The sequence below is a fragment of the Ranitomeya imitator genome, chromosome 1 (genome assembly GCF_032444005.1).
Source record: "Ranitomeya imitator isolate aRanImi1 chromosome 1, aRanImi1.pri, whole genome shotgun sequence".
NCBI lineage: Eukaryota > Metazoa > Chordata > Amphibia > Anura > Dendrobatidae > Ranitomeya > Ranitomeya imitator.
Genome location: NC_091282.1, coordinates 331,417,555 through 331,561,733, shown reverse-complemented (window position 1 = coordinate 331,561,733; position 144,179 = coordinate 331,417,555).

Sequence of the window (144,179 nt, the reverse complement as noted above, 5' to 3'; positions counted from 1 at the left end):
TAATTATTGGCCGGGATTTCTGTTTGTTTTGGGATTTGTGGGGAAAAGGTTCTGAGCTCCCTAGCAGGGAACCAGTGAACCCTGGAAGAGTATCGCCACACCCAGAGGCAGACAGGTTTCCTTTTTGTGTTCTGGTTGGGGATGAGGAGGAAGTATCCCCTACATCTGACATTCTGGAGTTAGAGGTTACCGGTGAAAATTTTGGGACTGCCCAACATAGGGACCCCACTCTGAGGGAAGCCTTTAATAATGTCACAGTTATTGATGGGGTGGTACAGGAGCCGGGGGCAGACACAAGATTTCCCCATTTTCTGATGAGTGGGGAGTTGTTGTACCGTGTCACGAAAATAAGGGAGGAGTTGGTAGAGCAGTTGGTAGTGTCGGGTCCGTATAGACGGAAAGTGTTGGACATGGCCCATTCACACATCTTGGGTGGACACCTAGGGGTGGAAAAAACACAGGAACGGGTTGTGCAGAGGTTCTATTGGCCTGGGTGTCACCGGGAAATAGTGAACTATTGCAGGTCCTGCCCTACATGTCAGCTAACTGCTCCTACTCCTCATTTCCGGAACCCCCTTGTGCCACTGCCCATTATTGAGGTACCGTTCGAGAGAATTGCCATGGACTTGGTCGGTCCCTTAGTTAAATCAGCGCGGGGCCATCAGTATATATTAGTCATCCTGGACTATGCCACACGCTATCCTGAGGCAATTCCCTTGAGAAATTTTTCCTCGAAGAGTATAGCCCGCGAGTTGGTCCATGTCTTTTCCCACACAGGTCTGCCGAAGGAGATCCTGACTGACCAGGGGACACCTTTCATGAGCAAGGTGATGAGGGAGTTATGCAAAGCCCTGAAAATCTCCCAGTTGAGGACCTCGGTGTACCATCCCCAGTCAGATGGCCTTGTTGAGAGATTTAACAAGACACTGAAGAGCATGCTGAAAAAAGCTATAGAGAAAGACGGTAGAGACTGGGATTGTCTCTTACCCTATTTGATGTTTTCCATTCGTGAAGTTCCACAGGCCTCCACGGGGTTCTCACCGTTTGAGCTTCTATATGGCCGACATCCACGAGGACTCCTGGATATAGCCAAGGAAACCTGGGAAGCCGAAGTCACGCCCCACAGAAGCGTCATTGAGCATGTGGCCCTGATGCAGCAGAGGATTGCAAAGGTGATGCCTATCGTGAAAGAACACTTTCTCCAAGCACAAGAAGCTCAGGCCAGGGTCTACAACCGGTCTGCAAGAGTGAGGCAGTTCAATCCGGGAGACCGAGTTCTTGTGTTAGTTCCAACGGTGGAAAGCAAGTTCTTGGCCAAATGGCAAGGGCCATATGAGGTTGTCGAGAAACTTGGTGAGGTAAATTATAAAATTCACCAACCAGGAAGACGGAAACCATTCCAAGTTTACCATGTCAACCTCATCAAGCCATGGCAAGATAGAGAGCCGACAGTAACTCCATCATTGTTAAGCAACCCAGAAGGTGAGGTTGGAGCGGTTACTATAGCAGAGACACTATCGAAGACCCAGAAACAGCAGTGCCGGGAGTTACTCCAGAAAAACAGAGACCTGTTATCAGAATTGCCAGGATACACGAAGGTCATAGAGCACGAGGTCCTGACAGAGCCACATGTGCGGGTGAATGTGAAACCTTATCGTATTCCTGAGGCTCGTCGAGAAGTTATCTCCAAGGAAGTGGAGCGTATGTTGAGGCTTGGAGTCATTGAGGAATCCAAGAGCGGTTGGTCGAGCCCAATTGTCCTGGTCCCAAAACCTGATGGAGAGTGGAGGTTTTGCAACGACTATCGGAAGTTGAATGAGGTCTCCAAGTTTGACGCCTATCCCATGCCCCGAGTTGATGAGCTCATCGAAAGGCTTGGGCACGCCAGATATATATCCACCTTGGATTTGACAAAGGGGTATTGGCAGATCCCCATGGCACAGGAAGCCAAGGAGAAGACGGCCTTTTCGACACCTGATGGATGCTTCCAGTATGTCCGGATGCCGTTTGGCCTACAGGGAGCTCCGGCGACCTTCCAGAGGGCTATGGATAGAGTCCTTGCACCCCATAAGGCCTACGCTGCTGCGTACCTAGATGATATCGTCATCTTTAGCCCGGACTGGGAGAGTCATCTGGAGAAAGTCCAAGCGGTGTTTGATGCTATAAGAGAGGCCGGATTTACAATAAACCCAAAGAAGTGTGCCTTGGGTAAAGAAGAAGCTAAGTACCTTGGATACATAGTGGGTCATGGAGAAATAAAACCCCAAATCAGTAAAGTGGAGGCAATTCAAACATGGCCAAAACCAGTTTCCAAGAAGCAAGTTAAAGCCTTCCTGGGAATCGTAGGATATTACAGGAGGTTCATCCCAAACTTCGCCACGATGGCTGCGCCTCTGACTGACCTGCTAAAAGGGACAAAATCCGTAATGGTTAAGTGGTCCGAAGAAACAGAGTCAGCCTTCCAAGAAATGAAAGAGGCTTTGTGTAAGCAACCCATTCTGATGGCCCCAAACTTCAAGAAAGAGTTTATTCTTCAGACAGATGCCTCAGATGTTGGGGTGGGAGCAGTCCTTTCCCAAGAACTACATGGAGAGGAGCATCCTGTTCTCTATCTGAGTAGGAAGCTGTCCTCGTCTGAAAAGAACTACTCAGTCGTTGAGAAGGAGTGCTTGGCCATAAAATGGGCAGTGGACACATTACGGTACTATCTGCTGGGACGTAAATTTAGACTGATATCCGACCATGCCCCACTTAGGTGGATGAGGGAAACGAAGGGTAGAAATGCTAGAGTCAACCGTTGGTTCTTAGCCCTGCAGGACTTCAGTTTCCATGTGGAACATAGGGCCGGAAAGCTGCACGGTAATGCAGATGCCCTATCAAGAATCCCTTGTTTAGTGGAAGAAAGTGCCAAGCCCCACGGCATTAGGCAGAGGGGGGAGGTATGTAGCATGGCTAACGGGTGTGTAGTCGACGGGAGGTATGTGCCACATAAGTGCCTTGTTGCTGTAATGTAGCCCGGAGTATTTCTTTCTTGCACATAACCTTGTATATATACAGTGGGGCAAAAAAGTATTTAGTCAGTCAGCAATAGTGCAAGTTCCACCACTTAAAAAGATGAGAGGCGTCTGTAATTTACATCATAGGTAGACCTCAACTATGGGAGACAAACTGAGAAAAAAAAATCCAGAAAATCACATTGTCTGTTTTTTTATCATTTTATTTGCATATTATGGTGGAAAATAAGTATTTGGTCAGAAACAAAATTTCATCTCAATACTTTGTAATATATCCTTTGTTGGCAATGACAGAGGTCAAATGTTTTCTGTAAGTCTTCACAAGGTTGCCACACACTGTTGTTGGTATGTTGGCCCATTCCTCCATGCAGATCTCCTCTAGAGCAGTGATGTTTTTGGCTTTTCGCTTGGCAACACGGACTTTCAACTCCCTCCAAAGGTTTTCTATAGGGTTGAGATCTGGAGACTGGCTAGGCGACTCCAGGACCTTGAAATGCTTCTTACGAAGCCACTCCTTCGTTGCCCTGGCGGTGTGCTTTGGATCATTGTCATGTTGAAAGACCCAGCCACGTTTCATCTTCAATGCCCTTGCTGATGGAAGGAGGTTTGCACTCAAAATCTCACGATACATGGCCCCATTCATTCTTTCATGTACCCGGATCAGTCGTCCTGGCCCTTTTGCAGAGAAACAGCCCCAAAGCATGATGTTTCCACCACCATGCTTTACAGTAGGTATGGTGTTTGATGGATGCAACTCAGTATTCTTTTTCCTCCAAACACGACAAGTTGTGTTTCTACCAAACAGTTCCAGTTTGGTTTCATCAGACCATAGGACATTCTCCCAAAACTCCTCTGGATCATCCAAATGCTCTCTAGCAAACTTCAGACGGGCCCGGACATGTACTGGCTTAAGCAGTGGGAAACGTCTGGTACTGCAGGATCTGAGTCCATGGTGGCGTAGGGTGTTACTTATGGTAGGCCTTGTTACATTGGTCCCAGCCCTCTGCAGTTCATTCACTAGGTCCCCCCGCGTGGTTCTGGGATTTTTGCTCACCGTTCTTGTGATCATTCTGACCCCAAGTGGTGTGATTTTGCGTGGAGCCCCAGATCGAGGGAGATTATCAGTGGTCTTGTATGTCTTCCATTTTCTAATTATTGCTCCCACTGTTGATTTCTTCACTCCAAGCTGGTTGGCTATTGCAGATTCAGTCTTCCCAGCCTGGTGCAGGGCTACAATTTTGTTTCTAGTGTCCTTTGACAGCTCTTTGGTCTTCACCATAGTGGAGTTTGGAGTCAGACTGTTTGAGGGTGTGCACAGGTGTCTTTTTATACTGATAACAAGTTTAAACAGGTGCCATTACTACAGGTAATGAGTGGAGGAAAGAGGAGACTCTTAAAGAAGAAGTTACAGGTCTGTGAGAGCCAGAAATCTTGATTGTTTGTTTCTGACCAAATACTTATTTTCCACCATAATATGCAAATAAAATGATAAAAAAACAGACAATGTGATTTTCTGGATTTTTTTTCCTCAGTTTGTCTCCCATAGTTGAGGTCTACCTATGATGTAAATTACAGACGCCTCTCATCTTTTTAAGTGGTGGAACTTGCACTATTGCTGACTGACTAAATACTTTTTTGCCCCACTGTATGTGTTTCAGGACCTGTGGTGATGTCAGACCACATGGCTAATCATGTGATGGGTTACTGGGTATGGTTAGCTCTATATAAGACTGGCTAATGCTTTACACAGCAGATATGTGTGGAGGTGGAACCCTCCTGAGTGTGTCAAGGATCCAGGACTGAGCCGGAAGGACTGGACACTTGTTTTTTCTTTCCTGAGCCAAAGGCTATTTCCTTTCTGTTATTTTGCCATGTGGTTTATGATGCAATAAACCCTGTGAACTTTTCAAGGAACGTGCCTCCTGAGTCTCAGCCGTCGCACCTGAGTGAGTGAAATCCCTACAATATATATACAGTATAGGAATAAACAAAACAATTACAACTGAGATACAGCATAATCCTGCCAGGGAGTAGCACCCTGAGGAGAAACAAAATAATTTGTGTAAATATCCCTCACTTTTAGGCCAGAAAGGGGACGCCACGGAGGAGGGCTATATGGTGTAGCACTACTCACATTAATCAACATGTCTTGAACACTATCAGCTGAGGAGCAATCATGATGTCACGTAAAATTGTGTAAAACAACACACGCTTTTATTACTTCGTTAGTATTAGCCTCACTCAGCTGAATGGCAGACTGGAGGACACACCATTTGGCACACAGAATCCCGAAGGCACACTCCACCAGTCGACACGCCCTGGAAAGCCTCAAATTAAACACCCGCCGCCGGTGGTCCAGGTTGCGCCGGGGATAAGGCCTCATCACATGCCTCGTCAATTGGAAGGCCTCATCTCCCACAAAAACATATGGCACGGCTTCAGCATTGGAGCCTGGGAGTTGTCGTGATGGGGGAGGTCAAACTGATTTTCACATAGCCGCCGACCCATAATGGACGAATTGAAGACCCTATAGTCTCCAGTTTGCCCATAGGCCCCAATATCTACAATTATAAACCTGTAGTTACTGTCAACTACAGCTAACAGAACTGCAGAGAAAAATTGCTTATAATTGAAGAATTGGGTGCCCGAGTTCGGCAGCTTACGCACCCTGATATGTTTCCCATCCAGGGCTCCGATGCAGTGACATTAAATCCACGGGCCAATCATCTATTTTTGGCTCAGGCATGACAAGTTCGTGGAATTTTGACCATTTTTCCATACATGTTGCATCCACAATGCCATAAATAGTGGATTGTCCAATGAGAAACTCCAGATGTAGTCCGGCATAGGACAATCCAGTTGACAGGAAGCTGAAAGTACAGACAAAATAAGATTAGCTAAGTAAAAAAAATACACCCAAAACAGAGTTAAAAACAAAAAATGATAAATGTAAAAAGGCTGGATTAACAGTTTAACTTGCAAAATCTTCACTGGGCATGTAATTGAACATTGTAAATACATATTTTGCATCATCTTTGGCTATAATTTACACATATAATTTTATGGAGCTGCTAAGAAACAACATAAAAAAGAAAACATCATCAACATTCAGTATGTGAGGATGGTGAATACATACCGTAAGGTAAGGAGAAGACGCTCCTCTGCGGATATGCATTTTCGCATCCTGGTGTCCTAAAATGTTAGTCCTGGACGTACTGTCTCCAACAAGATGTCAAAGGTTGGTATTGTCATTTGACAGTAAAGATAAAATTTGTCAGGATGTGCCAGCAGAGCTCTATACAGCCTATGAAAATGTCTTTTAATGATGTGTTGTCTCAAAAGTGGATGCACCCACATTCTTCTCCTCCTTCGCGGATCCACTATCACGGGGTATTGCTGCCCAAAGCGACGAGACAACATCCAGTTAAATAACACCCGCTGAGTTGAGGTGAAATGCAGCAACTCAGACATGGTGCCAACATAACAACAATACACCAACAGATGCACACCCACAAAATGGCCAGATGGGAGTGTGCCACCTGTTGTAGAGGCTTTAAATAGGGTTGGTGATGATGATTTAAATAAGATTCAGGCCTGAAAACCATTAAATGTCAATTTTGTGAGGTTGCGAGAAAATAACGCATTAGGATGTCATACGGATTACATACGCAGAAGTACATGCACAAAATACGCTGCCACACCCTGCCTACGGATGATATACTGATCACTATTTTGGAAACATTTCTGCGTATTAAGCATGTAAAATATGGACCGTATTTCCCTACGCTGAGTGTGACGCCGGCCTAACTATGATATACAAAGCCATCCACAACCTGTCTCCTCCATACATCCGTGACATGGTCTCCCGGTACTTACCCACACGCAACCTTCGATCTTCTCAAGATCTTCTTCTTTACTCCCCTCTTATCTCTTCTTCCCATAACCACATGCAAGAGTTCTACCGTGCTTCACCCATACTCTGGAACTCTCTACCCCAACACATTAAACTCTCGCCTACCACAGAAACCTTCAAAAAGAACCTGAAGACCCACCTCTTCTGACAAGCCTACAAGCTGCAGTGATCCTTAATCTGTATCCTCACCCATCCCCTGTAGACTGTGAGCCCCCGCGGGCAGGGTCCTCTCTCCCTCTGTACTTGTGTGTGTCCTGTTTTGCTCATGTTTATTGTACTTGTCTAAAATTGCCCCTTCCACATGTAAAGCGCCATGGAATAAATGGCACTATAAAAACGAATAACAATAATAATAGTAATAATAATAGCAGCTTAGTAAACCATACAATGAATAAGCTCAAGATAAACTAACAAGTGGACAAGCAATTCAAAACTTGACATTTTACCTGCTTAGTCCGATCCATTGAAATTATATTCGGGAGACAGTTCTCACGGCAATTAATAGTAAAACTGTGGAATTTCATTTTGATAATGTCTTTGGATCAATGAATTCTATATGCATCAATACGTTTGACTTGGGTTAATTCAATATTGTGAGAAATTGGATTCCTTAACCAAACCAAAGAAAAGAGTAAGCACATCTGTATAGGAATTTCTCAGTGCTTGAAACAAGTTTTAGACAAAGCAGTTGCATAGTCATAGGAAGTGTATCACTTGTACTCAAGTCACACTGTTTATGGGGGCAAAATTACAAAACATCAGTCTTTTAGAGGAGTAAAAGGCTTTAGTGCTGCACTAACACCAAGATAAACGGTCAAGCAAACTGATTTCCCCAATCCAGAATATTGAAAAAGGTGAAGTAGTCCACATCCATGTAAAAAAAAAAAAATCAAAATTAGGTTTATTAGAGTTCCATTTTAAAACACACCATATCTCACTTGCAGGTCAATATATGGTGTGTTTGACCAGGATATTTTACATGGGTGCTAGTGAACCTCTTTCTTTTTGGTAACTCTTCTGGATTGGGGCAATTGCCTTTGCATCTTGGCACAAATTTGTCTTGTAGGTGTTTTCCAAGAGCCATAACTTTTTATTTTTTCTGCCGACATAGCCATACGAGATATTGATTTTTGCAAGACATTTTGTATTTTTGAAAGACACTATCCATTTTGCCATGTGATGAAATCCAAGTGTGGTGACATTGTGAAAAAAACACAGTTCTGCCATTGTTTTTTGGTCTTGATTTTACATAATTCATTGTGTAAAAATGACCTTTACGTATGATTCTCCAGGTCAGTACAATTATGGAGATAAAAAACTTATTTTTTTTTTTTAATTTCATAGTTAAATAGATTTTAAGATTAAAATCATAAATTTATAGATTTCAACCTGTAACCTAACTTGTTGATCCAGAGGAAGGTCAAACCCCATGAGGCAAATGCTAATTGCTCCATACTAGGGAAAAATTCCTATCTGACTCCATTCGACAATCAGACTATTTTCCTAGATCAACATTCCATCACAGAATCTGAAAATTGTCTTTTCAGAGAGGAAGACTAGAACTCTACTGACACCTTTTGGAAGTAGCAATCCTAGTACCAATAGGTGGGACTAGAGTTCTAGTCCTCTTCCCTCTGAAAAGACAATTTGCATATTTCTCAGAGGAGCATTTTAAGTCTCCTCATCTCGGCATGCTTAACATGTCACTCTCCGCAAGGAAAAACAATACTTATTGGATTCCTGTCAGATGCCTCTCACACAGCCAAATCAGATCTCACACTGCACTGATGAGGGACAGGACCCCGAAACACAGTGTCTGCAAATTGATATTCTGATTTGACTTCTATCCTACGTCATTTGACAAGACTCGTTAAAGGGTCAACATTGACTGTTAAGATTACTACTTCCAATAGGTGGCTCTAGAGTTCTAGTCCTCTTCCTCTCTGAAGAGACAATTTGCATATTTCCCAGAGGAGTACTGAAGCTTTAAGTCTCCTCATCTTGGCATGCTTAACATGTCACTCTCCGCAAGGAGAAACGATACTTCTTAGATCCCAATTACAGAATCTAGTACCCATAACTAGAGATGGGCGAATCCACACAGTAAAGATAGGTGTCCATACCGAACACCTACTGTTTGGGCACAGACACCGAACAATGACTTCACCAGGAAGTCCGTGTTACTGTTCAGGTTCGGCCCCCTGAACACCAGGTGTTTGTCGCGCTGACATGTGCATGACAGCGCGGCAAACACTGATTCTGATCGGCAGTAAAATCAGTGGTTGTGGTTCCCACGCAGCTGTGATCGGTGGTAAAAAGTTTACCTCTGGTCACTGGTGTAGGCTGATAAGACTACTGTTCCCATCAGCTGATGCCTGCTGCCACTAATAACAGCAAGAGCAGGCGGCGTCTGAAGGGAGTATTCATCAGTTTTATTTAAAAATAATAGAGTTATATTCATCCAACGCCCATTCCACAACAATATCCATCACCTGTTCGTCGTTCTGTCCCACGCCATAATCCATGTCTGGGAATTACTAGTTTTCATCCTGGAAGGTGCCAAAATGCGACTGTCCAGGCTGAGAACCACTGATGAATGAGCTGCTGTGAGCACAGCATCAGTGAGCATCGGTGACCTCATCAAGGTTACCACAGGTCACTGAGGCTGCGTTCCCAGCAGGGTCAATGAACTGGGGTGACCTCCCTCTGATGAAATCAGCACTGACACAATGAGAAAAAGTTTCACAGTGTTGAGGTGAGTTCATCGCAGTTCACCGGGAGAATTTCACTGCGGTAAATTTGAACTGCAGTGAACTCGCCTCTGCACTGAAATTCTTTTTCTCACTGTGCTAGAGGTGATCTCACATGAGGAAGGTTACCATGTTCACTAAATGCTAAAACTGACCTGCTATTATGCTCCCCTAGGTCATTATAAGTTCATTGACACCAAACATGTATAGGTTCTTTTTTATTTAAGTAGTGAAAAAAAAATTCCAAAGTTTGTTAAAAAAAAAATAAATTGCACCATTTTTCGATACCCATAGCGTCACTATTTTTTCTATCTCGAAATGGGTGAGGGCTTATTTTTGGCGTGCCGAACTGACGTTTTTAATGATACCATATTTGTGCATATAAGATCTTTTGATCGCGCGTTATTGCATTTTAATGCAATGTTGCGGCGACTAAAAAAAGTAATTCTGGCGTTTTTACTTTTTTCTCGTTTTCACATTTAATGATTGGGTTAATTTTTTTCTATTATTTATAGACCGGGTGATTCTGAACGCGGGGATACCAAATATGTGTAGGTTTGATTTTTTTTATTGTTTTATTTTGAATGGGGCAAAAGGGGGAGATTTGAACGTTTATATTTTTTTAATATTTTAATATTTTTAACATTTTTTTTAACTTTTTGCATACTTTACTAGTCTCCATGGGAGACTAGAAGCTGCAGTACTTTAATTGGATCTGCTACATACAGGCGATGATCAGATCACCTGTATGTAGCAGAAATGCTCACTTGCTATGACCGCCGAATACCGGGCAGCGCTGATAGCTCTTTTGGCTGCTGGAGCTGGATGAGGGCCTGATTTTTGCACGTGGAGATGATGGCTTGACTAATACAATTCTGGGATAGAGACACCATCTTGATTCCATCTTAGTGCATTTTTTAACCCCTTTCTGACCTGGGACGGGATAGTACGTCCGAGGTCAGATCCCCTGCTTTGATGCAGGCTCCGGCGGTGAGCCCGCATCAAAGCCATGACATGTCAGCTGTTTTGAACAGCTGACATGTGCCCGTAATAGTCGCGAGCAGAATCGCGATCTGCCCGCGCCTATTAACTAGTTAAATGCCACTGTCAAACGCAGACAGCGGCATTTAACTATCGCTTCCGGCCGGGCGGCCGGAAATGACGTCATCGCCGACCCCCGTCACATGAGCGGGGGTCGGCGATGCTTCAGAATTGTAAACATAGAGGTCCTTGAGACCTCTATGGTTACTGATCGCCGGCAGCTGTGAGCACCACCCTGTGGTCGGCGCTCACAGCACACCTGATTTTCAGCTACATAGCAGCGAACAGCAGATTGCTGCTATGTAGCAGAGGCGATCGTGCTGTGCCTGCTTCTAGCCTCCCATGGAGGCTATTGAAGCATGGCAAAAGTAAAAAAAGAAAAAAGTTAAAAAAATGTGAAAAAAATAAAAAAAATATAAAAGTTTAAATCACCCCCTTTCGCCCCAATCAAAATAAATCAATAAAAAAAATCAAATCTACGCATATTTGGTATCGCCGCGCTCAGAATCGCCCGATCTATCAACTAAAAAAAAGCATTAACCTGATCGCTAAACAGCGTAGCGAGAAAAAAATTAGAAATGCCAGAATTATGTTTTTTTGGTCACCGCAACATTGAATTAAAATGCAATAACGGGCGATAATAAGAACGTATCTGCACCAAAATGCTATCATTAAAAACGTCATCTCGGCACGCAAAAAATAAGCCCTCAACCGACCCCAGATCATGAAAAATTGAGACGCTACGGATATCGGAAAATGGCACAATTTTTTTTTTTTTAGCAAAGTTTGGAATTTTTTTTCACCACTTAGGTAAAAAATAACCTAGTCATGTTAGGTGTCTATGAACTCGTACTGACCTGGAGAATCATAATGGCAGGTCAGTTTTAGCATTTAGTGAACCTAGCAAAAAAGCCAAACAAAAAACAAGTGTGGGATTGCACTTTTTTTGCAATTTCACCGCACTTGGAATTTTTTTCCCGTTTTCTAGTACACGACATGCTAAAACCAATGATGTTGTTCAAAAGTACAACTCGTCTCGCTAAAAATAAGCCCTCACGTGGCTAAATTGATGGAAAAATAAAAAAGTTATGGCTCTGGGAAGGAGAGGAGTGAAAAACGAACACGGAAAAACGAAAAATCCCAAGGTCATGAAGGGGTTAAAGAGTTTTAGCAACCAAAAAAAAACACAGTTCTGGGGTTTCTTCTTTTTCTCTTTACAGTTTTTACCAAAATGGTTGTCTTACTCTTTATATGAATAGATTTGTCTTTTGACTATGCAGCAATACAGAATACAGTATACGTAATGTTTTAATTTTCTTTAATATATTTATTATTGATGAGGGAAAAGGAAGGGGGAGGTTAATTGATATTTTTTTGTAATTTTTTTTGTAATTTTTTTTACTTTTTGCCCTATGTTTTAGTACCCTTGGGGGGACCTGAATCTGTGATTGTATACTGGACTATATTATGTACTGCCCAGCCAATTAGTATAGAGCACAGCCCACATAGTAAATAGCACAGATACGTAGTATATTGCCCAGCCTTGTAGTATATTGCCCAGCCACGTAGTATATTGCCCAGCCATATAGTATATAGCACAGACGCGTAGTATATTGCCCAGCCACGTAGTATATTGCACAGCCACATAGTATATTGCCCAACCACGTAGTATATAGCACAGAGACGTAGTATATAGCACAGACACATAGTATATTGCCCAGCTACGTAATATATTGCACAGCCACGTAATATATTGCACAGCCACGTAGTATATAGCACTGCCACGTAGTATATAGCACAGAGACATAGTATGTAACACTGCCCATGCAATATATAACACAGGCCAGGTAGTATAGAGCAGGGGTGTCAAACTGCATTCCTCGAGGGCTGCAAACAGGTCATGTTTTCAGGATTTCCTTGTACTGCACAGGTGATAATTTAATCACCAACTCATTATTTGTGTAGGTGATTAAATTATCACCTGTGCAGTTTGACACCCCTGGTATAGAGCACAGCAATGTAGTATATTGCCCAGCCACATAATATATACCACAGCCATGTAGTATATAGCACAGCCCACACAGTATATAACACAGCCCATGCAGTATCTTACACAGCCCACTTACTATATAGCAATGTGGGCACCATATCCCTGTTGAAAAAATAATTAAAATAAAAAATAGTTATATACTCACCCTCCGTCGGTCCCCCGGATCCAGGCAAAGCGTTTATCGATGCTCCTTGTGACGCTCTGCTCCCATGAGTGCATTGTGGTCTCGCGATATGATAATGTAGCAGTCTCACGAGACTGCTATGTCATCATCTAGCGAGACCGCAATGCATGGACCGGTTACCGGAGCGTCGCGAGGAGTGGGAAAGGTGCCGGAAGGTGAGAATATAATGATTTTTTATTTTTTTATTATTTTTAACATTAGATCTTTTTACTATTGATGCTGCACAGGCAGCATCAATAGTAAAAAGTTGGTCACACAGGGTTAATAGCAGCGTTAACGGAGTGCGTTACACCGCGGCATAACGCGGTCCGTTAATGCTGCCATTAACCCTGTGTGAGCGCTGACTGGAGGGGAGTATGGAGCGGGCACTGACTGCGGGGAGTAAGGAGCGGCCATTTTGCCGCTGGACTGTGCCCGTCGCTGATTGGTCGTTTGGCTGTTTTGCCGTGACCAATCAGCGACTTGGGATTTCTGGTACAGACAGACAGAAAGACAGACAGACAGAAAGACGGAAGTGACCCATCACTCAATATTGAGCAGAATTAAGTATGCTGACATCCCCCTTTAAATCGTTTGAGCATCAACACAGCCCCGTTAACGCTGCCATTAACCCTGTGTGAGCGCTGACTGGAGGGGAGTATGGAGCGGCCGCGACCAATCAGTGACTTGGGATTTCCATGACAGACAGACAGAAGAAAAGACAGAAAGACGGAAGTGACCCTTAGACAATTATATAGTAGATACCGTAGAGTAGAAAAGTGAGTGGACACAAATCCTAAAGGAAATAGAAAAGGTGCACATGACTATAACATGACTGTTGTTAGAAGGCTCACAGTGAATATCACAACAGCTGACTGATAGCAATTGGATATTGAGGCAGAGAGTCCATACCCACAATATGAATAGGGTGGCCACAATGAGAATGAATAGCCCCAACACATGTTTGCATGTTACCTGTACTGGCTTCCTGTGTTGCAGTATGTAGTCAAAATCATGGTCTCCTTGGAACTCCAGCCACAGGCTGGTCTTGATAGGGGTACTGGCATGGTAGGATCACGGGTCTTCAGCAGACCTCCATTTGCCATGACAACAAAAGACACAATACAATTAAGGTGGATCAATAGACTTGTGGGACAGAGATTGACAGTGACATTCAACAGGTTAAAAGCAGCAGGCGGAGCTAAGCTCCAGCCTTGCTGTTAAAGGCAAATGGTGGCTGAGTAACACAGCCATCATCTGCTGGAAAAAGGGCAGGCTCAGCTGCTAAGCCCATTCTGTGCTTGACTTTAAGAGGTTAATTATGTTTTTACTAAAATCTTTTTGGATTAGAGTATAGCAAACTTAAAAAATGGGCTTTCATGCTCTTTGAGTGCTCTGTCCATTAGATCTATGATCAAGTAAAGTTACTCTACAGTTTATAGAAAATGAGCATCTGGACTTCTGAATGAAGTTATCTGTGTCTGTATTCTTTGTATGAGATATGAGACTTGAATATTTGTCTCATCCCCAATTTTGTCTATATTGAAATTATAAATAACACCTACATTATGTTGATGGTACATGATTTCCCAGCAGCTGCTCAACCTTCTTGCCAAACCATTGGCCTGTGATCAGTCAGCAAACTAATAAAGGCTTGTTTGTCAGTTGATTGCATTTTTTATGAGGCCTAAAAAAAATTGTAATAGTCATTGATGTGCTGCTGACAACACACAAACAGTATAAGGACTGAGCAGCAGTATTAAAGATGCTATAACTATAGGAGAAAAAGACTTGGTCTGAACATCCAAATCTTATACAACGATATGTTGTGCCTAAAGACAAATTACAAAAATGAACATGAGGCTCTTAGTTATCATTCTGATCAGACTTTATGAAGCCCATGACTACGTTACAGCGAACCTCCTAGGGGGACTCTGACCTTAACCAATTTCTGACCTCGGATGGGATAATACGTCCGAGGTCAGATCCCCTGCTTTGATGCGGGCTCCAGCGGTGAGCCCGTATCAAAGCCAGGACATGTCAGCTGTTTTGAACAGCTGACATGTGCCCGCAACAGCGGCGGGTGGCAATTCACCCGCCGCTATTAACTAGTTAAATGCCGCTGTCAAACGCTGACAGTGGCACTTAACTACCGGAAATGAGCGCATCGCTGACCCCCGTCACATGATCGGGGGTCAGCTATGCATTGGCATAACGACTTAAGACCTCTATGGTTATTGATGCCGGATTCCTTTGAGCGCCATCCTGTGGTCGGCGCTCATAGCAATGCAGGAATTCAGCTACATAGGAGCGATCTGAGCTTCGCTCCTATGTAGCTGAGCCGATCGAGTTGTACCAGCTTCTAGCCTCCCATGGAGGCTATTGAAGCATGGCAAAAGCAAAAAAAAATGTTTTAAAAATATGAAAAAAATTAAAAAAATATAAAAGTTTAAATCACCCCCCTTCGCCCCATTCAAAGTAAAACAATAAAAAAAATCAAACCTACACAAATTTGGTATAGCCGAGTTCAGAATCGCCTAATCTATCAATAAAAAAAGGATTAACCTGATCGCTAAACGAAGTAATGAGAAAAAAATTTGAAACGCCAGAATTACGATTTTTGGTCACCGTGACATTGAATTACAATTTAATAACGGGCGATCAAAAGAACGTATCTACACCAAAATGGTATAATTAAAAATGTCAGCTTGGCGTGCAAAAAATAAGCCCTCACCCGACCCCAGATCATGATAAATTGAGACGCTATGGGTATCGGAAAATTGAAGACACAAAAGAGCATGGTAGAACCAAAAACACTCAGTTTCAAAGAATAACAGTAATCTGCAAGTGCTAGTAAAAAGATGTAAAAAACAGGGTATTTGGTTGATACGTTTTTTGCAAAAAATGTATACTAAGCTGCTCCACCAAACGTCAAGGTATACCCATATCAGAGCAGTCCTAACTGATGTATGCAATCCCTATCTGATGTATTTAAAAACCTGATCATCTGTATATTACCTGTGTGAACAGGGTTCAGAGAGGAAAAGTCCATGTGGACATGCTGAGTGGAACAGCTTTTGTGCAGATAGCCCAAGAGGAGTGGTGGGTAACTCCCCAGTCTTGTAGACACAAGAGAACAATTATGGAAACAGGAACATATGGGCTAGTCGCACAGTGAACAAGTCTGTAGGAACATGCTCACACACCACCAAGAAACTTGAAGACACAAAAGAGCATGGTAGAACCAAAAACACTCAGTTTCAAAGAATAACAGTAATCTGCAAGTGCTAGCAAACGTCAAGGAATACCCACATCAGATAGGGATTGCATACATCAGTTAGGACTGCTGATATGGGTATACCTTGACGTTTGGTGGAGCAGCTTAGTATACATTTTTTGCAAAAAACATATCAACCAAATACCCTGTTTTTTACATCTTTTTACTAGCACTTGCAGATTACTGTTATTCTTTGAAACTGAGTGTTTTTGGTTCTACCATGCTCTTTTGTGTCTTCAAGTTTCTTGGTGGTGTGTGAGCATGTTCCTACAGACTTGTTCACTGTGCGAGTAGCCCATTTGTTCCTGTTTCCATAATTGTTCTCTTGTGTCTACAAGACTGGGGAGTTACCCACCACTCCTCTTGGGCTATCTGCACAAAAGCTGTTCCACTCAGCATGTCCACATGGACTTTTCCTCTCTGAACCCTGTTCACACAGGTAATATAATAATAATAATAATAATAATAATAATCTTTATTTATATAGCGCCAACATATTCCGCAGCGCTTTACAGTTTAACAGTTTCAAACACAAAAGTCATAAGTAACAACGTTAACAATACAATAATTAAAGCAAAATAAGACGACCCTGCTCGTGAGAGCTTACAATCTACAATGAGGTGGGGGAGATACAAAGTACAGGTGTGTATTTACAATGATGTATTTACAATCATGGTCCAGCCATCTTCAGGGGTTGGGGAATAGATGGGGATAGTGAATGGGCTACACACACACAAACATAACATAACTTTGATTAGTGAACATGATAGGCCGATCTGAACAAATGTGTTTTGAGCGAGCGCCTAAAACTATGCAAATTATGGATGGTCCTAATATCTTGGGGTAGAGCATTCCAGAAGATTGGCGCAGCACGGGAGAAGTCTTGGAGTCGGGAGTGGGAGGTACGGATTAGTGCAGAGGTTAGCCGAAAGTCATTTGCAGAGCGCAGTGGTCTGTTAGGCTGATAGACAGAAATGAGGGAGGAGATGTAAGGGGGTGCCGCACTGTGGAGAGCTTTGTGGGTGAGAACAAGTACTTTGAATTGTATCCTGTAATGAATGGGCAGCCAGTGTAACGACTGGCGAAGAGCGGACGCGTCCGAGTAACGATTAGCCAGATGGACGACCCTGGCTGCTGCATTAAGGATGGACTGGAGAGGGGAAAGTCGAGTGAGGGGGAGGCCAATTAATAGAGCGTTACAGTAGTCCAGGCGGGAGTGGATCAGGGCGACTGTGAGGGTTTTAGCTGTCTCCATGGTGAGAAAAGGGCGGATTCTAGAGATGTTCTTTAGGTGTAAGCGGCACGAGCGGGCAAGAGATTGTATATGGGAGGTGAAGGAGAGATCGGAGTCAAACATAACACCCAGACAGCGCGCCTGCTGCCGGGGTGTTATTATGGTGCCACCCACAGAGAGGGAAATGTCAGATTTAGGGAGGTTAGTAGATGGTGGGAGCAGAAGAAGTTCAGTTTTGGAGAGGTTGAGTTTCAGATAGAGAGCGGACATGATACAGATGATCAGGTTTTTAAATACATCAGATAGGGATTGCATATATCAGTTAGGACTGCTCCGATATGGGTATACCTTGACGTTTGGTGGAGCAGCTTAGTATACATTTTTTGCAAAAAACGTATCAACCAAATACCCTGTTTTTTACATCTTTTTACTAGCACTTGCAGATTACTGTTATTCATTGAAACTGAGTGTTTTTGGTTCTACCATGCTCTTTTGTGTCTTCAAGTTTCTTGGTGGTGTGTGAGCATGTTCCTACAGACTTGTTCACTGTGCGAGTAGCCCATGTGTTCCTGTTTCCATAATTGTTCTCTTGTGTCTACAAGACTGGGGAGTTACCCACCACTCCTCTTGGGCTATCTGCACAAAAGCTGTTCCACTCAGCATGTCCACATGGACTTTTCCTCTCTGAACCCTGTTCACACAGGTAATATACAGATGATCAGGTTTTTAAATACATCAGATAGGGATTACATACATCAGTTAGGACTGCTCTGATATGGGTATACCTTGACGTTTGGTGGAGCAGCTTAGTATACATTTTTTGCAAAAAACGTATCAACCAAATACCCTGTTTTTTACATCTTTTTACTAGCACTTGCAGATTACTGTTATTCATTGAAACTGAGTGTTTTTGGTTCTACCATGCTCTTTTGTGTCTTCAAGTTTCTTGGTGGTGTGTGAGCATGTTCCTACAGACTTGTTCACTGTGCGAGTAGCCCATGTGTTCCTGTTTCCATAATTGTTCTCTTGTGTCTACAAGACTGGGGAGTTACCCACCACTCCTCTTGGGCTATCTGCACAAAAGCTGTTCCACTCAGCATGTCCACATGGACTTTTCCTCTCTGAACCCTGTTCACACAGGTAATATACAGATGATCAGGTTTTTAAATACATCAGATAGGGATTGCATACATCAGTTACGACTGCTCTGATATGGGTATACCTTGACGTTTGGTGGAGCAGCTTAGTATACATTTTTTGCAAAAAACGTATCAACCAAATACCCTGTTTTTTACATCTTTTTACTAGCACTTGCAGATTACTGTTATTCTTTGAAACTGAGTGTTTTTGGTTCTACCATGCTCTTTTGTGTCTTCAAGTTTCTTGGTGGTGTGTGAGCATGTTCCTACAGACTTGTTCACTGTGCGAGTAGCCCATGTGTTCCTGTTTCCATAATTGTTCTCTTGTGTCTACAAGACTGGGGAGTTACCCACCACTCCTCTTGGGCTATCTGCACAAAAGCTGTTCCACTCAGCATGTCCACATGGACTTTTCCTCTCTGAACCCTGTTCACACAGGTAATATACAGATGATCAGGTTTTTAAATACATCAGATAGGGATTGCATACATCAGTTAGGCCTGCTCTGATATGGGTATACCTTGACGTTTGGTGGAGCAGCTTAGTATACATTTTTTGCAAAAAACGTATCAACCAAATACCCTGTTTTTTACATCTTTTTACTAGCACTTGCAGATTACTGTTATTCTTTGAAACTGAGTGTTTTTGGTTCTACCATGCTCTTTTGTGTCTTCAAGTTTCTTGGTGGTGTGTGAGCATGTTCCTACAGACTTGTTCACTGTGCGAGTAGCCCATGTGTTCCTGTTTCCATAATTGTTCTCTTGTGTCTACAAGACTGGGGAGTTACCCACCACTCCTCTTGGGCTATCTGCACAAAAGCTGTTCCACTCAGCATGTCCACATGGACTTTTCCTCTCTGAACCCTGTTCACACAGGTAATATACAGATGATCAGGTTTTTAAATACATCAGATAGGGATTGCATACATCAGTTACGACTGCTCTGATATGGGTATACCTTGACGTTTGGTGGAGCAGCTTAGTATACATTTTTTGCAAAAAACGTATCAACCAAATACCCTGTTTTTTACATCTTTTTACTAGCACTTGCAGATTACTGTTATTCTTTGAAACTGAGTGTTTTTGGTTCTACCATGCTCTTTTGTGTCTTCAAGTTTCTTGGTGGTGTGTGAGCATGTTCCTACAGACTTGTTCACTGTGCGAGTAGCCCATGTGTTCCTGTTTCCATAATTGTTCTCTTGTGTCTACAAGACTGGGGAGTTACCCACCACTCCTCTTGGGCTATCTGCACAAAAGCTGTTCCACTCAGCATGTCCACATGGACTTTTCCTCTCTGAAACCTGTTCACACAGGTAATATACAGATGATCAGGTTTTTAAATACATCAGATAGGGATTGCATACATCAGTTAGGACTGCTCTGATATGGGTATACCTTGACGTTTGGTGGAGCAGCTTAGTATACATTTTTTGCAAAAAACGTATCAACCAAATACCCTGTTTTTTACATCTTTTTACTAGCACTTGCAGATTACTGTTATTCTTTGAAACTGAGTGTTTTTGGTTCTACCATGCTCTTTTGTGTCTTCAAGTTTCTTGGTGGTGTGTGAGCATGTTCCTACAGACTTGTTCACTGTGCGAGTAGCCCATGTGTTCCGGGTATCGGAAAATGGCGCAATTTGTTTTTTTTTAGCATAGTTTTGAATTTTTTTTCACCACTTAGATAAAAAGGAACCTAAACATGTTTTGGTGCCTATGCACTCGTAATGGCCTGGAGAATCAAAATGGCAGGTCAGTTTTAGCATTTAGTGAACCTAGCAAAAAAGCCAAACAAAAAACAATTGTGGGATTTTTTTGCAGTTTCACCGCACTTGGAATTCTTTTCCCGTTTTCTAGTACATGACATGCTAAAACCAATGATGTCGTTCAAAAGCACAGCTCGTCCCGCAAACAATAAGCCTTACATGGCCATATTGACAGAAAAATAAAAAAGTTATGGCTCTGGGAACGAGGAGAGCAAAAAACAAAACAAAAAAAATGAAAATACCCTGGGTCATGAAGGGGTTAAAGGTGCGGCACTGTGCAGTGATCACTGCTGCAGCAGGGGAGGGGAAGCGAGCTAGTGGCCCAAGGCAAAGTAAAACCCATATAGCTCCATAGACACAGCACCAGAGCAACAATGGCTGCCATATGGCACAAACACCGAGTGAATAGTACTAAAAACGCACCTCACTCTTACATATAGTCTTTGACAAAATACCGAGAGCGAAATACGTGGGAACCATTTTGCAGTCTGCTGCTAATTTAACCCCGTCCCGACATGCGCCGTTCATATACCACTCTGTGGGAGCTGCGTTGCTGCAAACAGCAGCATAGGTATGGCACAGCAACCGAGCGGCCTCACGCAGAGCGCCATGGCGATGGGGTGTGGGCGTCAGCTCTATATGAGAGATGACACACCGCAGCAATGCCCACGCTCAATGCTAGCACTGATCGCGGGCATTTAACCCTTCTGATGCCGCTATCAGTAGTGACAGTGACATAGAGGAGGTCTGTGTGAGTTTCCATCAGGACAACGCAATGCGAGCGCGTTGTCCTGATGGTCTCCATGGAGACCCCTGGCAGCAAGATGTCCAGGGGGTCCTTAATTCCTTTAACCCTAAGGGTGGTTTACATGTTAACGACGGGCCGATTTTTACAATTCTCACCACTGTCCCTTTATGAGGTTATAACTCTGGAACGCTTCAATGGATCCTGATGATTCTGACATTGTTTTTCATAACATATTGTATTTCATTATAGTGGTAAAATTTCTTTGATATTACCTGCGTTTATTTGTGAAAAAAATGGAAATTTGGCGAAAATTTTTATGCCCTTAAATCACAGAGATATGTCACACAAAATACTTAAGAAGTAGCATTTTCCACATGTCTACTTTACATCAGCACAATTTTGGAACCAAAATTGTTTTTGGAATTTTTGAAATGTTTAAAAAAAAAATGAACCTTTAACTTTTTTTCACAAAAAATTTACTTGAGCTCCAATTTGTTTTATTTTACCAAGGGTAACAGGATAAATTTTCCCCATTTTGGAAAGTCGACCCCCTAAGGAACTTATCTAGATGTGTGGTGAGCACTTTGACTTGCCAAGTGCTTCACAGAAGTTTGTAACGTAGAGCCGTAAAAATAAAAAATCATATTTTTTCACAAAAATGATCTTTTCGCCCAAAACTTTTTATTTTCCCAAGGGTAACAGAAGAAATTGGACCCCAAAAAGTTGTTGTGCAATTTGTCCTGAGTATGATGATATCCCGTATGTGGGGGTAAACCACTGTTTGGGCGCATGGCAAAGCTCGAAAGGGAAAGAGCGCCATTTGACTTTTCAACGCAAAATTGACTGGAACTGAGATAGGACGCCATGTCACATTTGGAGAGCCCCTGATGTGCCTAAACATTGAAACCCCCCACAAGTGACACCAATTTGGAAAATAGACCCCCTATGGTATTTATCTACATGTGTTGTGAGAACTTTGAACCCCCAAGTGTTTCACTACAGTTTATAACGCAGAGCCATGAATATAAAAAATCTTTTTTTTTTCCACAAAAAGTATTTTTTAGCCCCCAGTTTGCTGATGTATGCTAATACCCCATATGTGGGGGAGAACCCCAGATTGGGCACATGGCAGAGCTCGGAAGGGAAGGAGCGCCGTTTGAAATGCAGACTTAGATGGAATGGTCTGCAGGCTTCATGTTGCATTTGCAGAGCCCCTGATGTACCTAACCAGTAGAAACCCCCCACAAGTGACCCCATATTGGAAACTAGAGCCCCTAAGGAACTTATCTACATGTGTTGTGAGAACTTTGAACCCCCAAGTGTTTCACTACAGTTTACAACGCAGAGCCATGAAAATAAAAAATCATTTTTTTCCCACAAATATGATTTTTTAGCCCCCAAATTTTTATTTTCCCAAGGGTAACAAGACAAAATGGACCCCAGAAGTTGTTGCCAATTTGTCCTGAGTATGCTGATTCTGCATATGTTGGGGTAAACCCCTGTATGGGCGCATGGGAGAGCTCAGAAGGGAAGGAGCACTGTTTTACTTTTTCAACGCAGAATTGGCTGGAATTGAGATCAGACGCCATGTCGCGTTTGGAGAGCCCCTGATGTACATAAACAGTGGAAACCCCCCAATTCCAACTGAAACCCTAACCCAAACACACCCCTAACCCTAATCCCAACTCTACCCATAACCCTAACCACACCCCTAACCCGAACACGCCCCTAACCCTAATTCCAGCCATACCCCTGACCCCAACATACCCCTAACCCTAATCTCAACCATAACCCTAACCACACCCCTAACCCTGACACACCCCTAACCCTAATCCCAACCCTAATCCCAACTGTAAATGTAATCCTAACCCTAACTTTAGCCCCAACCCTAACTTTAACCCCAACCCTAACCCTAACCCTGATGGGAAAATGGAAATAAATACATTTTTTAATTTTATTATTTTTCCCTAACTAAAGGGGTGATGAAGGGGGGATTGATTTACTATTCATAGTGGGGTTTTTTAGCGGATTTTTATTATTGGCATCTGTCACACACTAAAAGACGCTTTTTATTGTAAAAAATAGTTTTTGCGTCTCCACATTTTGAGAGCTATAATTTTTCCATATTTTGGGTCCACAGAGTCATGTGAGGTCTTGTTTTTTGTGGGACGAGTTGATATTTTTATTGGTACCATTTTCAGGCATGTGACATTTTTTGATCGCTTTTTATTCCAATTTTTGTGAGGCAGAATGACCAAAAACCAGCTATTTATGAATTTCTTTTGGGTTTGGGTGTTTGGGGGTGTTTATACCGTTCCACGTTTAGTAAAATTGATAAAGCAGTTTTATTCTTCGGGTCAGTACGATTACAGCGATACCTCATTTATATAATTTTTTAGTGTTTTGGCACTTTTATACGATAAAAACTATTTTATATAAAAAATAATTATTTTTGCATCGCTTTATTCTGAGGACTCAGGGAAGCACGCAGGGATCCCCCTCCCTGCACGATGCTTCCCTATGCCGGTGAAACGCTGCGATCATGTTTGATCACAGTGTTCAGGGGGTTAATATGCCAGGAGCAGTGGAATATTCCCTATAATGAGGCATATGGAGGCACTGTGGGAGCCATAAGACCTGTGATGCGGCGGTGTCTCTATTTTTAGGATTACATAAAAGTGCCGTCAGCCACAGTTTTGTGCACTTCTGATCAGAGGCCAGACAGAGTCCACAGAAACCCTGCTGCCTCATTATAGTGAATGGATCTCTCAGGGTTTTATCTGTCACACCACTCAGAGATTTAGATGGAAACCACAAAGTAAGAGCGCAGCTTAAAGCGCCAGATAAATGTGATCAAAAACGGAATGTAAAATGTTCCCAGTAAAAGTTTCAACTCAATCCACAAAAAAAGCAAACCCTCACTCAGGTTTGTCATCTGTTGATGGAAATATAGGGGGCTTTGTTGTGAATTCTGTGGCAGAGCTCCCTCTTGTGGTCACAAGTGGTACTTCGGCTGATTCTCTCTGTGAGCTTCCGTTGGTGGAGGAAAGTGGTACTGCGGCTTCTGAGTTTCCTTCCTCAGGTGATGTGGTGAAGTCGTTAGGTGCTGCTCTATTTAACTCCACCTAGTGCTTTGATCCTGGCCTCCAGTCAATGTTCTAGTATTGGACCTGTTTCCTCCTGGATCGTTCCTGTGGCCTGCTGCTCTGCATAGCTAAGTTATTCTTTGCTATTTGTTTGCTGTTTTTTTTTCTGTCCAGCTTGTCTATTTGTTTTTTCCTGCTTGCTGGAAGCTCTGGGACGCAGAGGGTGTACCTCCGTGCCGTTAGTTCGGTACGGAGGGTCTTTTTGCCCCCTTTGGTTTTTGTAGGGTTTTGTGTTGACCGCAAAGTTACCTTTCCTATCCTCGCTCTGTTCAGAAAGTTGGGCCTCGCTTTGCTAAATCTATTTCATCTCTACGTTTGTCTTTTCATCTTAACTCACAGTCATTATATGTGGGGGCTGCCTTTTCCTTTGGGGATATTTCTCTGAGGCAAGGTAGGCTTATTTTCTATCTTCAGGCTAGCTAGTTTCTCAGGCCGTGCCGAGTTGCATAGGGAGCGTTAGGCGCAATCCACGGCTGCCTTTAGTGTGGTTTGAGAGGATTAGGGATTGCGGTCAACAGAGTTCCCACGTCTCAGAGCTCGTTCTTGTTTTTTGGGTTATTGCCAGGTCACTGTATGTGCGCTGACCTCTATGTCCATTGTGGTACTGAATTACGTTTCATAACAGTACTGGAGGCCAAAAGTACTAATGATTCTCAATAGAGGGAAAAAAGAAGTTCTGAGACCATTTTTTTTTCTTTGCACTGTGTTTTGCCTTTTTTTCCCCCTAGACATTTGGGTAGTTCAGGACACAGGTGTGGACATGGATATTCAGGGTCTGTGCTCTTCATTGGATAATCTCGTTATAAATGTACAAAAGATTCAAGATTTGGTGGTTCAGAAGCCTATGTTAGAACCAAGAATTCCTATTCCTGATTTGTTTTATGGTGATAGAGCCAAGTTTGTGAATTTCAAAAATAATTGCAAACTGTTTCTGGCCTTGAAACCTCGCTCTTCTGGTGATCCAGTTCAACAAGTGAGAATTGTTATTTCTTTTTTGCGTGGCGATCCTCAGGACTGGGCATTTTCCCTTGCGCCAGGGGATCCTGCATTAAGTAATATTGATGCGTTTTTCCTGGCGCTCGGATTGCTGTACGATGAGCCTAATTCAGTCGATCAGGCAGAGAAGAATTTGCTGGCTCTGTGTCAGGGTCAGGATGAGATAGAGGTATATTGTCAGAAATTTAGAAAGTGGTCTGTACTCACTCAGTGGAATGAAGGTGCGCTCGCGGCTATTTTCAGAAGAGGTCTTTCTGATGCCCTTAAGGATGTCATGGTGGGATTTCCTATGCCTGCTGGTCTGAATGAGTCTATGTCTTTGGCCATTCAGATCGGTCAACGCTTGCGCGAGCGTAAATCTGTGCACCATTTGGCGGTATTACCTGAGCTTAAACCTGAGCCTATGCAGTGCGATAGGACTTTGACCAGAGTTGAACGGCAAGAACACAGACGTCTGAATGGGCTGTGTTTCTACTGTGGTGATTCCACTCATGCTATCTCTGATTGTCCTAAGCGCACTAAGCGGTTCGCTAGGTCTGCCACCATTGGTACGGTACAGTCAAAATTTCTTCTGTCCGTTACTTTGATCTGCTCTTTGTCGTCGTATTCTGTCATGGCATTTGTGGACTCAGGCGCTGCTCTGAATTTGATGGACTTGGAGTATGCTAGGCCTTGTGGGTTTTTCTTGGAGCCCTTGCAGTGTCCTATTCCATTGAGAGGAATTGATGCTACGCCTTTGGCCAAGAATAAGCCTCAGTACTGGACCCAGCTGACCATGTGCATGGCTCCTGCACATCAGGAGGTTATTCGCTTTCTGGTGTTGCATAATCTGCATGATGTGGTCGTGTTGGGGTTGCCATGGCTACAAGTCCATAATCCAGTATTAAGGTACCTTCACACATAACGATATTGTTAACGATATCGTTGCTTTTTGTGACGTAGCAACGATATCGTTAATGAAATCGTTATGTGTGACAGCGACCAACGATCAGGCCCCTGCTAGGAGATCGTTGGTCGCTGAATAAAGTCCAGAACTTTATTTCGTCGCTGGACTCCTACTGACATCGCTGGATCGGCGTGTGTGACACCGATCCAGCGATGTCTTCACTGGTAACCAGGGTAAACATCGGGTAACTAAGCGCAGGGCCGCGCTTAGTAACCCAATATTTACCCTGGTTACCATCCTAAAAGTAAAAAAAACAAGCACTACATACTTACCTACAGCCGTCTGTCCTCCAGCGCTGTGATCTGCACTCCTCCTGTACTGGCTGTGAGCGTCGGTCAGCCGGAAAGCAGAGCGGTGACGTCACCGCTCTGCTTTCCGGCCGCTGTGCTCACAGCCAGTACAGGAGGAGTGCAGAGCACAGCGCTGGAGGACAGACGGCTGTAGGTAAGTATGTAGTGTTTGTTTTTTTTTACTTTTAGGATGGTAACCAGGGTAAACATCGGGTTACTAAGCGTGGCCCTGCGCTTAGTTACCCGATGTTTACCCTGGTTACCGGCATCGTTGGTCGCTGGAGAGCTGTCTGTGTGACAGCTCTCCAGCAACCAAACAGCGACGCTGCAGCGATCCGGATCGTTGTCGGTATCGCTGCAGCGTCGCTTAATGTGAAGGGGCCTTTAGATTGGAAATCCATGTCTGTGTCCAGCTGAGGTTGTCAGGGGGTACATGGTGATGTCCCATTTCTGACTATTTCGTCATCCACCCCTTCTGAGGTTCCTGAGTTCTTGTCTGATTACCGGGATTTATTTGATGAGCCCAAGTCCGATACCCTACCTCCGCATAGGGATTGTGATTGTGCTATCGATTTGATTCCTGGTAGTAAATTCCCAAAAGGTCGACTGTTTAATTTATCTGTGCCTGAGCACGCCACTATGCGGAGTTATGTGAAGGAGTCTTTGGAGAAGGGGCATATTCGCCCGTCATCGTCACCATTAGGAGCAGGGTTCTTTTTTGTAGCCAAGAAGGATGGTTCACTGAGACCTTGTATAGATTACCGCCTTCTAAATAAGATCACGGTTAAATTTCAGTACCCTTTGCCATTATTATCTGATTTGTTTGCTCGCATTAAGGGGGCTAGTTGGTTCACCAAGATAGATCTTCGTGGTGCGTATAATCTTGTGCGTATTAAGCGAGGCGATGAGTGGAAAACTGCATTTAATACGCCCGAGGGCCATTTTGAGTATCTAGTAATGCCATTCGGACTTGCCAATGCTCCATCAGTGTTTCAGTCCTTTATGCATGACATCTTCCGAGAGTACCTGGATAAATTCCTGATTGTGTACTTGGATGACATTTTGATCTTCTCGGATGATTGGGAGTCTCATGTGAAGCAGGTCAGGACGGTTTTTCAGGTCCTGCGTGCTAATTCTTTGTTTGTGAAGGGATCAAAGTGTCTCTTTGGTGTGCAGAAGGTTTCATTTTTAGGGTTCATCTTTTCCCCTTCTACTATGGAGATGGATCCTGTTAAGGTCCAAGCCATCCATGATTGGACTCAGCCGACATCTCTGAAAAGTCTGCAAAAGTTCCTGGGCTTTGCTAATTTTTATCGTCGCTTCATCTGCAATTTTTCTAGTATTGCTAAACCATTGACCGATTTGACCAAGAAAGGTGCTGATGTGGTCAATTGGTCTTCTGCTGCTGTGGAAGCTTTTCAAGAGTTGAAGCGTCGTTTTTCTTCTGCCCCTGTGTTGTGTAAACCAGATGTTTCGCTTCCATTCCAGGTCGAGGTTGATGCTTCTGAGATTGGAGCAGGGGCTGTTTTGTCGCAGAGAAGTTCTGATTGCTCGGTGATGAAACCATGCGCCTTCTTTTCCAGGAAGTTTTCGCCTGCTGAGCGAAATTATGATGTGGGCAATCGAGAGTTGCTGGCCATGAAGTGGGCATTCGAGGAGTGGCGTCATTGGCTTGAAGGAGCTAAGCATCGCGTGGTGGTCTTGACTGATCATAAGAACTTGACTTGTCTCGAGTCCGCCAAGCGGTTGAATCCTAGACAAGCTCGTTGGTCGTTGTTTTTTGCCCATTTTGACTTTGTGATTTCATATCTTCCGGGCTCTAAAAATGTGAAGGCGGATGCTCTGTCTAGGAGTTTTGTGCCCGACTCTCCGGGTGTATCTGAGCCGGCGGGTATCCTCAAAGAGGGAGTAATTGTGTCTGCCATCTCCCCTGATTTGCGGCGGGTGCTGCATAAATTTCAGGCTGATAAACCTGATTGTTGCCCAGCGGAGAAACTGTTTGTCCCTGATAGGTGGACGAATAAAGTTATCTCTGAGGTTCATTGTTCGGTGTTGGCTGGTCATCCTGGAATCTTTGGTACCAGAGAGTTAGTGGCTAGATCCTTTTGGTGGCCATCTCTGTCGCGGGATGTGCGTACTTTTGTGCAGTCCTGTTGGATTTGTGCTCGGGCTAAGCCCTGCTGTTCTCGTGCCAGTGGGTTGCTTTTGCCCTTGCCGGTCCCGAAGAGACCTTGGACACATATCTCTATGGATTTTATTTCAGATCTTCCCGTCTCTCAAAAGATGTCAGTTATTTGGGTGGTCTGTGATCGCTTCTCTAAGATGGTCCATTTGGTACCCTTGTCTAAATTGCCTTCCTCCTCTGATTTGGTGCCATTGTTTTTCCAGCATGTGGTTCGTTTACATGGCATTCCAGAGAATATCGTTTCTGACAGAGGTTCCCAGTTTGTTTCGAGGTTTTGGCGAGCCTTTTGTGGTAGGATGGGCATTGACTTGTCTTTTTCCTCGGCTTTCCATCCTCAGACTAATGGCCAGCCCGAACGAACCAATCAGACCTTGGAAACATATCTGAGATGCTTTGTTTCTGCTGATCAGGATGACTGGGTGTCCTTTTTGCCTTTGGCTGAGTTCGCCCTTAATAATCGGGCCAGCTCGGCTACCTTGGTTTCACCGTTTTTCTGCAACTATGGTTTCCATCCTCGTTTCTCTTCAGGGCAGGTTGAGTCTTCGGACTGTCCTGGTGTGGATACTGTGGTGGACAGGTTGCAGCAGATTTGGACTCATGTAGTGGAGAATTTGACCTTGTCCCAGGAGAAGGCTCAACGTTTCGCTAATCGCAGACGCTGTGTGGGTCCCCGACTTCGGGTTGGGGACTTGGTTTGGTTATCTTCTCGTCATATTCCTATGAAGGTTTCCTCTCCTAAGTTCAAACCTCGTTTTATTGGTCCGTATAGGATTTCTGAGGTTCTTAATCCTGTGTCTTTTCGTCTGACCCTTCCAGATTCCTTTTCCATATATGACGTATTCCATAGGTCATTGTTGCGGAGATACGTGGCACCCGTGGTTCCATCTGTTGATCCTCCTGCCCCGGTTTTGGTGGAGGGGGAGTTGGAGTATATTGTGGAGAAGATTTTGGATTCTCGTGTTTCTAGACGGAAACTCCAGTATCTGGTTAAGTGGAAGGGTTATGCTCAGGAAGATAATTCCTGGGTCTTTGCCTCTGATGTCCATGCTTCCGATCTTGTTCGTGCCTTTCATATGGCTCATCCTGGTCGTCCTGGGAGCTCTGGTGAGGGTTCGGTGACCCCTCCTCAAGGGGGGGTACTGTTGTGAATTCTGTGGCAGAGCTCCCTCTTGTGGTCACAAGTGGTACTTCGGCTGATTCTCTCTGTGAGCTTCCGTTGGTGGAGGAAAGTGGTACTGCGGCTTCTGAGTTTCCTTCCTCAGGTGATGTGGTGAAGTCGTTAGGTGCTGCTCTATTTAACTCCACCTAGTGCTTTGATCCTGGCCTCCAGTCAATGTTCTAGTATTGGACCTGTCTCCTCCTGGATCGTTCCTGTGGCCTGCTGCTCTGCATAGCTAAGTTATTCTTTGCTATTTGTTTGCTGTTTTTTTTTCTGTCCAGCTTGTCTATTTGTTTTTTCCTGCTTGCTGGAAGCTCTGGGACGCAGAGGGTGTACCTCCGTGCCGTTAGTTCGGTACGGAGGGTCTTTTTGCCCCCTTTGCGTGGTTTTTGTAGGGTTTTGTGTTGACCGCAAAGTTACCTTTCCTATCCTCGCTCTGTTCAGAAAGTTGGGCCTCGCTTTGCTAAATCTATTTCATCTCTACGTTTGTCTTTTCATCTTAACTCACAGTCATTATATGTGGGGGCTGCCTTTTCCTTTGGGGATATTTCTCTGAGGCAAGGTATGCTTATTTTCTATCTTCAGGCTAGCTAGTTTCTCAGGCCGTGCCGAGTTGCATAGGGAGCGTTAGGCGCAATCCACGGCTGCCTTTAGTGTGGTTTGAGAGGATTAGGGATTGCGGTCAACAGAGTTCCCACGTCTCAGAGCTCGTTCTTGTTTTTTGGGTTATTGCCAGGTCACTGTATGTGCGCTGACCTCTATGTCCATTGTGGTACTGAATTACCTTTCATAACAGGGCTTGCACATTACTAGTAGCACAAAGACTTTGGAAAAGCTAAATGACTCCTCGACCCCCAAAAGAAATCTAAAAAATTTCTCTGCTTCGAAATCCTAATGCCCCCTCCCTTCTGAGCCATAGGTTGCCTAAACCACATTTAGCACCCACATGTTTGGCATTTCTGTAGTGATGCGAGCCCTCCTAATTTACAGGTGCATGTCTCCAGAAGCGTGAGCGGGGCATAATGTATTGGTAACTGCAACGTACTGGTCACTACAACGGCAGTTTGCAATTTTCACTCAGCAACATGCAGTACCGCTTGTTTCTTTAAAACAAGCATGGAGCCAAAATCGTCACTACAGCTGTTAATAAATTCCAAAAGGGGTATAATTTCCAAAATGGGGTGACTTGAGGGGGGATTCTGCTTTTCTAGCACTTAAGGGCTCTTTATATGGAATCCTCGAGCCATTCTAGGAAAATCTGTGCTCCAGGAGGCAAATAGTGCTCCGCCTCTCCCGAGTCTCTCCGTATGATTAAGTAGTACTGTACATCCACATATGGAGTATTTCTACATTCAGCAGAATTTGTGGGACACATTTTTACCCATTTCTCAGTATCAAAAATGGAAAACTTGGGGCTAACACACAATTTTTGTGGTAAAAATGTAAATAATTTTTTCTTCACTGCCCAATGGAATAAAGGTTTGTGACACACCTGTGATGTCAATATAATCACTGCACCCTAGATGAATTCATTGAAAGATTTAGTTTGTAAAAGGGGGTCACTTATGGGAGGGTTATACTGTTCTGGCACCTCAGGGCCTCTGCCAATGTAACATGGCACCCACAAACAAGTGCAGCAAAATCTGCACTGTAATATGGCACTACTTCCCTTCTGAGCTTTGCACTGTGCCTCAAAAGTAGTCAACGACCACATATAGGGTATCAGGGTATAGGGTGAACTCAGGAGAAATTGCACAACAAATTTTGGGGTCCATTTTTCTCCTTTCACCCTTGCAAAAATACAAAATTTGGAGCTAAAAAAATTTTGTGGGAAAAAATGTGATTTTTTTTAACTTTCAAGGCTTAACGTTATAAACTTCTGTGAAGCTCCGGGGTGGGGGTGGGGGTGGGGGGTGGTTGTGGGGTGTTCAAGGTGCTAAATACACATGTAGATAAGCTTTGCATTCAAAAAGTCAAATTACGCTCTTTCCCTTCCAAGTCCTGCCCTGTGCCCAAACAGTTGTTTTCCTCCACATATTGGGTATCGGCATTCTCAGGAGAAATTGCACGACAATTTGTACGGAGCAATTTCTCCTGTTACCCTTATGAAAATGCAAATTTGGAGCTAAAAAAATTCATGGCTCAAAGTTATAAACTTCTGTGAAGCACCTTGGTGCTTAATATACATCTGGATAAGTTCCAAAGGAGATATATTGCAAAAATGTACAAAACTGAACACGAGGTTCTTAGTTAACATTTTTATCAAACTATGCGAAGCACACTACCACATCATGGCAAACCTCTTAGTGGATCCATAACTTATCAGATGTAATGCTGTGTGGTGACCAATGCCACACTGATACCACATCAGCAGGGGGAGCAAACCAAGTGCCACACAGCAAGCATGCTGTAAGGCAAAATCCCCAAAGCTCCAGGTAACACCGCTACATAGGCACAGCACCAAACCAACAATGGCTGCCACACAACTCCAACACCAAGTGAACAGAGCTGAAAAAAAATCATCACCCTCCCAGTTTGCATTAGTCTGTATAAGAACAGTTTAAAAGGGTGCTGATTATAATTGTCATATCATTATGCATATTAATGGGTAGAAATCATCTTCCTCTCTATTGACAGTTTTCTGAAGTTTGTAGGTTTTCTGCAAGCTTTCATATACTTGTGTGTGCTGAATAAAGCAATTGTTTTGTGATCCCCACTGGGGAACTGGGATAGAGACAAAAGATCCATTTATAATGTTGTAGTATATGAGCAGCAAAAAAGTAATTCTTAGTCATTCTAATTCTAAAAGACTTACAATATGACAATTTGCTGCCACATCTTTTTGAGCAATGACAAAACATGTTAAGCTACAATCATGATATATTAAAATATCCCTTAGATAATGTATATGTGTCATTATTTATATCTTCATTCTGAGATCCAATCAGTTTGCAAAACAAAATGTAATTTTCTGTGAGTAATTAATTCCTCTAGCCGTTCCTTAGTCTTTGACACAGTGGATTGTGTAATTTATTATTCTATTTTAGATATAAAACCATAAGAAATGTAATTATAGTAGGTTCTGGTGAAATCATCATACCTGGAGTAAACAATGAGAATATAAATTGTGAAAACTGACATTAACCCCTTAGTGACAAAGCCAATTTGGTACTTAATGACTGAGACAATTTTTACAATTCTGACCACTGTCACTTTATGAGGTTATGAGGTTCTAGCTCTGGAATGCTTCAATGGATCCCACTGATTGTGAGATTGTTTTTTGAGACATATTGTACTTCATGATAGTGATAAAATTTCTTACATATGACTTGCATTCATTTCTGAAAAAAATGGAAATTTGGCAAAAATTTAGCAATTTTCAAACTTTAAATTTTTGTGTCATTAAATCAGAGAGTCATATCGCTCAATATAGTTAATAAATAACATTTTCATCATGTCTACTTTACATCAGCACAATTTTGGAAACATAATTTTTTTTGTTAGGACGTTATAAGGGTTAAAAGTTGACCAGTGATTTCTCATTATTTCAACAAAATTTACAAAACCATTTGAAGTGAGTTTGGGGGGTCAATATAACACAAAATACCCCAAAGTGACACCATTCTAAAAACTGCACCCCTCAAGGTGCGCAAAACCACATTCAAGAAGTTTATTAACCCTTGAGGTGCTTCACGCGAACTAAAGCAATGTGGAAGGAAAAAATGAACATTTGACTTTTTTCCACAAAAAATTTACTTTGGAACCAAACTTTTTTATTTTCACAAGGGTATCAGGAGAAAATGGATCACAAAATTTGTTGTGCAATTTCTCCTGAGTACGCCGATACCCCATATGTGGGAGAAGCCACTGTTTGTGTACATGGCAGGGCTCAGAAGGGAGGGAACACCGTTTGACTTTTTTAACTCAAAATTGGCTGGAATCAATGGTGGATGCCATGTCGCGTTTGGAGACCCCTTGATGTACCTAAACAGTGGAAACCCTCAATTATAACTCCAATCCTAACACAGCCCTAATTCCAACCCTAACCCCAACACACCCCTAACTGTTCACAATCCTAACCATAACCCTAACCACAACCCTAACCCCAACTTCACAACCCTAACCCCAACACAATACTAACCCCAACCCTAGCCCCAACCCTACCCCTAGCCCCAACCCTAACACTAGCCCAAGCCTAGCCCCAACCATAACCCTGGTTCTAACCCCAACCCTAATCCTAGCTCTGACCCAACCCTAGCCCCAACCTTAACCCTAGCCCCAATCCCAACCCTAACGGAACCCTAACCCTAGCCCAACTCTAACCCTAGCCTAACCTTTAAACAAGCTCCAACCTAGCCCCAACCCTAACCCTTGCCCAACCCTAACCCTAGCTCTATCCCCAACCCTAACCCTATCCCCAACCCTAACCGTAGCTCCAACCCCAACTTTAGCCCCAACTCTAACCCTAATGGAAAAAATATTATTACCTATTTTTTTTATTTTTATCACTGTGATAGGGTCCATCACAGTGATCAAAACAAGCCAATAGGAGAAATCTCCAATTGTTCCCAGGTGCCAGCCAGCAGATCTCGGCAGGTACACTCTGCATGTACCCCCCATTTTCTTCCATGAAGAAGACGCTGAGGGCCGGGGAATGCAGGAGGTGCCGGAGGTACCGTGTGGCTCGGGGCACCCCATTTCTCTCTGATGTGCTAGATCATATCAGAGGTGAGAGAAATAAATAGGAAATCAGCCTTTTTTTATAATCCTGAGGTCTCCGTTATTCCATGAATACGATGATCGCAACACTGGGGTTGGTAAAAACTGACCCAAATCATGTTCTCTGGGATCTCAGCTACACCTGGCAGCTGAGATCCCAGAGATTTTCCGACGCTGGATGGCGCTATAACCTTATTTCTCAGCATCATTAAAAAGCACAGCTGAGGCATAAGTACTCTTAACTGCCGCCGTTAAAAGGCATATCAGTTGTCGTTAAGGGGTTAAAGGTGTTCTGTGGGAATAGAAAATAATAAATAATTATATGAAATATCATTAGAAATAAATTCCAAACTACATTTCACAATAATTTTGACTAGTGAGGTAATGAATATAGAATAGAAATGTCTACTGTCCTCTTACGTTGAAGGAATCCTGGCCCAGAATATAAAGAAAGGTGCATGTGAGCATATGTGTCATGCTTCCACCTCTCAGAGTGTCTGGGATGCAGTTACAACAGCTTGGCAGTCTAATCTGGCATAGGAGTGTGCTGATGCTGTCGGTACTTTGATTGACAGCTTTGCCATCCAATCTGGTACAGGGGCATGCTGAGCTGTCAGTGTGTTGACTGACAATTCGACTATCCAATCTGAGACTGGGAGGTGTCGGCTGTCTCCAAGAACCATTCATTGTGGGACCCAGGATCTCTCCTCTGATCCATATCCCCTCCAATGGATGAGGTACTGGAGGGAATTACGGACCCTCTGAGGATCCACAACCCTCTGAACCTCATACTTCAGGCCACCGTCTACTGGAAGCAGAGGAGGCAGGGATGATGGAGACAATGCAGAAGGGACATACTCATTAAAAAGGGATTTATGGAATGAATTAGGGATGCAAAGGGATGGAGGAAGCTTAATCTAAGTGCCACATGATTGACCACCTCTAAGATCTCATATGGACCAATAAATTTTGGACCCAACTTCGCCAAAGGCACTTTAAGTTTAATATTCCTAGAAGACAACCAAGCCTTATTTCCAATCTTAAAAACAGCACCCACCAAACATCTTCTATCAGCCTTTCGTTTTTGGCTAATCTGAGCAGTCTCAATATTGTTTTGAACCTCCCTCCAGACATCCCCAAGTCTCTGTACCATGACCTCCATCCCAGGGCATTCAGAAGTAATCCTAGAATATTCACCAAAATGGGGTTGAAAACCATAATTACAGAAAAATGGTGAGGTTCCGGAAGATTGATTTACTCGACTGTTAAAAGCAAACTCAACGAGAGGTAAAAACGAAAACCAGTCCTCCTGTCGAGCTACCACAAAGCACCTTAAAATTTGTTCCAAAGATTAATTTGTCCTCTCAGTCTGACCATTGGTTTCAGGATGATAACCAGATGAAAATGACAAATCAATCCCTAGTTTACTGCAAAAAGTTCTCCTAAATTTAGAAACAAACTGTACTCCCCTATTAGACACAATGTTCAGAGGAACCTCATGTAGCCTTATAATATGAGAAATAAACAACCTGGAGAGTGTCTCTGCATTAGGCAATCCTGACAAAGGAACAAAATGAGCTTGTTTGTTGAATCGATCAACTACCACCCAGATAGCAGTCTTCCAATCATACAGAGGCAAATCTGTATTGAAATCCATGGACAAATGAGTCCAAGGTCTTTCTGGAGCAGGCAATGGAGCCAATTCCCCAGCTGGCCGGTTATGACTGACTTTGGTGCGTGTGCAGACTTCACAAGCAGATACAAAATCTTTAATATCATTATGCATGGACAGCTACCAAAAAAGTCTAGCAACGGCTTTTTGTGTAGCAGTAACCCCAGGATTACCACTTAAGATAGAATCATGAAACTCCTGTAACACCCGCAATCTTAGGCACACAAGGCCAGTTGACCAGAGGTTCACAATCTGGCTTCTCTAACTATCTCCATGGAGCTAGTCGACCAGCGGGTCTCTTCTCGAGATGTGAAGGCCGATCATTTACTTATGGCTTTCCGTCTAAAATTTCCTGAGAAGTCTGGGGGTCCGGAGGTCCCCCTGGTTAGTTATGGCCTTCCATCTAAAATTTCCTGGGAAGCCTGGGGGTCTGGTGGACCCCCTAGAAGAAGGGGTACTGTCACAGTTCCACCCCTCAGAGTGTCTGGGATGCAGTTACTGACAGCACGGCCATCCAATGTGGTACAGGAGTGTCCTGAAGATGTCAGTACTTTGATTGACAGCTTGGCCATCTAATCTGGTACAGGGGCGTGCTGAGCTGTCAGTGTGTTGATTGACAGTTCAACTATCCAATCTGAGACTGGGAGACGTTAGCTGTCTCCAAGTGTTCATTATTCTAAGTGCGGTTTTTTATTGTGAACAAACACCAAAATTAGGAATATCACCGCAGTATTTCAAAGTTTCAGGGTAACGTTTCGACCCACCGGGTCTTTCTCAAACCCCACTAAAACAAGAACAAAATATATAAGATATCACAAAACATGAAAACATAACAAAAAAACATGAATACGATATACATATTTACAAAAATCAATAATAAAATCAATAATAAAGTCCCTATAAAATGGAAATTGCGAAAAGTCGTCATAATAATGGACATGGCGACAGCACAGCAGGACCCATCGAGATCATGGAGAGGTACGATGGTAAGAGACATCAGGGTTCTTGTCGGACGAAAACTGTCGTGGCAGTCACGAACCTATGGAGTATACATATAACACAGGCTGCAAGGGCGGAAAGTACCGCGGAGGCAGTGACGTAGGGGGGCAGAAACTATAGTGGAATCCACTAATATCATTGTAGACACACTGTTGCCCTGTGCGATAGCAGTATTCCATAGAGGGCAAAAACATCAGAATTAATGCAGAAATAGTATCAAGCAAACATAACATCTAGATGTAGATAAAAAGAATGGGCTACCCAGGTGGTGGACGCTAGTAGAGGCTAAGAACTGACCTTTCAAAAGTAGAAACCAAAAAGGGCACAGATCCTTGGAGAGCTGCAGGAGTCCCGTTAGGGGCTATGGGACAGCGATGTGGTTCTTTATTTTTCTTGATTTATTTATCCCAGTTTTTCCTTTTTTTAAATAAATCTCTTTTCATTTCTTTATTTCGTTTTTTCATTTTTTTCATTGTATTTTTCCCATTTTTTATCCTTTTCATCCATATTTCTTCATTAATTATTTTTTTCCTTTTTTATTTGGTTCATTTATTTCTTTTTTTCCATTTCATTTTTATTTTTATTATTTTTATATTTAATTTTCTTTAATTTTCTTTATATATTCACACTTTTTTCATCTTTTTATTTCTACTCATTTTACTAATTTCATCCAGTTTTCAATATATTCTTCAGTATCTTGCTCATTTTTATTTTATTTTATTTCATTTTATTTTCCTTTCTTTACTCTTACTCTCTGCTCTCCTCATTTGTTACATCTTTAATTTCTCTGACTACTGCATATGTTTTTCTTTTCCATTATAGTCCTATTCTCCCAGCATTCTTTACACCACTATAGAATTATTCATTTCTTCTTTTAGCTTGAGTATACAATTTCTGCTCATTTCTACCTACTCCCCCCTCCCCTTCCTTGCTCCTTCCAGGGTTCATATTCCCCTGCCCTGACACTGGTCCTTTCAGTGGCCGCCCCAAAAGGACTTGTCCTGTTTCTCCCTTTTTTTGGCAGCACCAGCGTTCACAACACATCTCTCCAGAGTGCTACCACATCGCTGTGGTTTTCGCACTCTGCGTCCTAGTTTCGCCGCTACGTTGTGCGCCTGCGCAGATGGCTTTCACATATATCGCCGCCCATTGCTCTGAGCGCAGCGTTCCCCTCACTGCGCATGAGCGTCGTGGTTCCCCAGCCCCTTGCGTTCCAGATCTCGTTCTGGTCGCAGCGCTGGTGCACCTGCGCACCCATTATTCGGCACTTCCTGCCGCCCATTACAAAAGGCGCCTCTCTCCCTGGCCCCACACACACCACCACCGCAGACACCCGCAACAGCCATACGATAGGTAACTTTGCCTTTACTCTTTTCCCCTTTTGCTCTGTACTCGCACCTTGGCTAGCATATTTACCCATCTGGCTTTCTTTCCCATAGCCCCTAACGGGACTACTGCAGCTCTCCAGGGATCTGTGCCCTTTTTGGTTTCTACTTTTGAAAGGTCAGTTCTTAGCCTCTACTAGCGTCCACCACCTGGGTAGCCCATTCTTTTTATCTACATCTAGATGTTATATTTGCTTGATACTATTTCTGCATTAATTCTGATGTTTTTGCCCTCTATGGAATACTGCTATCGCACAGGGCAACAGTGTGTCTACAATGATATTAGTGGATTCCACTATAGTTTCTGCCCCCCTACGACACTGCCTCCGCGGTACTTTCCGCCCTTGCAGCCTGTGTTATACGTATACTCCATAGGTTCGTGACTGCCACGAAAGTTTTCGTCTGATAAGAACCCTGATGTCTCTTACCATCGTACCTCTCCATGATCTCGATGGGTCCTGCTGTGCTGCCGCCATGTCCATTATTATGGCGACTTTTCGCAATTTCCATTTTATAGGGACTTTATTATTGATTTTTGTAAATATGTATATTGTATTCATGTTTTTTTGTTATGTTTTCATGTTTTGTGATATCTTATATATTTTGTTCTTGTTTCAGTGGGGTTTGAGAAAGACCCGGTGGGTCGAAACGTTACCCTGAAACTTTGAAATACTGCGGTGATATTCCTAATTTTGGTGTTTGTTCACAATAAAAAACCACCTTTTTTGGCAAAGAAACCTAAAGACTTCTTTCTTGAGTGCGACTGTTGTTGTCCAGGACTATATTCTGGAGGATCCCTCCATGTTCAGTCTGCACCACAAATAGCGAGAGTGCACGTCTTGCCCTTTACTACATTATTCTAAGTGATCACCATGCCACTTAACTCAGCTGTGTCTCCCAGACCTCTGCCTTGAGTTCTGTATGCTTGATCTGTCCCTGCTTGACCTTGGGCTTCATTCTGACTATCCGTCTGTTTAACCCCTTAAGCTCTGATCCGTTATCCTCCAGGTACTCTGACCTAGGAACATTACCTGACCATGCTTTTTTCTTTTCCTTCTGTTTATGATGTACCTTCCTGGCTTCTGACCTTGGTCTCCAAGATCATTCTGACTCACGACTTGGTCACAATATGCAGTAGGAAGCTGTTGTGAATTCTGTTATCGAACTCCCTCCTGTGGTCATGAATGGTACTTCGGCGAGTTCTGTCCATGGACTCCCTCTGGTGGCTGAGAGTGGAGCTGCTGCTTCTGAGGTTCCTTCCACAGGTGACGTAGTTTATTCTTTGGCTGGCTGTTCTATTTAACTCCACTCAGATCGTTACTCCATGCCAGCTGTCAATGTTCTTGTACTGGTTCAGTTCGCTCTTGGATCTTTCTGGTGACCTGTCTACTCCAGCAGAAGTTAAGTCCCTGCTAGTTATTTGTTCATTGTTTCCTTGTCCAGCTGGCTATCATGATCTTGCCCTGCTAGCTGGAAGCTCTGGGATGCAGAGTGGCACCTCCGCACCGTGAGTCGGTGCGGAGGTCTTTTTGCACACTCTGCGTGGTCTTTTTGTAGGGTTTTGTGCAGACCGCAAAGATACCTTTCCTATCCTCAGTCTGTTTAGTAAGGCTGAACTCCCTTTGCTAAAACCTGTTTCATTTCTGTGTTTGTGACTTTCATCTTATCTCACAGTCAATATATGTGGGGGGCTGCCTTTTCCTTTGGGGAATTTCTCTGAGGCAAGGTAGGCTTTATTTTCTATCTTTAGGGCTAATTAGCTCTTAGGTTGTGAAGAGGCGTCTAGGTCGTGTTAGGTACGCTCCATGGCTGTTTCTAGTTGCGTGATAGGATTAGGGGTTGCGGTCGGCAGAGCCCCCACTTCTCAGAGCTTGTCCTGTGTGAGTTTAACCATCAGGTCGTTCCGGGTGCTCCTAACCACCAGGTCATAACAGGAAGCACTGTGACTGGAACATACCTATACCACGTATTGTCATTTAAAAATGCAGGGTGAAAAGCAGTATGAACATCCTCTTCTTATCTCAGCACCCGTGGTATCTCTGGTATTAGATTAGATAGACTGGGGACAGCAGTGTGAACAGCCTCTTCTTACCTCAGCACCCATGGTATCTCTGGTGTTAAAATAGATAGACAGGGGACAGCAGTGTGAGTGTGGTGCCCCAGGGTCCTGGTCGTCACAGTGGTATTGCTTTCCTCCAGGGGAGAGTGATGCTACGTTTGGAGGCAAGAAAGGATAAGTGCATCCACAAACATGCAACACATTCACACTCCAGACCCCCAGGGGGAGCTCCTGCTTATATTTATTAGGTCACTCCCCACATATATATAACTGGTAGTCTGTAGGGAAAGTTAGTCAGTTCCAGACAGAAGTGAGTTCCAGACATCAGTCTGAGGACAGAGCGTCCACAGAGCTGTGCATGCCCTCAGAGCTGCAGCTCCCAGAAATAGACATTTTGAAGGCAGAATTGTATTGCAGTGAGCGAGAAGGAAGTCGAAGCAAAGGAGAGGATACCAGAAGGGGACCAGCCCTGAACAGGCTGCCTCCTTCTGAGGCGCAAAACCCCGGTAGGGAGTAAGGACCTCTACGCCTTATTTCAGAGACCGTCAGGACAGCTAATTGCAAGTTACCTGTCCGCACCTACACCCAGGAGGCACGGTGACACCCCATAGAGCCGAGTTATCTAAGAAACCCTATAATCAGGTTCAGGTCACCAGTCATATGGGTTTTGTCCTATCCTATATGGGGGACAGAGAGAGCGAAACATCACCTCTGTGAGACCCTGCCATAGGCAGTAAGGGACTGCACCACTGCAGCGCAAGGGAAAGCTATTGATTTCCACCTGGACAAGGGAACTCTGGACTTGCCTCCAAGCAGCTGGACTCTGCCTACCCTGTGGTCTGGTGCTCTGGACTGTGGATGCTGAAGTCTTCAGTAAAGGTAAAGAGATTGCAACCTTGTGTCCTCGTTCTTCACTGCACCTCGCACCATTCTACCATCTACATACTGGGAAGCCCTGGGGATACACTTCACCTGTGGGAAGGTATACCAACTAGCTGCCATAACATCACCCCCGCGTACCTCTTAAAGCAGCATCAGTCTCCCTGATCGAATACCACAGATGGCGTCACAAACATAAACTCTATCCCTTTAAAGATCTTTCCCTTTTATACGGACGTCCCAGGGCCACGGACCGGGTCAGCCACCGTGACATTCCCCCTGTGAACCGCAGGACCCGGTATCGAGTACCCCACAGCCCTGACGGGGTGCTCCATGATCAGTATCTTCTTTCTTCAGCACACCTGGTATATCCAGTATTAAATCAGATAGGCAGGCTGGGCATCAGTGTGAGCAACTTCTTCTTACTTCATCACACCAGGTATGTCCTATATTGGATCAAAAAGACAGGGGGCAGCAGGGTGTGCAACCTCTTCTTACTTTACCACTAATAGTATCTCAAATGTTAGATCAGAAAGACATGGTGGACAGTAGTGTGAGCAGCCTCTTCTTACTTCAGTATCTCTTGTATCTCTAGTAATGGAGGACATCTTCCTACACATGAAGGGAGACAAGCTTCCTACTGCACATGCTCAGAGGCACTTGTCTTAACATTCTAGAACATGTTTCCGTAAGTGTAACAGGCAATAGCGATTTTAATGCTTTGGAAATTAGCAGCCTAGACAAAACAATTGTGATGTGCTATGTTAATAAAGTTCTGAAGTTGTCCTGTTGCTTCATGTGCGTCTCCTTACTGACGGCTGTCAGTCAGTGACAGGCCATTGTTTCAGCCACCGCTCACTATGTACTGAACAGCGACTGAAGCCGCACCGACAGTGCCTCTATGACTGAAAGCCTGAGCTGTCAGGAGGAATAAAGATAATTTCCTACCAGCAGTTGGATGTTCATGATGGCGACCGCAGTAGTAGCATTTAATAGCATTTTTTCACATGACAGGTTTCATTTAAAACTATTTAGGCATTTATTAATATTGAAATCTGCTTTAGTTTTTCTTTTCCCTGGAATACCTTTTAATAAAATGAATCCATGGAAAAAACAAATAATGCTAAGTAACGTATCACTGTATGACCATCATCCTTAAGTTATAAAATAATTTTCTGCTTCAGAACATGTATTTTTCATAACCTTACAATACTATAGAGCTTTATGCATGAGCAAAGCAAAGAACAGGTTTTAAGTATCCCAAGGAGAAGGAATCTCCCATATTTTTCCAGTTCATCCCACAAAGGCACTGAACTTCTGTACTTTTTTTTGACTCAAATTCATCAGGAAAAGCTCTGTAGGAAGATGCATTTGCTTCTTCGTGTGCAATTACATAGCTATGCATGTCAGATATAAAGTGACAGGGAGCTGTCAAATAAGACCAGAAGACAAAGTATTCAGGTTCAGTATTTTCTTCTAAATTGCACTGTGTTTTGAGAGAGTTTTGTTATACTTGTTCCTCTAGAAAAGTATTATGTATAGTGCTTGTACAATAAACGTGGAAGTAATAAAGAATATATCAGTGGATTTTTTTAGCCAAGCAAAAGTTTTGTATTCTTAGGCCGGGATCACACTACAGTGAGATACGGCCGAGTCTCGCAGGTTAAAACCAAGCTCTGGCACCGGCACTCCAGAGCGGAGCGTGCGGCCGCATAGCAATACATGGAGCTGCACTCTCCGCTCCGGAGTGCCGGTGCCAGTGCTTGGTTTTAACCAGCGAGACTCGGCCATATCTCGCTGTAGTGTGACTCCGGCCTTAGAATAAAGGACTTTTGCATTTTTTTAAAACTCCAAAAAACGGGAGGATAAGAGTAGCCCAGGCCCCAAGCAATTTAGAGGGCGTAGTCCCCCACAACAGCACATGTATCATGTGACATTTCCTTTCAGACATCATGTGATAGGTCACATGATTATCACACAGGTGCACATCTGCAGATGCAAATTGACAGAAACAGCGGTGTGCTACGCATGCCGCAAAATTCATTTCCCTCTTGTACAGCTCTATATATACTGTAACATAGTGTTATATATAATAGAGGATACTATATAATAAAAAGGTGCTATATATAACTAGAGGACGCTGTATAATATGAGATGGTGCTATATATAACTAGAGGACACTACATAATACAGGATGGCGCTATATATAACAAGAGGATGCCAAATAATATGAGACGGCGCTATACAAACCAAAAAGGAATCCTATGTGATAAGAGACAGTGCAATATGTAACAGGGGATTTTATATAATATGGGACGGATCGCTCAGTGCCATACCTCCCAACTTTTAAAGAACAGAAAGAGGGACAAAGTATACAAACTTTTGCCTTTCCCCTGGCCACACCATAATTCACGCCCATTTACCATTTCTTTCTACCCTGGCCATAGATGTAAGAGGGTCAGTGGTAGTGAGGTACAGTCAGCAGACGTTCGAGACTGCAGGGGTAGACCCAAACCGGGATAGTTGGGACTATAGATGAGTGGATCGATTCACGGACTCGGGTCAGGCATCCAGCTCAGTGGTAAAAACACCTAAACAATAGTGCCCTCTCGGCCAGCAGGGGGCATACCTCTAAGCCAAACCATATGAACCTAAAAAATAGCACCAGACACTGAGATGATCCCTAGATCCAAAGGATCGTGTTAGGGAATGGTCATAAACCAAAGGTCTGTGCATAAAAAATAGAGGTACAAAAGAAATATATGCCAATATAAATTTATTAAGGTATCAAATATACAAAAAGTACTATAGGGTATAATAATACATAGACAAAACAGGTAGTAGAAAGGAGCAGCTAAAAAATAGCATGTAATAGATGACAAAATACAATGCTAATGATAACATGAGGGAAATTTGAGCACCCTACACTGACTGCAGACCAATGAATGCTGAATAATGCCCTGGGGTGGTACTCTTTAATGTGCATAAGATGTAAAAGTGGGTACCCCCCTGTCATAGTCTCCTAAATATAATGGGTAACAGGGGATATATATCCAAATCAAGGCAGCGTAGTTACAAATGTAGTAAATAAGTTAGAGCTGGTGTGCCGTTACCTTGAGACATGTTTGCGGTGAATAACAGAGTGCTGCAGGCAGAGAGGGGAGCCTCGACGCGCATTTCACCTGAATGGCTTCGTCAGGTGAAACCATTCAGGTGAAACGCGCGTCGAGGCTCCCCTCTCTGCCTGCAGCACCCTGTTATTCACCGCAACCATGTCTCAAGGTAACGGCACACCAGCTCTAACTTATTTACTACATTTGTAACTACGCTGCCTTGATTTGGATATATATCCCCTGTTACCCATTATATTTAGGAGACTATGACAGGGGGGTACCCACTTTTACATCTTATGCACATTAAAGAGTACCACCTCAGGGCATTATTCAGCATTCATTGGTCTGCAGTCAGAGTAGGGTGCTCAAATTTCCCTCATGTTATCATTAGCATTGTATTTTGTCATCTATTACATGCTATTTTTTAGCTGCTCCTTTCTACTACCTGTTTTGTCTATGTATTATTATACCCTATAGTACTTTTTGTATATTTGATACCTTAATAAATTTATATTGGCATATATTTCTTTTGTACCTCTATTTTTTATGCACAGACGTTTGGTTTATGACCATTCCCTAACACGATCCTTTGGATCTAGGGATCATCTCAGTGTCTGGTGCTATTTTTTAGGTTCATCCAGCTCAGTGGTACCTGGCAGGAGGATGGGAAGCTGCAAATCTCTTACCTTCCAGTGTCTCCAGCGCAGCTTTTGATTAGCCAAAGATGGTGCAAAGTCATCTCTGCGTCCTGCTCATCTCTAGTTGGGACCTATGAATTTATTTCTTGTTCCTGCATTCACAGTCATAGCAACCAGAACATTCTCTCTTTTATGTAAGCGTCACTATAATACTTCTGCCTTTTTTTTGTGTTTGTAAGGCAGTGTTCACATGTTGCAGAAATACAGTGTTTTTTTGTGTTTTTTTGCACTTCACAATAACAATCTTCTCTGATTATTGCATTTTTCCTGCACTTTTTAATGCTCTTCCCCTTTATCTATGCATTTTTGGTACAGATGTGAGGCCGCCATGTGCACATGTTCAGCATTTAGTCATTACATAAAGAGAGCCTGTCAATCCTATACAGGAACTTTTGTGCTTTTCAGTAAAGGTGCAGTATATAGTTTGATTCAGCAGTTCGTCCTTGGGAACATACTTTTATTTTTCCATGGCTGACAGATCACATGTGGCCTAGTAAGGAACTCAAAAGGAACAATAGAAAAAAGGGATATAAAGTCAGCGGGTTCTAGAACAATTACACTGCTCAGAACCTTCCTGATTCAGCTTCAACTCCTGCTGCTGTTGCTGTTATAGGCAGGGTTTTATCACTCATGTCAAGCAATATGTTTGTGGCAGTCAACCAAGCCAGGATTAACACCAGGGAGGATAAGATCTACACAAAATTATATTAATCTGTGGAGGTTTTCACTGGCATAAAAAAGCAGGAGCACCTGCTGTGATCACCAGCCACTTATGGGTACATTTGGCACCAGCAGCAAAACAGCCCGCAGCTAATTAGCTCTGCCTTACTGCAGTAACACTCACTGCAGTCAATTAAATAATTCAGATGCATCTCAAAGACGAAAACAAAGGCTGTACCGAAACATAAAGCTCAGATATGTAGGATACACTGAAAGTAACAAGAGCTGCATGTCTGACTCAGAATCGTACACCAAAACAAATATAAAATGTACAAAAATAATCATTTTAACCACTTCAATCCCCAAGCCTGTTTTCACTTTCATGACCAGGCCAAATTTTACAATTCAGTGTCACTTTATGAGGTAATAACTCTGGAAAGCTTCAATGGATCCCACAGATTCTAAAACTATTTTTTTCATGACATATTGTACTTCATGATAGTGGTAAAATTTATTTGACATAACTTGCGTATATTTGTGAAAAAAAATGGAAATTTGGTGAAAATTTTAAAAATGTAGTATTTTTCAAACTTTTAGTTTTTATGCCCTTAAATCAGAGAGTTATGTCCCACAAAATAGTTAATAAATAACATTTCCTACATCAGCAGAATTTTTGAAACATAACTTCTTTTGTTAGGAAGTTATAAGGGTTAAAAGTTGATCAGCAATTTCTAATTTTTCCAGCAAAACTTACAAAACCATTTTTTTAGGGCCTATATGACAGAAAATAACCAAAAGTGACACCATTCTAAAAACTACACCCCTCAAGTCCTCAAAACCAAATTCAAGAAGTGTATTAACCCATCAGGTGCATGATGGAATGTGGATGGAAAAATTAACATTTAACTTTTTCTAACATAAAATTTACTTTAGACCCCAATTTTTTTTCTCACAAGGGTAACAGGAGAAAATGGACCCCAACATTGTTGTGCAATTTGTCCTGAGTACACTGATACTCCATGTATGGGGGTAAACCACTGTTTGGGCGCATGGCAGAGCTCGGAAGGGAATCAGCACCATTTGACTTTTTGAATGCAAAAATTCGCTGGAACCGAGAGTGGACCCCATCTTGAATTTGCAGAGCCTCTGATATGCCTAAACAGTGGAAACCCACACAAGTGACTCCATTTTAGAAACTAGACACCTCAATGAACTTATCTAGATGTGTAGTAAATACTTTGAACCCCAGGTGCTTTACAGAAGTTTATAACGTAGAGCTGTGAAAATAAAAAAAATCATATTTTTGCACAAAAATGATTTTTTAGCCCCAAATGTTTTTTTATTTTCACAAGGATATCAGGAGAAAATGGAACCCGAAATTTGTTGTGCAATTTCTCATGAGTACGCTGATGGTGGGAGAAAACCACTATATGGATGCAAGTCAGGGCCCGGAAATGAAGGAGTGATGTTTTGGAATGCAGATTTTGATGGAATAGTTTGCAGGCGTCATGTCACAATTGCTGAGTTTGCCTAAATAGTGGAAATCCTCCACAAGTGACCCCATTTTAGAAACTGGACCTCCAATGAAATTAGTTAGAGTAAGTTCACATTTGCTTATATGTGCACAGCATATCATCTGCATGCACAAACGCATGCAAAAACTACATGCAAACGCATAATTGCACAGCGTTTTTTATCCGCATCAGCTTACGCATGATGGTAAAAAACCCAGCTGCGTGTGCATGTGTTTTTATGCGTTTTTTTTGCCTGCGTTTGCATTTTTATGTGCATGCGTTTGATATTTCCAGGAGGGAGTGTCTCAATCAGTTCCTGGACATGCGAAGTCCAAAGTACGCAAGCGCGTCGAACGCATGCGTACGCATGAGTTCCCATAGACAGTAATGCATTTTTTAATGCATTCATCCACATGCTTCCAAAAATGCAACATGTTGCGTTCGCCAGACCCCGCCGCACACCCAGAAATGATGCATGCGTACACAGACGCATGCGAACTGATGCAAACGCATGTCCCACCATGTTAAAGATAGGTACACATGACGCATGCGGATCTGTGCAGATGATGTGCACAGAGATGCAAATGTGAAACCACCCTAGATGTATGATGAGCATCAAAATCCCCCCCAGGTGCCTCTCAGAAAATTATAATGTTGAGTCATGAAATTGCAAAAAAAAATCACATTTTTTTTTTTTTTAAATGATCTTTTAGCCCCAATTTTTTTTATTTTCACAAGGGTAACAGGAAAAAATGGACCGCAAAATTTGTTGTGCAGTTTGTCATGGTGCCTCATATGAGGACGAAAACCACTGTTTGGGCACATGCGAGGGCTCGGAAGTGAAGGAGTTGCATATGTGGGTTGTGCAGTGTACGTCAGGCTGGCATACGTGAGTTGTGTAGAATACGTCAGGTTGGCATATGTTAGTTGTGTAGCATATGTCAAATTGGCATATGTGCATTGTGTAAGTCAGAAATTAATTTAGTAGCCCCTGGATGTGTGTTACAGTTTGAAGCATTCTTTTATACACGGGCCAAGATTGTCTGGGCAGGTGTAGCATTGATAAGTGGTGTCCTTGCAACAGGACCAGGATTTGCATCACTGATGAACACTCGACAGCTGCAGGTTGCATGCACTGAGGTGGTGAAAAGTTGAAAAGGGAGAAAAAAAGGACTGGGGCAAAAAAATTCTGGAAAACAGCCAGTATGAATGTTGATCAGTGATTTACATCACCGATCAACGCTCGGTGGCTGCAGGACGCACAGAAAAGAAAAAAACTGCCAAACATTGAGCAATCAAGTACTAATCAGCCCTCAATGGCAGAAGTGGTGATGGGGAGGGAAAAAAGGGGGGAAAAGGGTGGAGAAGGGGGGAGAATGGGAATGGGGTGGATTAAGAAAGATCAAGCAAAGATTGTGCACTCTGATTGGTGTGATCAATGTCATCTTCGATGGCACCAATCAGAGCTGGCCCTGGTGATCCTGGCATTGCTAGCCAACAGCCTATGATGGTTCCAGCACCCATCATAAGCTGGACATCAGTGTTTCAGGCAATCTGATTGCCTGAAACACTGAGAAACGCTAGGATTGGCTGTTCAGCGATTAAAACTGTCAATAAAAATGCATTTGTTTGGCTCATTAATACTGGCATGTAGCCTCTGTGGCACTATATGCAATATTATTATTATTATTGTTGTACATTTTTATAGCATCATTTATTCCATGGCGCTTTACATGTGAAAAGGGGGCAAATATAGACAAATACAACTAAACATGAGCAAAAAACAAGGCACACAGGTACATAAGGGGGGAGGACCCTGCCCACGAGGGCTCACAGTCTGCAATATGTGCAGTTCTTTTAGTGTTTTAGTATTACATCGTAGTGCATTCTCCTATGCCACTATACTTGGGCGCTAAAGCTGCTTTTGCAAGTAGCAACTTTTCTAGGGGAAAATGTAGCAACTTTTCTAGGGGAAAATGCCAACATAAAAAACTTTTATATCTGTATTAAATCAGGGCTGGAAGTGTAGTATAGAGCTCTTGCTATTTAATGAAAATCATATTATAATCTAGGGAAAAAAGAAACTAATAGGGCCATTTGTAAGAGTCAATACACTGCAAGGAAGGATGTACAGTACTCTGCATAAATGAGTATACTCCCTTTGAAAAGTAAGAATTAAATATCTCACTGAATACAAGAATAATTTCTTACATTTTGAGAAGACTCAGTTTCACATTTTTTAACCCTCAACATGAAAATAAGGTTTATAATATAACTTTCATTACAAAATCTTCAGTTTTACTAAAATTAAAGGGAACCTGTCACCCCGAAAATCCGGGGTGAGGTAATCCCACCGGCATCAGGGGCTTATCAACAGCATTCTGTAATGCTGTAGATAAGCCCCCGATGCAACCTGAAAAGGGAGAAAAAGACGTTATATTATACTTACCCAGGGGCGGTCCCGCTGCTGGTCAGGTCGGATGGGCGTCTCCGGTCCGCTGCGGCGCCTCCTATCTTCTTTCCATGACGTCCTCTTCTGATCTTCAGGCGTACTTTGCTCTGCCCTGTTGAGGGCAGAGGATAGTACTGCAGTGCGCAGGCGCCGGAAAGGTCAGAGGCGCCTGCGCACTGCAGTGCTTTGTCTGCCCTCAACAGGGCAGAGCAAAGTACGCCTGCGCCGGAGCCGTTGCTGAAGATCAGAAGAGGACGTCATGGAAAGAAGATAGGAGGCGCCGCAGCGGACCAGAGACGCCCATCCGACCTGACCAGCAGCGGGACCGCCCCTGGGTGAGTATAATATAACGTCTTTTTCTCCCTTTTCAGGTTACATCGGGGGCTTATCTACAGCATTAGAGAATGCTGTAGATAAGCCCCTGATGCCGGTGGGATTACCTCACCCCGGATTTTCGGGGTGACAGGTTCCCTTTAATTGATGCAAAAATGAATACACCCCACATCAAAAACTACTACATCTAGTATGTTCTATGACCTCAATGATTTTTAAGGACAGCACCAAGTATTTTAGTCATGGAATGAACAAGTTGGCGACATATTGCACCATCTGTCTTCTTCCATTCTTCAAGATGATGCTCTTTTAGAGCCTGGATGCTGGATGGAGAGTGATGCTTAACCTGTGTCTTCAGAATTCCCCATAGGTGTTTCGGTTGGATTCTAGATCAGAAGACATTGTGTTTTGGATCTATTATTTAAATATATAGCAATATGTCTGTGAATTATTGATACTGTAACAAGGTGGCATGGGGTGGTAGTCGCGGTCAAGTCCACTTAAAGTCACAGTCCACAAGCACCCTGGCCCCTTACACATGAAACACCAACTAGCTAGATGTGACTCCAGGCAATTTACCATTTCTCCACAGGCACTACAGGAAGGGCAATCAGGATCCAGGAACACAGTTATAATCCAACAGATTTCTGGGCGCTTATAGTCCTCGGCGCGCACTACTCAGTCCCAGTGCCCGCTTCACTGCCCATGGGTCCGGGGCAGCAGTTTCTGTCCCCTCCTGGGGTTTGGCAAGCTCCCGATCACTGTTGAGCACCTACCCGGGCAAGCCCGCCCAGGGCACTGACTGGAAGCCAAAGCTTCCTGCTGCCTTTTGGCTGCTGGCCCAGCCCACAAGCTTAACTCCTTGTTGTCCCTAAGCTAATATAATATACATAGATAATTTAAAGGGAACTTCACACAATGATACAATGCAAACATAGCACACCACAGTAAAAACATTAAGACACAAGTACACCATCCGGGTACTGCATAAAGTGCACAGGATCAGCACTTAGAAGAGAGGGGAAGCAATGAGGTCCTCCGCCACCTCCTTACAATACCATCAATGAAATATAGCTTTCCAACACCAGCAGCGCTCATGCAGTCTCACGTAAAGACACTGCCACCGCCATGTTTCACCATAAGAACCTGCTCACATTGGTGTCTAATTGGAGAAAACATTGCATTGCTCTCTGACCAATGTTATTAAATGAGTCAGCGATTATTTGTGACTTTTTCTTCAGTTCTATTCGGACTGAGGAAAAAATTGCAGCATGCTGCAAGAGGATGCGAGATCCGGATCACACTCGCCAATGCAGGTCAACGGGTGCGAGAAAAATAATCAGCCATCACATGGACAATGCATGCGCCACCCTATTTCTATGCACAAAAAACAAAGGAAACCCAACATTTCCTCAGCCAAGTACAGAAAATTCACAACCAGACCATAAGAATAGAATAGATAAAAGAGATATATAGAATAGATAGATATATAGAATAGATAGATACTGTAGATAGATACAGTAGATAGAATAGTTAGATACCGTAGATAGATAGATAGAAAAGAATAGATATATAGAATAGTCTATAGATAATTGACCCTTCCAAAGCCTAAAAGTACAAGACAGCACGCGCCCCAGAATTGACACATCACATGAGATGCGATGAGTGATTTCCAGAAAATTTGGATATGCCTGAATCCCAATCCAAACAAATCCAGCAAAATGGTGCTAGATTCTTTAAAAGGTCTGAAATCTGGTAAAAAATAATAAAAGATTATTTTACCCTTGTCCTAGGCTCACCCTTCACTTCACCGGAAATCTCAGCTTGCCGTTTGGTCCATAATGTGAATCAGTCTTCCGATGGGTCTTCTGTTTACCGTATGATTGATATTGGTCTAGATCTTCAAGTGCTGACTAAGCCTCACATGGTTTCGACCAAAGACCAACCCGAAGAATAAAGAAAAAACCCAGGTCAAGTGCGTTTGATTACCGGGTGGGCGTCAGCTGCGTCAGCAGGGAAGGTAAAGGCCAGACCTAAGACAGGTTAATATAATCTTTTCTTCCTTGCCCCCTTCCCAACCCTCCATTTATAATTTTATGGATTCTGGAGAGACATCAGGGCATAATTATTGTCTTTTCAGGTGGAATAAAATCTGCCTGCAGACATGAGCGAATCTTGAACCGACTTGAGAGGTACAGTTACTGATGTCACCACAGTTCATTACAGTTGGGTCTTGCTGGAGTCAGCAACTCTGATTAGTGGTGACGTCAGTACCTGGCGCTTGTGAATAGCTGTTTCGTTCTTGCTATTCACAGTCACCGGCTTCGGATTCAAGGAACTCTGGGCTACGTTGGATCTGCGTCAGGTATCCATTTATGGACTACGGCCGATTCCCTGGACTACGACTGACCAGTATGGCTTTTTTTACATTTTTTAAAAATAAATTGGTGAACCACGAAATGTGTTGGGAATAGTGTTGAGCGATACCTTCCGATATACTCACCCCTCCGAATGACCCTGGCTGTCACCGCTGCGAGCGTCCGCCTCCGTCCCTAAGAATGCAGTGAGTGAAGGACCTTCGATGACGTCGCGGTCAGGTGACCGGTCACCTGACCGGTCACCTGACCGGTCACCTGACCGCGACGTCACCGAAGGTCTTCACTCTCTGCATTCTCAGGAACGGAGGCAGACGCTTGCAGCGGTGACAGCCAGGGTCCTTCGGAGGGGTGAGTATATCCATATTTTTTATTTTTATTCTTTATTTTTTTTACATGAATATAGATCCCAGGGCCTGAAGGAGAGTCTCCTCTCCACCAGACCCTGGGAACCATACGCACTGCACACGCCGATTCCGATTTCTGATATCACAAAAATATCGGAACTCGGTATCGGAATTCCGATACAGCAAATATCGGTCGATACTTGCAGTATCGGAATGCTCAACAATAGTTGGGAAGTCTTTATTCAAATACATTTTTTTACTGTGTGTCTTTTTATTTTTAAATGCTGGGTTAGTAATGGGGGTGTCTGATAGACACCTCTCCATTACTAACCCAAGGGGTTGATGGCAACTTTGATTTTTGAAAAATCACAGTGGTCATCAACCCGAACTACCATTGTCCCGTTTGGAACTGCACCAGGGCAATTGAGAAGACCCAGGCAAAGCGCCAAAATTGGCACATCTCATGTGATGCGCTAATTCTTGGGTGGCTGTGGGCTTGAATTTTTATGCAGGGAAGGGTTCAATAACTTGCCTGATAATATAAGCCCACAGCTGTCTGCTTTACCTTGGCTAGTTATCAAACATAGGGGGACCCCACATCAGTTTTTTCCATTCCTTATTTAATATGTTAAATAAAACTAAACACCCTTTAGTGCCGCATAAAAGGCACTAAAGGGTGCTACTTTATTATATGTAGGGGGCTTGTGAAATGAAAAATCTGCAGGACATCTATCCTATTTATTCTATTATCTATCTATCTATTATCTATCTGTATATAATATTGATTTATTTGTTTGTAAACTAGCTTTACATTGCAATGAGAATTACAGTATGTAAAAGATGGTGTTAAAAATGCATTGCATACGGATGTCATACGGATGCTAGGTGAGGAAACAAAATCGCACACTTGCAACATCAGAGCTATTTTTTATGCACTAATGTGAGCGAGCTCTAAATTAAAAAAAAGAACTTTGCTCATCCCGTATAATTCCTTAGGCGCCCCACTCATGCACAGTATAAGGAAACTGGCGAGCTTGCAGGTGAAAGTAGAAAGAGGGAGGAAGAATTCAGGATCCTTGGAGACTCCAAAACGCAATCCAGCACATGTGTGAAAAAAAACTATTGGTTAAAATAGGAGAAAAACAAAGAAAGGTTTAAACTTTTGCTAAATATGTCACTGTAGTCCGTGATTTGTTTTCTCCCATTGTAATTAATAAATAAGACCTTTTTAGTCATGTGCTGGATTAAGTTTTGGAGTCTCACAAGGTCCTGGATGCTTCTTCCCTCTTTCATGTTTCAATATAGTCACTATGCAGGGCCGGCGTCAGCACCCGGCGCTCCCGGGCAAGTACTGGGGCCCTGGCGAGACAGGGGGGCCCATTTACGGTAGTAACAGTACATTACACACACACACTGATGCGCTCCTGGGGGGCCCCCGCAGCCGGACTACATCCCTGTGCTGTGTCTGTGTGTGACAGTCAACTCCCAGCCAGCCAGGACTCGGAGGCGCCGAGGCGGAGCACATCCGTCATCCCCGCCCAGCAGCAAGCCGCACAGAGCTACTGCACAGCTGCAGGAATACTCACCGTCACCGCCGTTCGGCCCATCACCATGGATACGAGTCACTTCCGCCGGCCAGCGGTCATCTGTGTAATCACTTCCGGCCGGGTGAGAGCTCGTCATCCTAAGAGCTCGTCCACCGTCCACTCCAGGTCCAGCGCCAAGTAAGACAAGCAGCAGTCAGGTACACAGACAGTGCACCTTCTGTCCACAACGGGGGCAACGGCCAGGTCCAGCGCCAAGCAAGACGAGCAGCAGTCAGGTGCACGGACGGACGGTGCACGCACCCTCTGTCCACAACGGGGCAAAGGTGTGACGGTGAACTGAAGCAGTGAGTGAGGGTGTCTTCCACTTGGGATGTGTTATACTATGTGGCTGTGTTATATACTACTTGGGCTGCCTGTGTTATATACTACGTGGCTGTGTTACACAGTATACTACGTGGGCTGTGTGTTATATACTATGTGGGCTGTGTGTTATATACTACGTGGGCTGTGTTATATACTACTTGGGCTGTGTTATATGCTACATGGGCTGTGTTATATACTACTTGGGCTGTGTTATATACTACGTGGGCTGTGTTATATACTACGTGGGCTGTGTTAAATACTACTTGGGCTGTGTTATATACACTGCGTGGCTGTGCTATATACTATGTGGCTGTGTGTTATACTACGTGGCTGTGTGATACACTACTTGGCTGTGTGTTATATACTACGTGTTCGTGGGCTGTGCTATATACTACATGGCTGTGTGTTATATACTACTTGGGCTGTGTTACATACTGCGTGGCTGTGCTATATACAATGTGGCTGTGTGATATACTTCGTGGCTGTGAGATATACTACATGGGCTGTGTTATATACTACGTGGTTGTGTGTTATATACTACGTGGTTGTGTGTTATATACTACGTGGGCTGTGTTATATACTACATGGGCTGTGTTATATGCTATGTGGGCTGTGTAATGCAATATACTACGTGGCTGTGTTATATGCTATGTGGCTGTGCTATATGCTACGTGGGCTGTGTTATATACTACGTGGGCTGTGTTATATGCTACGTGGCTGTGCTATATTTCTCTGCTGTATCTGTGCATCATGAATCGTGGTATGTGTTAAAGGGGGGGCCCACTGAGACTCTTTCACCCGGCGCTCTCAAAAACCTGGAGCCGGCCCTGTCACTATGCATTTATAAAAATGAATTTGGCATGATGCCAACAGTAGAACATGGTGGTGTTAGTGTCCTTATGTGGAGCTGCATGTGTGCTGCTGGTGACAGGGAGCAACATTTAATTGATCATTTCATGAGTTCAAGTGTATTGCTCTGTATTGAAAGAGAAGATGCTATCATCACTCCGTGCCCTTGGTAGACATGCAGCTTTTCTAAATGCATGGTGTCTGCAGTGAAACAAGGTGGTGGCAGTTTACCATGTAAATGTTAGAAAACTATGCATTATTTGCTAGAACCTATACCACTGCCAACATTTTTTTCCTGCTTCTACTGCAGTCACATTCATTTTTATTTTACATAGACAGAAAGGATAATTCATTTTAAAGTGCTTGTTATTATTCAGTAACTTTTTTAAATCTGTTCTTCAATTAATCTAAACTACATATTGCCATATCATATCTAGTGTTAATTCCGTCACTGAGATGGCTCCAAAGGGAATGGTGAAAGTTTAAGACTAGCATGTTAGTCATGGGATTCAGAATTAACAGGTGAGGAATTCATATTCTTATGTAACTATAGCATGGGTCAATGCTAAGACATTGTACTTTATTAGATTGTGTTTTTAACCTAAGGCTTAGCAGATGTCCTAGATATCTTACAGGTCCTTGGAATAATACCTATCACATTCATATGTAATTCATATTCTGCATATGTTTAGCCACCTGCATTATGTCATATTGTCTAGACAAGATATATACAATTTGAACAGGTTTTAGGACTAATATTTGTTAAAAGGTGATATCATAAATATATTGTTTGAGTTTCTGTGAAGCAGTGGAGATCAGCCTGCTATGCGATGCAGCTCTTGTTTTTAAAAATTAAAAACATTTAGCCCCATAGTCACAAAGCCAATTTTGTACGTAATAACCAAGCCAATATTTACAGTTCTGACCAATGTCACTTTATGAGGTTATAGCTCTGGAACACTACAATGGATCGTACTGATTCTTAGGCCGGCTTCACACTTCACACTTCACACAGCCTGGGAGCTTTCTAGGTAAGTTCCCACGATCTATGAACATCCAGCAGAGGGCGCCTCACCGCAAATGAAGCTAAATATAGATCATTGATCTATATTTAGCCTCATTCCCCGGGGTTTTGCAGCAAGGAGCAGCCTGCATTAGCGGAACTCCTTGCTGCAAAATGTTTTAACCCCTTCAGAAGGATTTACATCGTTGGACGTTACAGATCTGCGGAGGGTAAGTATATTGTTGGTTTATTATGTTTTTTTACTTACAGAACGAGGGTCTTCAGTGACTGGATTGGGCGTAGAATAAAATACTCCAACAACCATTGTTTTTATTTCATTAAAATAATTTTAAATAATGTGTTTGTGTTTTATTTAACCCTTTACTACAATTGGATTAATAATGGATAGGTGTCATAATTGACGCCTCTCCATTATTTATTAGGCTTAATGTCACCTTACAATAGCAAGGTGGCATTAACCCTTCATTACCCCATATCCCACCGCTACACGGGAATGGGAAGAGAGTGGCCAAGTGCCAGAATAGGCGCATCTTACAGATGTGCCTTTTCTGGGGTGGCTGGGGGCAGATATTTTTAGCCAGGGGGGGGCCAATAACCGTGGACCCTCTCCAGGCTATTAATATCTGCCCTCAGTCACTGGCTTTACTACTCTGGCGGAGAAAATTGCGCGGGAGCCCACGCCAATTTTTTCCGCCATTTAACCCTTTATTTTAAGAGCTAGAACGGCCAAATTTTGCAGATACACACTACTGACATTAGTAGTGTGGAATCTGCAAAAAAAATGGAGAGAAGACATGGTTTACTGTATGTAAACCATGTCTCAAATCATGTCGGGTTTAGGAAGGAGAAAGAAAAAGCCGGTAATTGAATTACCGGCTTTCAAGCTGTATAGCGCTGGAATAAATATTAATATATATACATATATGTGTCTACAGACATATATATATATATATATATATATATATATATATATATATATACAGTATATATATATTTTTTTTCTTTTTGGGACACATGGATCACTTCTATAGCGGTATGTTGGTTTTGCAAGCCTGCGAGAAAACCACGCAGTACGGATGCCATACGGATTACATACGGAGGATGCCATGCGCAAAAAACGCTGACACACCCTGCCTACGGAGGAGCTACGGACCACTATTTTCGGGACTTTTCAGCGTATTACGGCCGTAATATACGGACCGTATTTTCATACGCTGAGTGTGAAGCCGGCCTTAGATTGTTTTTCGGGACATATTGTACTTCATGTTAGTGGTAAAATTTCTTCGATTGACGTGTTTATTGATGAAAAAACAGAAATTTGGCAAAAATTTTGAAAACTTTGCAATTTACTGAGTGATATTTTGAGTCCTATCACACAAAATAGTTAATAAATAACATTTACCAAATGTCTACTATACATCAGCACAATTTTGGAAGCATATTTCTTTTTTGTTAAGATGTTATAAGGGTTAAAAGATGACCAGCGATTTCTCCAAAAAAATTTACAAAACCATTTTTTTAGGGACCTCGTTACATTTGAGTGAGTTTGGGAGTCAATATAACATAAAATACCCAAAAGTGACACACACCATTCTAAAAACTGGTTGGAATCATTGGCGGTTTCCTATGCAGTGGACTCAGGAAAATGACCACAAAGGGGTGGCGCATGCACAGATAGAGATCTTGGCACCAAGATCTCGGGAGATGAGATTTCAGTGCTGAGGAAGTCACATAGGAAACCATGGAACTGCGGGGGCTCAGGCCTTTCATAAAATGTCAGCAGAGCCCCCGCAGTACCAGAAACCCCAGCAGCACCGGAGATTCCCGCAGCAGCACTGGAGAGGCGGAGACCCCCCGCAGGATCGGACACCCGAAGCAGCACTGGACACCCAAAGCAGCACCCGACACCCGCAGCGGCATGCCGCACATCGGAACACCCCCTCATCCCAGCCTGTGGCCTGCAGCATCACCCCACTCCTGCTTCCTCCAGCAGCAACCCTGGGATCCCGCTTCACCGCAGCCACCACCCCTGGGAAGCAATAAGACGCATGAATTATAAGAAGCAGCACCATTTACAAAAAAAAATCCTATTTTTCTCCTCAAAATTTGGGGTGCGTCTTATAATCCGAAAAATACGGTATATTTATTTTTTTTTATTACAGAAAGGAAAATGGGTCAATGTAAAAGGTAGGGCACCCTTGGAGATTTTTGTGCTCAGATGACTTTGACCATGGTTTCAGACCTTAATTAGCCTGTTAAGGTTTTGGCTTGTTCACCATCATCGTTTGGAAAGGCCAGCAAACAACAAACGTTTACAAGCTGTGATACTTGAAAAAGGAGGAGCTACTAGGTTCTAATCGTGAAAGAATCCCAAACTTTTGCAATAGCCCATTTTCATTTTTGTAATTTTAAAAATGTAAAAGATGAAAATATATATGTTAGGGCTAGCGGAACGCACCAAATAATTAGAGAAAAGGAATAAGGTGCGTTCGCAGCCCGGGGTCCACCGTGCAGAGTTAGTACCTGCTTCTAAGCTATGACGGACTATATGGCGGTACAATGAGGATACACACGGGTTAGCTTCACCCTGTGTGAAAGAAGCAAACCCTGTTGCATCACAGGGCCGCAGTACCGCACGCATCAAAACTAATAATTAAATAGCATGAGAGTGCGAGCTGTGCCGTACTGGCGGATGCCACTAACCACCCAGACTTGGGCTAAAGAAGCGCTCTAATGGCGCGTGGCGCCGTACTGACTGTCACAGCAGTAGACGCTGTTTCGTGTGTTAACGCTGTGTGCCATACACCTTACGCGAACAGTCATACACAAGGGATGGGTTTTTTAAGGAACGACTTGCACTCATCAACACACACACGATTACAATTGTATACTAGCGCATGGCTGTGCGGCCATGCAAACCTTTTATAGCTGCAGCATGTACAGGACCTTCCCAGAAGGACCAATGGGAGGCTGCCACAGAAGTTGAGCACCTTCAGGACCTTCCTGGAGGACCAATGGGATCTGCTGCAGTATCTGAGCATGTGATCCTCGATCTCCAACGGGAGATCTTGCCCTGGGCATGCCCAGAAGGGGAAAAGCAGGACTTAGTCCCAAAAGCGTCTGCTCGCCGCTGCCCAGCACTGGCTTCAAAGGCAGAGTGAGACTGTGCAAGACGCTGGGACCGACGTCTCCACTGAGCTGGCTCCACTGCGGCTGATGCAGAATGAAAGACCGCAGCAAACATGGTTCGAGATTCCCCCTGTGCAGCGGCGGGAACTCAACTCCTAACAATATATATTTATTTTTTGACTGAAATACAAAGAAAATGAGTCATTTTTAACTTTAGGCATGTTAGGGATCATCATTTCATCTTCAATTTGCTTAGCTGTTCACATTAACAGTAATTTTGAGCAGGGGTGTCTAAACTTTATGTTGCTGGCTGTTGCTGATTGGTCAGAATCATACGGGAGGCAGAAGTACAAACTGAAGTGAAAAACTAAAGTAGTGAAAACTCATTAGGAGCCAAATATTTGATTGCTAATATCTCCAATTAATATCTCTAATTAATATAATATATCTAATTTTTTAAAAAGTTTTATTCCACTCTGCATCCACTATTTCATTGTGTGTCCAGTTCAACGTGAAAAATTTGGTGACTAGTCCTAAAAATGTAAAAGAGTTATGCAGCACTACCAATGGCAAGTACAGATCCTTCAGCTAATTCATGACTAACTCGGTTTGGTACTGTCTCTCCTAAAATACTGCCACTTACACCTTGTCAGTGCAATAAGCAAATTCAGCTTCTCTATAAACTTACACTCTAATCAACGTCTGGAAATAGTCCCCATTTAACTGATTTGTGATGACATACAGTTAGGGCCAGAAATATTTGGACAGTGACACAAGTTTTGTTATTTTAGCTGTTTACAAAAACATGTTCAGAAATACAATTATATATATAATATGGGCTGAAAGTGCACACTCCCAGCTGCAATATGATAGTTTCCACATCCAAATCGGAGAAAGGGTTTAGGAATCATAGCTCTGTAATGCATAGCGTCCTCTTTTTCAAGGGACCAAAAGTAATTGGACAATGGACTCTAAGGGCTGCAATTAACTCTGAAGGCGTCTCCCTCGTTAACCTGTAATCAATGAAGTAGTTAAAAGGTCAGGGGTGGATTCCAGGTGTGTGGTTTTGCATTTGTAAGCTGTTGCTGTGAGCAGACAACATGCGGTCAAAGGAACTCTCAATTGAGGTGAAGCAGAACATCCTGAGGCTGAAAAAAAAGAAAAAATCCATCAGAGAGATAGCAGACATGCTTGGAGTAGCAAAATCAACAGTTGGTTACATTCTGAGAAAAAAGGAATTGACTGGTGAGCTTGGGAACTCAAAAAGGCCTGGGCGTCCACGGATGACAACAGTGGTGGATGATCGCCGCATACTTAATTTGGTGAAGAAGAACCCGTTCACAACATCAACTGAAGTCCAGTACACTCTCAGTGAAGTAGGTGTATCTGTCTCTAAGTCAACAGTAAAGAGAAAACTCCATGACAGTAAATACAAAGGGTTCACATCTAGATGCAAACCATTCATCAATAACAAAAATAGACACGCCAGAGTTAAATTTGCAGAAAAACACCTCAAGAAGCCAGCTCAGTTCTGGAAAAGTATTCTATGGACAGATGAGACAAAGATCAACCTGTACCAGAATGATGGGAAGAAAAAAGTTTGGAGAAGAAAGGGAACGGCACATGATCCAAGGCACACCACATCCTCTGTAAAACATGGTGGAGGCAACGTGATGGCATGGGCATGCATGGCTTTCAATGGCACTGGGTCACTTGTGTTTATTGATGACATAAGAGCAGACAAGAGTAGCCGGATGAATTCTGAAGTGTGCCGGGATATACTTTCAGCCCAGATTCAGCCAAATGCTGCAAAGTTGATTGGACGGCGCTTCATAGTACAGATGGACAATGACCCCAAGCATACAGCCAAAGCTACCCAGGAGTTCATGAGTGCCAAAAAGTGGAACATTCTGCAATGGCCAAGTCAATCTCCAGATCTAAACCCAATTGAGCATGCATTTCACTTGCTCAAATCCAGACTTAAGACGGAAAGACCCACAAACAAGCAAGACCTGAAGGCTGCGGCTGTAAAGGCCTGGCAAAGCATTAAGAAGGAGGAAACCCAGCGTTTGGTGATGTCCATGGGTTCCAGACTTAAGGCAGTGATTGCCTCCAAAGGATTTGCAACAAAATATTGAAAATAAAAATATTTTGTTTGGGTTATGTTTATTTGTCCAATTACTTTTGACCTCCTAAAATGTGGAGTGTTTGTAAAGAAATGTGTACAATTCCTACATTTTCTATCATATTTTTGTTCAACCCTTCAAATTAAACGTTACAATCTGCACTTGAATTCTGTTGTAGAGGTTTCATTTCAAATCCAATGTGGTGGCATGCAGAGCCCAACTCGCGAAAATTGTGTCACTGTCCAAATGTTTCTGGCCCTAACTGTACAATGAAGGTAAAGGGGACAATTTCTCCTCTAAGTGAGCATAATAATCCTGATTTAACAGATACTGACAGTGCCCTTACTTAAGCTGCGGGGCCACACTAAACCAAGGGGCTCCTCCGCACTTTAAAATTATATTTCATAAATGTCTGATAGATGCTAACTGCCCTTTCAGGATGCCCACCTATCAGGAAAATGGCAGTACCCGTAAAACCTGTTCACATTCTAAAAAAAGAAGAGACCGTGCTTGTGGCTCTTTCCTTTAAAGAGTTTCATTCTCTGATAAAACTGTAATGACCACCTATCTATCTCAACTGCTTCATTTTGAAGAGCCACACAATGGTAAGGAGATCCTCCTTCTGACGTTATATGGGGGGACACACCATTCCTGTTCCCACCTATGTGCCATTTCTGTTTTGACATACATGATAGAAGTGAGCAAACAAAAACAAATGTATGTGACCAGAAGATTGGAGGCAGACACTGGCATTTCAAGCCTCATGTGGCCACCCATTGCCCAGGTTGGTCATCTCATCACTGAAAATACTGCTTTATTTTTTTCTATCCAAGAGTATGTGAGTTCTCCTTTCTATCTAACCTTTTGTATGTAGTATATGTAATCAAATTATACATTTGTTGAGTATTTTGCTAAAAACGATCATTTTATGAATAATTAGCACATTAGCACTGGAAAAAAAATGTGATTTGTGTAACGTAGTACTTGGAAATTCTAACTTTTTATATATTAATAATACATTGGTTTCTCCTTTGATGATATCCATCCTAATGCACCTGTTGAATATAAATAAATAAATATACACTACCGTTCAAAAGTTTAGGGTCACTTAGAAATTTCCTTATTTTTGAAAGAAAAACAAAATTTTTTCCAATGAGCTAACATTAAATGATTCAGAAATACACTCTATACATTGTTAATGTGGTAAATGACTATTCTAGCTGCAAACATCTGGTTTGTAATGCAATATCATCATAGGTGCATAGAGGCCGATTTTCAACAATCATCACTCCAATGTTCTTATGGCACTTTTTGTGTGTGCTAAAAGTGTAAGAAGGCTAATGGATGGTTAGAATACCCTTGAAAACCCTTGTGCAAGTATGCTAGCACAGCTGAAAACAGTTTGGCTGATTAGAGAACCTATAAACCTGACCTTCCTTTGAGCTAGTTGAGAATCTGGAGCATGACATTTGTTGGTTCTATTAAACTCTCAAAATGGCCAGAAAAAAAAGAACTTTCATGTGACACTTGACAGTCTATTCTTGTTCTTAGAAATGAAGGCTATTCCATGTGAGAAATTGCCAAGAAACTGAAGATTTCCTACAACAGTGTGTACTACTCCGTTCAGAGGAGTGTTGTGAATTCTGTGGCTGAATTCACTCCTGTGGTCACAAGTGGTACTGCAGCTTCTGAGCTTCCTCCCTCAGGTGTTCTGGTGAGCTCGTTAACTGCTTCATTACTTAACTCCGCCTGATGCTGCTATCCTTGCTCCTTGTCAATGTTTCAGTGTTTGATCTGAGCTTCTCCTGATTGTTCCTGTGACCTGCTGCTCTGTATAGCTAAGTGCTTTTTGTTTTTTTTGTTGCTTTTTTTTCTGTCCAGCTTGTCTTTTGTTTTGCTGGAAGCTCTGAGTCGCAAAGGGTGTACCGCCGTGCCGTTAGTTCGGCACGGTGGTTTTTTTTTGCCCCTTTGCGTGGTTTTGCTTTAGGGTTTTTTGTAGACTGCAAAGTTCGCTTTACTGTCCTCGCTCTGTCCTAGAATATCGGGCCCCACTTTGCTGAATCTATTTCATCCCTACGTTTTGTCTTTTCATCTTACTCACAGTCATTATATGTGGGGGGCTGCCTTTTCCTTTGGGGAATTTCTCTGGGGCAAGTCAGGCCTATTTTTCTATCTTCAGGCTAGCTAGTTTCTTAGGCTGTGCCGAGTTGCCTAGGTAGTTGTTAGGCGCTATCCACAGCCGCTTTTAGTTGTGTTTAGGATAGGATCAGGTGTGCAGTCTACAGAGTTTCCACGTCTCAGAGCTCGTTCTTGTATTATTGGGTATTTGTCAGATCACTGTGTGCGCTCTGATCGCTAAGCACACTGTGTTTCTGGATTGCCTTCATAACACCTGTCATTAGCAAACATAACAGTACAAGGAGCCTAACTAATGATTCTCAATAGAGGGAAAGAGAAAGTTCTGACATCATTTTTTTTTTTTCTCAGCTCTGTGTTCACTTTTTTTTTTCCCCTAGACATTTGGGTGATTCTGGACACAGGTGTGGACATGGATATTCAGGGTCTGTGCTCTTCAATGGATAATCTCGTTATAAATGTACAAAAAATTCAAGATACTATTGATCAGAAATCTATGTTAGAACCAAGAATTCCTATTCCTGATTTGTTTTTTGGAGATAGAACTAAGTTTCTAAGTTTCAAAAATAATTGTAAGCTATTTCTGGCCTTGAAACCTCATTCTTCTGGTAATCCTATTCAGCAGGTTTTGATTATTATTTCTTTTTTGCGCGGCGACCCTCAAGACTGGGCATTTTCTCTTGCGCCAGGAGACCCTGCATTGAGTAGTGTCGATGCGTTTTTCCTGGCGCTCGGATTGCTGTACGATGAGCCTAATTCAGTGGATCAGGCTGAGAAAAATTTGCTGGCTTTGTGCCAGGGTCAGGATGATATAGAAGTATATTGTCAGAAATTTAGGAAATGGTCAGTACTCACTCAGTGGAATGAATCTGCGCTGGCAGCTTTGTTCAGAAAGGGTCTCTCTGAGGCTCTTAAGGATGTCATGGTGGGATTTCCTATGCCTGCTGGTTTGAATGAGTCTTTGTCTTTGGCCATTCAGATCGGTCGACGCTTGCGCGAGCGTAAATCTGTGCACCATTTGGCGGTACTGCCTGAGGTTAAACCTGAGCCTATGCAGTGCGATAGGACTATGACTAGAGTTGAACGGCAGGAATACAGACGTCTGAATGGTCTGTGTTTCTACTGTGGTGATTCCACTCATGCTATTTCTGATTGTCCTAAGCGCACTAAGCGGTCCGCTAGGTCTGCCGTCATTGATACTGTACAGTCCAGATTCCTTCTGTCCATTACCTTGATATGCTCTTTGTCGTCGTTTTCTGTCATGGCGTTTGTGGATTCGGGCGCTGCCCTGAATCTGATGGATTTGGATTATGCTAAACGTTGTGGGTTTTTCTTGGAGCCTTTGCGGTGTCCTATTCCATTGAGAGGAATTGATGCTACACCTTTGGCCAAGAATAAACCTCAATACTGGGCCCAGCTGACCATGTGCATGGCTCCTGCACATCAGGAAGTTATTCGCTTTCTGGTGTTGCATAATCTGCATGATGTGGTCGTGTTGGGGTTGCCATGGCTAGAAACCCATAATCCAGTATTGGATTGGAATTCCATGTCGTTATCCAGCTGGGGTTGTCAGGGGGTACATGGTGATGTTCCATTTTTGTCGATTTCGTCATCCACCCCTTCTGAGGTCCCAGAGTTCTTGTCTGATTATCAGGATGTATTTGAAGAGCCCAAGTCCGATGCTCTACCTCCGCATAGGGATTGTGATTGTGCTATCAATTTGATTCCTGGTAGTAAATTCCCTAAAGGTCGATTATTTAATTTATCCGTGCCCGAACACGCCGCTATGCGCAGTTATGTGAAGGAATCCCTGGAGAAGGGACATATTCGCCCATCGTCTTCACCACTGGGAGCAGGGTTCTTCTTTGTAGCCAAGAAGGATGGTTCGCTGAGACCGTGCATTGATTACCGCCTTCTTAATAAGATCACTGTTAAATTTCAGTATCCCTTGCCATTGTTATCTGACTTGTTTGCTCGGATTAAGGGGGCTAGTTGGTTCACTAAGATAGATCTTCGTGGTGCGTATAATCTGGTGAGAATCAGGCAAGGAGATGAATGGAAAACTGCATTCAATACGCCCGAGGGTCATTTTGAGTATCTAGTGATGCCGTTCGGACTTGCCAATGCTCCATCTGTGTTTCAGTCTTTTATGCATGACATCTTCCGTGAGTATCTGGATAAATTCCTGATTGTTTACTTGGATGACATTTTGATCTTCTCAGATGATTGGGAGTCTCATGTGAAGCAGGTCAGAATGGTTTTTCAGGTCCTGCGTGCTAACTCTTTGTTTGTGAAGGGATCAAAGTGTCTCTTCGGTGTGCAGAAAGTTTCATATTTGGGGTTCATCTTTACCCCTTCTACTATCGAGATGGATCCAGTTAAGGTCCAAGCCATCCAGGATTGGATTCAGCCGACATCTCTGAAAAGTCTGCAAAAGTTCCTGGGCTTTGCTAATTTTTATCGTCGCTTCATCTGTAATTTTTCTAGCATTGCCAAACCATTGACCGATTTGACCAAGAAGGGTGCTGATTTGGTTAATTGGTCTTCTGCTGCTGTGGAAGCTTTTCAGGAGTTGAAGCGTCGTTTTTGTTCTGCCCCTGTGTTGTGTCAGCCAGATGTTTCTCTTCCATTCCAGGTCGAGGTTGATGCTTCTGAGATTGGAGCAGGGGCGGTTTTGTCACAGAGAGGTTCTGATTGCTCAGTGATGAAACCATGTGCTTTCTTTTCCAGGAAGTTTTCGCCCGCTGAGCGTAATTATGATGTGGGCAATCGAGAGTTGCTGGCCATGAAGTGGGCATTCGAGGAGTGGCGTCATTGGCTTGAAGGAGCTAAGCATCGCGTGGTGGTATTGACTGATCATAAGAACTTGACTTATCTCGAGTCTGCCAAGTGCTTGAATCCTAGACAGGCCCGTTGGTCGTTATTTTTTGCCCGCTTCGACTTTGTGATTTCGTACCTTCCGGGCTCTAAAAATGTGAAGGCGGATGCTCTGTCTAGGAGTTTTGTGGCCGACTCTCCGGGTTTATCTGAGCCAGCGGGTATCCTCAAGGAAGGAGTCATTGTGTCTGCCATCTCCCCTGATTTGCGGCGGGTGCTGCAAAAATTTCAGGCGAATAAACCTGATCGTTGTCCAGCAGAGAAACTGTTCGTCCCTGATAGGTGGACTAATAAACTTATCTCTGAACTTCTTTGTTCGGTGTTGGCTGGTCATCCTGGAATCTTTGGTACCAGAGAGTTAGTGGCTAGATCCTTCTGGTGGCCATCTCTGTCACGGGATGTACGTACTTTTGTGCAGTCCTGTGGGATTTGTGCTAGGGCTAAGCCCTGCTGTTCTCGTGCCAGTGGGTTGCTTTTGCCCTTGCCGGTCCCAAAGAGGCCTTGGACACATATTTCGATGGATTTCATTTCTGACCTTCCCGTTTCTCAAAAGATGTCAGTCATTTGGGTGGTCTGTGATCGCTTTTCTAAAATGGTCCATCTGGTGCCCTTGGCTAAATTGCCTTCCTCCTCTGATTTGGTACCTTTGTTCTTTCAGCATGTGGTTCGGTTGCATGGCATTCCTGAGAATATTGTTTCTGACAGAGGTTCCCAGTTTGTTTCAAGGTTTTGGCGAGCCTTTTGTGGTAGGATGGGCATTGACCTATCCTTTTCCTCGGCTTTCCATCCTCAGACTAATGGCCAGACCGAACGAACCAATCAGACCTTGGAAACATATCTGAGATGTTTTGTTTCTGCAGACCAGGATGATTGGGTGTCCTTTTTGCCGTTGGCTGAGTTCGCCCTTAATAATCGGGCCAGCTCGGCTACCTTGGTTTCTCCATTTTTTTGCAATTCTGGGTTCCATCCTCGTTTCTCTTCAGGGCAGGTTGAGTCTTCGGACTGTCCTGGTGTGGATTCTGTGGTGGATAGGTTGCAGCAGATCTGGACTCAGGTAGTGGACAATTTGATCTTGTCCCAGGAGAAAGCTCAACTTTTCGCTAATCGCAGACGCCGTGTGGGTCCCCGACTTCGTGTTGGGGATCTGGTTTGGTTATCTTCTCGTCATATTCCTATGAAGGTTTCCTCTCCTAAATTTAAACCTCGTTTTATTGGTCCGTATAGGATTTCTGAGGTTCTCAATCCTGTGTCTTTTCGTTTGACCCTCCCAGACTCCTTTTCCATACATAATGTATTCCATAGGTCGTTGTTGCGGAGATACGTGGCACCTATGGTTCCATCTGTTGAGCCTCCTGCCCCGGTTTTGGTGGAGGGGGAATTGGAGTATATTGTGGAGAAGATTTTGGATTCTCGTGTTTCTAGACGGAAACTCCAGTATCTGGTTAAATGGAAGGGTTATGCTCAGGAAGATAATTCCTGGGTTTTTGCCTCTGATGTTCATGCTTCCGATCTTGTTCGTGCCTTTCATGCGGCTCATCCTGGTCGGCCTGGGGGCTCTGGTGAGGGTTCGGTGACCCCTCCTCAAGGGGGGGGTACTGTTGTGAATTCTGTGGCTGAATTCACTCCTGTGGTCACAAGTGGTACTGCAGCTTCTGAGCTTCCTCCCTCAGGTGTTCTGGTGAGCTCGTTAACTGCTTCATTACTTAACTCCGCCTGATGCTGCTATCCTTGCTCCTTGTCAATGTTTCAGTGTTTGATCTGAGCTTCTCCTGATTGTTCCTGTGACCTGCTGCTCTGTATAGCTAAGTGCTTTTTGTTTTTTTTGTTGCTTTTTTTTCTGTCCAGCTTGTCTTTTGTTTTGCTGGAAGCTCTGAGTCGCAAAGGGTGTACCGCCGTGCCGTTAGTTCGGCACGGTGGTTTTTTTTTGCCCCTTTGCGTGGTTTTGCTTTAGGGTTTTTTGTAGACTGCAAAGTTCGCTTTACTGTCCTCGCTCTGTCCTAGAATATCGGGCCCCACTTTGCTGAATCTATTTCATCCCTACGTTTTGTCTTTTCATCTTACTCACAGTCATTATATGTGGGGGGCTGCCTTTTCCTTTGGGGAATTTCTCTGGGGCAAGTCAGGCCTATTTTTCTATCTTCAGGCTAGCTAGTTTCTTAGGCTGTGCCGAGTTGCCTAGGTAGTTGTTAGGCGCTATCCACAGCCGCTTTTAGTTGTGTTTAGGATAGGATCAGGTGTGCAGTCTACAGAGTTTCCACGTCTCAGAGCTCGTTCTTGTATTATTGGGTATTTGTCAGATCACTGTGTGCGCTCTGATCGCTAAGCACACTGTGTTTCTGGATTGCCTTCATAACACCTGTCATTAGCAAACATAATAGAGGAGAGCACTAACAGGCTCTAACCAGAGTAGAAAGAGAAGTGGCAGGCCCCGCTGCGCAACTGAGCAACAAGACAAGTACATTAGAGTCTGTAGTTTGAGAAATCGACGCCTCACAGGTCCTCAACTGGCAGATTCATTAAATAGTACACGCAAGTGTCAATGTCTACAGTGAAGAGGCGATTCCGGGATGCAGGCCTTCAGGGCAGAGTAGCAAAGAAAAAGCCATATCTGAGACTAGCTAATAAAAGGAAAAGATTAATATGGGTAAAAGAACATAGAAATTGGACAGAGGAAGATTGGGAAAAAAAGTGTTATGGACAAACGAATCCAAGTTTGAGGTGTTTGGATCACACAGAAGAACCTTTGTGAGAAGCAGAACAACTGAAAAGATGCTGGAAGAGTGCCTGACACCATCTGTCAAGCATGGTGGAGTTAATGTGATGGCCTGGGGTTGCTTTGGTGCTGGTAAAGTGGGAGATTTGTACAAGGTAAAAGGAATTTTGAATAAGGAAGGCTATCACTGCATTTTGCAATGCCATGCCATACCCTGTGGACAGCGCTTGATTGGAGCCAATTTCATCCTACAACAGGGCAGTGACCCAAAGCACGCCTCCAAATTATGCAAGAACTATTTAGGGAAGAAGCAGGCAGCTGGTTTTCTATCTGTAATGGAGTGGCCAGCGCAGTCACCAGATCTCAACCCCATTGAGCAGTTGTGGGAGCAGCTTGAAGGTATGGTACCCAAAACGTGCCCATCAAGCCAAACCAACTTGTGGGAGGGGCTTCTGGAGGCATGGGGTGAAATTTTGCCAGATTACCTTAACAAATTAACTGCTAGAATGCCAAAGGTTTGCAATGCTGTAATTGCTGCAAAGGGAGCATTATTTGACGAAAGCAAAGTTTGAAGGAGAAAATAAAAATCTTTTTTTTTCGAACCTTGTTAATGTCTCGACTAGATTTTCAATTCATTTGGCAACTGATTTGGTTAAAGTATGAGTTTTCATGGAAAACACAAAATTGTCTGGGTGACCCTAAACTTTTGAACGGTAGTGTAAATATATATATATTTACAGGTCCTTCTCAAAAAATTAGCATATAGTGTTAAATTTCATTATTTACCATAATGTAATGATTACAATTAAACTTTCATATATTATAGATTCATTATCCACCAACTGAAATTTGTCAGGTCTTTTATTGTTTTAACACTGATGATTTTGGCATACAACTCCTGATAACCCAAAAAACCTGTCTCAATAAATTAGCATATTTCACCCATCCAATCAAATAAAAGTGTTTTTTAATAACAAACAAAAAAACCAACAAATAATAATGTTCAGTTATGCACTCAATACTTGGTCGGGAATCCTTTGGCAGAAATGACTGCTTCAATGCGGCGTGGCATGGAGGCAATCAGCCTGTGACACTGCTGAGATGTTATGGAGGCCCAGGATGCTTCAATAGCGACCTTAAGCTCATCCAGAGTGTTGGGTCTTGCGTCTCTCAACTTTCTCTTCACAATATCCCACAGATTCTCTATGGGGTTCAGGTCAGGAGAGTTGGCAGGCCAATTGAGCACAGTAATACCATGGTCAGTAAACCATTTACCAGTGCTTTTGGCACTGTGAGCAGGTGCCAGGTCGTGCTGAAAAATGAAATCTTCATCTCCATAAAGCATTTCAGCCGATGGAAGCATGAAGTGCTCCAAAATCTCCTGATAGCTAGCTGCATTGACCCTGCCCTTGATGAAACACAGTGGACCAACACCAGCAGCTGACATGGCACCCCACACCATCACTGACTGTGGGTACTTGACACTGGACTTCAGGCATTTTGGCATTTCCTTCTCCCCAGTCTTCCTCCAGACTACAAATTTGCTTTCATCAGAAAAAAGTACTTGGGACCACTTAGCAACAGTCCAGTGCTGCTTCTCTGTAGCCCAGGTCAGGCGCCTCTGCCGCTGTTTATGGTTCAAAAGTGGCTTTACCTGGGGAATGCGGCACCTGTAGCCCATTTCCTGCACACGCCTGTGCACGGTGGCTCTGGATGTTTCCACACCAGACTCAGTCCACTGCTTCCTCAGGTTCCCCAAGGTCTGGAATCGGTCCTTCTCCACAATCTTCCTCAGGGTCCGGTCTCCTCTTCTCGTTGTACAGCGTTTTCTGCCACATTGTTTCCTTCCAACAGACTTACCATTGAGGTGCCTTGATACAGCACTCTGGGAACAGCCTATTTGTTGAGAAATTTCTTTCTGGGTCTTACCCTCTTGCTTGAGGGTGTCAATGATGGCCTTCTTGACATCTGTCAGGTCGCTAGTCTTACCCATGATGGGGGTTTTGAGTAATGAACCAGGCAGGGAGTTTATAAAAGCCTCAGGTATCTTTTGCATGTGTTTAGAGTTAATTAGTTGATTCAGAAGATTAGGGTAATAGGTCGTTTAGAGAACCTTTTCTTGATATGCTAATTTATTGAGACAGGTTTTTTGGGTTATCAGGAGTTGTATGCCAAAATCATCAGTATTAAAACAATAAAAGACCTGACAAATTTCAGTTGGTGGATAATGAATCTATAATATATGAAAGTTTAATTGTAATCATTACATTATGGTAAATAATGAAATTTAACACTATATGCTAATTTTTTGAGAAGGACCTGTATATATATGTATATATATATATATATATATATATATATATATATATATATATATATATATATATATACCAGCTATTGAACCCATTCTACGTCCGGGTGGCGAGCATTTATATTAGAATATGGTCTCCATCCTGTCATGTGCTGCTCCATCCTGCATCCCCATCCTGTCATGTGCTGCTTCATCCTGCTTCCCCATCCTGTCATGTGCTGCTCCATCCTGCTTCCCCATCCTGTCATGTGCTGCTCCATCCTGCGTCCCCATCCTGCCATGAGCTGCTCCATCCTGCACCCCCATCCTGCGCCCCCATTCTGACATGTGCTGCTCCCATCCTGCGCCTCCATTCTGACATGTGCTGCACCCATCCTGCACCTCCATTCTGACAAGTGCTGCACCCATCCTGCGCCCCCATCCTGTCATTTGCTGTTCCCATCCTGTGCCCGCATTCTGTCATGTGCTGCTCCCATCCTGCGCCCCCGTTCTGTCATGTGCTGCTCCCATCCTGCGCCCCCGTTCTGTCATGTGCTGCTTCCATCCTGCGCCCCCGTTCTGTAATTTGCTGCTCCCATCCATATGCCCCATACACTGCTCCATAAAAGTTTATGGCCCCCATAAGATGCTCCATAGTATATGCCCCGTACACTGCTCCATAAAGGTTTATGGCCCCCATAAGATGCTCCATAGTATATGCCCCCGTACACTGCTCCATAAAGGTTTATGGCCCCCATAACATGTCCATAGTATTATATGCCCCGTACACTGCTCCATAAAGGTTTATGGCCCCCATAACATGCTCCATGGTATTATATGCCCCGTACAATGCTCCATTATGGTTGATGGCCCCATAAGATGCTCCATGGTATTATATGTCCCCATACACTGCTCCATTATGGTTGATGGCCCCATAAGATGCTCCATTGTATTATATGCCCCCGTACACTGCTCCATTATGGTTGATGGCCCCATAAGATGCTCTATGGTATTATATGCCCCCGTACACTGCTCCATTATGGTTGATGGCCCCATAAGATGCTCCATTGTATTATATGCCCCCATACACTGCTCCATTATGGTTGATGGCCCCATAAGATGCTCCATGGTATTATATGCCCCCGTACACTGCTCCATTATGGTTGATGGCCCCATAAGATGCTCCATGGTATTATATGCCCCCATACACTGCTCCAATATGGTTGGATGCCCCATAAGATGCTCCATAGGATTATATGCCCCGTATGCTGCTGCGATATATAAAAAAAAAAATACCATACTCACCTATCGTCGCTGGGCGCCGAGTGCTGGGGGCCTGAGCAGGCGGGGACACCGGCGCGCTGTGGGGGTCAGGTGCCGGAGTCGCCACTCGCTCAGGCCCCTGACACTTGCTATATTCACATGGCCCTGATCCAGCGCTGCGTGCCGCTCCGTGTTCCGGCTCCTCTGGCTGTGACTGTTCAGTCAGAGGGTGGCGTGCATTAAGCGCGTCATCGCGCCCTCTGAACTGTGAACGTCACAGGCAGAGGACCCGGGAGACGGAGCCGCACGCAGCGCTGGAACGGGGGACAGGTGAATATACTTACCCTCCTGGCACGTCCCTGCCTCTCCGGTGGAGATCGCGGTGTGCGTTCAGTGTTTACGCATACCGCGATCTCCTGGGAGCGTCACTTTGTGGGATCCAGACTGCGCCGGCGCTTGCGCTTGCACAGTCTACAAAGGCTTCGGACAGAGTGACGCTCCCAGCATTAAGGAGTGGTTCTGCAGGTAGGGACCAGAAACCACATCTCGGTACCAATGCTTTCTGGCTGATGTTTTGGTCACTTTTGAATGTTAGTTGTGCTTTCACACTCGTGGTAGCATGAGACGGACTCTACAACCCACACAAGTGGCTCAGGTAGTGCAGCTCATCCAGGATGGCACATCAATGCGAGCTGTGGTAAGAAAGTTTGCTGTGTCTGTCAGCGTAGTTTCCAGAGGCTGGAGGCACTACCAGGAGACAGGCCAGTACACCAGGAGATGTGGAGGGGGGCCGTAGGAAGGCAACAACCCAGCTGCTGGACCGCTACCTCAGCCTTTGTGCAAGGAGGAAGAGGATGAGCACTGCCTGAGCCCTGCAAAATGACCTCCAGCAAGCCACAAATGTGCATGTGTCTGCACAAATGGTTAGAAACCGACTCCATGAGGATGGTCTGAGTCCACAGATGGGGGTTGTGCTCACAGTCCAACACTGTGCAGGATGCTTAGCATTTGCCACAGAACACCAGGATTGGCAAATTCGCCACTGGCGCCCTGTGCTCTTCACAGATGAAAGCAGGTTCACACTGTGCACATGTAACAGATGTGACAGAGTCTGAAGATGCCATGGAGAGCGATCTGCTTCCTGCAACATCCTTCAGCATGACCAGTTTGGCAGTGGGTCAGTAATGGTGGCATTTCTTTGGAGGGCCGCACAGCCCTCCATGTGCTCACCAGAGGTAGCCTGACAGCCACTGGGTACCAAGATGAGATCCTCAGACCCCTTGTGAGACCTTATGCTGGTGCGGTTCGCCCTGGGTTCCTCCTAATGCAGGACAATGCCAGACCTCATGTGGCTGGAGTGTGTCAGCAGTTCCTGCAAGATTAAGGTTTTGAAGCTATGGACTGGCCTGCCCATTCCCCAGACTTGAATCCAATTGAACACATCTGGGACATCATGTCTCGCACCATCCACCAAAGTCACGTTGCACCACAGACTGTCCAGGATTTGGCGGATGCTTTAGTCCAGGTCTGGGAGGAGATCCCTCAGGAGACCATCCACCGCCTCATCAGGAGCATGCCCAGGTGTTGTAGGGAGGTCATACAGGCACGTGGAGGCCACATACAGTACTGAACATCATTTCCTTGTCATGAGGCATTTCCACTGAAGTTGGATCAGCCTGTAACTTAATTTTCCACTTTGATTTTGAGCATCATTCCATCTACAGACCTCTATTGGATATTTGTTGTGATTTACATTGATAATTTTTAGGTTGTATTGTGCTCAACACATTCCACTATGTAATGAATAAAAATTTACAACTGGAATATTTGATTCAGTGATATCTAGGATGTGGAATTTTAGTGTTCCCTTTATTTTTATTTTTTTGAGCAGTATATATCTGAAACTGCCTGCAGTAGTAAATAGAATTTTGAGAATACAACTGAGAATAAGGCCCATGCACATATCTATATCGATGTTCCTCCTCTTTTGTATGGAGGATCAGAGAAGCTTTTTTCACATTTCGGTAAGAATTTCATTTTTATCATGACTACTTGATGTAATAATGAAATTAAAGGAGGGTTTTCAGGAAAACACATCAATCAACATGTGATTGGTGGTAGTCTGACCTTTGGAACCCCAACATTTAGCACAAAAAGTGAGAAGTACCCTTTAATGTTTATCCATGAAGATGAGACTGAGCCTGGCACTGCAGTTCAGGCGCACCCAAGTTCTGTCAATTGTTGGAAGTCTTTGGTCTTAGACAGGGTTGGTTATCAGTATGTTTTCTTAGAAAATCCCTCTATGGAAGAAGTAAGGTAACAGACAGGGATGAATTAAATATACAGGTACTGTGCAAGCATTCTCATTTTTTACAATTGAAACAGACATTTCTAAGGGACTGACAGACTTTCAAGTCCATAAAGTAATAACATGGTGCTGTTTCACACTGCGGCAAAAAGCAGTAATAACAACATTTGACGAGGTTATGGTGTTATGGCAACCTAAGGAACATCAATTCTCACTTTCCTTTCCTTTTGGGATCTCATCTAAAAGTTTGGTAATTAAATAGAGCAGTCTGGGTTTAAAAATGTCTTGGACTAGGTTATTAAAACTGTAATATGAAGCAAAGCCTTCCATTTAAGAATAGCTGGATATACTGTGCCTTGAAAAAGTATTCATGATCAATGAACTTTTCCACATATTTTCGTGCTACTCCCACAAACTTAAATGTATTTTATTGGGATTTAATGTGATATGCCAAGAGCCCGATACAAAGTACCGAAGCAAGTATTTGTGAAGTGTAAAAGAAATGATACATGGTTTTCTAAATATTTTAAAAATATTCTGAAAATTGCGACATACATTTGTATTCAGCCCCCCCGAGTCAATACCTTGTAGGACCTTAGCTGCAATTAATGCAGCAAATCTTTTGGGGTATAGCACTAGGAAACGTGCACATCTAGAATCTAAATTTTTGCCCATTCTTCTTTGCAAACTAGCTCTAACTCGAGATTGGATGGAGAGCATCTGGGAACTTAACAGCAATTTTCAAGTCCTGCCATGGATTCTGTACAGAATTTAGGTCTGGACTTTGAATGGGCCAAATATGAATATGCTTTTATTTAACTCCTGACCACCAATACATCTTTTTACTGACCTGTGATAAAAGAGACTAGCTTGACAACTTACTGCAACAGACACGATCAGTGTTTGCACTGATTATGGTTGTTTAACCCCTTAAATGCTGCTGTCAATAGTTACTACGGCATCTAAATGGTTAATAGAGTGTGGATGTTCCCTCTTTAACCCCATTGGCACACTGAGATCTTGATCGTGTGCCCACTGGGTACCACACGCACCATGCAGGAGACAGCGCTAAAGTTTAGCGCTGTCCCCTGCATCTGGCGCTGAAGCCGCGATTCATATCTTCCCTGCAGCAGCATTTGCTGTAGAGAAGATATGAATAATCGTGTTTAAAATAAAGCTCCATGACATCCCCTCCCACCCCCTGTGCGCTCCCCCGCTGTTATTAAAATACTCACCCGGCTCCCTTGCTGGCGCTGCTTCCTGTCCTGGCCGCACCTTCTACTGTATGAGCAGTCACGTGGGGCCGCTCATTTACAGTAATGAATATGCGGCTCCACCCCTATGGGTTTCCGCAGCTGCGGATCCGCAGCAGTTTCCCATGCTTTTACAGTTCAATGTAAACCTATGGGAAACCAAAAACACTGTGCACATGCTGCGAAAAAAACCACGCGGAAACGCAGCGGTTTACATTCCGCATCATGTAACTTCTTTCTGCGGATTCCGCAGCGGTTTTACAACTGCCCCTATGGAAAACCGCAGTTGTAAAACCGCAGTGAAAACCACAGAAAAAACGCGGTAAATCCACGATAAATCTGCAGCAAAAATGCAGCGTTTTTGCCCTGCAGATTTATCAAATCTGCTGCGGAAAAATCCGCAGTAGCCAAGAATTCGTGTGCACATAGCCTAATTAGTGCTCTCCTTACTTGGAATGTCAGTTTGGCCTCTTTCACATGTCAGTGTCTCCGGTACAAGTACTGACAGTTTTCTCATGTATCGGAGACACTGACACACGTAGACCCATTCAAATGAATGGGTCTATGCATATGTCTCCGTGTTTTCACGGACCGTGTGTCCGTGTTGAAAACACGGAGACATGTCCGCTTATCTCCGGCAGCACAGTCTGCAAAGTGTCCCACACACGTGCACACGGAGACAGTGTGCACTCTCCTCCAAGTGCACGTACTGCGGTAGGAGAGACAGTAAGCGCTGTCCCCCCTGTGTGTGGTGCTGAAGGCGGCATTCATCTCTTCTCCCCTGCAGGAGAGAATAGATGAAAGATCAAGGTTTTTTGTTTAAAATAAAGTTTGGGGGTCACCTCCCGCCTCCCATCCCCCGTGCGCCTGCCCGCTTGCTGAGAAATACTCATTCAGCTCCTGCAATGTCTCCTCTCAGCGCCGGCAGCCTGTCCTGTGTGAGCGGTCAGATGGTACCGCTCATTACAGTGATGAATATGCGCATATTCATCACTGTAATGAGCGGTACCACGTGACCGCTCACACAGGACAGGCTGCCGGCGCTGAGAGGAGACATCGCAGGAGCTGGGTGAGTATTTCTTAGCAAGTGGGCGGGCGCACAGGGGATGGGAGGCGGGAGATGACCCCCAAACTTTATTTTAAAGAAAAAAAACTTGATCTTTCATCCCTACTCTCCTGCAAGCGCTGCTTTCAGCCGAGCAGGACAGAAGGGATGAATGCCGGCTTCAGCACCACAAGCAGGGGAAAACGCTTACTGTAGCGCTGTCTCTCCTGCACAGTCCGTGTGGTCCTCAGGCAGCACACGGGCGGCACACGGCTGCCGCATGTGTGCCACACTGATGTGCCATGTGAGCACATGGTCACACGGATACGGATAACTCCGGTACCGTTTTCTCCATTACCGGAATTATCTGGATGTGTGAAACCGGCCTTTAGGAGGACAGCCATGTTTTGGTAAGTTTGCGGTTATGCCATACTGCTTCCATTTTGGATAATAGATTGAAAAGTGCTCCATGAGATGTTCAGAATTTGGGCTATTTTTTTATAATCTATCCCTGACAAAAGCTCCCTGTTCATTGTTCATCATGAATGTTTATTTTAACCCCTTTAACCTCCGCCGTACTAGTACTGCTCTGCGGGAACTGTATTTCTGCCAGGAGCAGTACTATCACGGTGGCACAATCATTGCGGCCTCACGCTGATCACCGCGGTGATCAGGTGACAGCTGACACCCCACAGCAACACCCACGATCGATGCTAGCACTGATTGTGGGTATTTAACCCCTCTGATGCTGCTGTCAGTACTGACAGCGGCATAGAGAACAATAGCGGGGGCTCCCTGCGCTATCCCACCGAAACAACGAGATGCGATCATGTTGTTCCTGTGGCCTCCATGGAGATCCACGGCTCCAGATTGCTGCAGGGTCCTTCAAAGTCCTTCAGTGAGGTGGTTTGTCAGCGCCTGCTGAGAGCAGGCACCGGCAAACCTCCTACACTGCCTGTCAGATCACTGATCTGATATTGTGCTATGCAAAGTGTCAGATCAGTGATCTGACTTTATATAGTGATGTCCCACCATGGGACAATGTAATAAAGTTAAATATATATATATAATGTGTAAAAATATAAAAAAAAATCCCCAAATAAATGACCGTATATACTCGAGTATAAGCCAAGATTTTCAGCTCATTTTTTGGGGCTGAAAGTCCCCCTCTAAGCTTATACTCGAGTCATACTCAGGGGTCGGCAGGAGAGGGTGAGCGAGGGCTGTCTAATAATAATCACCTGCTCCTGGTGCTGTCCCTGAAGGTCCCTGGCTTCCCGGCACCGGCAGCTTCTTCCTGTACTGAGTGGTCACATGGTACCGCTCATTACAGTAATGAATATGCAGCTCCACCACCTCAACGCAGCCAATTCTGTGTTGAAAAAGCAAAAAGGTTCTCCTTCCCTTCCGAGCCCTGCCATGCTCCCAAACAGTGGTTTACCCCCACATGTAGGGTATCATCGTACTCAGAACAAATTGGACAACAACTTTTGCAGTCCAATTTCTCCTGTTAACCTTTTAAAAAAAAATTGGGGGGCTTAAAAATCATTTTGGGGGGGGAAAATGATTTTTTATTTTCACGGCTCTGCATTATAAGCTTCTGTAAAGCACTTGGGGGCTCAAAGTGCTCACCACACATCTAGATACGTTCCTTGGTGGGTCTAGTTTCCAATATGGGGTCACTTGGGGGTTTCTACTGTTTAGATACATCAGGGGCTCTGCAAATGCAAGGTGATGCCGGCAGACCATTCCATCAAAGTCTGCATTCCAAAACTGCGCTCTTTCCCTTCCGAGCTGTGCCATGAGCCCAAACTGTATTTCCCCCACACATATGGGGTATCAGCGTACTCAGGACAAATTGCACAACAACTTTTGCAGTCCAATTTCTCCTATTATTCTTGTGAAAATATAAATTTGGGGGCTAAAAAAATCATTTTTGTGGGAAAAATTATTTTTTATTTTCACGGCTCTGCGTTAAAAACTTCTGTGAAGCACTTGGAGGTTCATAGTGCTCACCACACATCTAGATAAGTTCATTAGCGGGTCTGCTTTCCATAATGGTGTCACGTGTGGGGGGTTTCCACTTGTTGAGCACATTAGGGGCTTTCCAAATGCGACATGGCGCTTGATCTTAATTCCAGCCAATTCTGCGTTGAAAAGTCAAACGGCGCTCCTTCCATTCCAAGCTATGCCATGTGCACAAACAGTGGTTTACCCCCACATCTGGGGTATAATTGTACTCAGGACAAATTGCACAACAACTTTTGGGGTCGAATTTCTCCTGTTACCCTTGGGAAAATAAAACATTTTTGTAAAAAAAAAATGTTTGTGAAAGAAATATTATTTATTATTTTTTTGGCTCTACATTATAAACTTCTGTGAAGCACTGGAGGGTTCAAAGTGCTCACCACACATCTAGATAAGTTCATTAGGGGGTCTATTTTCCATAATGGTGTCAATTGTGGGGGTTTCCACTGTTTAGGCATGTCAGAAGCTCTCCAAACGCAACATGGCGTCTGATCTCAATTCCAGCCAATTCTACGTTGAAAAAGTCAAACGGTGCTCTTTCCTTTCCAAGCTCTGCCATGCGCACAAACAGTGGTTTACCCTCACATATGGGGTATCAGTGTACTCAGGACAAATTGCACAACAATTTTGCTGTCTAATATCTCCTGTTACCCTTGGGAAAATAAAATATTGGGGCAAAAAGATAATTTTTGTGAAAAAAATATATATTTTTTTAACGCTCTACATTATAAACTTCTGTGAAGCACTTGGGAGTTGAAAGTGCTCACTACACATCTAGATAAGTTACTTAGGGGGTCTACTTTCCAAAATGGTGTCACTTGTGGGGGATTCCATTGTTTAGGCACATCTGGGGTTCTCCAAATGCGACATGGCGTCCGATCTCAATTCCAGCCAATTTTGCATTGAAAATTCAATCGGCTCTCCTTCCTTTCCGAGCTCTGCCATGCACCCAAACAGTAGTTTACCCCCACATATGGGGGTATCAGCATACTCAGGACAAATTTCACAACAACTTTTGGGGTCAAATTTCTTCTGTTACCCTTGGTAAAATAATACAAATTGGATCAGAAATAAATTTATGTGAAAAAAAGTTAAATGTTCATCTTTTTTAAACATTCCAAAAATTCCTGTGAAGCATCTGTAGGGTTAGTAAACTTCTTGAATGTGGCTTTGAGTACCTTGAGGGATGCAATTTTTAGAATGGTGTCAATTTTGGGTATTTTCTATCATATAGACCCCTCAAAGTGACTTCAAATGTGATGTGGTCCCTAAAAAAATGGTTTTGAAAATTTGTTGAAAAAATGAGAAATCACTGGTCAACTTTTAGCCCTTATAACTTCCTAACAAAAGAAAATTTTGGTTCCAAAATTGTGCTGATGTAAAGTAGACATGTGGAAAATGTTATTTATTTTATTATTTTGTGCGACATAACTCACTAATTTGAGGGCATAAAAATTAAAAGTTGGAAAATTGCGAAATTTTCAAAATTTTTGCCAAATTTCCGCTTTTTTTTTCACAAAAAAGCACAAGTCATACCGAGGAAATTTTACTGCTATCATAAAGTAAAATATGTCATGAGAAAACAACCTCAGAATCAGTGGGATCCGTTGAAGCGTTCCAGAGTTATTACCTCATAAAGGGACAGTGGTCAGAATTGTAAAAATTGGCAGGGTCAGGAAGGTGAAAACAGGCTGGGTCTTGAAGGGTTAAGCTATGACGTGTCAGTGCCACAGACATGATGTCATCACTGCTTCATGCTCCAAACAGCACAGGACAGAGAAGTTGGGGAGCGAGGTTAGGTGTGTAATTTTTTTTTTATTTTGTCAATCGAAAAAAGATACTGTGAGTCATCAAACTGTATATGGAGCTTTTGGGACCATCAAACATAGTGTGGCAGGCTGTGAGTTCTATCATACATGGTGTGGGTGGCTGTGGTCACCTTCATATATGGTGTGGAGAGTTTTAGGGTTCATCACACTGTGCAGGGTGCTGTAGAGGCCATCATACTGCATGGAGGGCAGTGGAAGTCATCATACTATGTGGAGTGAGCTGGAAGCCATTATACTATATGGGGGGCTGAAGGACCTTCATACTTGCTGTAGCCGTAACACTGGAACAGGCAGGGGAATGTTGTCTCTTTGTGGATCACAGAGGGGTCTACTGGTCATGCATGCGGGTGAAAGACATTTCCTTGGCAAAAGCTTCACAAAGCAGGTAACAGCTTACTGTGGTAGCAAGCCAATTAGGACTCCCTTTTGGAAGCTGTAAAAAGTTGTCCCATTTTGCTCTTACATATCGAGGGTCTAAAAGAGTATCTAACCAATAGTCACCACACTTTGTGACATGTTAGCTATACGCTTGTCCTCTCACAAGCATTGCAGAATACAACTTGCTATGTTCACCAGAACGAATGAAGGTCCTTTTGTTTCATTGTCATAACCCCACTGCAACATTTGTTTATCATGGCCAGCAAAGTAGTCATCATATTTTTCGTTCTGTCTTCCATTTCTCCTAAGTAGACAAAATTTATGCCAGCTCACCAATTTTCATGTCCAGTGTGCAGGAAAATCACTATTAGGCCGGCGTCACACTTGCGAGTTTTACAGACGTAAGAGCGCAGAAACTACATCCGTAAAACTCGCAAAAAATACGGCACAATTATTCTCTATGCCCCTGCTCCTATCTGCCGTATTAAACTGATCCGTATTATACGGCTTTCTACGGCCGTAGAAAATCGCAGCATGCTGCGTTTGTCACCATATTGCGCAAATAAAACGTCAATGAAAGTCTATGGAAGCCCCAAAAATACGGATTACACACGGACCAGCAGTGTGACTTGCGAGGAATACGCAGCGCTGTTAGAGAGAATAGCCGGTAATTCAATTACCGGCTTTTGCTTTCTCCTTCCTAAACCCGACATGATATGAGACCTGGTTTACATACAGTAAACCATCTCATATCCCCATTTTTTTGCATATTCCACACTACTAATGTTAGTAGTGTGTATATGCAAAATTTGGCCGTTCTAGCTAGTAAAATAAGGGGTTAAATGGCGGAAAAAATTGGCGTGGGCTCCCGCACAATTTTCTCCGCCAGAGTAGTAAAGCCAGTGACTGAGGGCAGATATTAATAGCCTGGAGAGGGTCCACGGTTATTGCCCCCCCCCCTGGCTAAAAACACCTGCCCCCAGCCACCCCAGAAAAGGCACATCTGGAAGATGCGCCTATTCTGGCACTTGGCCACTCTCTTCCCATTCCCATGTAGTGGTGGGATATGGGGTAATGAAGGGTTAATGTCACCTTGCTATTGTAAGGTGACATTAAGCCTAATTAATAATGGAGAGGCGTCAATTATGACACCTATCCATTATTAATCCAATACTAGTAAAGGGTTAAAAAAAACACACACACATTATTAAAAATTAATTTATTGAAAAAATCACAAAGGCTGTTGTATTAATTTATTCTACTCTCAATCCACTCACTGAAGACCCTCGATCTGTAAATTAAAAAAAAATAATAAACCAACAATATACATACCTTCCGAGGATCTGGCACGTCCAACGATGTAAATCCATCTGAAGGGGTTAAAATATTTTGCAGACACGAGCTCCGCTAATGCAGGCTGCTCATTTCTGCAAAACCCCGGCGAATGGGGGGGCGTGGCCTGAACGTTCATGTGAGCGGACGCGTGACAGAGCGCTCCCGCTGCCAAAGTTAATATTATCCTTATAAGCCGCAGCTGAGCGGTGATTCACAGCGCTTACCGGCTGCAGGAGAGTCCCGGGAGTGCGGCGGTGAATAGCGGCGGCCCCGAGGTCGGTGAACATGACCAGGAGGAGACAAAGACGCCGGAGCCGGCGAGGCAGGGACCGGCCAAGATGGCGCCGACGCCAGGGAGAAGGCGGAGAAGGACAACGCGGCATGCCAGAAGAGAATGTCGGCGGCGGCAAAGCTCCAGCAGTTTGCTAGAGTGGAAGCCGCAGGGAACACAGGAAAAGCAGAGGAGGACGACGGAGTGGACACAGACACAGAAGGAGAGGAGGAAAGCCCAGCAGAGGAGCAGGAGGTACAACAGGGGAGCAGGGATGGTGACATGGCGGTGGTAGTAGGGGGACCTGAAGATAAGGAGTCAGGAGCAAAGCCCACCCTTAGAGATGTCTTTGCACTGGTATCATCCTGCAAACAATCCCTGACCCAGCAGATACAGGAGGTTAAAGGGGATACAGCCCAGATAAATGCAGCCCTGCAGAAGATTGACAAACGTGTGGGGGCTGTGGAGGAAAGAGTGAGCACGGCAGAAGACCATATAGTGCAGCTGCAGAAAGCGGAGAGGAAGTTTGCTCAAACAATATCGGAGCTAGCTGCAAAAAATGAGGATCTGGAGAATAGGTCCAGAAGAAATAACATTCGCATAGTGGGTGTCCCTGAAAAAACTGAGGGGAGGAATCCCACGGAGTATATTGAAAGCTGGCTCCTTGAGACTTTTGGTGATGCAGCACTGACAAAAGTATTTGCGGTAGAGAGAGCCCACAGGGTCCCACCGAAACCACCTGTCCCTGGAGCAAGTCCCCGTACCATGCTTGCCAAAATCCTAAACTACAGAGACAGAGACATTATCCTGAGGAAGGCTAGAGACATGACGGATCTGACAATTGGAGGTCAAAGAATTGCTATTTACCCTGACTATTCCGCCCTGGTACAGAAACAACGGATGATGTTCACGGGTATCAAGAGACGGCTGAGAGAACTGGGAGTGCAATACTCCATGATGTTTCCGGCACGACTGAGAGTGGTAGCGATGGATAAGATTCACTTTTTCCAGACGCCGGAGGACGCTACCCAGTGGATAGATCTTAATGCTAAAAAACTTAAAGGGAAAGGAGATTGAAAATGTGGGGCGGGTTGGTCGGGAGGTATCTTAATTCTTTCAAAAAGGGGAAAAAAAGAGATTGACTGGCAGTACACTGGTAATTGAAATGTGAAGGTTGAAGGGTGGAGTTGGGTATTACTCAGGGAACGCACTGGGAGAGCTGGTGCGGCGGTGAAATATGAGGGAGGAAGGGTGTGCAGCGTACTAAAAAGTTTATTTAGTTTCTTGCAGTTGTAATATAATACAGGTTTAATTATACTGTTCTTCTAAGAATTGCGCCGAATTCTGTTATAAACGGTAGCGGGAGGCGGAAAGAGAAGGTTTAGCAAGAGTGTTCGCAACGGGTGATGGTGCCCCACTCTTGAGGAGGGGTGAGGGTGGGGAGGGAAGTTAGACAGCTCAGAACCGGGAGTATTGACATAACTAAGGATGATGAGTCACATAATAGGGGACCGCTTTAAGATATTGAGCTGGAATGTGAGAGGCCTGGCGGATAAGTCTAGGAGAGCTGCGAGCTTGCAGTATGTGAAGGATCAACGGGCTTCTATGATATGCTTGCTAGAGACGCACTTGATACAGGAGAAAGTGGACGTACTAAATAGACGTTGGATACAGAAAGGGTATCACTCTACCTTCTCGACGTACTCAAGAGGTGTGTCAGTGTTGGTGCCGGTGGGAGTGCAGTATGAAGAGGTGAAAGTATGCGTGGATGCTGAGGGTCAGTATGTGGTGATACAATGTATATTGTATGGAGTGAGATTGTGTGTTGCGGCAATGTATATTCCACCTCCATATTCAAGTAAGAAGATCAGGGAGGTATTGGAGAGGGTGGAACGATGGGAACCACTGCCACTCTTAATTATTGGGGATTTGAACAATATATGCGATGACTTTTGGGATAAAAATAAGAACACCCAGAATAGGTCGGAGGGGCACACTACAACATTTGGAATCTATGTGCGTGAATTAGGCATGATTGATCTATGGAGAGTCAGACATGTTGGGGAGAGAGGATACTCGTGCTATTCGCCGGCTCATGCTACGCTATCCAGAATTGATATGGCACTGGGTAACCGCCTGTTGGACACAATGGTGGGGGAGGTGCGTTATCTGCCGAGGGCCCTTTCGGATCATAGTCCAATTGAGGTGGAGGTTAGGTTGTTGGGGACACGGACTACAAGCGGGAGAGAATGGAAGATCCATCCTAACTGGTTACAGAGTATTGACTTGGACGGTATAGGGAAGGAGGTGACGGAATTCTTTGCGTTAAATGATGGGAGTACTGATGCTCTGACTGTTTGGGATGCAATGAAAGCGTACCTGAGAGGGCTACTATTTAGAGACATTAGTAGGTGTAAGAGGAGGACAAGGGAAGCGGAGAGAGTGGCATTGGAAGAGTTGAAAGCCGCGGAGGACGAGATGGTAGTACTGGGGACCTCCGAGGCAGAGAAAAGGTTGAGAACAGCGCAAAATTGTATGGAAAAGATTCTGCTGGGAAAAGCTGAAAGGAAGCGGGAGTTTCAGAGGGTGGCTTATTTTCAGGAGGGAGAAACAGTGGGACACATGCTATCGGTGGTAGCCGCGGCTCAGCGTAGTACCTCATATGTACACTCGTTGGTTTCGGATGGGGGGAGCAGGGTATCTGAAACACCTGATATTATAAAGGTCTTTGCGGACTTTTACGCGGACTTATATTCCTCCAGGGTCAATGAGTCAGCCGGAGATACGGAGACTTTCCTTGAGAGTCTGGGTCTTCCGAAATTGAGTGAGGAGGATAGGGTGAGCCTCGATGCCCCTATCACCGAGGAGGAACTGAGTCGGGCGCTGAAGTCTATGGCCAATGGGAAGGCACCTGGGGTTGATGGGTTACCAGCCGAAATCTATAAAAGTTTGGAGGAAGTGCTGATTCCCAGATTAAAGTTAGTACTGGAGGAGGCTGGATGTAAAGGGTATCTCCCAGCATCTATGAGGGAGGCTATTATAGTGGTTATTCCGAAGGAGGATAAGGATCTGGGGAAGCCTGAGTCATATCGGCCAATCTCTCTGTTAACCATTGATGTCAAACTCTTGGCCAAGGTGTTAGCTACCCGTCTGTCTAGTGTCATTACTAACCTTGTGCATCCGGATCAGTCTGGTTTTATGCCTGACAGGTCTACAGCGGTTAATCTGCGGAGGCTGCATATGAACCTGCAGCTGAAGTCTGACAATTGTGGCCGAAGGGTTATTGCATCCTTGGACGCCCATAAGGCGTTTGACAGTGTGGAGTGGGGATATCTCTGGCGGGTGTTGAAATGTATGGGTATTGGCCCGCAATTTGTGGCGTGGACTCAACTGTTATATTCACTACCAACAGCTAGAATTAGAGTGAATGGGGAACTTTCTCAGCCTATAAAGCTGGCCAGAGGTACGAGGCAGGGTTGCCCACTGTCGCCCCTTCTGTTTGCCTTAGCTGTGGAGCCATTGGCCGCCAAGATCCGACAGTCGGATGAAGTCCCTGGGTTCAGTTATGGGAGTGTTGAGGAGAAGATTGCGTTATATGCAGACGACATCCTACTGTTCCTAGCGGACCCGGATGAAGCCTTGAATGGGGCTATCGAGATCGTTGGGAAATTTGGAGACTTATCGGGATTGAGGATAAACTGGGATAAATCGGTCCTCTTTGAGGTGGATGGGGTGGAGGAGGGCAGAAGTGAGCCATTGGGAGAGGGGCGGCTTAGGGTAGTATCCCTTTTCAGATACCTGGGAATATGGATCTCGATGCCAGTTACAGAGTTTCTGTATAGGAATTTGACACCTCTCGTGGGCGCCCTTAAAGCAAAAGTGGATGCATGGAATAAATTGCACTTATCGGTGGTGGGGAGGGTTAATCTAATTAAAATGGTTCTGATGCCCAAATTACTCTACGTCCTACATAACGCGCCAGTTTGGATTCCACGTGGGAAATTCCGGCAGATTAATGCTCTATTTAGAAGTCTGATATGGGGGAGGCGGTACCCACGTATTCGCCTGGAGACGCTTCAGCGACCCAAGGAAGATGGAGGATTGGCTTTACCCAATCCTGAGTTATATTTTCTTGCAGCCCAGAGCCAACATTTGAAGGGCTGGGCACGGGAGGTGTCCTCCAGTGCGGTACAGCACTTGATGGAGAGGGTGACAGACCGACGACCGGTAGCGCAGTGTCTGGAGGATGGTTCCTTGGGAGTATTGGGGAAATTATACCCAACTATGTTTTTGATATATAAATTATGGACCAGACTGCGACAGATTCGGGGGGTTACGGGGCTGACTAAATTTACACCGATATGGTTTAATAATAATTTGGTTGAGTTTGCGGCCCTTGGAGTGCTGGCGGAGTGGAGGGCCAAAGGAATCCACTTGGTGGCTCAGATAGTTCAACAACGAGGATTAAAGTCCTTTTCGCAGCTGCAAGGGGAGTTTGGACTGAGACCGACTGGGGAGTATCAATATGCTCAGATGAAACATGCTTTTAAAGCTCAAAACAGGGGCGGTGGTGTTGAGATCCAAGAGGACATAGTTCTGGAATACGTGTGTGGGGAAGGGTCCACAAGGGGAGTCATTACCACCCTTTATAAGGACCTTCTACATGCATATTTGTTAGACTTCCCTTTAAAAGCGAGAGCGAAATGGGAAAGAGATTTAGGCCCAATGGAGGATGAAACCTGGGAGTCGGTGTTGGAGTCGGTTCCACGAGTGTCGCTGAGCGAGCCGTATAGACTATCGCAGCTGTACATCTTGCACAGAGTCTATAAATCACCGGAAGTGTTGTGCAGAGCGGGGTTGCGTGCTGACTCTGAATGCCCGAGATGTAAGACTGGGAATGCAGGAATATACCACATGATGTGGACATGTCCAAGACTGGTTGCTTTCTGGTTGGTGGTAATGAGCCGTGTGGAAGGGGCGTATAAATGCAGAGTGCCGAGAGATCCGATAGTGTGTATACTAGGATATGTAGAGGAAATTAGAGTGGATAACATCTGGAAGATAGCAATAGCTAGGCTATTATACATGGCAAGGAAGGTAATAGCAAGGAACTGGATCAAGGAGGAACCGCCTACAAGGGGTGAATTCCTGAATTATGTTAAACATGGTCTCAATCTGGAAAAGGGGGTCTATAAAAGACGTGGGAAAATAGAAACGTTTGACAAAATGTGGTCTCCGTGGCTCGAGCTGGGATGAGTAGTTATGGGAAATGGGAGAGTGAGAGCCTCTGAAAGGAAGAGAGTGCTAGAGGAACAAGCGAACATAAGTGAGTCAAATGGCTCAAGGAACCATCAATACTGGTAACAAAAGTATAACTGGGAAGGAGCTGTCAGGGGAGGGGGAGGTTTGGGTATGGTTGGGATTGTTGGGGGTTTGGAAAATGTTAAAATTTTTGTAAAATACTGGACAGTGCATAAATTGTATTGTGCATGTTTGCTTTCAATAAAAAACTATTTAAACAAAAAAAAAAAAAACCCCGGCGAATGAAGCTAAATATAGGTCAATGATCTATATTTAGCTTCATTTGCGGTGAGGCGCCCTCTGCTTGTTGTCCTCATATGAACTCGAGCAAGGGAGCTTTCTAGGAAAGTTCCCACGATCTTGGAACAGCCAAGATGTGCCTTTTCTGGGGTGGCTGGGGGCAGGTGTTTTTAGCCAGGGGGGGGCCAATAACCGTGGACCCTCTCCAGGCTATTAATATCTGCCCTCAGTCACTGGCTTTACTACTCTGGCGGAGAAAATTGTGCGGGAGCCCACGCCAATTTTTTCCGCCATTTAACCCCTTATTTTACTAGCTAGAACGGCCAAATTTTGCATATACACACTACTAACATTAGTAGTGTGGAATATGCAAAAAAAAATGGGGATATGAGATGGTTTACTGTATGTAAACCATGTCTCATATCATGTCGGGTTTAGGAAGGAGAAAGCAAAAGCCGATAATTGAATTACCGGCTTTCTGCTATATCGCGCTGGATGAAATAATAATATATATACATATATGTGTCTACTGACATATATATATATATATATATGTAGAGACAGTATATATGTTTGTTTTTTTGTTTTTTACACATGGATCCCTTGTATAGCCGTATGTCGGTTTTGCAAGCCTGCGATAAAAACACGTAATGGCTGCCATACGGATTACATACGGAGGATGCCATGCGCAAAAAACGGTGACACACCCTGCCTATGGAGGAGCTACGGACCACTATTTTCGGGACTTTTCAGCATATTACGGCCGTAATATACAGACCGTATTTTCATACGCTGAGTGTGACGCCGGCCTTAGGCTGCCGTCACACTCGCAGTATTTGGTCAGTATTTTACATCAGTATTTGTAAGCCAAAACCAGGAGTGGGTGATAAATGCAGAAGTGGTGCATATGTTTCTATTATAGTTTTCCTCTAATTGTTCCACTCCTGGTTTTGGCTTACAAATACTGAGGTAAAATACTGACCAAATACTGCTAGTGTGACGGCAGCCTTAGGGTATGTTTCCACGTTCAGGAAACGCTGCGTTTTTGCCGCAGCGTTGAGCCGCAGCGTCAAACACTCAGCGTCCAGATGTTACAGCATAGTGGAGGGGATTTCATGAAATCCCGTCTCCACTATGCATTAAAAGACGCATGCGGCATACCCGCAAAAACGCACATGCGGCGTGTCTTTTAAGAATGCAGCATGTCCTTACATTGCAGAAACAACGCAAGGACAACGCAGGTGACCTGCCAGTGACCTCAGGTGCAGATTGGGTCAGGATTTTACCTGCATAAAATCCTGACCAAATCCTGATGTAATCCTGAACGTGGACACATACCCTTAGAAAATTCATGTGACGATGAGAAAAAATAGAAAAAAAAATATTTCTAGCTCCTGGTAACATTTCTTTAAACTTTATTCCATCGTAGATTAAAAAATGTAATTCCGATACGAGGGCAGAAATGCAGAAAGTGATGCAGTTTGAACAGATGCAACCGTTATTTGTAAAAGCTAGTTCCTAAAGAGCACAGCATCCACATTAAATATATGTGTAAATAATTAGCATATAAAAAACAGGTGGTGCAAATTTAGAATTCTACAAAGACATTTCTAGTGCAAAGTTTAAAAATACAGAAAGACAATGGATAAAGAAGAAGGCACAAAGAGTTAACATCAAAACTTTTTGTCTGAAAAAGTAAAAGAAAAAGAAAAAATATTTTTATGACCCCCAAAAAATGTTTGTTTTTTTTTATAAAAATTGTCCCTTTTTTCTTTATTTCTCTTTTTCTTTTTTTCTCTATTTTTTTTTTAAATTGTGCTAATAAAGTTATGCAACTTTACTCTTCAAATTTAAACTTTGGGGAAAGCAAGTGCCCAGGTTGAAAATAAAAAAAAAACCTCCCTGGTTAAGAAGCATCTTCTCAGGTCTCCACCCAGTGCAGATTTATTAACTTGTTCCAAACCCCATATTTGAAGCGGAGTAACCTGTCTCCAGTGCACCAGAAGAAATATGTCGGCCCAAACTGTTACTACAATATCATTCAGATGTTCTGAGATGCGAACTTTTAAATTCCGTACCGTACATTCAATGTATATCTTTTTGCAAGCAATGCATTCTATAGAATAAACTAGATTTTTGGTATTGCACTTTATGAACCTTTTGATGTCATATTTTTTTTTATCATGATTGAAAAAAGATGCATATTGTGATGCTTACCTGCATGTCTTCCACCGTTGCGCACCCCAACACTATGGGCAAGCCATGTCTTTTTTGTATCATTGCTAGATCGGAGACGAAAAAATCTGGGTGAAAGAAGATTGCCCAGTGAGAGTGTGTTTTTAGCCACGATTCCACACCCAGACTGCAGGATAGAAGCAGTAACGTCATCCTCCTGCAGTATGAGCTAATACAGTGCCTTTCGAAAGTATTCGGCTCCCTGGAACTTTTCAACCTTTTCCCACATATCATGCTTCAAACATAAAGATACCAAATGTAATTTTTTAGTGAAGAATCAACATCAAGTGGAACACAATTATGAAGTTGAACGAAATGTATTGGTTATTTTACATTTTTGTGGAAATTCAAAAACTGAACAGTGGTGAGTGCAATATTATTCGGCCCCTTTACTTTCAGTGCAGCAAACTCACTCCAGAAGTTCATTGTGGATCTTTGAATGATCCAATGTTGTCCTAAACTCCTAATGATGATAACTATAATCCACCTGTGTGTAATCAGGTCTCCATATAAATGTACCTGCTCTGTGATAGTCTCAAGGTTCTGTTTGAAGCACAGAGAGCATCATGAAGACCAATAAACACAACAGGCAGGTCCGTGATACTGTTGTGGAGAAGTTTAAAGCCGGATTTGGATACAAAATGATTTCCAAAATGTTAAACATCCCAAGGAGCACAGTGCAAGCGATCATATTGAAACTGAAGGAGTATCATACCACTGCAAATCTACCAAGACCTGGCCATCTCTCTAAACTTTCATCTCAAACAAGGAGAAGACTGACCAGAGATGCAGCCAAGAGGCCCATGATCACTCTGGTTGAACTGCAGAGATTTTCAGCTGAGGTGAGACACTCTGTCCATAAGACAACAATCAGTCGTACACTGAACAAATCTGGCCTTTATGGAAGAGTGGCAAGAAGAAAGCCATTTCTCAAAGATATCCATAAAAAGTGTCATTTAAAATTTGCAACAAGCCACCTGGGAGACACACCAAACATGTGGAAGAAGGTACTCTGGTCAGATGAAACCAAAATCTAACTTTTTGGCAACAATGCCAAACGATGTTTGGCGTAAAGGCAACACAGCTCACCACCCTGAACAAACTGTCCCCATTGTCAAACATGGTGGTAGCAGCATCATGGTTTGGGCCTGCTTTTCTTCAGCAGGGACAAGGAAGATTGTTAAAATTGATGGGAAGATGGATGGAGCCAAATACAGGATGGAGCCAAGTCCAGACCTCAATCCAATCGAGAATCTGTGGAAAGAGCTGAAAACTGCTGTTCACAAACGATCTCCATCAAACCTCACTGAGCTCGAGCTGTTTGCCGAGGAAGAATGGGCAAGAATTTCAGTCTCTCGATGTACAAAAGTGATAGAGACATACCCCAAGGGACTTGCAGCTGAAATCAGAGCAAAAGGTGGCACAACAAAGTATTAAGTTAAAGGGGCCGAAAAATATTGCACGCCCCACTTTTCAGTTTTTGAATTTCCACAAAAATTTAAAATAACCAATACATTTCTTTCAGTTTCACAATTGTGTTCCACTTGTTGATTCTTCACCAAAATTTACATTTGGTATCTTTATGTTTGAAGCATGATATGTGGGAAAAGGTTGAAAAGTTCCAGGGAGCCGAATACTTTCGTAAGGCACTGTATTTATGAATGATTTGTTTGATTTTAAAAAATTGGGAACTAAATTGGATAGAAAGAATAAGTTTGTCAAATTTATTCTATCTCGGAAATTTGGTCCTATTGTAATCAATAAGTTCCAAGCGTTTTTTCTTTGCGACAATGTTTTGCGCTCTACTCAACATCCAATTAGAATAATCACGACTCTTTAATCTGGTGTTAAGTTTTAATATTTTCTCATTACAATCATAGGAATTGCTGTAGTTATGCTTGACACGAATATATTAACCGAGAGGGATTGCCTTTGTGACTTGTTTCGGATGGCTGCTTTTAGCATGCATGATGGTATTGCGTGCTGAAGATTTATGAAAAATGGATTTAAATCAAGAAAATAAATATCACAATGGGGATGAACCAAAGTAAAACGCAAATTAAAACTTTATGTTGATATACTGACCAAAGAGTGGTATGGCAGACATGTCGCACTACCATATGAGCAGTGCATCATCAACGTATCTGCCATACCAGTCAATGGAAGCAGAAAAAGGATAGTGGGAAGAATAATGAAATATTTTTTGAATTTTTTTTGTTATAGAATTTTTTTTTTTCTTCTTCATGCAAAAGGTTTTTGATGTTAACAATTTGTGCCTTCTTTTTCATCCATTGTCTTTCTGTATTAAACTTTGCACTAGGATCCAAGAAGTATCATTTCTCCTTGCGGAGAGTTACATAGTAACATAGTAACATAGTAACATAGTTAGTAAGGCCGATAAGCATTTCGAGATGAGGAAACTTAAAGCCGCCATGCTCCTCTGGGAAATATGCAAATTGTCTCTTCAGAGAGAGTTCTAGTCCTCTTCCTCTCTGAATAGACAATTTGCAAACTTTGCACTAGAAATGTATTTGCAGAATTTTTTGTACCACCTGTTTTTGATATACCAATTGTCTATACATGTATTTATGCTGTGCTCTTTATGAACTAGCTTTGGTGTCACCATCAGAAGCTTTATACTCCTGCTATGATTGAGGTGAGCTTTGGGACATCTGCTCTATTACCATTTGCTATCACGGTACTATGTCTGTCCCATGTACCATGTTTGGGTTTAGCATACATTTTGGACAAACAATTAACATTTAACTTTGTTTATAGACTTTTGCTAACAAACTTAACCAACTTTTCTGTTTCAAATTTTCCCACTCTTTACATAAAGAGATTAACCTTAAATAAAAAGGATGCTACATAAGTACACACACAGAAAGTAATTTGCGGCAAAAGTCGGCACTATTGTTGTAGTGCCAACTAGAGTTGAGCGACCTTGACCTTTTTAGAGTCGAGCCGGGTTTTGCGAAACCCGACTATGTCCAAAGTCGGGTCGAGTGAAATCGGCCGATTATGACGTAAAGTCGGGATCGACCGAAACACGAAACCCAATGCAAGTCAATGGGGCAGCATAGTCGGCAGTGAGTGGGGGCCAGGAAAACACCTAGAGTGGCCATTTTAATGTCAAAACCATCCATTCTTCTTAATGAAGCTTGTCAAGCGTAATTTACCTTATAATAATTGGAAGGCATTTGAAATTGGGGGTCATTTGGCTAAAGTTGTGGGGGGTAGGGCTGGTTCAAGTAATTAGTGGGCCCAGGAAATCTGGACCACGTCACGGCAGTGGAGCAGGGAGAGGTAAGTATTTCAACTTTGCAAGTGCTGTGAACCTGAGCAAGCAGGGGGGGCCCACTCGTTGGCATTGGCACTGGCACAGGGCCCCTCAAAGTACAGCGGTGTGTTTGCACGGCGGGGGCGCCTCCCACCGGCAGCAACACTTTTGCGTACTATGAGAGGCCCTGTGCCAGTGACGTCGCCAACTAGTATTCCTCCCCCCACCTGATGAAGGAACCTGCACTTTCATCTGCACCTTCCTCTTTGTCCCCGTGTAAGGTGGTATGGTATGCGGGAAGAGCAACCTGACTTTCAGCAGGGTCACAATGTTGTTGTGTAGCGTGCACGGGGAATGTTGCGTTATGGGTCAATGTACCAGCAGACTCATCTATCACTGGCTGGGCAATGGGCACGATGAAGTGGAAACACAGATATAGGCCCAAAGAAGAAAGTGGGCTAAATGCAGTTCAAAATTGGTAACACAGGAATAACCAGGGGGCATTGCAGTGGAGGACAACTGGAATGAGAGGCTGACACAGAGAGTAGGGCCAAATCAGTAAGTAGTCGAAATGCAGTTCAAAATTGGCAACCGTAGTAAACAGGCGGCACAGCTTTGTTCAGTGGAGGAGAACAGCAAGGAGTGGCAGACACCGATAGTAGGCCCCAAACCAACTAGTACGCCAAATGCAGTTGTTCCATTTAACCACAATTTAATGAGAGCCTGAAGATAGAAGCTCAGGAAAGGCAACCTGGGGAACACCTTGGAGTGTAACACACCATCTCTCTCCACCCCATACCCATTTTGTATGGCCTAATGCAGTGTACTTTTCTACAACTACTAAACGAGAGTCGGAAGACCGAAGCAATGGCAAGGAAACCTGGGGAACACCTTAGAGTGTAACACACCCTCTCTCTACACCCCATACCCAATTTGAAGGCCTAATGCAGTGTAGTTTCCAAGAACTACTAAACGAGAGCCGGAAGATCGAAGCTCAGGAAAGGCAACCTGGGGAACACCTTGGAGTGTAACACACCCTCTCGCTACACCCCATACCCAATTTGAAGGCCTAATGCAGCGTAGTTTCCAACAACTACTAAACGAGAGCCGGAAGATCGAAGCTCAGGAAAGGCAACCTGGGGAACACCTTGGAGTGGAACACACCATCTCTCTACACCCCATACCCAATTTGAAGGCCTAATGCAGAGTAGTTTCCAAGAACTACTAAACGAGAGCCGGAAGATCGAAGCTCAGGAAAGGCAACCTGGGGAACACCTTGGAGTGTAACACAACGTCTCTCTACACGACGGAAGGGCTGATTCTTAGGAAGGAAGGCTGTTGGAAATAAGCATTGCGCGTCCGAGGGTGATTATATTCTTATTAGGTATATACTCACCCTCGGACGCGCCCTGCTTCTTTATTTGGAATGAATGTTTATTTGCAATGTGGTGTTGACTTTCTCTATTATTTTGGTAATTAATGATTTTATTATTTTCATTATTTTGCATCTTCTCGGCAATAATATAAAGAAGACGCGACAGGACAACACTCGGTGGATGCCATATGTGTGTTTTCAATTTAAAAAAACTTTCAGTTAACTACTTGCAGGAGAAAGTAATTGTAGCTGGTGGCCATTTTTAGTACTGTACCAGATTAGAGTTGTGTGTTTGTTTTTAATGTTAAAATGTCTGCATTTGATATCTCACCAGTATTTTCTTTTTTATAAGCAAAATACTTATTTTTATATTTTCTGATGTTGGTTCCAGGGGTACACGGCCAGCAGTGCCCTGGTCAGTGTAGTAGTAGTTGAAAGAATGGACCGCAGACAGGCATCGAAGGCCTAAAATAATAACACATGGCTGTAGGCAATTTTAAATTGGTTCCAGGGGTACACGGACAGCAGTGGTGTGGTCAGTGGAGGCCTAGTGGAAGGAGTGACCGCAGACAGGCATCGAAGGCCTAAAATAATAACACATGGCTGTAGGCAATTTTAAATTGGTTCCAGGGGTACACGGACAGCAGTGGTGTGGTCAGTGGAGGCCTAGTGGAAGGAGTGACCGCAGACAGGCATCGAAGGCCTAAAATAATAACACATGGCTGTAGGCAATTTTAAATTGGTTCCAGGGGTACACGGGCAGCAGTGACCTGGTCAGTGTAGTAGTAGTTGAAAGAATGGACCGCAGACAGGCATCGAAGGCCTAAAATAAAAAAATTGGGCTGGCTGTAGGCAATTTTAAATTGGTTCCAGGGGTACACGGGCAGCAGTGACCTGGTCAGTGTAGTAGTAGTTGAAAGAATGGACCGCAGACAGGCATCGAAGGCCTAAAATAAAAAAATTGGGCTGGCTGTAGGCAATTTTAAATTGGTTCCAGGGGTACACGGGCAGCAGTGGTGTGGTCAGTGGAGGCCTAGTGGAAGGAGTGACCGCAGACAGGCATCGAAGGCCTAAAATAATAACACATGGCTGTAGGCAATTTTAAATTGGTTCCAGGGGTACACGGGCAGCAGTGACCTGGTCAGTGTAGTAGTAGTTGAAAGAATGGACCGCAGACAGGCATCGAAGGCCTAAAATAAAAAAATTGGGCTGGCTGTAGGCAATTTTAAATTGGTTCCAGGGGTACACGGGCAGCAGTGACCTGGTCAGTGTAGTAGTAGTTGAAAGAATGGACCGCAGACAGGCATCGAAGGCCTAACATAACAAACTTGGGCTGGCTGTAGGCACTTTTAAATTGGTTCCAGGGGTACACGGGCAGCAGTGGTCTGGTCAGTGGAAGTCTAGTGGAAGGAGTGACCGCAGACAGGCATCGAAGGCCTAAAATAATAACACATGGCTGTAGGCAATTTTAAATTGGTTCCAGGGGTACACGGACAGCAGTGGTGTGGTCAGTGGAGGCCTAGTGGAAGGAGTGACCGCAGACAGGCATCGAAGGCCTAAAATAATAACACATGGCTGTAGGCAATTTTAAATTGGTTCCAGGGGTACACGGGCAGCAGTGACCTGGTCAGTGTAGTAGTAGTTGAAAGAATGGACCGCAGACAGGCATCGAAGGCCTAAAATAAAAAAATTGGGCTGGCTGTAGGCAATTTTAAATTGGTTCCAGGGGTACACGGGCAGCAGTGACCTGGTCAGTGTAGTAGTAGTTGAAAGAATGGACCGCAGACAGGCATCGAAGGCCTAAAATAAAAAAATTGGGCTGGCTGTAGGCAATTTTAAATTGGTTCCAGGGGTACACGGGCAGCAGTGACCTGGTCAGTGTAGTAGTAGTTGAAAGAATGGACCGCAGACAGGCATCGAAGGCCTAAAATAAAAAAATTGGGCTGGCTGTAGGCAATTTTAAATTGGTTCCAGGGGTACACGGGCAGCAGTGACCTGGTCAGTGTAGTAGTAGTTGAAAGAATGGACCGCAGACAGGCATCGAAGGCCTAAAATAAAAAAATTGGGCTGGCTGTAGGCAATTTTAAATTGGTTCCAGGGGTACACGGGCAGCAGTGGTGTGGTCAGTGGAGGCCTAGTGGAAGGAGTGACCGCAGACAGGCATCGAAGGCCTAAAATAATAACACATGGCTGTAGGCACTTTTAAATTGGTTCCAGGGGTACACGGGCAGCAGTGGTCTGGTCAGTGGAAGTCTAGTGGAAGGAGTGACCGCAGACAGGCTTCGAAGGCCTAACATAACAAAATTGGGCTGGCTGTAGGCACTTTAAATTGGTTCCAGGGGTACATGGGCAGCAGTGTATGGTCAGTGGAAGTCTAGTGGAAGGAGTGACGGCAGACAGTCTTCGAAGGCCTAACATAACAAAATTGGGCTGACTGTAGGCACTTTTAAATTGGTTCCAGGGTAACACGGCCAGCAGTGGCCTGGTCAGTGTAGTAGTTGTAGAAAGAAGGGACCGCAGACAGGCTTCGAAGGCCTAACATAACAAAAATGTCAAAACAATGGTATTGTCAGTGCCAGGCATTGAAGGATGTCAGCGGCTAGACTACACATTGGTGAAGCTGTGAGAGATAATTTTGCTAGTGGTAGAGCACTGTTTGAGCTGGGGGGGGGAACTGTCTTGTGGCCGGCGGTACAGGCACAGGGCCCCTCATATTACAACGGTGTGTCTGACGTTGGGTGCGCACCACCACCGCCAGAGACACTTTATTGTACTATGAGGGACCCAGTGGCAGTGCCGTCGACCAAAAGCGGCCACACCCACCTCTTCAGACAAACAGCACTCTCAAGGGTCCAAGCGCAAAGTGGCGATAGCACGGCCCCGTGTGGGGAGTTTGGCCATTTCGTGAGGTGGAAACATGTCGTATGCTGGACAATCAGGTGAAGAAAATTACGAGATTGGAAAAGTCATTCAGAATAGTCCACAGGCAAGACCTTTTCATAGGAAAGCTAGGTGTCAGCCGGGCAGGGTGGGGCAAAAGATTTTGAAATCCAGTTGTGGTTCATTTTAATGAAGGTTAGATCATCTACATTTTGGGTAGCCAGACGAGTCCTTTTTTCTGTTAGTATTGAACCTGCAGCACTGAATACTCTTTCTGATAGGACACTAGCTGCCGGGCAAGCAAGCTCCTGCAATGCATATTCTGCCAATTCTGGCCAGGTGTCTAATTTGGATGCCCAGTAATCAAATGGGAATGACGGTTGAGGGAGAACGTCGATAAGGGATGAAAAATAGTTTGTAACCATACTGGACAAATGTTGTCTCCTGTCACTTTGAATTGATGCTGCAGTACCTGTCCTGTCTGCGGTCATAGAAAAATCACTCCACAACCTGGTCAGAAAACCCCTCTGTCCAACGCCACTTCTGATTTCTGCCCCTCTAACACCTCTGGTCTGCTGGCCCCTGGAGCTCGTGTGAGAACGATCACGGGCGCTGTGTGCAGGGAATGCCAGAAGCAAACGGTCAACAAGAGTTGATTGTTTTGTTGCTAATATTAGTTCCAAGTTCTCATGTGGCATAATATTTTGCAATTTGCCTTTATAGCGAGGATCAAGGAGGCAGGCCAACCAGTAATCGTCATCGTTCATCATTTTTGTAATGCGTGTGTCCCTTTTGAGGATACGCAAGGCATAATCCGCCATGTGGGCCAAAGTTCCCGTTGTCAAATCTGCGGTTGTGCTTGGTTGAGGGGCAGTTGCAGGCAAATCTACGTCACTTGTGTCCCTCAAAAAACCAGAACCCGGCCTTGCCACGCCACCAATTTCCCGTGCCCCCGGGAAAGCTTCCTCATTAAAAATATACTCATCCCCATCATCCTCCTCATCCTCCACCTCCTCTTCGCCCGGTACCTCGTCATGTACACTGCCCTGACCAGACAATCGCTGACTGTCATCAAGGCTTTCCTCTTCCTCTGGTGCAGACGCCTGATCCTTTATGTGCGTCAAACTTTGCATCAGCAGACGCATTAGGGGGATGCTCATGCTTATTATGGCGTTGTCTGCACTAACCAGCCGTGTGCATTCCTCAAAACACTGAAGGACTTGACACATGTCTTGAATCTTCGACCACTGCACACCTGACAACTCCATGTCTGCCATCCTACTGCCTGCCCGTGTATGTGTATCCTCCCACAAAAACATAACAGCCCGCCTCTGTTCGCACAGTCTCTGAAGCATGTGCAGTGTTGAGTTCCACCTTGTTGCAACGTCTATGATTAGGCGATGCTGGGGAAGGTTCAAAGAACGCTGATAGGTCTGCATACGGCTGGAGTGTACAGGCGAACGGCGGATATGTGCGCAAAGTCCACGCACTTTGAGGAGCAGGTCGGATAACCCCGGATAACTTTTCAGGAAGCACTGCACCACCAGGTTTAAGGTGTGAGCCAGGCAAGGAATGTGTTTCAGTTGGGAAAGGGAGATGGCAGCCATGAAATTCCTTCCGTTATCACTCACTACCTTGCCTGCCTCAAGATCTACAGTGCCCAGCCACGACTGCGTTTCTTGCTGCAAGAACTCGGACAGAACTTCCGCGGTGTGTCTATTGTCGCCCAAACACTTCATAGCCAATACAGCCTGCTGACGTATGCCAGTAGCTGCCCCATAATGGGAGACCTGGTGTGCAACAGTGGCAGGTGCGGATGGAGTGTTTGTGCGACTGCGGTCTGTGGACGAGCTCTTGCTTCTGCAGGAGGACGAGGAGGAGGAGGAGGAGGGGGTGCGAACGGCTACAGACAACTGTTTACTAGACCGTGGGCTAGGCAGAACTGTCCCAAACTTGCTGTCCCCTGTGGACCCTGAATCCACCACATTTACCCAGTGTGCCGTGATGGACACGTAACGTCCCTGGCCATGCCTACTGGTCCATGCATCTGTTGTCAGGTGCACCTTTGTGCTCACAGATTGCCTGAGTGCATGGACGATGCGCTCTTTAACATGCTGGTGGAGGGCTGGGATGGCTTTTCTGGAAAAAAAGTGTCGACTGGGTAGCTCGTAGCGTGGTACAGCGTAGTCCATCAGGTCTTTGAAAGCTTCGCTTTCAACTAACCGGTAGGGCATCATCTCTAACGAGATTAGTCTAGCTATGTGGGCGTTCAAACCCTGTGTACGCGGATGCGAGGCTAAGTATTTCCTTTTTCTAACCATAGTCTCATGTAGGGTGAGCTGGACTGGAGAGCTGGAGATCGTGGAACTAGCGGGGGTGCCGGTGGACATGGCAGACTGAGAGACGGTGGGAGATGGTATTGTTGCCGCCGGTGCCCTAGATGCAGTGTTTCCTACTACGAAACTGGTGATTCCCTGACCCTGACTGCTTTGGCCTGGCAAAGATACCTGCACAGATACAGCAGGTGGTGCGCTAAATGGTGGTCCTACACTGCCGGAAGGGATGTTGCGTTGATGACTAGCTTCATTGGCCGAGGGTGCAACAACCTTAAGGGACGTTTGGTAGTTAGTCCAAGCTTTCAAATGCATGGTGGTTAAATGTCTATGCATGCAACTAGTATTGAGACTTTTCAGATTCTGACCTCTGCTTAAGGAAGTAGAACATTTTTGACAGATGACTTTGCGCTGATCAATTGGATGTTGTTTAAAAAAATGCCAGACTGCACTCTTTCTAGCATCGGATACCTTTTCAGGCATTGCAGACTGAGCTTTAACCGGATGGCCACGCTGTCCTCCACCAGGTTTTGGCTTTGCCACGCGTTTTGGGCAAGATACGGGCCCGGCAGATGGAACCTGTGGCGATGTTGATGCCTGCTGCGGCCCCTCCTCCTCCTCTGCTTCAGAACTGCTGCCGCCTGCACCCTGTTCCCCCAATGGCTGCCAATCGGGGTCAAGAACTGGGTCATCTAATAACTCTTCTTGTACCTCCTGCGCAACTTCGTCTGTGTCACCGTGTCGTTCGGTGGTATAGCGTTCGTGATGGGGCAACATAGTCTCATCAGGGTCTGATTCTTGATCAGCACCCTGCGAGGGCAATGTTGTGGTCTGAGTCAAAGGACCAGCATAGTAGTCTGGCTGTGGCTGTGCGTCAGTGCACTCCATGTCAGATTCAATTTGTAATGGGCATGGACTGTTAACTGCTTCACTTTCTAAGCCAGGGACGGTATGTGTAAAGAGCTCCATGGAGTAACCCGTTGTGTCGCCTGCTGCATTCTTCTCTGTTGTTGTTTTTGCTGAAGAGGACAAGGAAGTGACTTGTCCCTGACCGTGAACATCCACTAACGACGCGCTGCTTTTACTTTTACCAGTTTCACGAGATGAGGCAAAAGAGCTAGAGGCTGAGTCAGCAAGATAAGCCAAAACTTGCTCTTGCTGCTCCGGCTTTAAAAGCGGTTTTCCTAATCCCAGAAAAGGGAGCGTTCGAGGCCTTGTGTAGCCGGACGACGAACCTGGCTCCACAGCTCCAGACTTAGGTGCAATATTTTTTCCCCCACGACCACCTGATGCTCCACCACTACCACTACCCTCATTACCAGCTGACAATGAACGCCCCCGGCCACGACCTCTTCCACTAGACTTCCTCATTGTTTTAAAAACGTAACCAAACTAACGTTATTTGTTGCAGTCACACAACTTACACGGTGAGCTATAACTTCTGTATGATTTAGCTACCCCTTTACAGGTTGGTGAGACCACAGCGAAAATCAGGCCCAATGTTACACACTCTTTTTTTGGTGGCTGCAAATTAGAGAGATGCCCCACACGCAGGACTGTCACTGAAGCACAAATGTTAATATTAATGTCACACTATTATTTTTTTTTTATTTTTATTTTTTTCAGGAACACTTTAGAAACCCCCCAAAAAAAAAAAAATAGATTTTTGCAGGGAGAATTTAGAAAACAAATGTAACAAACTATATGCTTTCTATGGGCCACTGAGTGAGAGATGACGCACACAGGAATCAGGAGTGGCACACAAGCCCAGAGGCCAATATTTTTCTACCAATGATTGATGGAGTTATTTTCTCTGGTAGATTTTGGAACCCAAATCAAGGAAAAAAAATGTAGGCTTTCTATGGACCACAATTGGAGAGAGAGAGAGAGAGAGATGGCACACCCAGGAGTCAAGACTGGCACACAAGCAGAAAGGCCAATATTAATCTCCCACTGTTTTTTTTGGTTGTTTTTTTTTTTTTTTTTTTCAGGGAGACTTTAGAAAAAAAAATAATAAAAAAAATATGATTTTATCAGGAAGAATTTAGAAACCAAATAAAATAAAATAATTTTTTCAGGGAGAATTTAGAAAACAAATAAAACCAAAAATAGGCGTTCTATGGCCCACTGACTGAGAGATGACGCACACAGGAGTCAGGAGTGGCACACAAACCCAGAGGCCAATATTTTTCTACCAATGATTGATGTAGTTATTTTCTCTGGTAGATTTTAGAACCCAAATCAAGGAAAAAAAATATAGGCTTTCTATGGACCACAATTGGAGAGAGAGAGAGAGAGAGAGAGAGAGAGAGAGAGAGAGAGAGAGATGGCACACCCAGGAGTCAAGACTGGCACACAAGCAGAAAGGCCAATATTAATCTCCCACTGTTTTTTTGGTTGTTTTTTTTTTTTTTTTTTTTCAGGGAGACTTTAGAAATAAAAATAATAAAAAAAATATGATTTTATCAGGAAGAATTTAGAAACCAAATAAAATAAAATGATTTTTTCAGGGAGAATTTAGAAAACAAATAAAACCAAAAATATGCGTTCTATGGCCCACTGACTGAGAGAGAGAGAGAGATGGAACGCTTAGTACTGGCACACAAGCCCAAAGGGCAATATTAATCTCCCTTTTTTTTTCCAGGGAGAATTTCTGAAACCCAAAAAAAAAATAAAATAGGCTTTCTATGGCCCACTATTTGTGAGAGAGATGGGACGCTCAGGACTGGCACAGATGGCACGCTCAGGACTGGCACAGAAGCCCAGAGGCCAATATTAATCTCCCTTTTTTTCTGGGAGAATTTATAAAACCAAAAAAATATTTAAATAGGCTTTCTATGGCCCACTATTTGTGAGAGAGATGGCACGCTCAGGACTGGCACAGATGGCACGCTCACAACTGGCACAGAAGCCCAGAGGCCAATATTAATCTCCCTTTTTTTCTGGGAGAATTTATAAAACCAAAAAAATATTTAAATAGGCTTTCTATGGCCCACTATTTGTGAGAGAGATGGCACGCTCAGGACTGGCACAGATGGCACGCTCACAACTGGCACACAAGCCCAGAGGCCAATATTAATCTCCCTTTTTTCAGGGAAAATTTATAAAACCAAAAAAAAAATTAAATAGGCTTTCTATGGCCCACTATTTGTGAGAGAGATGGCACGCTCAGGACTGGCACAGATGGCACGCTCACAACTGGCACACAAGCCCAGAGGCCAATATTAATCTCCCTTTTTTCAGGGAAAATTTATAAAACCAAAAAAAAAATTAAATAGGCTTTCTATGGCCCACTATTTGTGAGAGAGATGGGACGCTCAGGACTGGCACAGATGGCACGCTCAGGACTGGCACAGAAGCCCAGAGGCCAATATTAATCTCCCTTTTTTTCAGGGAGAATTTATAAAACCCAAAAAAAAATAAAATAGGCTTTCTATGGCCCACTATTTGTGAGAGAGATGGCACACTCAGGACTGGCACACAAGCCCAAAGGCCAATATTAATCTCCCACTGTATTTTTATCAGGGAGAATTTATACACCCCACAAAAAAAAATACAGAAAAATGAAAAGGCTTTCTATGGCCCACTATGTGAGAGAGATGGCACACACAGGGATGGCACTCTAGCAGAAATGCCAAATTGCCAATCTTAATCTCCCACCAAAAAAAAAAAAAAAAAAAAAACAGGGAATGTCCTACAATTACTATCTCCCTGCCTGCAGTAATCTCAGCCAGGTATGGCAGGCAGCTACTATCTCCCTGCCTGCAGTAATCTCAGCCAGGTATGGCAGGCAGCAATAAGGAGTGGACTGATGCACAAATGAAATAAAAAGTGTGGACAAACAAAAAAGATAGCTGTGCAGAAAGGAAGGAACAAGAGGATTTGTGCTTTGAAAAAAGCAGTTGGTTTGCACAGCGGCGTACACACAGCAATGCAGCTATCAGGGAGCCTTCTAGGGCAGCCCAATGAGCTACAGCGCTGAGGGGAAAAAAAAAAAAAAAAAAAATTCCACTGTCCCTGCACACCGAGGGTGGTGTTGGACAGTGCAAATCGCTGCAGCACAAGCGGTTTTGTGGTTAATGGACCCTGCCTAACGCTATCCCTGCTTCTGACAAAGCGGCAGCAACCTCTCCCTAAGCTCAGATCAGCAGCAGTAAGATGGCGGTCGGCGGGAACGCCTCTTTATAGCCCCTGTGACGTCGCAGACAGCAAGCCAATCACTGCAATGCCCTTCTCTAAGATGGTGGGGACCAGGACCTATGTCATCACGCTGCCCACACTCTGCGTTTACCTTCATTGGCTGAGAAATGGCGCTTTTCGCGTCATTGAAACGCGACTTTGGCGCGAAAGTCGCGTACCGCATGGCCGACCCCGCACAGGGGTCGGATCGGGTTTCATGAAACCCCGACTTAGCCAAAAGTCGGCGACTTTTGAAAATGTTCGACCCGTTTCGCTCAACCCTAGTGCCAACGACTATTAAATGCAACTAGTCAAACCGTTGCCAAAACTTAACCTCTTTGGCTATGTGCACACGTTGCGGATTTTGCTGCGGATCCGCAGCATATCTGCGGCTGTGTGTCCGCAGCAGCTTTCCATGCGTTTACAGTACAGTGTAAACCTATGGAAAACGCAATCCGCAGTGCTCATGCTGCAGAAAAAACCACGCGGAAACGCTGCGGGTTACATTCCGCAGCATGTCAATTCTTTGTGCGGATTCCGCAGCGGTTTACACCTGCTCCACAATAGGAATCCGCAGGTCTAAAACCGAACGTGGAATCCACACAAAATCCGCGGTAATTCCACAGTAAATCCACAGGTGAAACGCAGTGCCTTTTACCTGCGGATTTATCAAATCCGCTCCGGAAAAATCCGCAGAGCTAAAAAATACGTGTGCACATACCCTTTTTTTTTTTTTTTTATCATTATTTTTTATTTATGTATTTATTTTTTAAATATTGACTTTCACCCAAATTGAAAAGTTATTTTTTTAAACCTAAAATGCTAGGTTGCGAAGTTGCTACATGTAAGTTTGCAGTCAGTAACAAATATGCAGCAACAACGGCAGCATGGCTGTGGGTTATCTAGAGTAGATAATTAAACCAGGTATACCCAAAATGGAGAGACATTTTATATTAAAGGTGAAGGGAAAAAAGGACACGTCTTTACAATGGGATAGGTCCACAAAATGTAGGTATAATCACTTCTCATAAGTATTCACAAGTGGCTGCTGTTTTCAGGTGGCATGTGTACCCATCTAATATTAGAAGAGCATTGGAGTTATCAAGTGTTTCTAGAAATTATTTTAAACAATGCACACACTTTAGTAGGTAAACACTTGTGTTTAAAGTTCAGAATAGAAAGATTGCTTTTTCGAAAAAATGGCGCACCTGAAAACACAGGGATTGCACTTTCATTTACAACCAAGAACAAGCCTTGAATTCAGAATATATATTTAGTTGAAAAATCTGCAATGAGTTATGAAATAATATCCTCGCTTGCTGACATTATATGACAAAAACCGCTATTACAGATGTATTCATTTGGTCACTCTGAGTGGTGATGATGAGACTGTTACAAGAGTTCACAGTATATCACTTGGATTTCTATTCACAGACTCAGGTTATCACTCTCATTTTCAATCTGGTACATTAGCGCTGAAATAGTACACCACAATTACATTAGAAATGTTTTTATCTCTTTGCTGTGCACTTTGATTTCCTATCCCTACACAGTACAAGCATAAAATGGTGTTCCTTGGCTGGGCCCCTATGTTTTATAATGCCTGTGATAGCCCCCCTGATTGGAATATAATTGGATTGTTGCAGGCAATTATGGAGAAGACCACACTGCTGCAACAGATGCCATTAGGCCGGGATCACACTACAGCGAGATACGGCCGAGTCTTGCTGGTTAAAACCAAGCTCTGGCACCTGCACTCCGGAGCGGAGCGTGCGGCTCCATGTATTGCTGTGCGGCCGCACGCTCCGCTCTGGAGTGCTGGTGCCAGAGCTTGGTTTTACCCAGCGAGACTCGGCTGTATCTCGCTGTAGTGTGACTCCGGCCTTAGGGTATGTTTCCACGTTCAGGAAACGCTGCGTGTTTGACGCTGCGTAGCGCCACAGCGTCAAACACGCAGCATCCGGATGTTACAGCATAGAGGAGGGGATTTCATGAAATCCCGTCTCCACTATGCATTAAAAGACGCATGCGGCAGACCCGCGGAAACGGACATGCGGCGTGGCACAAGAGGTACTGATGTGCGGAGATCCCAGGTGAGGTTACTAGCGGTAGCGGGGAGTAGTGATCATTGTCATCAATATTACAGTACAGGCTGCGATCACCACTCCTCACCAACAGAGCACAGCGGGGAAGCCATCACGCTATTGTGCTTGGAACACACTGAGTAGGACGGAGCACTGCGTGGAAGTGCAGGGAAGGTGATTGGTTTTTTTCTATGCATTGAATGGATGGGGGCCATATACCAGGATGGTGGCCATATACCAAGATGATGGCCTTATACCAGGATCGGGGGCCATTTGACAGGATGAGGGCCATATACCAGGATGGGGGCATATAATAGGAGGGGGGCATATACCAGGATGGAGGGAACATATACCAGGATAGAGACATATATCAGGACGAGGGAACATTATACTAGGAAGGGGAAACATTATACCAGGATAGAGCCCATATATAAGGATGGGGGCCATATACCAGGATGGAGGGACATATGCCAGGATTGGGGCTATATATCAGGATGAGGGACATACACCAGGATGGTGACATATACTAGGATGGGGCTCACATACCAGGATGGGGGAATATATACCAGGATGGGGGAGTATATACCAGGATGGGGAGTATATACAAGGATGGGGGCATATACCTGGATGGGGGAACATATACCAAGATGAGGGACAGATACCAGGATGAGGGATATATACCAGGATGCACATTATAATGTGACCCATTATAATGTAGGTCACAATATGGGGCCATTATACTGTGGGTCACTTTATATGGCAATTATACTGTGGGGTACTATATGAAGCCATTATACTGTGGTGCACTATATGGGGCCATTATATTGTGGTGCACTATATGGGGCCATTATACTGTGGGGCATTATATGATGCCATTGTACTATGGTGCACTATATGGGACTATTATACTTTTGTGCACTATATAGGTGCCATTATACTATGGTGCACTATATGAGGACACTATACTGTGGTGCACTATGTACGGCAATTATGGTGCACCATATCGGGCCATTATAATGTGGGGCCATTATACTGTAGTGCTCTATGTGGGAACTATATGGGGCATTATGCTGTGGTGAACAATATGGGACCATTATACTGTGGAGCGCTATTTGTGGCCATAATACTGTGGGGCAATATGTGGGGCACATTATAATGTGGTGCACTATATTGGGCCATTAGATTGTGGGGCACATTATACTGTATGTCACTATGTAGGGCCTTTTTACTGTGGGCACATTATACTGTTGGTCACTATATAAGTCACATTATACTGTGAGTTAGTATATGGGGCCATTATACTGTGGGGTAATATACACTGCTCAAAAAAATAATGGGAACACTTAAACAACAGACCATAACTCCAAGTAAATCAAACTTCTGTGAAATCAAACTGTCAACTTAGGAAGCAACACTGTTTGACAATCAATTTCACATGCTGGTCTGCAAATGGAATAGACAACAGATGGAAATTATTGGCAATTATCAAGACACTCTCAATAAAGGAGTGGTTCTACAGGTGGGGACCACAGACCACATCTCAGTACCAATGCTTTCTGTCTGATGTTTTAGTCACTTTTGAATGTTGGTTGTGCTTTCACACTCGTGGTAGCATGAGACGGACTCCACAGCCCACACAAGTGACTCAGGTAGTGCAGCTCATCCAGGATGACACATCAATGCAAGCTGTGGCAAGAAAGTTTGCTGTGTCTGTCAGCGTAGTTTCCAGAGGCTGGAGGCGCAACCAGGGGACAGGCCAGTACACCAGGAGACATGGAGGGGGCCGTAGGAGGGCAACAACCCAGCAGCAGGACCGCTACCTCAGCCTTTGTGCAAGGAGGAACAGGAGGAGCACTACTAGAGCCCTGCAAAATGACCTCCAGCCGGCCACAAATGTGCATGTGTATGCACAAACGGTTGGAAACCGACTCCATGAGGATGGTCTGAGTGCCCGACGTCCACAGATGGGGGTTGTGTTCCCAGCCCAACACCATGCAGGATGCTTGGCATTTGCCACAGAACACCAGGATTGACAAATTCACCACTGGTGCCCTGTGCTCTTCACAGATGAAAGCAGGTTCACACTGAGCTCATGTGACAGACGTGACAGAGCATGGAGACGCTGTGGAGAGCGATCTGCTGCCTGCAACATCCTTCAGCATGACCGGTTTGGCAGTGGTTCAGTAATGGTGTAGGGTGGCGTTTCTTTGGAGGGCCGCACAGCCCTCAATGTGCTTGCCAGAGGTAGTCTGATTGCCATTACATACCAAGATGAGACTCTCAAACCCCTTGTGAGACCATATGCTGGTGCGGTTGGCCCTGGGTTCCTCCTAATACAGGACAATGCCAGACCTCATGTGGCTGGAGTGTGTCAGCAGTTTCTGCCAGATGAAGGCATTGAAGCTATAAACTGGCCCACCCTTTACCCAGACTTGAATCCGATTGCACACTTCTGGGACATCATGTCTCGCACCATCCACCAAAGTCACGTTGCACCACAGACTGTCCAGGTGTTGGCGGATGCTTTAGTCCAGGTCTGGGAGGAGATCCATCCGTCGCCTATCAGGAACATGCCCAGGCGTTGTAGAGAAATAATACAGGCACATGGAGGCCACACACTACTGAGCATCATTTCCTTATCTTGAGGCATTTCCACTGAAGTTGGATCAGCCTGTAACTTCATTTTCCACTTTGATTTTGAGCATCATGCAAACTCCAGACCTCCATGGGATATTATGACAACACAACAACCAATCTACGGATTGCCAGGGAGGCACCACACAGGAATAGATTATAAAAATGTCTTTATTTAATTAAGATGGCAAAAACTACAATAAAACAACAAGTATCTGTGCGCATAACAGGACAGAAAACAACATATATCATTGTTTCACAATTAAGATATTACTGGTCGACCAAATTCATATATGCATATGTTCCTCAGGTGTAAATAGTGCAAAAAATGGCAGAAAAAAAAACAAAAAAGTGCAATGAGCAAAGCAGCAATTCATATCTGAAACTAATGTGAATGTAAAACTACATAATTCATACAATTGCAAGTGCCAAAAGCAATCCAGATGCAGCAATCAATCAAATCCAAAGTGAAAAGTGTAAAGTGGCGCTGCATCAATGTATAGCATGTCTTTAAATGACCAAAAAAGTGCTAAATGCAAATTGAGGGGTGGGGGGGGGGTGGGGGGGGAGATTACTTGATATCAACCTGAACAAGCTGCCACGTCCTGTGTTAGCGCATCTCCATGGGATATTAGTTGTGATTTACATTGATCATTTTTAGGTTTTATTGTTTTCAACACATTCCACTATGTAATGAATAAAGATTTAGGCTATGTGCACACGTCAGGATTTTTTGTGTTCTTTTTGCGGATTTTCCCGATAAAAACGCTATAAAATCGCTAAAAAAAACGCAAACAATATGCATCCTATCATTTAGAATGCATTCTGCATGTTTTGTGCACATGTTTGCGTTTTTTTTCCGCAAAAAAAACGCATTACGCAAAAAGAAGTGTCATGTTCATTATTTTTGCAGATTTTTTACGGATTTCCCATTAAATTGGAGTGTCCGGAAAAAAATGCAAAAAATCCACATAAAAAACGCGTCAAATCCGCGCAAAAAAAGCATGCGGATTTCTGGAAGAAATGTCCTGATTTTGTCAGGAAATTTCTGCAAGAAAATCCTGACGTGTGCACATAGCCGTACAATTGGAACATTTAATTCAGTGATATCTAGGATGTGGGATTTTAGTGTTCCTTTTATTTTTTGGAGCAGTGTATAAGGCCATTACACTGTGATGCACTCTATGGGGCTGTTATATTGTGATGCACTATATGAGTCAATTATACTGTGGGGCACTAAATGGGGTCATTATACTGTGGGGCACTATATGAGGCCATTATACTGTCGTGCACAATATAGGGTCATTATACTGTGACAGAGGAGTGTCACACATTACACCACTGCTCCCATAGAGGACCAATATATGGGGCCATTAGACTTTGGGGCACATTATACTGTGGGTCACTATTGGGCCATTATACTATGGGTCACTATATGGAGCCATTATACTGTGGGGCACTACATGAGGCCATTATACTGTCGTGCACAATATAGGGTCATTATACTGTGGATGGAGTGGGGGTCACGCATTGCACCACAGCTACCATAGAAGTGAACGGAGCTGGGGTCACATCTTATATTCATTAGATTCTGCGTATCTAATCCCATCCTGTGTGATACACTCAGCTGAGCTCATGATCTAATCCATCATGTGATAAACTACACTGAGCCCTGTATCTAATCCCAGACTGTGTTACTCTTAGCGTATCTAATCGAGCCTGTGATACACTCCACATAGGTAACACCAGCTTATGATAAAGTGAGCAGCACTAACAGAATCTGCACTGCCGACCATCCTCGGTGACACTATCTACTTGTCAGTATCACTGGCAGTCACAAACAAAATGGCTCCCCACTGTGATTCCAAACTTCCTCATCCTTTTGCAAACGCCCAGAAGGAGAGGAGAGGAATGATGTCACACACATGCGAGCAGATCCATCCCACATTTACTGCAGTTGTAATGTGAGCTAGTTGTACACTAGGTTTTCATGGCAAATTTAAGCAGCTGCCCCCCTAGTGCTTAAAAGTGGAAATACTGAACGTTTTAAAATTATTTTTCATATTTTACTTTATTAAAAACAAATGATAATTTTTTTTAAAAATAAAACATTAATACTTCACATTTTTTCGATTGCTGATTTTTTTTTCTTTGATGGCACCTTCCCTTGAAGTTTCTGGGTAATAGCTTATTTCTTTCAGTACTTTAAAGGGCCACTGTCACCCCCTTGCAGCCGTTATAAACTAAAAGAGCCACCTTGTGCAGCAGTAATGCTGCATTCCAACAAGGTGGCTCTTTTAGTTTTGTGTTCAGGTATTGTTAAAATAAAGCGTTTTGAAACTCTGCAGAAATACCTGTCTTTGTCCACGGAGGCGGGTCTGAAGCCTCCTCTGTGAAGTGCCCAACAGCCGTCACTCACATCTTCTGGGGCGATGGTCGCCGCCCCCTGCGCGCTGTTTTCTTTTCAAATCCAATGCCGGCGCTGTGTAAATACTTGTGGGGCAGGCGCAGTAAGCTCTGGCTGTCTGACGTCCCAGCCAGGCTTGCAGACTGCGCCTGTGCTGGCAGTGCGGCCACCCACCTCGGGACTCCCTGCCCCGCACTGTGTTATGCATTATGCACAGTGCGGGGCTAGGATTCCTGGGCATGTGCACTGCGTGTCTCAGACTCTCACCCACGTCCCCCGCCTTCCAGCCTCTGGCTATTCAGCTGAGCTCATCCTGCCGCCTCCTCCTTCTGCTCATAGCAATCGCCGGGAAAGAAACAACCTACGAAACTTGCCTGCTAGCTTGCTGGAAGGCGGGGGGCGGGGGACGTGGGCGAGAGTTGGATTTGAAAAGAAAACAGCGCGCAGGGGGCGGCGACCATCGCCCCAGAAGATGTGAGTGACGGCTGTTGGGCACTTCACAGAGGAGGCTTCAGACCCGCCTCCGTGGACAAAGACAGTTATTTCTGCAGAGTTTCAAAACGCTTTATTTTAATAATACCTGAACACAAAACTAAAAGAGCCACCTTGTTAGAATGCAGCATTACTGCTGCACAAGGTGGCTCTTTTAGTTTATAACGGCTGCAGGGGGGTGACAGTGGCCCTTTATATTAAACAGAAATGTTACAAAAATGTTCTATTAGGTCTATTTATATGTTATAATTAATATTGATGGCATTCTTTTTAAGACTTTTTAAATGAAAACAGCTGGCTGCATAATTAAATGTTTAGATGACTTAAGAGTTAAACATTTATTCTTTATAAACCCATTTCTTATAAACCATTTTACTACTTGCCTCAAGCCACTTTCACACGGCAATATTTTGACTGTAGTTACATTTCACACACTTATCCTTCATTCCCAATCAACAATAGTAAAAGAAGAAAAAATACAGGAAAAAACTAATTGGCACATTCATGTTTCATTTTTTTATATAGTGCAACAATGTCAGAAGCTCTGTATACCAGTTATCATCTCACATTCTACTGAGAACAAGAGTCCCATAGGCTCCAGTGCAAAATTTTGACATGGGCCCCCACCTCCATGTTATGTTATGTTATGTTGTCAGATATAAGGGTCTTTGTAGTTTTCTGGATCCTATTAAAACATATGTGCAATAGTGTCCCCATCATGGCCCATTCCTGTAATAAAGTCCCCATCCTAGTCTCTTTCTGTAAAAATGTCCCCTTCCTGTAATAATGTCCCCCAGTTTGTGCCCACTTCTATAGCAATGTACCATGTCCTGTCCCCTTCCTGTAATAATGTCTCCAGACCTGGCCTCTTTTTGTAATAACGTCCCATGTCCTGTCCCCCATTCTGTAATAATGTCTCTCATACTAGACCCATTGCTGTTATAATATCCCCAGCCCTGGGCCTGTTCCTGTTATAATGCCCAACCCCCTCACTTGCCCATTCCTGGTACAATGTTCCCCATCCTAATCCCCTCCCAGTAAAAATATTCCCCATGCTGGGCCCCTTCCTGGTATAAAGTCCTGTGTCATGAACTCCTTGTAGTAATAATGTCCTCTATTCTGGCCCTTTCCTGTAACAATGTCCTCCATCTACTATATAATTGTCTAAAGGTCACTTCCGTCTTTCTTTCTGTCTGTCTTTCGGTCTGTCACGGAAATCCCAAGTCGCTGATTGGTCGCGGCAAAACGGCCATGACCAATCAGCGATGGGCACAGTCTGGTGGCAAAATGGCCGCTCCTTACTCCCTGAAGTCAGTGCCCGCTCCATACTCCCCTCCAGTCAGCGCTCAGACAGGTTTAATGGCAGCGTTAACGGACCGCGTTATGCAGCAGTGTAATGCACTCCGTTAACGCTGCTATTAACACTGTGTGACCAACTCTTTACTATTGATGCTGCCTATGCAGCATCAATAGTAACAAGATCTAATGTTAAAAATAATTTAAAAAATCAAAAATCATTATATACTCACCTTCCGTCGCCTTTTTCCGCTCTTTGCAACGCTCCGGTGACTGGTCCATGCATTGCGGCCTCGCGAGATGATGAGGTAGCGGTCTCGCAATGCACTCTTGGGACCGGAGCGTCGCGAGGAGCATCGGTAAATGCCTCGCCTGGATCCAGGGGCCGACGGAAGGTGAGTATATAACTATTTTTTATTGTAATTCTTTTTTTTTAACAGGGATACGGTGCCCACATTGCTATATACTATGTGGGCTGTGTTATATACTACGTGGGCAGTATTATATACTAATATATAGAAAAATAAGGCTAAAAAAGCCACAGCCCGAAGGAGCATGGAGATATCGTCCTGACCAAGACGTGCAGCAATAAAAGATGAAGAAAAGGTGTATACTCCAGCTTCTAAAATCTTGAAATGCTTTATTGGTGCATATAAATATAGCGTGATTAAAATCCTTTCTCAAAGGTGGATGCAGTCATGAGGATAGACAACGCGTTTCGATCTATGCGATCTTAATCGCCTCCGTCCTTAAGAATGCTGTGAGTGAAGGACCTTTGATGACGTCGCGATCAGTTGACCGGTCACCTGACCACTCATGTGCCCGCTCACCTGACCGCGACGTCATCGAAGGTCCTTCACTCACTACATTCTCAGGAACGGAGGCGGACGCTCGCAGCGGTGACAGCCAGGGTTCTTCGGAGGGGTGAGTATAGCCATATTTTTTATTTTTATTCTTTACTTTTTACATTAATATGGATCCCAGGGCCTGAAGGAGAGTTTCCTCTCCTCCAGACCCTTGGAACCATACGCACCGCACACTCCGATACCGATTTCCGACATCAAAAAAATATCGGATCTCGGTATCGGAATTCCGATACAGCATAAATTTGCTCCAATACCCGATACTTGCAGTATCGGAATGCTCAACACTAGTTATAAAACATTTCACTAATGCAACCCCAGGTCCTTCATGGTCAGAGGGATTCAACATATTCAATGTGGGATTAGAGGCGGAGATATTAACTGCCTCCTTGCACAGAGTGAGTGCAAATGGATTATGACCTTGGGAACAATGACCCCTCATGATCCTGGATTCCACCCACGAATTGGCACGGAATTCTAACCACGCTTCACTAATTGGTCACGACCGGCCGAATCCTGGGTATAAATTGCATTATTCTGAAAACTTCATAAATAAACTACATACATATTCTAGAATACCCGATGCTTTAGAATCGGGCCACCATCTAGTCCTGTATAATGTCCCTCATCATGGGCCTCTTCCTGGAATAATGTCCCGTGTCATAAACTCCTTGCAATAATAATGTCCTCCATTGGGAACAATGACCTCTCATGGTCTCAACGAATCTTTGGGATTTGCATCCTTTCTCTAATATTGCTATCTATAGATTTATATAGCGGTCCTTGCTCTGCTGCCCCTTATATCATTGTTTCTAATCATTTTTATATTTTAATCTGGTTATTTGATCATTTTATCTTTTTTGTCTCTAGCTTTTTGCCAATCATTATTTCCCTTAATTTCTTCATGTCTGCCATTCCTTCGTCTCAAGACAGCGCAGTATGACCTTTTGGAGGTTTTTCACCATTGACTACAGACCACATTAGAGATCCAGTGGACTTTCTTACCTCCACCTCTATTTTGGCAGTTTTTATTTTATGCTCTTTTCAAGATATATCTTCTTAATATATATTTATCTTGTAATGTCTTCACATCCTGTTCCGTCCAGATGTGTCTGGATCCCAGAATTCCAAGCGGCGGAAGTTCATCGACCGCCATATTGGGACACCCAAGTGATCGGTGTCTCAATATGAAAACTGCTTGTGGTACCAGCCTCTTGCGCGGTACCAGCAGCGTAAAACCGTCGCACCACACACAGCCACACAGTATACGCCATATGCACAACACAAACACAAACGCACACTGTATATGCCATACGCACCACACACACACACTGTATACGCCGTACGCACCACACACACTGCATACGCCATTCGCAATCTCTTGCGCAGTACCACCAGTGGAATACCGTTGCGGACACGCCACTGCCGGGATCAGATGAATTATTCACTGACGGCCACCATCTTTGTACAGGAGGAGCACATGCACAAAGATGGCAGTGGTCTGATTTACTGCGCCTGCGTGAATTCCGCGCAGGCACAATGAATCAGTCGGCTGATCCTGGCAGCAGATGCGTGACATGTCTACAGGCAGAAGAAGCCAGTCACATTAAAGGGGTTTCCCCACAAACGAAAGTTAATTTAAAAAATTGTCTGTGCCTGACCGTGTACGGAGCATACCACATCTTCTTGACAGGGGAGGAAGCAAAAGCCAATACTGACATTACAACAAGGGATCACAGAGGATTCATTTAAACAATATTTTACCTCACAAAATGTATCCTCTGCGATCTCCTGCTGTAATGTCAGTATTGTCTTTTGCTTCATCCCCTGCCCAGGAGCTGTGGTATGTTCTGTACATGGTCAGACACAGACAATTTTTAAAATGAACTTTCGTTTGTGGGAAAGTCCCTTTAAAAAGCAAATATCAATGCTAAAATGGCTCCTCCTAAAAAGTATGCCAATGACAATGAAATGAAAGCAGCAAAGGCACAACGTCGAAGACAACAACGGCAAATGAGACTCTTGAATAGTGTTGAGCATTCCGATACCGCAAGTATCGGGTATCGGCCGATACTTGCGGTATCGGAATTCCGATACCGAGATCCGATACTTTTGTGATATCGGGTATCGGTATCGGATCAATAGGGATGTGTAAAATAAAGAATTAAAATAAAAAATATTGATATGCTCACCTCTCTGGCGGCCCCTGGACATCACTCTGCTAACCGGGAGGCTTCTTTGTTTAAAATGCGCGCCTTTAGGACCTGCGAATGACGTCCCGGCTTCTGATTGGTTGCGTGCCGCCCATGTGACCGGCACGCGACCAATCAGAAGCCGTGACGTCATTCGCAGGTCCTCAATTCCTAGAATTAGGAGTTTAGTGAATGAGAATGACGTCACGGCTTCTGATTGGTCGCGTGCCGCCCATGTGACCGGCACGCGACCAATCAGAAGCCGCGACGTCATTCTCATTCACAAAAACTCCTAATTCTAGGAATTAAGGACCTGCGAATGACGTCGCGGCTTCTGATTGGTCGCGTGCCGGTCACATGGGCGGCACGCGACCAATCAGAAGCCGGAACGTCATTCGCAGGTCCTAAAGGCGCGCATTTTAAACAAAGAAGCCTCCCGGTTAGCAGCGTGATGTCCAGGGGCCGCCGGAGAGGTGAGCATATCAATATTTTTTATTTTAATTCTTTATTTTACACATCCCTATGGATCCCAGGGCCTGAAGGAGAGTTTCCTCTCCTTCAGACCCTGGGAACCATGAGAATACCTTCCGATACTTGATGTCCCATTGACTTGTATTGGTGTCGGATATCGGTATCGGCGATATCCGATATTTTTCGGGTATCGGCCGATACTATCCGATACCGATACTTTCAAGTATCGGACGGTATCGCTCAACACTACTCTTGAAGAGCAATTCTAAATGCTGCAAAGCCTGCCAACATCGTGACATTACCGCCCTCCAAATGCGATAGCATCGGGCCTCAATCTAGTTATAATATAAATCTTTTGTGTTAATACTGCGGCGCAGGCACCAGGCCTCATTTTATAAACAAAATTGTTTGGGCTAATACTCTTGTGCAGGCACTATGTCTCATTTCATATTAAAAACCGTTTGGGCTAATACTCTGGTACAGGTACCAGCCCATATTTCATAATCAAAATAGTTTTGGCTAATACTCTGGTGCAGGCACCATGCCTCATTTCATAATCAAAATCATCTAGGATAATACTCAGGTGCAGGCCTCAGCCCACAAATTATAATATAAATTCTTTGTGCTAATACTGTGGCTCAGGCACCACGCCACATTTTATAATCAAAATAGTTTTGGCTAATACTCTGGTGCAGGCATCAGGTCTCATGATCAAAATTGTTTGGGTTAATACTCTAGTGCAGGCACCATGCCTCATTTCATAATCAAAATCACCTGGGCTAATACTCTGGTGCAGACCTAGGTGTTTAGTAGTTTAGTTCTCCAACCCCTGTTTTCTAGTAGTTTAGTTCTCTATCCTTGGGTATTTAAAGGTTTAGTTCTCCATTCCCAAGTGTCCTGCAAACCTTGGAGATTCCAAGACTTGTGGATCTGACCCTTAGTCGACTGCTACCAGAGTCACTTTGTGCCAATGTAGCGCCCCTGGCCATGCTTGCTCCTCCAGGTGTCAGTGGTGAAATGCACCCTGGCAGACATAGATTTTTTTTCAAGGAATGGGTGATGTTGTCTTCAACATGCTGTTGTAGCGCAGGAACATCTTTCTTAGAGAAGTAATGGCCGGGATACTGGTACTGGAGGACTGCGATGGCCATCAGCTTTCAGAAAGCGTTTACATACACCAGGAGGAAAAGCAGCATTTCCATGGCCAACAGATTGGAGATGGTGAAGTTCAAGCTTGTAGCTTTGCCATATGTAGGAGAAAACATTATTTTACTATGCAAATAGATTAAATAATCAAACAATGAGAGTTGGTCAGTCAGCATTCTTCCCCTTTATCTGTGAATACTGGATGAAGGACAGTTAACTATAAAAAGAGGTTCTATCGTTATATGCCTCTGTAACAGGAGAGAGACAGAGATTCAACCAAGACGTACAAACATCCAAAGCACCAGAGACAGGACAGCAGCCAAGACATCAAGGGACACAGATTTATCATTCCAGAGGATGTCAGCTTAGGGGACCATGGTATAGTAAAACAAAAGAAAAAGAGGCTGAGCCTCTGCCAGCTCACTGACACCACAGGTGCACGGAACTTGTCCTGACCCGACGTGCAGTGGAAACAATATATGGAATGAAGTGGTAGTTCCAGCTCCTTAAAATTCAAAGTCTTTATTTTCCAAGTTAAAACTTCATAGTCATAGAATCCTTGTACATCATGGATGCATGGACAGCGAAAAAGAAGGTATAAGCAACGCGTTTCGATCAACTAAGATCTTTATCACAGCTTAATCCTACATCTACCTTCTAGTTCTTATAAGTAGAGTTGAGCGACCTTGACCTTTTTAGAGTCGAGCCGGGTTTCGCGAAACCCGACTATCTCAAAAGTCGGGTCGAGTGAAATCGGCCGATTATGACGTAAATGCAAGTCAATGGGGCAGCATAGTCGGCAGTGAGTGGGGGCCAGGAAAACACCTAGAGTGCCCATTTTAATGTCAAAACCATCCATTCTTCTTAATGAAGCTTGTCAAGCGTAATTTACCTTATAATAATTGGAAGGCATTTGAAATTGGGGGTCATTTGGCTAAAGTTGTGGTGGGTAGGGCTGGTTCAAGTAATTAGTGGGCCCAGGAAATCTGGACCACGTCACGGCAGTGGAGCAGGGAGAGGTAAGTATTTCAACTTTGCAAGTGCTGTGAACCTGAGCAAGCAGGGGGGGCCCACTCGTTGGCATTGGCACTGGCACAGGGCCCCTCAAAGTACAGCGGTGTGTTTGCACGGCGGGGGCGCCTCCCACCGGCAGCAACACTTTTGCGTACCATGAGAGGCCCTGTGCCAGTGACGTCGCCAACTAGTATTCCTCCCCCCACCTGATGAAGGAACCTGCACTTTCATCTGCACCTTCCTGTTTGTCCCCGTGTAAGGTGGTATGGTATGCGGGAAGGGGGACCTGACTTTCAGCAGGGTCACAATCTTGCAGTGTAGCGTGCACGGGAAATGTTGCGTTATGGGTCAATGTACCAGCAGACTCATCTATCACTGGCTGGGCAATGGGCAGGATGAGGAGGAAACACAGATATAGGCCCAAAGAATAAAGTGGGCTAAATGCAGTTCAAAATTGGTAACACAGGACTAATCAGGGGGCATTGCAGTGGAGGACAACTGGAATGAGAGGCTGACACAGAGAGTAGGCCCAAATCAGTAAGTAGTCGAAATGCAGTTCAAAATTGGCAACAGTAGTAAACAGGCGGCACAGCTTTGTTCAGTGGAGGAGAACAGCAAGGAGTGGCAGACACCGATAGTAGGCCCCAACCCAACTAGTAGGCCAAATGCAGTCTAACATTAACAACTACTTAACGAGCGCCTGAAAACGGAATTTCAGGACAGGAAACCAGGAGAACAGCAAGGAGCGGCAGACACCGATAGTAGGCCCCAAACCAACTAGTACGCCAAATGCAGTTGTTCCGTTTAACCACAATTTAATGAGAGCCTGAAGATAGAAGTTCAGGAAAGGCAACCTGGAGAACACCTTGGAGTGGAACACACCATCTCTCTACACCCCAACTATATCAATAGTAAAAGAATAAAAACTGAAAATGTAGGCCCCTTAAAAAATAGTGAGGAAAGAATGGTTGTAGATGACGAGGAAAAAGCTAACATATTAAACACCTTCTTCTCCACGGTATTCACGGTGGAAAATGAAATGCTAGGTGAAATCCCAAGAAACAATGAAAACCCTATATTAAGGGTCACCAATCTAACCCAAGAAGAGGTGCGAAACCGGCTAAATAAGATTAAAATAGATAAATCTCCGGGTCCGGATGGCATACACCCACGAGTACTAAGAGAACTAAGTAATGTAATAGATAAACCATTATTTCTTATTTTTAGTGACTCTATAGCGACAGGGTCTGTTCCGCAGGACTGGCGCATAGCAAATGTGGTGCCAATATTCAAAAAGGGCTCTAAAAGTGAACCTGGAAATTATAGGCCAGTAAGTCTAACCTCTATTGTTGGTAAAATATTTGAAGGGTTTCTGGGGGATGTTATTCTGGATTATCTCAATGAGAATAACTGTTTAACTCCATATCAGCATGGGTTTATGAGAAATCGCTCCTGTCAAACCAATCTAATCAGTTTTTATGAAGAGGTAAGCTATAGGCTGGACCACGGTGAGTCATTGGACGTGGTATATCTCGATTTTTCCAAAGCGTTTGATACCGTGCCACACAAGAGGTTGGTACACAAAATGAGAATGCTTGGTCTGGGGGAAAATGTGTGTAAATGGGTTAGTAACTGGCTTAGTGATAGAAAGCAGAGGGTGGTTATAAATGGTATAGTCTCTAACTGGGTCGCTGTGACCAGTGGGGTACCGCAGGGGTCAGTATTGGGACCTGTTCTCTTCAACATATTCATTAATGATCTGGTAGAAGGTTTACACAGTAAAATATCGATATTTGCAGATGATACAAAACTATGTAAAGCAGTTAATACAAGAGAAGATAGTATTCTGCTACAGATGGATCTGGATAAGTTGGAAACTTGGGCTGAAAGGTGGCAGATGAGGTTTAACAATGATAAATGTAAGGTTATACACATGGGAAGAGGGAATCAATATCACCATTACACACTGAACGGGAAACCACTGGGTAAATCTGACAGGGAGAAGGACTTGGGGATCCTAGTTAATGATAAACTTACCTGGAGCAGGCAGTGCCAGGCAGCAGCTGCCAAGGCAAACAGGATCATGGGGTGCATTAAAAGAGGTCTGGATACACATGATGAGAGCATTATACTGCCTCTGTACAAATCCCTAGTTAGACCGCACATGGAGTACTGTGTCCAGTTTTGGGCACCGGTGCTCAGGAAGGATATAATGGAACTAGAGAGAGTACAAAGGAGGGCAACAAAATTAATAAAGGGGATGGGAGAACTACAATACCCAGATAGATTAGCGAAATTAGGATTATTTAGTCTAGAAAAAAGACGAATGAGGGGCGATCTAATAACCATGTATAAGTATATAAGGGGACAATACAAATATCTCGCTGAGGATCTGTTTATACCAAGGAAGGTGACGGGCACAAGGGGGCATTCTTTGCGTCTGGAGGAGAGAAGGTTTTTCCTCCAACATAAAAGAGGATTCTTTACTGTTAGGGCAGTGAGAATCTGGAATTGCTTGCCTGAGGAGGTGGTGATGGCGAACTCAGTCGAGGGGTTCAAGAGAGGCCTGGATGTCTTCCTGGAGCAGAACAATATTGTATCATACAATTATTAGGTTCTGTAGAAGGACGTAGATCTGGGTATTTATTATGATGGAATATAGGCTGAACTGGATGGACAAATGTCTTTTTTCGGCCTTACTAACTATGTTACTATGTTACTATGTTACCCCATACCCAATTTGTAGGTCTAATGCAGCGTAGTTTCCAACAACTACTAAACGAGAGCATGATGATCGAAGCATTGGCGAGGAAACCTGGGGAACACCTTGGAGTGGAACACACCATCTCTCTACAGTGGAACACACCATCTCTCTACACCCCATACCCAATTTGTAGGCCTAATGCAGTGTAGTTTCCAACAACTACTAAACTAGATCCGGAAGATCGAAGCTCAGGAAAGGCAACCTGGGGAACACCTTGGAGTGGAACACACCATCTCTCTACACCCCATACCCAATTTGTAGGCCCAATGCAGCGTAGTTTCCAACAACTACTAAACGAGAGCCGGAAGATCGAAGCTCAGGAAAGGCAACCTGGGGAACACCTTGGAGTGTAACAAACCCTCTCTCTACACCACGGAAGGGCTGATTCTTAGGAAGGAAGGCTGTCGGAAAGAAGCAGGGCGCGTCCGAGGGTGATTATATTCTTATTAGGTATATACTCACCCTCGGACGCGCCCTGCTACTTTATTTGTAATGAATGTTTATTTGCAATGTGGTTTTGACTTACTCTATTTTTTTGGTAAATAATGATTTTATTATTTTCATTGTTTTGCATCTTCTTGGCAATAATATAAAGAAGACGCGACAGGACAACACTCGGTGGATGCCATATCTGTGTTTAAAATTGAAAAAACCTTTCAGTTAACTACTTGCAGGAGAAAGTTATTGTAGCTGGTGGCCATTTTTAGTACTGTACCAGATTTTTGTTGTATGTGTTTGTTTTTAATGTTAAAATGTCTGCATTTGATATCTCTCCAGTATTTTCTTTTTTATAAGCAAAATACTTATTTTTATATTTTCTGATGTTGGTTCCAGGGGTACACGGGCAGCAGTGGTGTGGTCAGTGGAGGCCTAGTGGAAGGAGTGACCGCAGACAGGCATCGAAGGCCTAAAATAATAACACATGGCTGTAGGCAATTTTAAATTGGTTCCAGGGGTACACGGGCAGCAGTGGTGTGGTCAGTGGAGGCCTAGTGGAAGGAGTGACCGCAGACAGGCATCGAAGGCCTAAAATAATAACACATGGCTGTAGGCAATTTTAAATTGGTTCCAGGGGTACACGGGCAGCAGTGGTGTGGTCAGTGGAGGCCTAGTGGAAGGAGTGACCACAGACAGGCATCGAAGGCCTAAAATAATAACACATGGCTGTAGGCAATTTTAAATTGGTTCCAGGGGTACACGGGCAGCAGTGGTGTGGTCAGTGGAGGCCTAGTGGAAGGAGTGACCGCAGACAGGCATCGAAGGCCTAAAGTAAAAAAATTGGGCTGGCTGTAGGCAATTTTAAATTGGTTCCAGGGGTACACGGGCAGCAGTGGTGTGGTCAGTGGAGGCCTAGTGGAAGGAGTGACCGCAGACAGGCATCGAAGGCCTAAAATAAGAACACATGGCTGTAGGCAATTTTAAATTGGTTACAGGGGTACACGGGCAGCAGTGGTGTGGTCAGTGGAGGCCTAGTGGAAGCAGTGACCGCAGACAGGCATCGAAGGCCTAAAGTAATAACACATGGCTGTAGGCAATTTTAAATTGGTTACAGGGGTACACGGGCAGCAGTGGTGTGGTCAGTGGAGGCCTAGTGGAAGGAGTGACCACAGACAGGCATCGAAGGCCTAAAATAATAACACATGGCTGTAGGCAATTTTAAATTGGTTCCAGGGGTCCACGGGCAGCAGTGGTGTGGTCAGTGGAGGCCTAGTGGAAGGAGTGACCGCAGACAGGCATCGAAGGCCTAAAATAATAACACATGGCTGTAGGCAATTTTAAATTAGTTCCAGGGGTACACGGGCAGCAGTGGTGTGGTCAGTGGAGGCCTAGTGGAAGGAGTGACCGCAGACAGGCATCGAAGGCCTAAAATAATAACACATGGCTGTAGGCAATTTTAAATTGGTTCCAGGGGTACACGGGCAGCAGTGGTGTGGTCAGTGGAGGCCTAGTGGAAGGAGTCACCGCAGACAGGCATCGAAGGCCTAAAATAATAACACATGGCTGTAGGCAATTTTAAATTGGTTACAGGGGTACACGGGCAGCAGTGGTGTGGTCAGTGGAGGCCTAGTGGAAGGAGTGACCACAGACAGGCATCGAAGGCCTAACATAACAAAAATGTCAATACAATGGTATTGTCAGTGGCAGGCATTGAAGGATGTCAGCGCATAGACTAAACATTGGTGGAGCTGTGAGATAATTTTGCAAGTGGTAGAGCACTGTTTGAGCTGGGGTGGGGGGAAACTGTCTTGTGGCCGGCGGTACAGGCCCAGGGCCCCTCATATTACAACGGTGTGTCTGACGTTGGGTGCGCACCACCACCGCCAGAGACACTTTATTGTACTAGGAGGGACCCAGTGGCAGTGCCGTCGACCAAAAGCGGGCTCACCCACCTCTTCAGACAAACTGCACTCTCACGGGTGCTGTCGCCAAGTGTCGATACCACGGCCCCGTGTGGGGAGTTTGGCCATTTAGTGAGGTGTAAACATGTCGTATGCTGGACAATCAGGTGCAGAAAATTACGAGATTGGAAAAGGCATTCAGAATAGTCCACAGGCAAGACCTTTTCATAGGAAAGCTAGGTGTCAGCCGGGCAAGGTGGGGCAAAAGATTTCGAAATCCAGTTGTGGTTCATTTTAATGAAGGTTAGATCATCTACATTTTGGGTAGCCAGACGAGTCCTTTTTTCTGTTAGTATTGAACCTGCAGCACTGAATACTCTTTCTGATAGGACACTAGCTGCCGGGCAAGCAAGCTCCTGCAATGCATATTCTGCCAATTCTGGCCAGGTGTCTAATTTTGATGCCCAGTAATCAAATGGGAATGACGGTTGAGGGAGAACATCGATAAGGGATGAAAAATAGTTTGTAACCATACTGGACAAATGTTGTCTCCTGTCACTTTGAATTGATGCTGCAGTACCTGTCCTGTCTGCGGTCATAGCAAAATCACTCCACAACCTGGTCAGAAAACCCCTCTGGCCAACGCCACTTCTGATTTCTGCCCCTCTAACTCCTCTGGTCTGCTGGCCCCTGCAGCTCGTGTGAGAATGATCACGGGCGCTGTGTGCAGGGAATGCCAGAAGCAAACGGTCAACAAGAGTTGATTGTTTGGTTGCTAATATTAGTTCCAAGTTCTCATGTGGCATTATATTTTGCAATTTGCCTTTATAGCGAGGATCAAGGAGGCAGGCCAACCAGTAATCGTCATCATTCATCATTTTAGTTATGCGTGTGTCCCTTTTGAGGATACGTAAGGCATAATCCGCCATGTGGGCCAAAGTTCCAGTTCTCAAATCTGCGGTTGTGCTTGGTTGAGGGGCAGTTTCAGGCAAATCCACGTCACTTGTGTCCCTCAAAAAACCAGAACCCGGCCTTGCCGCGCCACCAATTTCCAGTGGCCCCGGAAAAGCTTCCTCATTAAAAATATAATCATCCCCATCATCCTCCTCGTCCTCCTCCTCCTCTTCGCCCGCTACCTCGTCCTGTACACTGCCCTGGCCAGACAATGGCTGACTGTCATCAAGGCTTTCCTCTTCCTCAGCTGCAGACGCCTGATCCTTTATGTGCATCAAACTTTGCATCAGCAGACGCATTAGGGGGATGCTCATGCTTATTATGGCGTTGTCTGCACTAACCAGCCGTGTGCATTCCTCAAAACACTGAAGGACTTGACACATGTCTTGAATCTTCGACCACTGCACACCTGACAACTCCATGTCTGCCATCCTACTGCCTGCCCGTGTATGTGTATCCTCCCACAAAAACATAACAGCCCGCCTCTGTTCACACAGTCTCTGAAGCATGTGCAGTGTTGAGTTCCACCTTGTTGCAACGTCTATGATTAGGCGATGCTGGGGAAGGTTCAAAGAACGCTGATAGGTCTGCATACGGCTGGAGTGTACGGGCGAACGGCGGATATGTGAGCAAAGTCCACGCACTTTGATGAGCAGGTCGGATAACCCCGGATAACTTTTCAGGAAGCACTGCACCACCAGGTTTAAGGTGTGAGCCAGGCAAGGAATGTGTTTCAGTTGGGAAAGGGAGATGGCAGCCATGAAATTCCTTCCGTTATCACTCACTACCTTGCCTGCCTCAAAATCTACAGTGCCCAGCCACGACTGCGTTTCTTTCTGCAAGAACTCGGACAGAACTTCCGCGGTGTGTCTGTTGTCGCCCAAACACTTCATAGCCAATACAGCCTGCTGACGTTTGCCAGTAGCTGCCCCATAATGGGAGACCTGGTGTGCAACAGTGGCAGCTGCGGATGGAGTGGTTGTGCGACTGCTGTCTGTGGACGAGCTCTCGCTTCTGCAGGAGGACGAAGAGGAGGAGGAGGGGGTGCGAACGGATACAGCCAATTGTTTCCTAGACCGTGGGCTAGGCAGAACTGTCCCAAACTTGCTGTCCCCTGTGGACCCTGCATCCACCACATTTACCCAGTGTGCCGTGATGGACACGTAACGTCCCTGGCCATGCCTACTGGTCCATGCATCTGTTGTCAGGTGCACCTTTGTGCTCACAGATTGCCTGAGTGCATGGACGATGCGCTCTTTAACATGCTGGTGGAGGGCTGGGATGGCTTTTCTGGAAAAAAAGTGTCGACTGGGTAGCTCGTAGCGTGGTACAGCGTAGTCCATCAGGGCTTTGAAAGCTTTGCTTTCAACTAACCGGTAGGGCATCATCTCTAACGAGATTAGTCTAGCTATGTGTGCGTTCAAACCCTGCGGATGCGAGGCTAAGTACTTCCTTTTTCTAACCATAGTCTCATGTAGGGTGAGCTGGACTGGAGAGCTGGAGATCGTGGAACTAGCAGGGGTGCCGGTGGACATAGCAGACTGAGAGACGGTGGGAGATGGTATTGTTGCCGCCGGTGCCCTAGATGCAGTGTTTCCTACTACGAAACTGGTGATTCCCTGACCCTGACTGCTTGGCCTGGCAAAGTAACCTGCACAGATACTGCAGGTGGTGCGGAAAATGGTGGCCCTACACTGCCAAAAGGGATGTTGCGTTGCTGACTAGCTTCATTGGCCGAGGGTGCTACAACCTTAAGGGACATTTGGTAGTTAGTCCAGGCTTGCAAATGCATGGTGGTTAAATGTCTATGCATGCAACTTGTATTGAGACTTTTCAGATTCTGTCCTCTGCTTAAGGTAGTTGAACATTTTTGACAGATGACTTTGCGCTGATCAATTGGATGTTGTTTAAAAAAATGCCAGACTGCACTCTTTCTAGCATCGGATACCTTTTCAGGCATTGCAGACTGAGCTTTAACCGGATGGCCACGCTGTCCTCCAACAGGTTTTGGCTTTGCCACGCGTTTTGGGCAAGATACGGGCCCGGCAGATGGAACCTGTTGCGATGTTGATGCCTGCTGCGGCCCCTCCTCCTCCGCTTCAGAACTGCTGCCGCCTGCACCCTGTTCCCCCAATGGCTGCCAATCGGGGTCAAGACTGGGTCATCTATTACCTCTTCTTGTAGCTCGTGTGCAACTTCGTCTGTGTCACCGTGTCGGTCGGTGGTATAGCGTTCGTGATGGGGCAACATAGTCTCATCAGGGTCTGATTCTTGATCAGCACCCTGTGAGGGCAATGTTGTGGTCTGAGTCAAATGACCAGCATAGTAGTCTGGCTGTGGCTGTGCATCAGTGCACTCCATGTCAGATTCAACTTGTAATGGGCATGGACTGTTAACTGCTTCACTTTCTAAGCCAGGGACGGTGTGTGTAAAGAGCTCCATGGAGTAACCCGTTGTGTCGCCTGCTGCATTCTTCTCTGTTGTTGTTTTTGCTGAAGAGGACAAGGAAGCGACTTGTCCCTGACCGTGAACATCCACTAACGACGCGCTGCTTTGACATTTACCAGTTTCACGAGAGGAGGCAAAAGAGCTAGAGGCTGAGTCAGCAAGATAAGCCAAAACTTGCTCTTGCTGCTCCGGCTTTAAAAGCGGTTTTCCTACTCCCAGAAAAGGGAGCGTTCGAGGCCTTGTGTAGCCAGACGACGAACCTGGCTCCACAGCTCCAGACTTAGGTGCAATATTTTTTTTCCCACGACCAGCTGATGCTCCACCACTACCACTACCCTCATTACCAGCTGACAATGAACGCCCCTGGCCACGACCTCTTCCACCAGACTTCCTCATTGTTTTAAAAACGTAAACAAACTAACGGTATTTGTTGCTGTCACACAAATTACACGGTGAGCTATAACTTCAGTATGATTTAGCTACCCCTTTACAGGTGAGTGAGACCACAACGAAAATCAGGCACAATGTTACACACTCTGTTGTTGGTGGCAACAAATGAGAGAGATGCCACACACGCAGGACTGTCACTGAAGCACAAATGTAAATATTAATCTCCCACTGATTTGATTTTTTTTTTTTTTAAGGGAGACTTTAGGAAAAAAAATAATAGAATAAAATGATTTTTTCAGGAAGAATTTAGAAACCAAATAAAATAAAATGATTTTTTCAGGGAGAATTTAGAAAACAAATAAAACAAAAAAAGGCTTTCTATGGCCCACTGAGTGAGAGATGACGCACACAGGAGTCAGGAGTGGCACACAAGCCCAGAGGCCAATATTTATCTCCCACTGATTGATGTAGTGATTTTTTCAGGTAGATTTTGGAACCCAAATCAAGCTAAAAAAATAATAGGCTTTCTATGGCCCACAATTGGAGAGAGAGAGAGAGATGGCACACCCAGGAGTCAAGACTGGCACACAAGCAGAAAGGGCAATATTAATCTCCCACTGATTTGTTTTTGTTTTTTTTTTTTTCAGGGAGACTTTAGGAAAAAAAAAATAGAATAAAATGATTTTTTCAGGAAGAATTTAGAAACCAAATAAAATAAAATGATTTTTTCAGGGAGAATTTAGAAAACAAATAAAACAAAAAAAGGCTTTCTATGGCCCACTGAGTGAGAGATGATGCACACAGGATTCAGGAGTGGCACACAAGCCCAGAGGCCAATATTTATCTCCCACTGATCGATGTAGTGATTTTTTTCAGGTAGATTTTGGAACCCAAATCAAGCTAAAAAAATAATAGGCTTTCTATGGCCCACAATTGGAGAGAGAGAGAGAGATGGCACACCCAGGAGTCAAGACTGGCACACAAGAAGAAAGGGCAATATTAATCTCCCACTGATTTGTTTTTGTTTTTTTTTTTTTTCAGGGAGACTTTAGGAAAAAAAAATAGAATAAAATGATTTTTTCAGGAAGAATTTAGAAACCAAAGAAAATAAAATGATTTTTTCAGGGAGAATTTAGAAAACAAATAAAACAAAAAAAGGCTTTCTATGGCCCACTGAGTGAGAGATGACGCACACAGGAGTCAGGAGTGGCACACAAGCCCAGAGGCCAATATTTATCTCCCACTTTTTTTTGTTCCAGGGAAAATTTATAAACCCAATAAAAAAAATAATAAATAGGCTTTCTATGGCCCACTATCTGAGAGACAGAGAGAGATGGCACGCTTAGGACTGGCACACAAGCCCAAAGGCCAATATTAATCTCCCTTTTTTTTTTAAGGGAGAATTTATAAAACCAAAAAAAAAAAAATAAATAGGCTTTCTATGGCCCACTATTTGTGAGAGAGATGGCACACTCAGGACTGGCACACAAGCCCAGAGGCCAATATTAATCTCCCACTTTTTTTTTTTTTTTTTCCAGGGAAAATTTATAAACCCAATAAAAAAAAATAAAAATAAATAGGCTTTCTATGGCCCACTATCTGAGAGAGAGAGATGGCACGCTTAGGACTGGTACACAAGCCCAAAGGCCAATATTAATCTCCCACTGATTGATTTATTGATTTTTTCAGGTAGAATTTAGAACCCAAATAAAGCAAAAAAAAAAAAAAAGGGCTTTCTATGGCCCACTGAGTGAGTGATGATGCACACAGGAGTCAGGAGTGGCACACAAGCACTGAGGCCAATATTTTTCTCCCACTGATTGATGTAGTGATTTTTTCAGGTAGATTTTATAACCCAAATCAAGCAAAAAAATAAATAGGCTTTCTATGGCCCACTGAGTGAGTGATGATGCACACAGGAGTCAAGAGTGGCACACAAGCCCTGAGGCCAATATTTTTCTCCCACTGATTGATGTAGTGATTTTTTCAGGTAGATTTTATAACCCAAATCAAGCAAAAAAATAAATAGGCTTTCTATGGCCCACTGAGTGAGAGATGACACAGACAGGGATGGCACTCTAGCAGAAATGTCAATCTTAATCTCCCACAAAAAAAAAAAAAACAGGGAGTGTCCTTCAATTACTATCTCCCTGCAGTAATCTCAGCCAGGTATGGCAGGCAGCAATAAGGAGTGGACTGATGCACAAATTAAATAAAAAGTGTGTACAAACCAAAAAGATAGCTGTGCAGAAAGGAAGGAACAAGAGGATTTGTGCTTTGAAAAAAGCAGTTGGTTTGCACAGCGGCGTACACACAGCAATGCAGCTATCAGGGAGCCTTCTAGGGCAGCCCAATGAGCTACAGCGCTGAGGGGGAAAAAAAAAAAATGTAGCTTCCACTGTCCCTGCACACCAAAGGTGGTGTTGGGCAGTGGAAATCGCTACAGCACAAGCGGTTTGGTGGTTAATGGACCCTGCCTAACGCTATCCCTGCTTCTGACGAAGCGGCAGCAACCTCTCCCTAAGCTCAGATCAGCAGCAGTAACATGGCGGTCGGCGGGAACGCCCCTTTATAGCCCCTGTGACGCCGCAGACAGCAAGCCAATCACTGCAATGCCCTTCTCTAAGATGGTGGGGACCAGGACCTATGTCATCACGCTGCCCACACTCTGCGTTTACCTTCATTGGCTGAGAAATGGCGCTTTTCGCGTCATTGAAACGCGACTTTGGCGCGAAAGTCGCGTACCGCATGGCCGACCCCGCACAGGGGTCGGATCGGGTTTCATGAAACCCGACTTTGCCAAAAGTCGGCGACTTTTGAAAATGAACGACCCGTTTCGCTCAACCCTAGTCAAGACCACCACACGATGTCTAGCACCCTCCAGCCAATGACGCCACTCCTCAAATGCCCACTTCATGGCCAAAAGTTCCCGATTACCCACATCATAATTCCGCTCAGCGGGCGAAAATTTTCTAGAAAAGAACGCACATGGCTTCATCACCGAGCAATCGGAGCTTCTCTGTGACAAAACCGCCCCCGCTCCAATCTCGGAAGCATCAACCTCAACTTGGAAAGGAAGCGAAACATCAGGCTGACGCAACACAGGAGCAGAAGAAAACCGGCGTTTAAGTTCCTGAAAGGCCTCCACAGCCGCAGGAGACCAATCAGCAACATCAGCACCCTTCTTAGTCAAATCCGTCAAAGGCTTAACAACACTAGAAAAATTAGTTATAAAACGACGATAGAAATTAGCAAAGCCCAAGAACTTCTGCAGACTCTTAAGAGATGCAGGCTGCGTCCAGTCACAAATAGCCCGAACCTTGACGGGATCCATCTCAATAGTAGAAGGGGAAAAAATATACCCCAAGAAAGAAATCTTCTGGACTCCAAAGAGACACTTTGAGCCCTTTACAAACAAGGAATTAGCCCGCAGGACCTGAAACACCTTCCTGACCTGCTGAACATGAGACTCCCAGTCATCAGAAAAAAACAAAATATCATCCAAATACACAATCATAAATTTATCCAGATATTCACGGAAAATATCGTGCATAAAGGACTGAAAGACTGAAGGAGCATTAGAAAGTCCGAAAGGCATTACCAAATACTCAAAATGGCCCTCAGGCGTATTAAATGCGGTTTTCCACTCATCACCTTGCTTTATTCATATAAGATTATACGCACCCCGAAGATCAATCTTAGTGAACCATTTAGCCCCCTTAATGCGAGCAAACAAATCAGTCAACAAAGGCAAAGGATACTGATATTTTACGGTAATCTTATTCAAAAGACGATAATCTATACAAGGCCTCAAGGACCCATCTTTTTTGGCCACGAAAAAAAAACCTGCTCCCAGAGGGGACGAAGATGGACGGACATGTCCCTTTTCCAAGGACTCCTTAACATAATCCCGCATAGCAGTATGCTCTGGCACTGACAGATTGAACAAACGACCTTTTGGAAATTTACTACCAGGAATTAAATCTATAGCACAATCGCAATCCCTGTGAGGAGGAAGCAAACTGAGCTTAGGCTCCTCAAAAACATCCCGATAATCAGACAAAAATACAGGAACCTCAGAAGGAGTAGATGAAGCGATAGAAATCGGAGGTGCATCATCATGAACCCCCTGACATCCCCAGCTTAACACAGACATTGTTTTCCAGTCAAGGACTGGATTATGAGTTTGTAACCATGGCAGACCAAGTACAAGAACATCATGTAAATTATACAATACCAGGAAGCGAATCACCTCCTGATGAACGGGAGTCATACGCATGGTCACTTGTGTCCAGTACTGAGGTTTATTCATACCTAAAGGTGTAGAGTCAATTCCCTTCAAAGGAATAGGGACTTCCAGAGGCTCAAGACTAAACCCACATCGCTTGGCAAATGACCAATCCATAAGACTCAGGGCAGCGCCTGAATCTACATAGGCATCGACGGAAATGGATGATAATGAGCAAATCAGAGTCACAGACAGAATGAACTTAGACTGTAACGTACTAATGGCAACAGACTTATCAACCTTTTTTGTGCGTTTAGAGCATGCTGATATAACATGAGCTGAATCACCACAATAAAAGCACAACCCATTTTTCCGCCTATAGTTTTGCCGTTCACTTCTAGACTGAACTCTATCACATTGCATTGTCTCAAGTGCCTGTTCAGAAGACACCGCCAAATGGTGCACAGGTTTGCGCTCCCGTAAACGCCGATCAATCTGAATAGCCATAGTCATAGACTCATTCAGACCCGTAGGCGCAGGGAACCCCACCATAACATCTTTAATGGCCTCAGAAAGGCCATCTCTGAACTTTGCAGCCAGGGCGCACTCATTCCACTGAGTAAGCACTGACCATTTCCGAAATTTTTGACAATATATTTCTGCTTCATCTTGCCCCTGAGAGAGAGCTAATAAAGCTTTTTCAGCCTGAATCTCCTGGTTAGGTTCCTCATAGAGCAAACCCAATGCCAGAAAAAACGCATCCACATTAAGCAACGCAGGATCCCCTGGTGCCAATGCAAATGCCCAATTTTGAGGGTCACCCCGCAGGAAAGATATAATAATCTTAACCTGGTGAGCAGGGTCTCCAGAAGAGCGAGATTTCAAAGAAAGGAACAGCTTGCAATTGTTCCTAAAATTCAGAAAACTAGATCTATCTCCAGCAAAGAACTCTGGAATAGGAATTCTAAGTTCAGACATAGGAGCATGTACAACAAAATCTTGTATATTTTGAACCTTAGCAGCAAGATTATTCAAGCTGGAAGCTAAACTCTGGACGTCCATGATAAACAGCTAAGGTCAGAGCCATTCAAAGATTAAGAGGAGAAAAAAAAAAAAATCAGCCAGGCTGCAATTAAGGCTAGGCAGCAACCTCAGAGGAGAGAAAAAAAAAAAAAAAAACTTCCTCAGACTACTTTTCCTCCTACTTCAGCCCAAACATTTTGGCCGGCTATACTGTCATGATTCCAATGGCAGGGAATCACAAAAGGACAAGCACCAACGAGCTCTAGGGTGATGGAACCTGAGCTGACCGCGACCCTAAACCTGAACACACAAATAACAATAGCCGGGGAACGTGCCTACGTTGATCCTAGACGTCTCGCACCAGCCGAAGATCTAACTTCCCCTATTAGAAGAAACACAGACCTCTCTTGCCTCCAGAGAAATACCCCACAGAAATAGCAGCCCCCCACATATAATGACGGTGAAATGAGAGGAAGGCACATACACAGTATGAAAACAGATTCAGCAAAATGAGGCCCGCTAAAACTAGATAGCAGAGGATACAAAAGTAAACTGCGCCGTCAGCAAAAAACCCTTCAAAAAACCATCCTGCAATTACTTGAACTCATGTTCCAACTCATGGAACATGAGGAGCAATTACAGCCCACCAGAGCAACCAGCAGCAAAGAAACAATTATATGCAAGCTGGACAAGACAAAAATAAAGCAAAACGTGGAACAAGAAAATCAAAAACTTAGCTTGTCCTGAAGATTACTGAAGCCAGAAGCTGAGGTAACAAAACACTCTGATAACCTTGATAGCCGGCGGGGAAATGACAAGAAAGCCCGGTTAAATAGGAAACTCCCAAATCCTAATAGAACAGGTGGACACCAGAGACAGCAGAACACAAATCACCCAGTACCATCAGTAACCACCAGAGGGAGCCCAAAAACAGAACTCACAACACTGGACGCAGCCTACATCTCTTAAGAGTCTACAGAAGTTCTTGGGCTTTGCTAATTTTTATCGTCGTTTCATAACTAATTTTTCTAGTGTTGTTAAGCCTTTGACAGATTTGACTAAGAAGGGTGCTGATGTTGCTGATTGGTCTCCTGCGGCTGTGGAGGCCTTTCAGGAACTTAAGCGCCGGTTTTCTTCTGCTCCTGTGTTGCGTCAGCCAGATGTTTCGCTTCCTTTTCAGGTTGAGGTTGATGCTTCCGAGATTGGAGCGGGGGCGGTTTTGTCACAGAGAAGCTCCGATTGCTCAGTGATGAAGCCATGTGCGTTCTTTTCTAGAAAGTTTTCACCCACTGAGCGGAATTATGATGTTGGTAATCGGGAGCTTTTGGCCATGAAGTGGGCATTTGAGGAGTGGCGTCATTGGCTTGAGGGTGCTAGACATCGTGTGGTGGTCTTGACTGATCACAAAAATCTGATTTACCTTGAGTCTGCCAAGCGTCTGAATCCTAGACAGGCTCGTTGGTCACTGTTTTTCTCCCGTTTCGATTTTGTGGTTTCATACCTGCCGGGTTCAAAGAATGTGAAGGCGGATGCTCTTTCTAGGAGTTTTGTGCCTGACTCCCCTGGAAATTCTGAGCCCACTGGTATCCTTAGGGATGGGGTGATTTTGTCGGCTGTCTCCCCAGACTTGCGACGTGCTTTGCAGGAGTTTCAGGCGGATAAACCTGATCGTTGTCCGCCTGAAAGACTGTTTGTTCCGGATAATTGGACCAGTAGAGTCATCTCCGAGGTCCATTCTTCTGCGTTGGCAGGTCATCCTGGAATATTTGGTACTAGAGACTTGGTGGCCAGGTCTTTTTGGTGGCCTTCCTTGTCGAGGGATGTGCGTTCTTTTGTGCAGTCTTGTGAAGTTTGCGCTCGGGCTAAGCCTTGCTGTTCTCGGGCCAGTGGATTGTTGTCACCTTTGCCTATTCCCAAGAGGCCTTGGACGCACATTTCCATGGACTTTATTTCGGATCTACCTGTCTCTCAAAAAATGTCCGTCATCTGGGTTGTGTGTGACCGCTTTTCTAAGATGGTTCATCTGGTACCCTTGCCTAAGTTGCCTTCCTCCTCTGAGTTGGTCCCTCTGTTTTTTCAGAACGTGGTTCGTTTGCATGGGATTCCGGAGAACATCGTTTCTGACAGGGGATCCCAGTTTGTGTCTAGATTTTGGCGGACGTTCTGTGCTAAGATGGGCATTGATTTGTCCTTTTCGTCTGCATTCCATCCTCAGACGAATGGCCAGACGGAACGAACTAATCAGACCGTGGAAACTTATTTAAGGTGTTTTGTTTCTGCTGATCAAGATGACTGGGTTACCTTTTTGCCGCTTGCCGAATTTGCCCTTAATAATCGGGCTAGTTCTGCTACCTTGGTTTCTCCTTTCTTTTGTAATTCGGGGTTTCATCCTCGTTTTTCCTCTGGTCAGGTGGAGCCGTCTGATTGTCCTGGAGTGGACATGGTGGTGGATAGGTTGCATCAGATTTGGAGTCATGTGGTGGACAATTTGAAGTTGTCCCAGGAGAGGGCTCAGCAGTTTGCTAATCGCCGTCGCCGCGTGGGTCCTCGACTTCGTGTTGGGGACTTGGTGTGGTTGTCTTCTCGTTTTGTTCCTATGAAGGTCTCTTCTCCTAAGTTCAAGCCTCGGTTCATCGGTCCCTATAGGATCTTGGAAATTCTTAACCCTGTGTCGTTTCGTTTGGATCTCCCGGCATCGTTTGCTATTCATAATGTGTTCCATCGGTCGTTGTTGCGGAAGTATGAGGTACCTGTTGTTCATTCGCTTGAGCCTCCTTCTCCGGTGCTGGTGGAGGGAGAATTGGAGTATGTTGTGGAGAAGATCTTGGATTCTCGTGTTTCCAGACGGAACTCCAATATTTGGTCAAGTGGAAGGGTTATGGTCAGGAGGATAATTCTTGGGTGGTTGCCTCTGATGTTCATGCTGCTGATTTGGTCCGTGCATTTCATAGGGCTCATCCTGGTCGCCCTGGTGGTTCTCGTGAGGGTTCGGTGACCCCTCCTCAAGGGGGGGATACTGTTGTGGATTCTGTTTTTGGGCTCCCTCTGGTGGTTACAGATGGTACTGGGTGACTTGTGTTTTCTGCGGTCTCTGGTGTCCACCTGTTCTATCAGGATATGGGAGTTTCCTATTTAACCTGGCTTTCTTGTCATTTCCTCGCCGGCTATCAATGTAATCAGTGTGTCTTGTTACCTCTGCTTCCCGCTTCTGTATTCTTCAGGACAAGCTAAGTTTTTGATTTTCCTGTTCCACGTTTTGCTTAATTTTTGTCTTAGTCCAGCTTGCAGATATGTGATTCCTTTTTGCTGGTTGCTCTAGTGGGCTGATATTACTCCTCATGTTCCATGAGTTGGAACATGAGTTCAAGTAATTTCAGGATGGTTTTTTGTAGGGTTTTTCGCTGACCGCGCAGTTCACTTTTGTATCCTCTGCTATCTAGCTTTAGCGGGCCTCATTTTGCTGAATCTGTTTTCATAACTACGTATGTGCTTTCCTCTCATTTCACCGTCATTACATGTGGGGGGCTGCTATTTCTGTGGGGTGTTTCTCTGGAGGCAAGAGAGGTCTGTGTTTCTTCTAATAGGGAAAGTTAGTTCTTCGGCTGGCGCGAGACGTCTAGAATCATCGTAGGCACGTTCCCCGGCTACAGCTAGTTGTGTGTTGAGGTTCAGGATCGCGGTCAGCTCAGTTTCCATCACCCTAGAGCTTGTTTTGTTTTTTGTGCTTGTCCTTTTGTGATCCCCTGCCATTGGGATCATGACAGTCTATGTCTTTGGCCATTCAGATTGGTCGACGCTTGCGTGAGCGTAAATCTGTGCACCATTTGGCGGTATTACCTGAGCTTAAACCTGAGCCTATGCAGTGCGATAGGACTTTGACCAGAGTTGAACGGCAAGAACACAGACGTCTGAATGGGCTGTGTTTCTACTGTGGTGATTCCACTCATGCTATCTCTGATTGTCCTGAGCGCACTAAGCGGTTCGCTAGGTTTGCCACCATTGGTACAGTACAGTCAAAATTTCTTCTGTCCGTTACCTTGATCTGCTCTTTGTCATCATATTCTGTCATGGCATTTGTGGATTCAGGCGCTGCCCTGAATTTGATGGACTTGGAGTATGCTAAGCATTGTGGGTTTTTCTTGGAGCCCTTGCAGTGTCCTATTCCATTGAGAGGAATTGATGCTACGCCTTTGGCCAAGAATAAGCCTCAGTACTGGACCCAGCTGACCATGTGCATGGCTCCTGCACATCAGGAGGTTATTCGCTTTCTGGTGTTGCATAATCTGCATGATATGGTCGTGTTGGGGTTGCCATGGCTACAAGTCCATAATCCAGTATTAGATTGGAAATCTATGTCGGTGTCCAGCTGGGGTTGTCAGGGGGTACATGGTGATGTTCCATTTCTGTCAATTTCGTCATCCACCCCTTCTGAGGTTCCAGAGTTTTTGTCTGATTACCGGGATGTATTTGATGAGCCCAAGTCCGATGCCCTACCTGCGCATAGGGATTGTGATTGTGCTATCAATTTGATTCCTGGTAGTAAGTTCCCAAAAGGCCGATTGTTTAATTTATCTGTGCCTGAGCACGCCGCTATGCGCAGTTATGTGAAGGAGTCCCTGGAGAAGGGGCATATTCGCCCGTCATCGTCGCCATTAGGAGCAGGGTTCTTTTTTGTAGCCAAGAAGGATGGTTCGCTGAGACCTTGTATAGATTACCGCCTTCTAAATAAGATCACGGTTAAATTTCAGTACCCCTTGCAGTTGTTATCTGATTTGTTTGCTCGGATTAAGGGGGCTAGTTGGTTCACCAAGATAGATCTTCGTGGTGCGTATAATCTTGTGCGAATTAAGCGAGGCGATGAATGGAAAACTGCATTTAATACGCCCGAGGGTCATTTTGAGTATCTAGTAATGCCATTCGGACTTGCCAATGCTCCATCAGTGTTTCAGTCCTTTATGCATGACATCTTCCGAGAGTACCTGGATAAATTCCTGATTGTGTACTTGGATGACATTTTGATCTTCTCGGATGATTGGGAGTCTCATGTGAAGCAGGTCAGAACGGTTTTTCAGGTCCTGCGTGCTAATTCTTTGTTTGTGAAGGGATCAAAGTGTCTCTTTGGTGTGCAGAAGGTTTCATTTTTGGGGTTCATCTTTTCCCCTTCTTCTATCGAGATGGATCCTGTTAAGGTCCAAGCCATCCATGATTGGACTCAGCCGACATCTCTGAAAAGTCTGCAAAAGTTCCTGGGCTTTGCTAATTTTTATCGTCGCTTCATCTGCAATTTTTCTAGTATTGCTAAACCATTGACCGATTTAACCAAGAAGGGTGCTGATGTGGTCAATTGGTCTTCTGCTGCTGTGGAAGCTTTTCAAGAGTTGAAGCGTCGTTTTTCCTCTGCCCCTGTGTTGTGTCAACCAGATGTTTCGCTTCCGTTCCAGGTCGAGGTTGATGCTTCTGAGATTGGAGCAGGGGCTGTTTTGTCGCAGAGAGGTTCTGATTGCTCAGTGATGAAACCGTGCGCCTTCTTTTCCAGGAAGTTTTCGCCTGCTGAGCAAAATTATGATGTGGGCAACCGAGAGTTGCTGGCCATGAAGTGGGCATTCGAGGAGTGGCGTCATTGGCTTGAAGGAGCAAAGCATCGCGTGGTGGTCTTGACTGATCATAAGAACTTGACTTATCTCGAGTCCGCCAAGCAGTTGAATCCTAGACAAGCTCGTTGGTCATTGTTTTTTGCCTGTTTTGACTTTGTGATTTCTTACCTTCCGGGCTCTAAAAATGTGAAGGCGGATGCTCTGTCTAGGAGTTTTGTGCCCGACTCTCCGGGTGTATCTGAGCCGGCGGGTATCCTCAAAGAGGGAGTAATTGTGTCTGCCATCTCCCCTGATTTGCGGCGAGTGCTGCAAAAATTTCAGGCTAATAAACCTGATCGTTGTCCAGCGGAGAAACTGTTTGTCCCTGATAGGTGGACGAATAAAGTTATCTCTGAGGTTCATTGTTCGGTCTTGGCTGGTAATCCTGGAAACTTTGGTACCAGAGAGTTAGTGGCTAGATCCTTTTGGTGGCCATCTCTGTCACGGGATGTGCGTACTTTTGTGCAGTCCTGTGGGATTTGTGCTCGGGCTAAGCCCTGCTGTTCTCGTGCCAGTGGGTTGCCCTTGCCAGTCCCGAAGAGTCCTTGGACACATATCTCTATGGATTTTATTTCAGATCTTCCCGTTTCTCAAAAGATGTCAGTCATTTGGGTGGTCTGTGATCGCTTTTCTAAGATGGTCCATTTGATACCCTTGTCTAAATTGCCTTCCTCCTCTGATTTGGTGCCATTGTTCTTCCAGCATGTGGTTCGTTTACATGGCATTCCAGAGAATATCGTTTCTGACAGAGGTTCCCAGTTTGTTTCGAGGTTTTGGCGAGCTATTTGTGGTAGGATGGGCATTGACTTGTCTTTTTCCTCGGCTTTCCATCCTCAGACTAATGGCCAGACCGAACGAACCAATCAGACCTTGGAAACATATCTGAGATGTTTTGTTTCTGCTGATCAGGATGACTGGGTGTCCTTTTTGCCTTTGGCTGAGTTCGCCCTTAATAATTGGGCTAGCTCGGCTACCTTGGTTTCGCCATTTTTCTGCAACTTTGGGTTCCATCCTCGTTTCTCGTCAGGACAGGTTGAGTCTTCGGACTGTCCTGGTGTGGATACTGTGGTGGACAGGTTGCAGCAGATTTGGACTCAGGTAGTGGACAATTTGACCTTGTCCCAGGAGAAGGCTCAACGTGTTGCTAATCGCAGATGCTGCGTGGGTCCCCGACTTCGTGTTGGGGATCTGGTTTGGTTATCTTCTCGTCATATTCCTATGAAGGTTTCCTCTCCTAAGTTTAAACCTCGTTTCATTGGTCCGTATAGGATTTCTGAGGTTCTTAATCCTGTGTCTTTTTGTCTGACCCTTCCAGATTCTTTTTCCATACATAACGCATTCCATAGGTCATTGTTGCGGAGATACGTGGCACCTATGGTTCCTTCTGTTGACCCTCCTGCCCCGGTTTTGGTGGAGGGGGAGTTGGAGTATATTGTGGAGAAGATTTTGGATTCTCGTGTTTCAAGACGGATACTCCAGTATCTGGTTAAGTGGAAGGGTTATGCTCAGGAAGATAATTCCTGGGTCTTTGCCTCTGATGTCCATGCTCCCGATCTTGTTCGTGCCTTTCATGTGGCTCATCCTGGTCGGCCTGGGGGCTCTGGTGAGGGTTCGGTGACCCCTCCTCAAGAAGGGGGGGTACTGTTGTGAATTCTGTGGCAGAGCTCCCTCCTGTGGTCACAAGTGGTACTTCGGCTGATTCTCTCTGTAAGCTTCCGTTGGTGGACTGAAGTGGTACTGCGGCTTCTGAGTTTCCTCCCTCAGGTGATGTGGTGAGGTCGTTAGGTGCTGCTCTACTTAACTCCACCTAGTGCTTTGATCCTGGCTTCCTGTCAATGTTCCAGTATTGGACTTGTTTTCCTCCTGGATCGTTCCTGTGGCCTGCTGCTCTGCATAGCTAAGTTTTCCTTTGCTATTTTTTTGCTTTTCTTCTGTCCAGCTTATCTATTTGTTTGCTGGAAGCTCTGGGACACAGAGTGTACCTCCATGCCGTTAGTTCGGTACGGAGGGTCTTTTTGCCCCCTTTGCGTGGTTTTTAGGGTTTTGTGTTGACCGCAAAGTTACCTTTCCTATCCTCGCTCTGTTCAGAAAGTCGGGCCTCACTTTGCTAAATCTATTTAATCTCTACATTTGTCTTTTCATCTTACTCACAGTCATTATATGTGGGGGGCTGCCTTTTCCTTTGGGGTATTTCTCTGAGGCAAGGTAGGCTTATTTTCCATCTTCAGGCTAGCTAGTTTCTCAGGCTGTGCCGAGTTGCATAGGTAGCGTTAGGCGCAATCCACGGCTGCCTCTAGTGTTGTTGGATAGGATTAGGGATTGCGGTCAACAGAGTTCCCACGTCTCAGAGCTCGTTTTATGTTTTTGGATTATTGTCAGATCACTGTATGTGCTCTGACCTCTATGTTCACTGTGGTACTGAATTGCCTAATCATAACACTCCCCTCTGTCAATCCCTTCACTGGCTCTCCTTTACTCTGAAACTTCAGTTCAAAACCCTCACCATGGCATACAAAGCAACCCACAACCTGTCTCCTCCATTCTTCTGTGACATAGTCTCCCAGTACTTCGCTACACACAACCTCCGATCTTCACAAGATCTTCTCTACTCCCTTCTTATCTCCTCTTCCCACAATCGCATACTAGACTTCTCCCGTGCATCCCCTCTACTCTCTACTCCAGCATACCATACTCTTGCCTACCATGGGAACCTTCAAAAGGAACCTGTAGAACCACCTTTTCTGACAAGTCTACAATCTACAGTAATCATCGTTCCACCATACCGCTGCACAAGCAGCTCTACCCTCACCTACTGTATCCTCACCCATCCCTGCTTCATGGGCAGGGTCCTCTCTCTTCCAGTAACAGTTGGTGACTTGTATTGATTAACCCCTTTCTGACATTAGACGTACTATCCCGTCGAGGTGGGGTGGGCCCCTATGACCACCGACGGAATAGTACGTCATACGCGATCGGCTGCGCTCACGGGGGGAGCGCGGCCGATCGCGGCCGGGTGTCAGCTGCCTATCGCAGCTGACATCCGGCACTATGTGCCTGGAGTGGTCACGGACTGCTCCCGGCACATTAACCCCCGGCACACCGCGATCAAACATGATCGCGATGTGCCAGCGGTACAGGGAAGCTTCCCGCAGGGAGGGGGCTCCCTGCGGGCTTCCCTGAGCCCCCCGCAGCAACGCGATGTGATCGCGTTGCTGCAAGGGTCTCAGTACCTCCCTCCCTGCTCCAGGCCCGGATCCAAGATGGCCGCAGCATCCGGGTCCTGCAGGGAGGGAGGTGGCTTCACAGAGCCTGCTCATAGCAGACACTGTGAAGCCTGCAGTGCTGCAAGTCAGATGGGTGATCTGACAGAGTGCTGTGCAGACTGTCAGATCACCGATCTGTGATGTCCCCCCCTGGGGCAAAGTAAAAAATGTGTGTAAAAAAAATGTGTTAAAAAAATAAAAATAAATATTCCTAAATAATGAAAAAAAAATATTATTCCCATAAATACATTTCTTTATCTAAATAAAAAAAAACAAACAATAAAAGTACACATATTTAGTATCGCGGCGTCCGTAACGGCCCGACCTATAAAACTGGCCCACTAGTTAACCCCTTCAGTAAACACCGTAAGAAAAAAAAATGAGGCAAAAAACAACGCTTTATTATCATACCGCCGAAGAAAAAGTGGAATAACACGCGATCAAAAAGACAGATATAAATAACCATGGTACCGCTGAAAGCGTCATCTTGTCCCGCAAAAAATGAGCCACCATACAGCAACATCAGCAAAAAAAAAAAAGTTATAGTCCTGAGAATAAAGCGATGCAAAAATAATTATTTTTTCTATAAAATAGTTTTTATCGTATAAAAGTGCCAAAACATAAAAAAATGATATAAATGAGGTATCGCTGTAATCGTACTGACCCGAAGAATAAAACTGCTTCATCCATTTTACCAAATGTGGAACGGTATAAACGCCTCCCCCAAAAGAAATTCATGAATAGCTGGTTTTTGGTCATTCTGCCTCACAAAAATCAGAATAAAAAGTGATCTAAAAATGTCACATGCCCGAAAATGTTACCAATAAAAATGTCAACTCGTCCTGCAAAAAACAAGACCTCACATGACTCTGTGGACCAAAATATGGAAAAATTATAGCTCTCAAAATGTGGTAACACAAAAACAATTTTT